The 144,179-nt window shown below is 38.9% G+C and overlaps 1 pseudogene; it reads right to left on the reverse strand.

Annotated features, from left to right (window-relative positions):
• Window positions 1-2,937: 2,937 nt before the first annotated feature.
• Window positions 2,938-95,319, reverse strand: LOC127491531 (large ribosomal subunit protein uL13 pseudogene; annotated as a pseudogene).
• Window positions 95,320-144,179: the final 48,860 nt, after the last annotated feature.

Here is a 144,179-nt window from a genome sequence, read left to right on the forward strand (position 1 = left end):
GGTGCAGGACCCAAGGACTTGGGCCATCCTCCACTGCCTTCCCAGGCCACAGCAGAGAGCTGGACAGGAAGAGGAGTGACCGGGACAGAATCCAGCACCCCAACCGGGACTAGAAAGCAAATGCAAACTTCTGTAGGATATATAATTCCATTTTCTTGTAGAGTCTTACATGTTTATATATTTAGTCAAATACAGTAGATAACAAAGATTTCGACTCCAGTGTAATAGCTAAGTTTAATTAATTATTGGACTGTTACTAACTGAAACCACATAGACATTGTAGGAACAGTACAGAGCCAAAGTCATAAACTCCAAATGCAGAGTCCAATCATGGACTACAAATGAATGAGGCAAGACCAGAAGAAACTACGGTGACCCAAAGACAAAAGCATTTTCAGCATTTATTTTCAGCATTAATTTTACATTTCAAAATTTGAAAACTCAAAATAATAGAAAATTAGCACATTAATTTGATAAATATGCTCTAATAATAAAGTGTGCAAGGCACTGAAATAAATGTCATAAGATGCATTTTACATTATCCTTAGAAATTTTAATTAATTAATTTATTTATTAAAGATTTATTTTTTATTTTACTTGAAAGGCAGAGTTACAGAGAGGCAGAGGCAGAGGCAGAGAGAGAGAGAGAGGGAGAGAGAGAGAGAGGTCCTCCATCCACTGGTTCACTCCCCAGATGGCTGCAATGGATAGAGCTGTGCCAGTCCAAAGCCAGGGTCCAGGAGCCTCTTCTAGGTCTCCCATGTGGGTACAGAGACCCAAGGACTTGGACCATCCTCCACTGCTTTCCCAGGTCATAGCAGAGAGCTAGATCAGAAGTAGAGCAGCCAAGACTTGAACCAGCGCCCATATGGTACTGTAGGCAGTGGCTTCACCTGTTACACCATAGCACCAGCCCCAAATCATTAGAAATAAATTTTAAACTTTAGGGGCTGGCATTGTGGTACAACAGGTTAAGCTGCCACCTGTGACACAAGCAACCCACATAAGCACCAGTTCAAGTCTTATCAGTTCCACTTCTAATCCAGTTCATATTCATGTGCCTGGAAAAGCAGTAGAAGATGGCCCAAGTGCTTGGGCACCTGCCACCCACATGGGAGACCTGGATGGAGTTCCAGGCTCGTGACTTCAGTCTGGCCCAGCCCCGACCATCACAGCCATTTAGGAAGTGAATCAGCAAATGAAAGATCTCTCTCTGTCTATCCTTCTCTCTGCAACACTGCCTTTCAAATGAACATTTTTTTAATAAAAGAAACAAATTTAAATTTTAGTGCAGAGTGCAGGAAATTAACAGAAACAGTAAGAATACAGGAAGTGTATGACATGTCATTAGAGGGTGGATGTAAGGTTTTAAAGAAAGGAGAACTTCTATTTGGACTGAAAACACAGAAAGTTCTTTGGAAGTGTGAGTGAACTGAAAAGCAGCAGATTGTTAGCCAAAGGCAGATAAATACATATGAATGCACATTCTCAGGCAGACTCTGTGCATGAGACAGAGTGATGGATAAGGCACAACACACCCTGCCCCAAAGAGCCCATATTTTAGTGTGGAGTCACAAATAATATATAAGAAAGCAAACCAAAAGACTCTGTCTCAAGTAGAGAAAGTGCTAGGAAGAAAAATCATGAAGATTCCAACAGCAGGCCTCCCTCATCCGTGTTTAGTGGTGGTTTCATTCACTCTGTGTAGCCCCTGGCCTCTGAAAAGTCAATCCGACATCTGAATACAGGTTGTGTTAATCCCCTTAAAATTCAATATCCTTCACCACAAAGAAAATCGGTCTTCTCAAATGGTCTGTTGCCATGACACCTACAGCACTATGATAATCACACATGTGGTAATGAGATAGAGAGGAACTGAGAGGCCTAGGGAGGGTGGGAGAAAAAGGGTCTCTGGGGAAATCACAGTTGATGCTGAAAGCCAGACGTTAGTGGTTCTGCAAGGTATGCAGAAGAACAATGAGAACTAGGCGGAGAAGACCTAGTTTCAAGAACACAAAGAAGGCCAGTATGGCAAGAACCGTGAACAAGATGTAGCACAGAAAAGTTGAGGTCAGTAAAACAGACAGCAGCAAGTATTTTAGGTTATGGTACGGAGTTTGATTTTCCTCTGGTTGCACAACAAAATCACTGGAGGAATTTAAATAGGAAAGTAACATGCTCTGATTTAAGCTTTAGAATGGTTAGTCTAGTTGGTCTTTAAGATGTACGGAGGAGAGGGAGGGACATGCCTGCAGATAGGCGTACCAGTCAGGAGGAGTTTCAGCAGTGAATATGGTGGAGTGTGTTTTAGTGAACATGTCATCACTCCTGCCAGTGGGCTATGCCTCTCTCCATTGTGTAAAGGAGGTTGTCTCCAGCACCACACCTTATCATGTGGTGTTGTACTATATATTAACTGATATTCAATGATCCCTCTGATGGACACAGAATATTAGCAACAGTACATTTTCCTATGACGAAGACCTGATGGCATGCTTGTGAAGGGTTTTTGGTTCCATGTGGCACAGCACACCAACTGATAACCCTAAGTTAAGGAACTGACTTAATTTGAGGATGTTAACAAAAAAAGATAATGGCTGACTGGGGGAATGGTTCATGGACAGCAAGAAATTGAGATGATATTATATGATGCCACAAATCTTGCTACGAACACCTTTGGGTTTCTTACAGACTATTTAAATAATATTGCATAAAATGCATAGCAATTCACATCATACTGGCAGCCAGATTTTTATCATGTGTTTTTTATAATGGTTTTTGTGTTTTCCTCCATGGAAGTAGCAATAGCTTAATTTTTAAAGGGAAAATTGGAGAATCCTAATACAGCAAATATCATTTCCCTAATGGATAAAGATTATTCAATAGAATAATTTAACTTCAAATGTAGCCAATAAAATAATTATACAATACTTGAGATTAAAAAAACATAAAACAATAATCCTTCATGTCCCTTTTGGCATGTTCCCATAGCCTCTTCAGCTGCTTTTTCTTCTGGTTATGGATCTTGGGCTTCTTTGTTTTTCTCCAGCATGGCTGTCACTGCCTGGTAACTCCATCCAACCTCAGGGCACCCCAGGTAGTGAAACTTTCTTGTAGGTTTCAGACACACAACCTTGAGGGCCACAGGAACTATCATCTGCCATTTTATTTATTTTTTTTTTTTTTGTCATAGGATAGCAGGATCCCATTGAACATCTTGAGGCAGTCTAGGGCAGTCTGGCCCCACTTGGTCTTGTGGGGCAACATGCCTCACTAAAATATGCAGCTAGGGACCCGTAAGTGGTAGGGTAAGTGTTCATCCACTTGCAGAGAAGGCCAGGTACTGTAACTTGTTTCTACAGAAATTACTAGAAATATTAGTGCGCATGTAGTACATGATCACCACCTTCTGGCTCAGCAGGACCTGCTTGGCCACGAAGGCTGAGAGGCAACTCAGGAAAAGGCCTCAGTCATCAGCACCAGGGCCTGCCTGTCAGCCATCTTCAGCAGCTGCCCTGGAAAGCTGGATTTTCTCTTTAAACTTCCTTCCTTGAAGTTGCATTCGCACGATTAAACCTTCATCACATGGCTGCAACAAACACTAAAATACTTGGGACATGTAGGCTAGGTATAGCCATGTGCCCAGTTAAAATTCTGGTTTTTCTTCTAGAGGAAAAAAGGACATTACAGGAATACTACTGGTCTCTGTCACAGAAAGATTTCAAATACTGTCATTCTTTGGATGCCTCTCCAACACTCCATCCCCCTCCACACACACACACATACATACATACTCTTGCAATCAAGAATTATGAAAAAAAATGAGCAAGTTTTATCAAGGCTTCTGGATACAAGATAAGCATTAAAAAATCAATAGCTTTGCATTTATGCTAATTTCTGCTTAGAAAAATGAAAAGAAAAAAAGATACCATTCACAGTAGCAGCATTATTAACCTGTAAATAATCCTTCCTAAAATGTCTAAAATTACTTTAGAAAAAATAATGAAGGTTTTTGAGAATCATAAAGACCTGAATGACTGAGAAGACCCAGCAAAATACAAATATTTTCTTTCAAAATTGATTTAAAATTTAATGCAACTGCACTTAAAATTACAATGGCATTTTCATGCAATGTAAACCAATTCTAATCTTTGTATGCAAGGTAAGAAGCAAAACCACCAAGGCAAATATGGAAAAGGAAGAGAGAGAAATCCTGTCTAACAAATGTAGTGCTCTGTCAGTTAAAATGTACAGGACTGATATCAGAATTGTCAGATAAATCAATGGACAGAGCGAGCCCAGAAACTGACTCATAAATACAGAATAATATGGCGCATGATATATTTGGTATGTGAATCAGGGAGGAAAAAACAGAGTTTATAATAAATTATGTTAGGAGAAGAAATGCTTCTAAGGAAAAGAAAAATTTAATTTACTTTTTCACAATATAAACAAGGCTCAACCCCAATTAAATTAAATATCTAGATGTGAGAAGCAAACCTCTAAGCTTTTGGGAAAATATATTTAGAAAATCATAATCAACTAAATGAGACACATGAAGTACATATAATTTTAAATTTTAAATGAACAAATTTCAATTATTAAGTTAAAAATTAATCAGATAAAAGAATATTTTGAAGTATATTATTCAAAAAAGAAATGGTATCCTGACTATACAAAAGACTTCAACTAATGAGAAAAAGTCAAACTTCAGAATAAAATAGGCAAAAATATCAGAACAAATAATTCATAAAATATAACTCAAATGCAAATATAAAAATATGCTAGTTCTCTCTCAGTTGTCAGGGAAACAAAAATTAAATTACAATAGTGTTATTTTTTTTCCATGACACTAAGAAAAGGTTTTTTTCTACCCTCCCTCCCACCTCCTTCCTTTCCTATTTTTTCTTCTAATTTTTGCAATGACATACTTTCAATTTATAATCAGAAGCTTGACCTTCCAGTAAATAAAGAATTCAACAAGTAATAAATAGAAAAACCACTGTTCCTCAGGAGTATAGACAAGGGCTATGAACAATGACCAAACCTCAAAATGTCAATTTTGCTCATTTACATTACATTTTTCTGTACTCTGTATGTTAGTTACCACAAATCAGGGAAAACATACGATATTTGTCATTTGGGGACTGGTCATTCCATCAGGCCCAAATTATCTCTGATTTCCATCATGTATATTTGCCACAACTTCTTTATGCAGTCATCAGTTGAAAGTTGCCTAGAAGTGGGTGAAACTGGACTCTCACATATGACTGAGAAAACTAAAATTAATGCAGCTTGCATTTTGTGGTAGTCTTCTTTGTATCTTTTTTTTTGGGGGGGGGTGATAGTAAGAAAAACCAGTGGGTAGCTAGGATAATTTTGAAGAATTTCTTGGTTGTCTGACAAGAAACTCTGAGTCCATTTTGTGCTATTACAATAGAATACCTGACATGGGTAATTGATAGAGAACAGAAATGTCCTACAGGTCTAGAGGCTGGGAAATCCATGGAAAATGTTGGCATCTGGCAAAATCTTCTTGCTGGGTTGTAACTTGAAGGCATCCCATGGCGGAGGGGCACAGAGAGGACGGAAGAGAACAAGAAGGGGCACCAATCCATTCATGAGGGTGGGGCTCTTCGTCCTCATTTCTGACAGAGCCTGCCTCTTAATACTTCCACTATAGCAAACACATTTTATCTTGAGTTTGGGAAGGGACTAATGTCTCAACTGTAGCGAGCCAGTTGTAAAATTTCCCACTCTCTTTCATTGTTGATCCTCAAATGTCTCGAGACTAAAAAAACTAGAATGGTGTATATCAAATTTGACGTAATGGAAGGCAAGGGGGATGATATCTCTACAGTGCTAAAAGTCAGATCCTCTCTCCAGCAGTAAAATCAGAACAGGTGATAACAAATACCCAATGTTTATGTCTGACATTCCCCACTGATGGCCAACCTCGAAAAATGTCCATAAAAAGTGGAATCTTGGATCTGATGTTGGCAAAACACAGTTTTCCAACAGCAAGTGGACTGACACTCTTTTAGCTCATGAAACAGTGCCGCAGGAGAATGCAGGTGCACTTCACAGTCTGTAAGCATACGGTTAAATGATGCTGCCCTCTAACCCTCTAAAATAACTTACCAATGTAAGATTTACACAAGGAAAGTGATTATGTCCTCTGGAGTGATATCGCAATGAACCTATAACCTGCACATCATTAGGAATAGAAAGAACATTTTCCTAACGTGTGTTCCTGGGAACACTGGTCTTAAAAGATGGACTGCAGAGAAATACCATTTGTAGTGGGCAATTAAATCCAGGAAATGCAAATTCTAAACCTGCCTCTTGGACATTTATAATGATTATTTTAGCCTTTTAAGGTTCTGAAAAGCCTTACTATTGAGAAAACTGTTGGTTTTAACTCATGAATTCTCAAATTTATCTAAACAGTAATTATTTTTATGAGGGTAATAGGTAAAACCTCCTGATTACCCTACGAATAAGTATCCTGTGGACCTCAGCGGGGGTAATACCATTGTATTTATTTAGATGCTTGTAATCTGGATACACATAATAAGTAGCACAGGCTAAACCACCGATGCTGCCCGGAACATGGCAGCCCTGCCAGGTTCAGAAGAAAGGGATAAAGGACAGGGTCAGCGAAACACGAAATAGACTTTTCTGTACCTTTCACAGTTCCTTCTCTGCAAGACCCCAGCTCTTCCCATTTCCTGCTCCAGCTCACAGTGGTGATGCTTCTCGTATCTGCTAATTTCCAACGAGCAGTTACAATGCCATGAAAGGCTGCTGTTGTTACCACCACCAAACTAGGGAAGTGCCTCTGCTGATGACGTCCAGGACTTGCCACATCAAGACCACTGCGAATGTCATCTACACCAAGGGCATGGCTGACGTCAAGGAACTCTCACACATGCACACGCACAAAAATGTTTATTCAAGCAATACTTGTAATTGGAAAAATAAAAGAGAGCTATAAACAACCTCACATCTAAAAGTGATGTATAAATATGCACAATGAACTGTTACAGCTATAAACTGCCATGATATCTTTGTCCCTCACTGTCAACCAAAAATGTAAACTTGACTTTCAAAATCTCAGAGCCTTCTCCCCTCTCATTCCTGTCCCCTTCCTCCCAGGCTTCCTTCAGGAGCCTGGGACAGGGCTTGAGGATTTTTTGAAATCAGATACAAGCCAGACTCAGCCTCCGCAGGTGCATGGCTCATGCTCTGGGAACTTCTCACCAATCTTTCAGGCATACTGGAAATCTAAGGTAAAAGGAAACCCATCCATATCATTTATTAGTCACTTTCAAAAGAAACCCTGTGAACCGATTCTACAAAAAAGTTCTTAAAACTTCCTATATTCTTTCACTATCCTAAAAATGTTCTTTCTTTTTTCCTGTTTCTTTCTCTGGTAACATGAGCAAAGGCCACATAAAATCATCAAAGAATTTGCCGTTTCCTGGGTGCGAATGTATGAATGCATTTTAAGGGTTCTACTTGATCAATGGTTATTTGAGATTCTGATCAAATCCATTCAAACATGATCCTCAGTTCTGTCTCCCTGAAATGCCCACATCTTGGATTTCAAATTCATCTACAATCTGGCCTAACTCCACCATTCATTTTATTTCTCTTTTCTGCGGAGTAAGTATGCTTAAAAGCATTGAATAGTATTTATGATTACTCAGTCTATGATAATCAGGCAACTTGCTGAATTCAGGAGCTATGACAGTTTATAAAACACAGTTCCTGCTCCTCTATTTAGAGTCCTATTCTGGCACAAGAGTTTCCTTGGGGTTTCACGAGCACACCATGTTCAATTCTCCTTCTAAGTCTTCACCCATTCTCTTCTTTCATCATGAACATGGCCCTATTCAGCCTAAGTTAAACCTTGCTTTTATCAGGTGTACCTGGAGTTACCAGATGCAAACCAGGGCACCTAGTTAAATCTGAATTTCTATTAAGTGCCAATTTTTTTAGTATTTGTCTACCGCAAATACTGTGTTCAGCTTATTATATTGCACAGCACATCCCTATACTAAAAGGATAAGTCTGTACAGGGAAGAAGGAGAGAGAATCATGATGTCAAGAAGGTAAATGTGTAATCTTTCTACTCTAGTAATTATTGTATGAGTAAATTACACAGAAGTTTAATGGAGAGAAAGGTATTTGGGGAAATAATCAGGGCTCAAGTAGATTCCTCAGCATATAAGCTCTATTATTTTAGCAAGCCATAGTCCTTCATTATATTTCAATTTTCTAAAAAAAATAGGGATAAAAGGCATACTGGAGGCAACATCTTTTTTTGACTCCACATTCAGTAAAAAAAAAAGTGTTGGTAGCTGGAATAGCTATGGTACACCATGGAAACAGGCAAAGAGTTGATGGGAAGATAATTATTTGCACTGACTACTTTACACAAATATACATAAATTATGTTATATCGAATGTACATCAACATAAATAAATTACATAAATATTAAATATTACAAACCTTTTGAAATGGTTAGTCGATGTACCTGCCCTTCAGTTGTTAAGAAAAACCTTTATATAAGTAAAATGAAATGAAGGTGAACAAAGAAGAGACTTTTATATTCAGTGGAGCATGAAATAATGAGACTGATAATCCTACAAGAACCACAAACCTATTGGGTCACATTTAAGAAGAGTAATTCCTTATTTCCTCCAGAACAATTTTCCCCAAGTACGCCTGTCTAGGAGTCCCCAAACAGACACAATAGGCTCCTCTGTACAGCTCCAAGTACACATTCATTTCCTCGGACAGCTGACAGAATGCTGTAATTACACCTGCTATTGTCTCTGGCCTGATAAGAAAGGAATGCTTTGCTACTCATCATTCATTGTGGGTTCTGTGCACAAGAGGCACATCAATTAGTGGCATGTGCTCATCAGCTGGGAACTCCACACACTAAGTTCTGCTATCTTCTGTGGAGACAGCAGAGTCCGGAGGGTTTATTTTTTGTTTTAGTTTTTATTTATCTAAACTTGCCTATCTTTTCATTGTTCATTGAACTGGGATTTGAAATGATAAGGACATACTTTTAGAAACCATTTGATTCCTTCAAAATAACCTTTTCCAAATTTTCCATTTACTGTTTATATTTATAAGTATGCTTATAATAAGTATCATAGGATAATTTTACCATGGTAGCTCTCCTTTTCCCAATAGCTAATTCCATTTAAAATAGGCATTCAGTTATAAAAATGTGTTTCTTCAACTTACACTTAATCACTGAGCTATCTTCTGTAACCCTTTCAACTGTCCTCAGAAATATTTGTGAAGCTCAACGCCAATCCTCCTCAATCCCACAGTTTTGACTTTAGATTTGCTGTACAATATAGGAACATATTGGAAGAATTATTCAGTAATCATTACCTACTACCTGATTTATGTTATACAAAAGAGTAAACAGAAACTAAAACTAATATATCTACAACATCTCATCACTTAAAGAGATAATACATTAAATAAGCAAAGAACAATGCAAAGCATTGAACATTAGAGTTCTTCCTAATTATATCTTTGCATATTGTAGTATTTTACATGAAATAAAATGCTCAATCAACCAGTAGAATGTTTCTTCCTTCAGCATACTTAAATTATAACATTTAAATGTCATCTTTCTCAAGGTTTTATTTGCCTGCCATAATCAAAAAATGGACAATAGCAAATCAACCTTATTCTCAACAATTCAAACTTATCAGAACAAAATACTAGGGTATGTCAAAAAGCTTGTGGAACACTGAATTAAAAGATACCTTTATTTTGGCATAAAACAATTTTGAAATTTGTATATACAAAGGGTCTTCAAGCGGGAGGAATCTCAGCTCTGGGCGAGCAGAGCCTCCACGCCCGGGGAGCGCAGGGCAGGCTGGGAGAACTCTCACAGGAAGATCTGAAAGCGGTGGGTCAACCAGCAACTTCCGCTCAACCGCACTCAATAATCGGTCCAGAGTCCCCACTGGCCTCCTCAGTCTGTGGTTGTATATATTTTTGGACCATCAGTGTAGGGTTGATAAGGATGCAAGGAGGGCGTGCTCAGGCCATGGGTGGTTCTTCTCAAGCCCATGCAGATCTCCGGCAGTCAGCTTGGCTCTTGCTTATTTTTGTTACTGTTATGGTGAAGTTGTTTAATTCTCTGCTCCTTACAGCATCCATAGCATTTGGTTCTTCCTTTTGGAAGGAGAGTGAACTATGTAGTTGGCAGATTAAAAATTGAGAATATTCAGGGCTGTTCTGTCCTCCCCGCCCCTTTTTATTTGTGCTTGAGAGAGGCTACCTGTAGGGCAAGTCCCAGAATGTGTAGGGGTTGTAAGGGTCCCCTTCGCCCTCACACAAAGCTATGCTCCCAAGAGCCTCTGTGGGTGAAAGCCTTCATTTACCACCCAGCTGCTCTACCGACCATGGTGTTCAGAACTTAGACTGAGAAGAATATAAGCAACGGAAACATACTAAAGGTTTTTCAATAGAGGAGATACAAATGATTTAGGTAAATTACCCCGGCTGTTTTGTGTGGAAGAAGTAAAGGTAAGAGCTAATTAAGCAAACCTATTATAGGAAAAAAGGCATAATAGATTGGGCCTACTTTTTTTTGTCTTCTAAGGTACGGGTTTGCAAAGGACTATACAGTAATAATTTGGACTTTCTGGGCCACATCAGTTTTTGTTACATTTCTTAACCCTTTAAAAATTTCAAAGCCATTCGTGGGTCAAAATAAGTGTGTTCCGCACATGAACAGGGATTATGTTGATGCAAAAATTACAAAATAAATTTCAGTAAACACGAGTTAGCCAAATTCTGCAGTAAGTACAGTTGCTTAAAAAGCATTCTAGAGCTGGAACCCTTGTCTAGTAATAGAGTTAGTCTCTCAGATAGTGCTTACAAGGCCCCTACATACATGTAAAAACCACACTGCTCAATCTAACGAAGAATAGGGGCAGCCTGTGTGTGCGCATTGCTCTGCTAGGAAATCTTCACCCCTTTTGTTACCAACTAAACACAGCACCTGGTGTTGTGCTGTGCTGTGTTGTGCTGTGCTGTGCTGTGCTATGTTGTGTGTGAATTCTAATCTATCTACTGGTTCAAATTAAAAGTAAAAAAAAGGATGGCCGGTGCCGTGGCTCACTAGGCTAATCCTCCGCCTTGCGGCGCCGGCACACCGGGTTCTAGTCCCGGTCAGGGCACCGGATTCTGTCCCGGTTGCCCCTCTTCCAGGCCAGCTCTCTGCTGTGGCCCGGGAGTGCAGTGGAGGATGGCCCAAGTGCTTGGGCCCTGCACCCCATGGGAGACCAGGAGAAGCACCTGGCTCCTGGCTTCGGATCAGCGCGGTGCGCCGGCCGCGCCGGCCATTGGAGGGTGAACCAACAGCAAAAGGAAGACCTTTCTCTCTGTCTCTCTCACTGTCCACTCTGCCTGTCAAAAAAAAAAAAAAAAAAAAGTAAAAAAGGCTACATACTACAGAAGAGATGGAAATGCAGAAAAGCATAAGCATGACATTTTCTTCTGCCAACTATGTGTTTAATAAAACTTTGATATCAATCCAGATGTAAACTATTTAATTCTTCGTATTTTCATTCACACAAATTTTAAACTCGTCTCATCTCTTATACAACTACACTTACCACCTCTATATAACAAAGAACCAGATGAACCTGTTCCAGAGGATGTGGATTGTCTTCTCCTCAGCCATAGTCTTTCTAGGGGACTTGAACCCTACAAAATGGGATACTTAGCTCTGGCTAGTTATGATTTATGAGTGTTAAAATGCCTAGGGGCTAAATACAAAAAATAAAGATATCAGTATTCTTATTCCTCAGTCAGTCTCATAAGTCATATACAGAGAAATTGAATTTCACATTGCCTTAAAAATTCACCCTTGGGCTAAAACCAAGATTACAGATATTTCAGATTAAAGAAAGGGAAACTGCTGTTCATAAGTAGAGATGAACAAAGGAGATTTCTACCATGAAACATTTGTAACCTTAATATATATACACAGAGTCCTATGTGTATAGGTTCTCTTTAAGAGACAAAAAGCCCACTGCAGAGAAGGGCTCCTTAGTGCTTCCAATGTCTGCAATTGTATTATAGGACAACAAATACCAGTTTTTTAAAAAATTTTAAACAGACACATAAAAGTTGTACATGTTTAAGGGGAACTATGATGTTTTAATACATGTACACATTGTATAGTGTGCAGTCAGGATAAACATATTTACTGCCTCAAATATTTAATATTTTTCATAATGAAAACATTTTAAAATCCTGCCTACTTTCTGATTATCATGTCTTTTAATAGAGAAGTATACAGTACCCTGCCAGTTTCTCCAGTCATCCCACTGTGCAGCTGAACCCCAGGACTTCTTACTCTTTCCTAGCTAAAACTTAGTACACATTAATCAGCTGTTCTCCATCTCATCTTCCCTCTCATTCCCAGCCTCTGATAACCACCATTATACTTCTAACTTCTATGAGATCCTCATTTTTTCCTCACTGATGTGTGAGATCACAAGATTCTTGTCTTCTCTTGGCTTTTGTCACTTAATATAACAAGATGTTATCTTTTCTAAATCTGACTAGTAGTTGTGTAAATGGACCGCATTTTCTTTATCCATTCATTGGTTGATGGACACTTAGGTTGTTTCCATTTCTTGGCTATTCTGAATAATGCTGCAATCAAAACCACAGTGAGGTGTCACCTGACTCCAATGAGACTGACAATCAAAAAGACAAAAGATAACAAGTACTGGTGAGAAAGTAGAAACAAAGGGAACTTTTGCACACTGTTGGTGAGAAAACAAATTAGTCATTGTGGAAAATAGTATGGAGGCTCCTCAAAAAATTAAAAATGGAACTACCATAGGATCCAGCAATTTCCACTACTGAGTGTATTCATGGGGAAGATATCAGTCTGTGGAAGAGACATCTACATTCTCATGCTCATTATAGCGCCATTCACAATAGCCAGCTCCTAAACATACACACACACACACACACACACATATGCACACAAATATATATACACATGCATACTAGGCTTTAGAGAAGCTTTAGACTTAAACAAAAATTGAGGACAAAGTATGAAGAATTCCCACAAACTTCCTCTCCTTCAAAAACTTGGTTTTGCCAGTTATTAATCTTGCATTTGTGTTACATTTGTTACAATAAATGAACTGACCAGTGCTGTGGCTCAATAGGCTAATCCTCCGCCTGTAGCGCCAGCACGCCAGGTTCTAGTCCCAGTCGGGGCGCTGGATTCTGTCCCGGTTACTCCTCTTCCAGTCCAGCTCTCTGCTGTGGCCCAGAAAGCCAGTGGAGGATGGCCCAAGTCGTTGGGCCCTGCACCCACATGGGAGACAGGGAGGAGGCACCTGGCTCCTGGCTTCAGATCAGCACAGCGCACCGGCTGTAGCGGCCATTTGGGGGGTGAACCAACGGAAAAGGAAGACCTTTCTCTCTCTCTCTAACTCTGTCAAAAAAAAAAAAAAAAAGAATCCACTCTATGTGGCTTTCACAAATCATAAATACCTAATATCCATCATTACAATATCATGCAGAGATGTTTTACAGTCATACAAAGAGTCTGTGCTCCTCTTGATCATCCTACCCTCTTTCCCCATGAACCCATAGCAACCACGATCATTCTATTATTTCCATAGCTCTGCGTTCTCCATGATGCTACATGATTGGGATCATGATAAAATCTTTTGTTTCTCTGTATCTTTTCCTGGTTTGAAAACATCTTATCTCTATCTCTTTTTATTTTTATTTTTTTAATTTTTCCAACTTTTATTTAATAAATATAAATTTCCAACGTACAACTTTTGAATTATAGCAGCTTTTCCCCCCATAACCTCCCTCCCACCTGCAACCATCCCATCTCCCGCTCCCTCTCCCATCCCATTCTTCATCAAGATTCATTTTCAATTATCTTTTATACAGAAGATCAACTTAGTATATACTAAGTAAGGATTTCAACAGACTGCACCCACACAGACACACAAAGCATAGAGTACTGTTTGAGTAGTAGTTTTACTGTTAATTCACATAGTACAACACATTAAGGACAGAGGTCCTACATGGGGAGCAGGTGCACAGTGACTCCTGTTGTTGATTTAACAATTGACACTCTTATTTATGACGTCAGTAATCACCTAAGGCTCTTGTCATGAGCTGCCAAGGTTATGGAAGCCTCTTGAGTTCACCAACTCTGATCTTATTTAGACAAGGCCATAGTCAAAGTGGAAGTTCTCTCCTCTCTTCAGAGAAAGGTACTTCCTCTTTGATGGCCCGTTCTTTCCATCTAGCTCTTTTTAAAGAGCAGAAGAGGTAATTCTCTAAATTATAGTCTCACCAAAGATATTTCTTAAAAGATGTTAAATAACCCTGAGTTAAAAAGTGAGTTTAAGGGGCCAGTGCTGTGGCGTAGGGGGTAAAGCCTCTGCCTGCAGTGCCAGCATCCCCAGTGGGCACTGGTTCGAGTCCAGGCTGCTCCACTTGCAATCCAACTCTCTGCTATGGCCTGGGAAAGCAATAGAAGATGGCCCAAGTCCTTGTACCCAAGGACTAATGTAACCAGCTACACAGAGAGACAAATTTCAAAGAGCCATCTTCCCTACGTGAAATTAATTCAGATAATCTAAGCTAACTACGTTATGCCAAATCAATCCCTTTTCTTTGATGTATCAAGGACTTGGGCTCCTGTACCCGTGTGGGAGGCCTGGAAGAACCTCCTGGCTCTTGGCTTTGGATCGGCACAGCTCCGGCTGCTACAGCCAATTGGGGAGTGAATCAATGGATGGAAGACCTATTTCTCCCTCTCTCTCTGCCTCCCCTTCTCTCTCTGTGTAACTCTGACTTCCAAATAAATAAATATTTTTTTAAAAAAGTGAGTTTACCAGGAGGGTAAATATTTATCTTTCAAAAGTTATTTCTATAGGTTCTTCATATAAGAAGTTACTGCATAATTTTGCTTGGTAGGATTTCCAAACATAATAGCATCCACAAGATAATAGAAAATGGTGGAAATATAGTTAATGTGCATCATTTCTTACTCCAGGTTATGATTAAGATGCTTGCATCATCAGGGCAGGGGAACATAAAAGCAATAAATGTTATCTGCCTATTTTCAAAGATGTGTTCATTTGCAAATGGACTCAGGAAATAAGAAAATGACCCATTCTCAATTATATCTGTGCTATTTGCAGGACATCACCTTCTTATAATGGAGCTCACTTTATACAGCTCATATCTCAGCAAATATTGCTGGAACAAGCGCAAGACACTAGTCCCTGTTCAGCCACTTAATAGCTCTGTGATTTCACTGAGTCACTCTTCCTCTGTAGTCTTGAAAAAACACTGCTCCTCCTGACTCAAAGAATAATTCTGGGCATCAAGGGAGATTGAATTGGATAGATGAGATAAAGGTAATCCACGAGGAAATGCTTTCAAACCTTGAAAAGGTTTACTATGTTGCTGCTATGATAATGACATTATTCCTTGATTGGCTCCCCATCCTAACTGCTTTACCACCCCACTTCCACCCTGAGCACTCTTCCCAGGTAAGATGGGGTCAAGGAGGACTCATATAGGGAATGTGTTTAAGTAAGGAAGCCCTATAAACAAAAACGTAGTTAAGCATCATAAGAGAGGACGCAAACCTTTCTCAAAGGAAAAGCATGGTGGTAGCAGTGTCTAACCCACGGTGAGTCACTAGGCTTCCAAGACTGCAGAGGAGTTTCAAAGGCAGCACACACCTCCCTGAGGCGTAAGGTCAAAGGGGAAACACAACCTAAGTATCTTTCACAGCAGCAAGGGAAGGGGGGCTTCCCAATAGCTCTGGCTGAATGCTGAGATGTGCTTAAACCCAATTTCCCTTCCCACCTCTCCAGCTACAGAATAGTGCTGATGTAACCAGCTACACAGAGAGACAAATTTCAAAGAGCCATCTTCCCTACTTGAAATTAATTCAGATAATCCAAGGTAACTACGTTACACCAAATCAATCCCTTTTCTTTGATGTATCTGTTGGTGATGAAGGAGAAACATCATCAACAAAAAATGAAAACAGAAGAACAATAAACTGTTCAGGTTGAGCAAAACACCCCTATTAAACCAGAAAGAGAGGCTGGTGCTCTGGCATAGCGGGTAAAGCTGCTGCCTGCAGTGCCGGCATCCAATTTGAGTGCTGGTTCACAGCACTCTGCTGTAGCCTGGGAACGCAATGGACAATGGCAGGAGACCTTGGGCCCCTGCATCCATGTGGGAGACCTGGAAGAAGCTTCCAGATCCTGGCTTTGGATCAGCGCAGCTCTGGCATTTGTGGCTCTCTGGGGAGTGAACCAGTGAACGGAAGACCTTTCTCTCTCTCTCTGCTTCTGCCTCTCTGTAACTCTGCCTTTCAAATAAATAAATAAATAAATAAATAACTTTTTTAAAGATCAGAAAGAGGCTTTACCTTTGGGGTCTATGTCTAGAATACTTCGGAAGACACACACACACACACACTCAATGCTTTAGAAATCCAGGAGAGCTCCCAGCAATTATCTAGTAGATGGGGCAGTGTGCTCACCTGGGCATACGTCTGCCACAGAAAAATGCATAAATCTACTATCAAATGCATATAGAATCCACAAAACCCAACACTGAAGGTAAACATGGACAATCTAATAAACAAAGGTAAATGGTCTGTTCAAAATGATATAAATCCTCACTAGTAAAAACACCTGCATTCTTTTTTTTAAGATTCATTTTATTTATTTGAAAGACAAAGAGAGAGAGAAGTCTTCCAGCTGCTGGTTTATTCCCCAAATGGCTGCAACAGCTGGAGCTCAGCCAATCCAAAGCCAGAAGCCAAGAGCTTCTTCTGGGTCTCCCATGTGGGTGCAAAGCCCCAAGGACTTGGGCCATCCTCTGCTGCTTTCTCTGGCACATTAGCAGAGACCTGGATTGGAAGTGGAGCAGCCAGGACTCAATCCTATATGAGATGTCCATTCAAGTCCCAGCTGCTCCACTTCCAATCCAGCTCTCTGCTAATGCACCTGGTAAAGCAGCAGATGTTGGCCCAAGTCCTTGGGCTCCTCTACCCACATGTGAGACCTGGAAGAAGCTCCTGGCTCCTAGATTCAGGCTGGCCTAGCTCTGGCCATTGCAGCCATCTGGGGAGTGAATCAGCAGATAGAAGATTTCTCTCTTTCTCTCTCTCTCTGCCTCTCTCATTCTGTGTGTGTGTCCCTCCCTGTCTTCTTCTGACTGTCCCTTCTGTTTCCCTCTACCCCTCTCTCATTCTAATCCCCACCTGTTGTCCATCCCCCTCCATCCCCATCTCTTTCCCTCTCTCCATCAGACACTTCTCCATCTCTATCCCTGTCCATCTCCATTTGTGTCACCTTTCAAATAAGTAAATAAAAGTTTAAGAGATTTTTATTTACAGGACAGCAATAAATTATAATAAAATAGAAGAAAACAAAATAAGTACAGAAGAAAATAAAGAATAGAAAGATATATTTGAAAATAAAAATATGGTCATTGGAATAAAAACACAGAAACATGATAAAGGCCACCGTGACAGATGAAACAGGATCTAGATAATTAGAAGATAAAATTGAGCAATTTACCAGAATGCAGCATGAAAGAGCACCCAAGTGCTACCAAGAAAAGTTATGTAAGAAAAATTGCAGGAACAGAAAATAGAAGCTGAGGTGGAAAAACAACATTTGAAGACTTGGGATAGGAGGATTCGCTTCTATATAAAAGTGCTAACCTAAATAAACAGTGCTCAACTGAAAAATATACACCAAGTACCTAGCCAACAGAGAAAAATAAAGCCATATGTAGAAACATCATATTGAAATAAAAGAATATTAAGGAATAAAGTTTACAAGCAACCTGCCAAAAACAGTTTACCTACAGAGAAAGTACACATAACACTCAACAAGGAACTTGTGAAACTACCCTCCAACCCTGGAATCCTACATACCAGTCTTAGGTCAGCATGAATGATAGGAATCTAATTTGAAGACCGTCTCATAAATCCAATCATGTGTGCAAAAGTGATCTTTCATTGATAGTGACATGGGCAGGGAAATAGCAAAGAGTACCTGTGTTGCAGGTACTGTATTGCAGGTACTGTGTTGCAGTTCCTGTGTTGCAGTCCCACCTGTACCACCCAAACCCCACCCGCCTCTGTACAGACCACTCCCAGGGTCCTGCTGCTTAAGAACCAGTGCTAGCTCAAAATGTCTAATAGAGCTACCAACTGTACCCCCATTATAACCTTTAGTTCATTATAATGTCATTGTAACAAAATTACCATGGCCAATATTCCTACTCCTACCATGCACCAGATGATTTTGAAAACAAAGGAAACAGAGAGATTTCAAGCAATTGAGCCTTGCCCCAGACACCACCATCTATAGCACCAGATTAAATAAAAGGACAGAACTTTTGTTCATTGTGTATCTCCCCTGACTCCCCCGAACTTCCTTATTCTTATTCCTGAGTCTGTACTTTTGTTTCAAATAAATCTTGCTTCTCCACTAGCCTTCATTTACTTCTCATCCTTGAATTCCTTTTCTCATGAAGACAAGAGCCTGGACCTCACTCCGCCACAGTTGTGCACTTTGTAAGTCCATCAGAAAAGCACAGCCTCACTAGAGTCCTGGAATGCTCAGTGATTAATTTCAAATAAATACAAACTCACAATTAATATTTATCAAGCAAACAAAGAAACTGCCATAGGTTTAAGGCTCAGCAAAAATAAGAAATAACACCCAGAAACTTTGCATGTTTACATTATCAGAGTAAAAATGGCAAAATGATTTTATGAAGAGTTTATAAAACTATTCACACAAGTCAATCAGTGAGGCTAAGAGTGAACTCACTGGAAGCAAAAACAGATTATAAGTTTATAAAAAATAGGATGGGGGCCAGTCTGCAGCACTGGTATCCTATATGGGTGCTGGTTTGAGCCCCAGCTGCTCCACTTCTGATACAGCTCCCTGCTGATGTGCCTGGGAAAGCAGTGGAAGATGGCTCAAGTGCTTGGCCCTCTGCACCCACATGGGAGACCCAGAAGAAGCACCTGGCTCCTGGCTTCAGATTATCCCAGCTCTGGCAGTTGCAGCCATTTGAAGACTGAACCAATGGATGGAAGAACTGGCTCTCTCGTGCGTGCTCTCTCTCTCTCTCTTTCTCTGTCTCTACCTTTCTCTGTAACTTTGTCTTTCAAATAAATAAAAAATAAATCTTAAAAATAGAAAAGAAATAGGATGGGAAGAAGGGTGAAATAAGAAACAAATTCAAAAAGAACCCAGTAAAACTTTGACAATTTTATTTCATTGTTTAAATCAAAACACAGTAGTGGTTTAAACAGAATTCATGAGATGGTAAATTTGAAGAAACTTTTCATAGTACATCTCAGAGATAGATGGAACATGCGGCATTAAATAAATAAGCAGGACAGAATGAGAAGTTCTAACTGAGGTTGAGACAATCAGATTAAGTAACCTTTCCCTACAGGATCTGAGATCTATTATTAGCTGACAACTTACTTGTGAACTCTCAAACTGTCTCCTTCAGCAGTTTCCATTTCCCCTCTAGATGAAGCCCTTCATCACACCCATCTCCTGTGTCTCTTTGTATACCAGATTCCCAAATCCACTGATCATATTATTTGTGGCACATTCTCTACTTTAAGTATTACCATTTAGATATGAATAGAAGGTCGGTCCAATAATCTCTCAGGAATTCATGTCACTCGAAAATATTAAAGCTAAAGAGGTCCCTCATCATACAAGTTTTAGTGTGTAGAAAGGAAAAATAAGAGGCAGGACAGTTATACAAGTGAGAACAGACATTGAAAACTCAATCCTAACACCAGGGACATGGAATATCATCCCGACAGGGGAAAGGAAGCACAGGACTCTAAAAGGACTTGCCACATGAGTCACAAGACACTGTAACTCTTTAACACCCTTAGTAGGATGTTAAAGAAAAACACTTCAATGGTCAGAAGCAAAAATCCATGAACAGTGAATAAACTGGGAAATAAAATGATAGAATATGAGTTTTTAAGAGATAGTGTAGGAGGAAACAATGAGGTAAGAAAAAAAATCTAACAGAGAAACAGAAAAATTTAACAGCAAAGCATATCAGATGCTGTAGAAAAAAAAATCAGAGATGTGAAAGTCAGAATTGAGAACGTTTATTAAAACATGGAAAAAAGATTTTAAAAGAGTAAAAATGCAAAGATTAAACAAAAAAAATCACCCAAACAACAGAGATGCAGCATAGCTGTGAAGCAGCACTAGTGTTAGACATAGAGAAACATACAAAGAAAATGTCCTTGGCTCGGAAAAAAAAATCCAGCATGCAAATGAAAAAGACTCACCACTTTCAAGCAAAAATCCATCAGCGTTCTCATAAGCAGACACCATCAAGAGTGGGGGAGGCTATGGTCCTTCTGGAGATTCCAGGGTGAAAAAATGCCTGTTTCTTTTTCGGATTCTAGAGCTACCCTCACTCTTGGGCTTGGGTGGCGCTTCCCTCCATCTTCAAAGCCAGCAACAGCCGACCATGTCCACCTCACATCACTGCCTCCTCTGCCATCATCCTTCCCTTAAAAACAATGGTGATGAGATGGAACCCACTTGATCATTCAGCCTGCTCTCACTATTTTAAGACAGCTAATTAGCAACCTTACTCCTATCTGCAACCTAAATTGCCCATCGCCACCTGTTAAATAAAATTTGTGAGAGGTCATGGATTTGGGGTGGGCATCTGAAACTAAGCCCAATAAACCAAACCATTATAGACTTTAATCATAGTTTCTGGGATTTGATTGGTTGCAGGAGGCCCTATAGCTAATTAACTAAGCAGTAACCAATTGACTAAACTGTAAGGACTTAAGTTGTTTTCTATGCCTCACTCTGTTTTCCTGTAAATGCTGTCTGATCACATTGTTGACTGGAGTTCTCAGAACAGCTGAGTCCAAGAGCTACCAGATTAGTGAATTATGTTTGTTTTGTTTTCCTTGTTCAAAATCTGCTTGATATTATTGGCCTACAGATTTTTCCCTTTAACATATGTAAGATAATATATTCAGTTTCCTGGGATTAGGAAGTGAACACTTTTGGGGGAGAGGGGACAGCCCATAGCCTTCATGCCCACCTCTGACTTCACCTGCAGTTACAGGGGTCAGTTCTTGAACTGCTGACAGATCCCAAACTTAAACCTGCATCTCTCAACTTTCTCCCTCAAGTACTTTCTCTAGTCTCTTTTCCCCTTATTTCATCCACATGCAAAATCCCTCATAAAAGCTGGGGAATCAGTGAAAAGCAACCTATAACCAATGAGGGACTAGAATGGGGAATAAGTACCCCAGCATCCCTGACCCTTCGCATGTCTGAGGCGTAGTCTGTGGTTCCTCAGACCATGGTTCCATTGGGATGGAACCACAGTTGCTCACAGCAGGGACACACACTCATGGATACTTTATTGACTTTTTCCTCTTTCCCATTTCCATACTTCTGCTTCTGGGATCACTTTCCATATAAGCCACCTGCTGTAGGTAAACAGCTTAGCTATGCCATCTGGTAATCTTGCACGTATCCATATAAGCAAAAGCTTAAAGCACAATTAGAATCTTTATAGAATGCTTTGTGACCCATCCAGAACATGAGAGAATGGGAGCTCTGTGAGGGGCTGATAGGAAGCCACCTCTAACTTGCCTCCCTGTTGACTATCATGGAGTGATATCTCATCACCCGCCAGTTCTAATAAGGTGTCCCATCAGAGCAGAGCTGAAAACGTTGAAGCACCAATGTTAGTCTAGATTGAGTTTTCAAGTGGTGTTGCATCCTTGACCTCAGTGTGTGGGATAAGAATCAGGGGATGGCCCCTTTGGCTTGCTATTCTTTTCACTGTGTAAGTAATGAACTGTCTAAATCTGGAAGCCGTTCAGTGTATGTTTACCATTGAATCCATCAGGCTTTGGCTGTACTATGCTTTGTACATATGAGTTTGATGCCTGCTCCAAGTCCTTGTCCCGGGCATGCATTTAGAGGAACCAAAACTAAGATAAACATATGAGCACACCACTTTTACAATGTCACATTATGATTTTAAATACAAATTGAAGCTATAAACATAGCACACTGTATGAATTTGAATTTGTAAATAGAGCATGATTTCATATGTGAAGGCATGAAAACAAAGAAGGGCCAAAAAGAAAACTCCCCAAAATGCAAAAACGACTTATACCTGGAGGGCCTTTCTTAGTGACTGCTATAACAAAACCCCTGAGAGTGAGTAGCTTATACACAGCACAGCTTTATTCCTCATGATTCATAGGCTGGAAGTCCAAGGTCAAGGTACTGACAGATTCAGTGTCTGGTGAGGTTTCTCTGAGGCTTCACACGGTGGAAGAGGGAGAGGGTCTCCCTCAGGACACTTAGCAGCTATGAGGACAGCACAGGTAAAGGAATTTGCCACACAGTTCAAGTGGAGAAAGTAAGACACTTGTCTGCTTCTTTGTTTACACAAGAACACAACATGATGTTTCACTAAAATCAGAAGACAGAACGATTTGGCAGCAGAACTAAACTGGAGGCAATTTTCTATCTCTCTGGGCCTTAATACCTCATTAATGATTCAAATGTCACAAATAGTTTTTTTCTACATTAACAGCTCCTTGTTTACCACCTGTAAAACACCTGATAGATATGAACAATTATAAAAATAGCTTAACACATGCTTCATTCTTCACACAAAGGATGCTAATATTGAAGCTATGATGAGGGGAAAAATAAAGAGATTTTTCTACAAAGAACATGATAGTTTTGACTTTAATTTACCAGTTGGAACATTTTATTGTTAACCCCCTTCATTTGATAGATTGAACCTTTCTTGTTCTTACTGAAATAGTAGTGGTGTATTAGTCAAATCAGTGGTTTCTCATCTGTTAAAATGCAAAATTTCAAATCTAAGATGCCATCACTTATTAGGATGCACTATTTTAAGTACCATAGAAAACCACTGCAAAGTAAACTATGAGAAAATGTGCAGTTCAAGCATAAGATGCATCCCAATTTCAGAGATTTCTCCAACGGGCATAGGGGAAGATATCCAAGAATCAAAGTATGATAACGCAAGATTTAGGTGTTTCAGCCAGACTAAGGGCAGTTCTCCTTCATCTAGTTAAGTTTGTGCTTTCTGATTTCTGGAAGGAACAGACAAGTTGATAAACATATTCAAACCTTAACCACTGAAAGACCATGGTACACTGCCCATCACCAGCAATGTATTACAGCCAGGCTCTGACCAAGACATGCAAGCAGGTTGATAAATTACAAGAATCTCATGAGCTGGTTAATTACTAAAAATATTAAAAATTTAATTATACTAACTTGAAATTTAAAAGATTCTGTCAAAACAAAGGTAATAAGTATTCAAAAAGCATCACCTTATAATTATGTTATTAAATTTTATTATTATCTGAGCTCAAGATTATGCCTATCATATCAGTATGACAGATACATACACTGTTGAGCTACTGTACCACTCTAACAATACTTTTTTCCATTTTCAGTTTAGCTTTTTTCTATTTTTTATTTTTTTAACTTTTATTTAATGAATATAAATTTCCAAAGTATAGCTTATAGATTACAATGTCTCCCCCCCATAAATTCCCTCCCACCTGCAACCCTCCCCTTTCCCACTCTCTAACCTTCCATTCACATCAAGATTCATTTTCAATTCTCTTTATATACAGGAGATCAGTTTAGGATATATTAAGTAAAGATTTCAACAGTTTGCACCCACATAGAAACACAAAGTGAAAAATAGTATTTGAGTACTCGTTATAACATTAAATCACAATGTACAGCACATTAAGGACAGAGATCCTACATGAGGAGTAAGTGCACAGTGACTCCTGTTGTTGACTTAACAAATTGACTCTCTTGTTTATGGCATCAGTAATCACCCTAGGCTCTTGTCATGAGCTGCCAAGGCTATGGAAGCCCCCTGAGTTCACTGACTCTGATCATATGTAGACAAGATTGTAGTCAAAGTGGAAGTTCTCTTCTTCCTTCAGAGAAAGGTACCTCCTTCTTTGATGACCTGTTCTTTCCACAAGGATCTCATTCGCAGAGATCTTTCATTTGTTTTTGTTTTGTTTTGTTTTGTTTTGTTTTGTTTTGTTTTGCCAGAGTGTCTTGGCTTTCCATGCCTAAAATACTCTCATGGGCTTTTCAGCCGGATCCGAATGCCTTAAGGGCTGATTCTGAGGCCAGAGTGCTGTTTAGGACATCCGTCATTCTATGAGTCTGCTGTGTATCTCACTTCCCATGTTGGATCGTTCTCTCCCTTTTTTATTCTATCAGCTAGTATTTGCAGACACTAGTCTTGTTTATGTGATCCCTTTGGCTCTTAGTCCTATCATTATGATCAGTTGTGAACAGAAATTGATCACTGGGACTAGTGAGATGGCATTGGTACATGCCATCTTGATGCGATTGAATTGGAATACCCTGGTATGTTTCTAACTCTACCATTTGGGGCAAGTCAGCTTGATCATGTCCCAAATTGTACATCTTTTCCCTCTCTTATTCCCACTCTTATATTTAACAGGGATCACTTTTCAGTTAAGTTTCAACACTTAAGAATAATTGTGTATTAATTATAGAATTCAAGCAATAGTATTAAGTAGAACAAACAAAAAAATACTAAGAGGAATAACGTATTAAGTTGTTCATCAACAGTCAGGGTAAGGGCTGATCAAGTCACCATTTCTCATAATATTGATTTCATTTTAAGAGGTTTCCTTTTTGTTGCTCGGTTATTTGTCACCAATCAGGGAGAACATATGATATTTGTCCCTTTGGGACTGGCTTATTTCACTCAGCATAATGTTTTCCAGATTCCTCCATTTTGTTGCAAGTGACTGGATTTCATTGTTTTTCACTGCTGTATAGTATTCTATAGAGTACATGTCCCATAATTTCTTTCTCAAGTCTACTGTTGATGGGCATTTAGGTTGATTCCAGGTCTTAGCTATTGTGAATTGAGCTGCAATAAACATTAAGGTGCAGACTGTTTTTTTGTTTCCCAAATTAATTTCCTTTGGGTAAATTCCAAGGAGTGGGATGGCTGGGTTGAATGGTAGGGTTATATCCAGGTTTCTGAGGAATCTCCAGACTGACTTCCATAGTGGCTTGACCAGTTTGCATTCCCACCAACAGTGGGTTAGTGTCCCTTTTTCCCCACATCCTCGCCAGCATCTGTTGTTGGTAGATTTCTGTATGGGAGCCATTCTAACCGGGGTGAGGTGGAACCTCATTGTGGTTTTGATTTGCATTTCCCTGATTGCTAGTGATCTTGAACATTTTTTCATGTGCCTGTTGGCCATTTGGATTTCCTCTTTTGAAAAATATCTATTGAGGTCCTTGGCCCATCTCTTATGTGGATTGTTGGTTTTGTTTTTGTGGAGTTTCTTGATCTCTTTGTAGATTCTGGTTATTAATCCTTTATCTGTTGCATAGTTTGCAAATATTTTTTCCCATTCTGTCGGTTGCCTCTTCACTCGTTTGACTGTTTCTTTTGCAGTACAGAAACTTTTCAATTTGATGCAATCCCAATAGTTAATTTTGGCTTTGACTGCCTGTGCATCCAGGGTCTTTTCTAGGAAGTCTTTGCTGGTGCCAATATCTTGCAGGGTTTCTCCAATGTTCTCTAGTAATTTGATGGTGTTGGGTCATAGATTTAGATCTTTAATCCACGTTGAGTGGATTTTTGTGTAAGGTATAAGGGTAGGGGTCTTGCTTCATGATTCTTCACATGGAAATCCAGTTTTCCCAGCACCATTTATTGAATAGACTGTCCTTGTTCCAGGAATTGGTTTTAGATCCTTGATCAAATATAAGTTGGCTGTAGATGTTTGGATTGATGTCTGGTGTTTCAATTCTGTTCCATTGGTCTATCCATCTGTTTCTGTACCAGTACCATGCAGTTTTGATTACAACTTTCCTGTAGTATGTCCTGAAATATGGTATTGTGATGCCTCCGGCTTTGTTTTTGTTGTACAAAATTACTTTAGCTATTCGAGGTCTCCTGCATCCCCATATGAATTTCAGCATCATTTTTTGTAGATCTGAGAAGAATGTCTTTGGTATCTTGATTGGTATCGCATTGAATCTGTAAATTGCTTTTGGGAGAATGGACATTTTGAAGATGTTGATTCTTCCAATCCACGAGCATGGAAGATTTTTCCATTTTTTGGTATCTTCTTCTATGAGATCCTATAGTCTCTTAGTAGAGTTCTCTGGATCCTCTAAATAAAGAATCATATCGTCTGCAAAGAGGGGTAGTTTGACTTCTTCCTTCCCAATTTGTATTCTTTTAATTTCTATTTCTTTCCTAATAGCTCTGGCTAGAACTTCCAGAACTATGTTCAATAGCAGTGGTGAGAGTGGGCATCCCTGTCTGGTACCAGATCTCAGTGGAAGTGCTTCCAACTTTTCCCCATTCAATAGGATGTTGGCTGTGGGTTTTTCATACATTGCTTTGATTATTTTAAGGAATGTTCCTTCTATACCCAATATGCTTAGAGTTTTCATCATGAAAGGGTGTTGAATTTTATTGAATGCTTTCTCTGCATCTATTGAAATAATCATGTGGTTTTTCTTCTGCAGTCTGTTAATGTGGTGTATCACATTGATTGTTTTGCAAACATTGAACCATCCCTGCATACCAGGGATAAATCCCACTTGGTCTGGGTGGATGATCTTTCTGATGTGTTGTTGTATTCTATTGACAAGAATTTTATTGAGGATTTTTGCATCTATGTTCATCAGGGATATTGGCCTGTAATTTTCTTTCAATGCTGCTTCTTTCTCTGGCTTAGGGATTAAGGTGATGCTAGCTTCATAGAAAAAAATTGGGAGGATTCCATCTTTTTCGATTGTTCTGAATAGTTTGAGAAGAAATGAAATTAGTTCTTCTTAAAATATCTGGTAGAATTCAGCAGTGAATGCATCTGGTCCTGGGCTTTTCTTTGTTGGGAGGGCCTTTATTACTGTTTCAATTTCTGTCTCAGTTATGGGTCTGTTTAGGTTTTCTATGTCTTCCTGGTTCAATTTAGGTAGGTTGCATGTGTCCAGGAATCTATCCATTTCTGATAGATTTCCCTGTTTGCTGGCATACAAGTCCTTGTAGTAATTTTTGATGATTCTTTTTATTTCTGTGGTGTTTGTTGTTACATTTCCTTTTTCATCTCTGATTTTATTGATTTGGGTCTTTTCTTTTTTTAGTTAGTTGGGCCAATGGGGTGTCAATTTTGTTTATTTTTTCAAAAAAACAGCTCCTCGTTTGGCTGATTTTTTGTAATGTTTTTATGGATTCAATCCTGTTGATTTCTTCTCTGATTTTAATTATTTCTCTTCTCCTACTAGATTTGGGTCTAGTTTGCTGCAGATTTTCTAGATCCTTGAGGTGAATTGAGAGCTCATTTATTTGGAGCACTTCCAATTTCTTGATGTAGACACATATTGCTATAAACTTTCCTCTTAACACTGCTTTTGCTGTGTCCCATAAGTTTTGGTATGTTGTGCTGTTATCCTCATTTACTTCCAGAAAGTTTTTGATTTCTCTTTTGATTTCTTCTATGACCCATTGTTCATTCAGGAGCATGTTATTCAGTCTCCATGTGTTTGCATATGCTCTAGGGATTCCTGAGTTGCTAATTTCCATTTCATTCCACTGTGTTCGGAGAAGGTGCATCATATGATTTCAATTCTTCTAAATTTGCTGAGACTTGCTTTATGGCCTAGTATGTGGTCAATCCTAGGGAAGATTCCATGTACTGCTGAGAAGAATGTAAAATCTTTAAATGTAGGATTGAAAGTTCTGTAGACATCTGTTAGATCCATTTGGGCAATAGTGTCCATTAAATCTGCTGTTTCCTTGTTGATCTTCTGTCCGGTTGATCTGTCTACTTCTGAAAGTGGAGTATTGAAGTCTCCCAGTAATATTGTATTGGAATGTAAGTCTCCCTTTAAGTCTCTTAACATACCTTTTAAATAAACTGGTGCCCTGTAATTAGGTGCATATACGTTTATAATAGTTACATCTTTCTGTTGAATTGAACCCTTAATCATTAAATAGTGTCCCTCTTTGTCTCTCTTAACAGTTTTTGTGTTAAAGTTTATTTTGTCTGATATTAATATGGCTACACCTGATTTTTTTTTCATTTCTGTTGGCATGGAATATCTTTTTCCAACCTTTCATTTTCAGTCTGCATGCATTGTTGTTGGAAAGATGTGTTTCTTGTAGGCAGCAAATAGATGGGTTTTGTTCCTTCGTCCATTCAGCCAGTCTGTGCTTTTAATTGTGGAATTGAGTCCATTAACATTCAGTGTGACCATTGATAAGTAGTGACTTTGCCCTGCCATTTTCCCAAAGATATTTTCTAGTATATGCTATGAGCTCCCTATGATCTTTTACTGGTAGGTTTTCTTCCTTTCCCTTCTTTCATATTGATGGCTGTGTTTCTGTGTTTCTGTGTGAAGCACATCTTTAAGCATTTTTTGCAGGGCTGGATGAGTGGCGACAAATTCTTTCAATTTCTGTTTGCTATGAAAGGTCTTTATTTCACCTTCATTCACAAATGATAGCTTTGCAGGATATAATATTCTGGGCTGGCAGTTTTTCTCTCTTAGTACCTGGGCTATATCTCGCCATTTCCTCCTAGCTTGTAGGGTTTCTGATGAGAAGTCTGCTGTGAGTCTAATTGGAGATCCTCTGAGAGTAATCTGACGTTTCTCTCTTGCACATTTTAGGATCTTTTCTTTCTGTTTCACTGTGGTGAGTTTAATTACAACGTGTCATGGTGAGGATCTCTTTTGGTCATGTATATTAGGGGTTCTATGAACTTCCTGTACTAGGATGTCTCTGTCTTTCTCCAAACCTGGGAAATCTTCTGCTAGTATCTCACTAAAAAGACCTTCTAATCCTTTCTCCCTCTCTATGCCTTCAGGAACTCCTAGAACCCGAATGTTGGTTTTTTAATAGTATCCTGAAGATTCCTGACAATATTTTTTAGATTTCTAATTTCCTCTTCTTTTTTTTTTTTTTTTTTTTGGTTTTTCTGTATCCTTTCCTGTTCTCTGTCTTCTAAATCCGATATTCTCTCTTCTGCTTCACCCATTCTGTTTTTAAGGCTCTCTAATGTGTTTGTCATTTGATCTTTTGAATTCTTCATTTCATTATGATTTCTCATTACTATCACAGTTTAATGTTCTACTAGTTGTTTCATTTCATTTTGATTCCTCCTTAACATTTCATTTTCATGAGAGAGATTTTCTATCTTGTCCATTAAGGATTTCTGTAGTTCAATAATTTGTTTTTGAGAACTTCTTAATGTTCTTATCAATTTTTTGAGATCTGCTTCTTGCATTTCTTCTATCTCATCACCTTCATAATCTTGAATTGGGGTGTCTTTTTCATTTGGGGGCATCATAGCATCTTCCTTGTTCTTGTTACCTTGGTTTCTGCATTTGTTTGGCATTGTTGAGATATTCTTTGGTTTCTTCACTGTGGTGTTTTTTCTCATTATACTATGACTCTAGATTAAGTGGACTGTCTGCTTTTGATGGAGCCTTAGAGGCTGTGATGGGTGTGGCCAGAGAGCTCTGTTTGGTTCTTCAGGGTTAAGGGTGTGCCACAGTTGACTCACCCAGATTGTTCTTTCGCACTCTCTCTCTCTCTCTCTTTTTTTTTTTTTTTTGACTCAGTTGGGAAGTAATTCTGCACAGCTGAGTGGAATTGAGGGTAGTTGGTGCATGAAATCTGGCCCCTGTGGGTATTCGTCTGCTCTACCCCTGGGACCACACAAAGAGTTTATGCAGCCCTCAGTGTGGTCTCAAATTTCTCCGCAGTCTCTCATCGGGTTGCCAAGGTTACCGAGTTTGTGTACTGGGTGAGTTCTCATGCCCCCTCTCAGATTTTCACAGTCTCAGTTCGTTAGCTCCATACTTTCACTAGGTCCTAACCTCCTGTTATTTCTCCCCACCAGAGTCAGGTTTTTCTGCTTGGCTGATGGCGCGCACCGCTTTACATATGTCCAAAATGGCGCCTGCTCTTTGTCTTGCTCGGCTTTGTAAGGTGAGTGTAGAGAGAAGCTAGTGTCCATGCCGGTTCCCCTTATTTATTCATTTTTTTCTCTCCTCCAGCCCACCTGGTGAACTTTCCCCAGCAGGGCTTCAGGCCTCGTTCCCTCTAGGCTCTTTCTGCCTTTCCCTGCCAATGTCTCGGGTTACTGAGGTTTTTGTCTCACCTCCCCTTCCAGTGCTGGCGTGCAGACTCTGCAGCGGGGCTTCCACGCGGTGGGTGACCTTGCTCTCCCCATAGGTCCTCTGTGTCACATCCACTAGATCTGGAAGAGTTTCCTCTGCAATTTTTTCCTGAGCCTTTTCCTGAGACTACAGTAACTCCACTTTTATTAAACTATCTTTTCCCGGACTATCAGTATGCACCCTCACTATTCCGCCATCTTGGCTCCGCCCTCTCCAATTCTTTATTCAAAGTTATCACTTTGAAATCTTGAAACCAGCATGGATAAGTATTTACACCATGGAAATTGGCAAATATTAAAATTATGGCTTCCTTTCACCCCCATAAATGTTATGAAACATATTAAACAATGTCTACAATAACAAAAAAACTAAAAATTCACTTAAATTGATCGACTAGTTTTACTTTATACATATTGCACTTCCATTTATATGAATACAGAGAAAAGTAATGCATCACAAATTAAATAGGCCGAAACAATGCAACTGAAAAAGAACTGAAGAAAACAATAAAAAATCTCAACACTGACCTTCAGACCAGCATTGGCTCAGCAGTTAAGATGCCAGTTAAGACTCTTGAATCCCACAGTGGATTGCCTGGTTTCACGTGCTGGCTCTAGCTCCCAATTTGAACTTTTCATCAGTGCAGATGCTAGGAGATAGCAGGTAATGGCTCAAGTGGTTGGGTTCCTGCAACCTACACAAGAGATCTGGGTTTAGCCCTGGACCAGAACCAAATATTATATTTTGAGAGTGAGCCAGCAGATGGCAGGGCTTTCTTTCTCTGTCTTTCTACTTATCTGCCTTCGTATAGGGTGTTTGGATCAGCTGTTAGGAAGCCATTTTGGATGCCTACATCCCATATCAAAGTGCCTGGTTCAAATCCTACTTCTACTTCTGATCCAGCGTCCTGCTAAATTTACTTTATCAAAGAAAGGAGGTGAAGCCTCAAGTATCTCGGTCCCTGCCAATTCAGAGAGAACAGAATTGGTTTCTGGGCTACCAGCTTCTTCCTGGCTCAGCCTGGGTTTTGTGGACCTTTGGAGAGTGAAGTAGCAGATGAAAGACCTCTCTCTCTTTCAAGTAAAGTGAAAATAAATTTTCAAATAAATTAATAATATATACATATATACTGTAACAAAATGACAAAAATGATATGTAATACACACATACACACACATATGATTTATATTGTCCAAATTACTCAAGGGAAGAAGGTCACTCCAGAAATCAGCATTCAAATTTCAGGATCCCAATGAGAATGACTTTCTTTCCTACCTTGTCTGCTGAATAAAATACAGAATGCTACATATTGCAATTTTTTATCCAATGGATCCTCCAGTTTGTGTGGGATTACATTTTATCCAGTTTTCAATTAAGTGAGAGACAATATTACTATCATTTTTCAATGACAGGACCTGGCACAATTTGACTATTCAACACTGCCCTTGGAATGACCCACTATATGTCCTGACCAGAGAAATCCAACTGGGTCAAATAAAATTCATATGCAGAACAAAACATTGATAGCTGAAGCAACAATCTTTTAAGATTTTTCTACCATTTTATGAGAATAATATTAAGTGAATTCTGCATAAATAATTTTAAAATTATGCTCTCATAAAATGTCAAAGACTGCAGTTTGCTGTCCTTTGCTTCATATCTGAGTACTGGAGTAACCTGAGGAGGTTTATTTATGAAAGTTCATGTAAATCCCATTAGGCTTTTCTTACACCCAATGGCACTTCAGAGCTAATATATTTTATTTTATTTTCATTTACATAATACAATCTGATAGTTTCATATTGCATAATCTCATTTATCTCAGTTCATTTTTTAAGGAAAATGAAAGGTTCAAGCTTTTCTATGAAAGAGACCCTATGTGAACTATATCCAAATAACTTGCAGAGAATCAGTTGCCATGGCTATATCGAAAAAATGAGACACAATTACTAATAGGAATGGTGAACAGGCTGATCTCCAACCTGAACTTATGATGCTAGATTTTTTGATTATATGGATTAATGAAGCCATTGCAGCATCTGATTCTTATCAAAGTGACTGGGATCAAATACCCCTCTCTATAATTGTTTTTTAAAATAAAGAATGTGTGAACATTTATAAGTAAACTCTTAAATGTTAGAGCTTTCAGTGTTAACTGTGTTTAACTCTGTCTTTAGTCTCCTCGTAAGAGCTTTTCTTCTCCTTCACATAATGGAAATTTTCCCTGACCCCATAGCTATTAAACCTTGCCTTTGTCAGTGTGAATAGAGAAGTAATAGCATGATCAAACATGGCCCTTTCAGAAAACGCTGGAAAGCCCTTCATTGCCAGGACAAGCTTGCTCTAGAGATTGGAGGGGAATATGGCAAGAAATGAGCCTGGAAAGCTACAGCATAACATCACAAATAGTCATGTGTGCCTGATAAGATGTTTGGTGTTCTATTTTAACACAGCCCAGAGTCATTAAATGTTATTTTCAATATGCAACAATTTTTAAAATACTTTAGAAGCATCAGTTTGACAGCTCTGAGAGGATGTTTTAGGGAGAAAAATTGCCCAAATAAGGTATAGCAACTTATTAGGATACAACCACAATAATCTAAGTGAGTGATAAAAAGAACTTACAGTATAGACTTAGAGAGTCACTGCCTGGGCACTACTATTTTCCACTAAAAAGTCCAGTCGTGTTTGTGATAATATAGGAACTTTGTAGTTTTATTGACGTTTGAGGAGCTGGAGGACAGAATTATGTCCGGAACCACAGGTCTGTATCTCACCTCCTCCCTTAGTAATCCCTCCCCCTGCCAGCAGGATGCAGATGCTAGTGTACCCCCATCTCAACGATTTATTTCTTGGGACAGTTCAGTCAAGCCAGTCTGTCCTTTCCAATCCTTGGAATTCTGGAGAATGACATTTTCTCCAGCATATTACACATGTATCTGTATTTTCACTCTTTGGATATAATTGGCAAAAGTCTGTTTTGAGTATTTTCTTTAGTTTCTAGCACACTTTATTGCTTTAAATTTAGCATACTATTTTAAAAGTACATACCACACTATCATACATCTGATGTATATCTGTAGCACCCTGAGAAAACATAAAAAATATTTCACTTGGCCTGGAGAAAGAGGGATCCCATCTGAGGATTTATGTTTTGATGATTTTACTTAAGAACTATATCTGCCTAAAAAGACAAGCCTCATGTGCTTTCCCTGACTTGCGCTAATATACAGAGTTTTAAAAAATAACGTATATGAGCAAAATTGACATTTTGAGATTTGATGACTGTTTATAGCCCTTTCCTATACTCCTGAGGAACAGCAGTTTTTCTCCTCACCACTGTTGAATTCTTTATTTACTGGAGGGGTAAGCTGTGATTATAAAGTAAATTAAAAGTATGTCATTGTAAAAATTAAAAGAAAGGAAGAGGGAGGGAGGGTGGGGTGGGAAGTATCGTTATACATATATATATATATATACACACACACATACATATACATGAAATATATGAGATTTGTCCCCTTCATATAGATACCTGAGATAATGAGGAAACAATGACTCAAAGGAAAATAAAGAATTTTTACAAGAAGAAACTAGATTTTCTTATGGGGGGGTGGTGAGAGGGGGGAAGAAATAGATTTTGGAGCCAAATAGAAAAAGAATTGATGTAAAATGATCAAAATCTTATTGGAGTAGGTGACTTTCAAAGAGGATCATTTTTCAGTCTTGCTTATACCCTATCTCATCAAAATAATACCAACTACTAACATCAGTAGTAATAATGCTCATTCTATCGATACTTACTGGGGCAGGTGGAGTCAGATTTGGCTAGAGTGGTTCATATCACAATACTAGCTTTGTAGAAGCTTCCAGATGAAGCTGACATAACTTTCCAGTCCTAGTTTCTGTTTCTATTACCTTCAGTTCATGTATTTTAAGTATAGGTCAGCAGAGTTGATTCGAGGGTCATGGGAGCTGCCACAAAAGTCAAGTTGAATTTGGTTGGGGTGGTCGGATATGTATTCATATTCTCACAGAATTCCTCTGAAATGAACTGAATTCTTTGTTTCTTGATTTAAGGCAAGCTGGTAGACTAAAGCTGAATCCAGCCACAGGCAGGTGTTTTAAAGTCTACACTCTGTGTGTGTGTTTGGTCGCCTTTAGATAAAGCAAGTTTTATATAATTGCCACTTCTCTTCTTCCTTAAGGTTTCATCCATTATCTGTTTTCTAACTGGCCTCTACAAGGATTTAACTTGTGACTTTCTGGTTATGAAAAAAGACTTTGTAAGAATGTAGTAGTTGTTTAGTCAAAAAATTTTTCATTACAGTTAGGAGGAGTAAGTTCTGTTGTTCTGTTGTGCAGGAGTGTGACTATATTTCACAACAATGTAACATATATTTTAAATAACCAGAAGAAAGTATTTTGATTGTTCTTATAGTGAAGAAATGATAAATATTTCAGGTGAGGTACATGTTAAATACTTTAGTTTGACCATTACAGATTGTATACTTGTATTGAAATATCATACTGTACCCCATAAATATGTACAACAATTATGGATCAACCCAACACAAAATTTTAAAGATTTCCTAACCATTATATGTGATGATGAATACATGACACAGTGGAATTTTATCAGGCCAAGTGTAATTATTTTTTCATTGCCTTTTTCATTGAAGATCTTGCTCCTACCATACCCATAGTGAGTTCAATAGCTGTTGAATGAATCTGGGTCATGTGGGTAATTGGCGTTAAAAGACAAAAAGTCTCTGTCCTGAACCCCTTGCACTGCATGAGGTTTGGGCTCAAATCAAACCTTGGTCATGGGTCTGTGTCTCTGCCACTGTATTGCAATTACAAATTAGGTCACACTGCTCCCACTGGTGTGTCAACATGACAATCTTCCTTGACTAACAAATCAAGAATTGTCCTCCTATTTGTGTTATTGTCCTAGGTCCATCTACTGGGTCCTTAATAAAATTGTCTCTGGGCCTTCTGTATTATGACAATGTCATAGAATCCCAACAATCTAATTTTTTGGCAGAATTGAACTCATTTTCTGCCAGTGGATTTTTACCATGGAGAGTAACAACCAAGAGCACCACATATAAGAATCTAAATATATTAAGGGGAAATAGTGATTCACATGATAGAGAACTAAAGCGTCTGTGTTGCAGATGAGCCCATTCCAGGCCCACATTTGAACACTGGAAAAATATTATCCTTCTACTAGTACCCTCAGTAGGCATAAGAGAAAGTATATTCTTATTATTTGAAAGAATTTAAAACATCATCCACTCTTTCCCACAGAAGTGCTCATCATTCTGTGAGAGCTGTGGGTTAGCTAAGCTGAAGTTCCATGAGCTATTTTACAACCATGTATTTCCCTTACAATTCCGGAAGCTAACATCAAGCAGGCCTATCATGCTAATTATCCCAAATGTGTCACAAAGTTCATGCATAGTTCATGAAAAGCCTGATACTAACATTTTGTTCTTCCCAATTTTGATTTTCAAATGATCTTCTTTGCTCGTTATAAAAAAGGAACATTGTAATGATGTAAATTTCTCTTCCCCATAGCTAGAAGTGCATGAAATTTGACGATATAATAATAATTTTACCTTATTTATCTCTATTTGGCCCCAAGCTCAATCAGTTTGGAGGTCTCTCTTCCCCTCTGTTAATGTCCCAAGTGTGGAAAAGAGTGGATTCCAAAGCCTATCATCCACTGACATCCACTAAAGAATGTGTTTCACATATAAAGAACATGCACTATTTGTTTTTCTCTGTCTGGTTTATTTCATTGAACATAATGTTCTCCAGTTCCACTCATTTTGCTACAAATGATGGTATTTTATTTTTTTAATAGCTGAATGATATCCTATTGTGTATATATACCACATTTTATTTATCCACACATCTTATGATACACTCTGGTTGATATGTGGGGGCTAAAAAAAAAAAACACAGTCTGAGCACAGAATGTTAATTACTAGAAGCTGGTAGGAATTCGAGGGATGAAAGGTTTTTTGGATTAAAAAAAAAAGCATAAGCTGAGTGTGGTTCATTAAAAGTGACAAAGATACTAACATGAGATACTCACAGGGAAAATGAGGCCGGGGTGCATGGGAAGCCTTCGTGTTACTAGCTCATATTTTTGTTTTTGTAAATTTAAAGCTATAATGAAATAAAGTGTTAAAAGCAAAAGAATGTTTTCCAAACTCTGAGTTTCAATCCATGACATCAGTTTAGTAGGTTACATCAGAAGGTTTTTTAAAACAAGATTTTACTTTTTATGTATTTGAAATGCGAGGGGTGGGGAGAGTCAAGAAGGAGGAAGAAAGAGAGAAAAAGAGAGAAAGAGAGAGAGGGAATCTTCCATCTACGGGTTCACTCACCAAATGGCCGCAATGACCAGGCTTAAACCAGGAGCCTGGAGCTCATCCAGGTCTCCCACATGGGTGGCAAGGAACCGAGTACTTGAGTCATCTTCCACTGCTTTTCCAAGAACATTATCAACTGCACTGAGACATTTATGTGGCTCTCCAGACAAGGGGTTCAAACATTGCGTGCATCTTCTTACACATTCCACAAGGTCTCTGAAGTGCCAGATTTGTTTATTTATTTATTTTTTTAGAAAATTTTATTTAATAAATATAAATTTTGAAAGTACAACTTTTGGATTATAGTGGTTTTTCCCCCCATAACCTCCTTCCTACCCGCAACCATCTCATCTCCACTCACTCTCCCATTCGTCATCAAGATTCATTTTCAATTATCTTTTATACAGAAGATCAAATTAGTATATACTAAGTAAAGATTTCAACAGACTGCACCCACACAGACACACAAAGTATAGAGTATTGTTTGAGTAGTAGTTTTACTGTTAATTCACATAGTACAACACATTAAGAACAGAGGTCCTACATGGGGAGCAGGTGCACAGTGACTCCTGTTGTTGATTTAACAATTGACACTCTTATTTATGATGTCAGTAATCACCCAAGGCTCTTGTCATGAGCTGCCAAGGCTCTGGAAGCCTCTTGAGTTCATCAACTCTGACCTTATTTAGAGAAGGTCATAGTCAAAGTGGAGGTTCACTCCTCCCTTCAGAGAAAGGTACCTCCTTCTTTGATGGCCCATTCTTTCCCCTGGGATCTCACTCACAGAGATCCTTCCTTTAGGTCATTTTTTTTTTTTTTTTTGCCACAGTACCTTGTCTTTCCATGCCTGAGAAACTCTCATGGGCTTTTTAGCCAGATCCAAATAGTGCCATATTTGTCTCAGTTATAGTTGGGGCTCATACTGGGCGGCACAGAAAGGTGTAGCCTCTTTCCCATGCTGCTTGAGAACAGCAGAGCTATTCAAGGCTGTCTGAGGTACTCTCTGCTTGGTCATGCCTTGTGGATATTCGGTTTCTCCTCCTCCTCCCCTGAGTTCTCAGCGATGCAGGAGCACTTCCACTGACAGCCTGCTGTCCTCTGGACTCCACCCTGAAGCAAGGTTTTGGTGGCCTTTGGTCTTGAGAACCCAAACCCACCAAGGGCTTTTAATGTCCACCCCACGCCTGCTCTTCCAACCAGAGTTGGCTACAGACCCGCTTTCTTCCTCCCCTCGGTCTCTCCCCTCCTCCCAGTTCTTGAGGTTTCTGATCTAGTTTGGGAGAGGAGAATTATCTTGCCCATTTATTTCCATTCCTTTGCTCATGCCATAGCTTCCTGCCCCTGGTACTTCAATGCCCTGACATGTTAAGCCATCGCATATGCCCATACTCTTCAGACTCAACTCACGTTCTCCCACAAAACTATTGTTTCTCCCCTGCATTTATAAATCTGTTTTTAAAACTAAAAGCCAAGCATTGACTGATTTTTCCATTTTTCTTCAGTAACAAACTTTCCTTAAGGCAGTGAATAACTGAACCTCCTGTTTTAGCCTTAATAGATGTAAAGACGACTGCAGGGTAAGGAGAAATTATCAACCATGAATAACACTTCAATTAATATTTCACAACTGTCCCTAATTATTAAATTTAAAAAGATAATAAGTTAATGTGAAATGCAAAAGGTGTGTGTAAGAATACTTTCACAATGTTTTTTTTTAAAGATTTTTTATTTATTCATTTGAAAGGGCGAGTTACAGAGAGTCAGAGAGAGAAAGTTCTTCCACCCACTGGTTCACTCCCCAAATGGCTGCCATCTGGAGCAGGCCGACTCGAAGCCAGGAGCCAGGAGCTTCTTCTGGGTCTCTCACACAGGTGCAGGGACCCAAGGACTTGGGCCATCCTCCACTGCTTTCCCAGGCCATAGCAGAGCTGGGTCGGAAGTGGGGCAGCCGGGACTTGAACCAGTGCCCATACGGGATACCAGCCCTGCAGGCAGTGGCTTTACCCATTACGCCACAGCGCCAACCCCGACACTGGTATTTACAGGTACCAGTTAATGAAACTCCGTTTTCACTCAAAGCTGAAATGCAACACTTCTTTTAAACTTTCCTTTCAAATTTACATAAAATTTTTTAAAAATCTCTGAGTACCCATATACCCCTTAATTTCAGGATAGTATAGCATCAAAAATTTTTCAGTAACTCTAAGTTTGCATTTTATGTCAAGTGAATTGTGAAATTTGGTATGATGCAAAATTACATGTTGCTAAATTCTCATTTCAAGTATAAATTTTTTAAAGAAAACTGTTTAATCTCCCCAAAGTATAAATGCTCACCAAGAATTTTATGATTTCAGGGCTAAAAAGCCAAATTTATTGTGAACTATATCTATGCTACTACCAAATAGATGACTCTTTCATGCAAAAAAAAAAAAAATCTTTCTTCCATAGCATAGAAAATCATGTTTTATTTACTTGGATCAAAAGTACTCAAGGATTTTTGCACTATTATTTTCATTCATTATAATCATACTTTAATTTTTCTCGATACATATAGCCTGTCATATAGTATGGATCAAGTGATGAGGCTGGTTTGTATTAGCGCAGGAATACAACAAAAATCGATAATTATGGGGGAAAGTCAGAGGTGATAAAAGACCATGAAAGAGGTTAATCAATTTCCATGACACCCTGCACTGGTAAAATAAGCTGTAGATTTATTCGGGCTTATGGAAAATTTGGTCTAGGATTATATTGGTTTTGAATTATAGGTGGCCTTCAGAAAAGCATCCCTTACGTAAAATGCAAATACCTAGTATTTGAGCTGTGGCAATAAGTACTTCAGAGCCGGGAATTATTCTGATGACTATTATTTTCCTCCAACTACCATCAAAATGATTCAAATCACCACATCTTAGACTCCATTCTTTAAAAAAAAATTACCTGCCAACATGATTTAGCAGGAGTTCGGGAACGTGACTGCAGCAATTTACTGTGTCTATACATTGCTTTTGAGATGCCTGTGACTTTTTCTGTACCATTTAGAAGGATGATGCATAACAGCTTCATGAAGTTGTTTTTCCTGCTTGAAAATGTGTTAAGCACATATCAGTCACTGCCTTATTTTCTTTATCTATACTTGCCTTATAGAGTCTTTACCAGAACTTTTAAGTTAGACATTTCTATCAATCAGGGTGCAGCCAGGAAAACAGAAACCTTTCTTAATATTTAAAACAAAAAGGATGAGGATCAGGAAGGTAGCAGATGTTGTAACAATCTCAGAGCAAGAGTGGACAAGGAGGGCTGGCACCGCGGCTCACTACGCTAATCCTCCTCCTGCGGCGCCAGCACACCGGGTTCTAGTCCCAGTCCAGGCGCCGGATTCTGTCCCGGTTGCCCCTCTTCCAGGCCAGCTCTCTGCTATGGCCCGGGAGTGCAGTGGAGGATGGCCCAGGTGCTTGGGCCCTGCACCCGCATGGAAGACCAGGAGAAACACCTGGCTCCTGGCATCAGATCAGGGCGATGCACCGGCCGCAGCGCAACGGTGGCGGCGGCCATTGCAGGGTGAACCAATGGCAAAGGAAGACCTTTCTCTGTCTCTCTCTCTCTCTCTCTCACCGTCCACTCTGCCTGTCAAAAAAAGAGTGGACAGGGAGAGGAAACTTAGGGTCTGAACTGGCAGAGGCTGGACCCATGGCAGGGCTCCTCAGTGGCTAGGGAGTCACAGAGATCCCACAAGGCAAAGATACAAGGGGAGCAGTAGCCTGATCCCCACCCCTGCCTCTGGTACTCCAATCTCCTGCCAGTGCTTCCCATTGACCTAGTCATGGACAGAAGCTCAGTAAAGGCATCCTTAGGGATCAGCTTCCTGCCAATCAAAGCAGAGCAGGGAAAGAAGGGACAGGAATGAATCTTAGAGTAAACTCTAGCACAGTTCATCAACCCCTCTCCTCTTTGAGGGGAAAATCACTCCACTTAGTCAGTAGCTCTACTCTGTGTGTGAGGAATTAAATCTACATTCAATTCTGCCCAAGATAATTGTAACAGATAACCTCAGAAGACAGCATACTTAAAAGCTTAGAGTTGCAAATCTCATCTAAACCAGAATACTACCCTAAAAAAACAATGTTGGGGCCTGCATTGTGGTGTAGCAGGCAACATGTATGGGGGCCAGTTTGAATCCTAGCTGCTCTGATTCTGATCCAGCTCCCAGCTAATGGCCTGAGAAAAGCAGGAGAATATGGCCCAATTGCTTGGACATGGGAAACCCAGATGAGGCTTGTGGCTCCTGGCTTCAGTCTAGCCCAGCCTTGGCCATTGCAGCCATCTGGGGAGTCAACCAGTGGATGGAAACCTTCTCTCTGTCTCCTTTTGTAACTTTCACTTTCAAATAAATACTCTTTAAAAAATAATTAGCATTTGAAATCTTTTTTTATAGATATACTGTTATTTTATCCTAAAAGATTGAGACCTAAAATGTTAAGCAATGTGGTTTAAGATATGCAGGTTAGTAATATGATAAATTCAGTATAATTTCTTCTTTTTGAATAAAAACTATCTAGCATTTGATCTTAAACAGCAGCGGAGACAATGAGCATAATGAATCTTAATCACATTAACCTTTAGAAAGGTTATACAGTTATGTCAGCCATTCATATGTGACCTTGTTTCAAAATTCTGGGCTGATATCTATAAGGTTTGTAAGTATCATCCCTGAGGTGCATAAGATAACACAAACTTGCTTCCTGCTTTTAAATGATCAAAATTCTAATTATGTATTTATTTTTTGCCTTTTTCTCTTTGCCATTAACGCAATCATACCTGCTGGAATTCAAGGAGCATGGGAATGACTTTCCTCAGCTAATTGACAGTCTCAGCAAATGTACAAATCAATTTTGCTAATCTTTAGCGAACCATAAATTAAGAAATGAAGCTATAACAAGCTTATTGATTCCTTGCCAACAATTTGCTGTAACATGCTGCTTCTCTTTCATAAATTAAAACGCTGCTACTATGTCTTTTAAAGCTCCTGGTTAACTATTAACACACTTCTTCATAGTCTAAACTTCTCCACTAAACATTGGTTTGTCTCCTTGAGAGAAAACAGCCTCTCCGAGGACACCGCCAGCACTGTCACCTTCCAGCAGAAAGCTGCTCATTGCCCCACCCTCCATCCTCTTCAGAGTCTGAATCAGGACTCCTTGCTCTTCACCAGTGTCCAGTCATCAACTCCACTTCTCCATTCAACAAGCTTCCCTGAGGCTCACTCATGGCACTTGCTAACTGCGTTACACTCTATCATTAGAGATAACCCAGTTCCTTATTAGTCTTCCGCAAACATTGAAGACTTTGACACAGAGCTCACTGCCATCACCTTCACTTCTTCCATCAGCATCCCTGGGGAGAAGAACTCCCTGAATTCTCAGCTCCTTGAGTCCTCATCTCTGGTGACCTTCTCTTCCACTCCACTCAGCCACCTCCTGTCATGGCCACCCTGGAATTCTGTTCTCTAAATGAAATCGCTTTCTATTCTGGCTCGTTTCATTCATCCATTTTCCCAAGTCATTAGGATCTCTGGTTCTCAATATTTTCTTTGTCAAGAACTTCTACTCTTCTCCTTCCTCCCCTTCCAATTTATATTTGAGGCCCAAAGTGTCAGTGACTTCCTCATTTCCCTTACTTCAACATCCTCCTATAATTCTATCCCAAGTAAATACAAACCAAGCATGAACCAAAAAATCTGCCTTCTCTGCAAATGCCATGTGTAACTGAGCTTGGTTGTATAAAATCAGAAAAATAGTAGGCCTGTCTCACTACAAATTTAAGGTCACCAACCTCATCTGCAAATTCAGCATCACCCCAAGATATTATTATGCTTCCTTAACCATTGCCCTGATTCACCCACCACTACTATTCTAAACACCCACTATCCCCAGATGTGTCTCTTTACTTCCTCCCCACCTATTCTCAAAAGGCACCTTCACAAAAACAAATAAAGCCAGGGAGGGTGATGCCTCTCAGTGGCCAATCTATGACTTCCTCTTTATCCTTTCTTCCTTCCTTCTTCCCTCATTCCTCTTTTTACTTCATGTTTTAGGACAGTGATTCTCAAAGGGTAGTTTAGTTCACATGCGCAACATCAAGGACTTTGTTGGAAATTCAAATTTTCTAGCCCCACCTGAGCCTACCAAATATATGGTTTATATTTTAACAAGCCCTCCAGATGATTCTGACGCATGATCAGGTTTGACAAAAACTATCTTGGGCTAATCCCTCTCCCCGTGCTTTGGATCCACCTAAATCCACCTTCTCGACACTTTAGAGAATGTCACCAAGGTTAACTCCCCTAGCCACCACCTTATCTAACACCTATTTCATAACTTATTAGCTCATATCTCTGTATCTGTCTTGCTATTCTGCAATCAATTCCTCACTTTTTGGCCATTGTGATCCTTTGTGGATATAAATTTGTTAAAATCAATTTTTTAAGATTTGGCAAATTTCCCCTTCACTAGTAGCATTCTATCCAATCTTTCAACTGCATTATGTCTGTCAAGGTGTGGTGTCTGTGTCCCCAGCTTTACCCTGTACAAATCTTCAATTTTTCATACTTCAAATATACTGAAATTCTTCTTGTGCCTTTCAGGCCATGCCCTTTCTGGTCTCTGATCCTTTGTAGGTGTTGAGTCCTCAACTTTGGATATTCTTCATACCAACTGTTTCTTTTGACTAAATCTATTTATCCTCTGTATCTCAGGTCAATGAGTCTTGTCCTGGCCTTCAGACTAGATTGAGTTTGACTTCTATATGCTTTTTTAGTTCCATGTTCATTCCTATGATAATTTTCACTCTTTGATCATGTCTATTGTCTATGCTATCATGAAAGCCATTTGAGAGCAGGGACTATGTCCACCTTAACACTCTATCCCTAGCATAAACTTGTGTCTGTAACAAGTCAGGGCTCAAAGTATATCTGTTAAATAAATAAATACATACATTTTAAATGTATGGTTTTGGTCTTAATTTTCACTTCTTTTAAAAATATCCTTCCTTTTGTAGTGCTTCACTTTGCTGAAAGAAACACTCAGCAAAGTGAAGAGGCAACTGAAAGAATGGGAGAAAATGTTAGGAAACTATGCAACTGATAAAGGATTAATATCCAGAGTCTGTAAAGAGCTCAAGAAACTCAACAACAACAAAACAAACAATCCAGTTAAGAAATGGTCAAAGTAGAGAAAGCTCTTGGCTCCTGATTGGCGCAGGTCTGGCCATTGCAGACTTTGGAGAGTGAACCAATGGATTGAAGACCTCCCTCACTCTTTCTGTCTCTGCCTCTCTGTAACTCTGCCTTCCAAATAAATCTCTTTTTTTAACTTTTATTTAATGAATATAAATTTCCAAAGTACAGCTTATAGATTACAATGGCTTCCCCCCCCCATAACGTCCCTCCCACCCGCAACCCTCCCCTTTCCCACTCCCTCTCCCCTTCCATTCACATCAAGATTCATTTTCGATTCTCTTTATATACAGAAGATCAGTTTAGCATATATTAAGTAAAGATTTCAACAGTTTGCTCCCACACAGAAACATAAAGTGAAAAATACTGTTTGAGTACTCGTTATAGCATTAAATCTCAATGTACAGCACACTAAGGACAAAGATCCTACATGAGGAGTAAGTGCACAGTGACTCCTGTGGTTGACTTAACAAATTGACACTCTTGTTTATGGCGTCAGTAATCTCCCTAGGCTCTTGTCATGAGCTGCCAAGGCTATGGAAGCCCCCTGAGTTCACTGACTCTTGATCATATGTAGACAGGGCCATGGACAAAGTGGAAGTTCTCTCCTTCCTTCAGAGAAAGGTACCTCCTTCTTTGAAGACCCATTCTTTCCACTGGGATCTCACTCGTGGAGATCTTTCATTTAAGGTTTTTTTTTTTTTTTCCCCAGAGTGTCTTGGCTTTCCATGCCTGAAATACTCTCATGGGCTTTTCATCCGGATCCGCATGCCTTAAGGGTTGATTCCGAGGCCAGAGTGCTGTTTAGGACATCTGCCATTCTATGGGTCTGCTGTGTATCTCACTTCCCATGTTGGATCATTCTCTCCCTTTTTGATTCTATCAGCTAGTATTTGCAGACACTAGTCTTGTTTATGTGATCCCTTTGGTTCTTAGTCCTATCATTATGATCAACTGTGAACAGAAATTGATCACTGGGACTAGTGAGATGGCATTGGTACATGCCATCTTGATGTGATTGAATTGGAATCCCCTGGTATGTTTCTACCTCTACCGTTTGAGGTAAGTCATCTTGAGCATGTCCCGAATTGCACATCTCTTCCCTCTCTTATTCCCACTCTTATATTTAACAGCGATCACTTTTCAGTTAAGTTTCAGCATTTAAGAATCATTGTGTGTTGATTACAGTATTCAACCAAAAGTATTAAGTAGAACAAACAAAAAAAAATACTAAGAGGGATAACATATTAAGTTGCTCATCAACAGTCAGGGTGAGGGCTGATCAAGTCACCGTTTCTCATAGTGTTCATTTCACTTTAACAGGTTTCCTTTTTGGTGCTCAGTTAGTTGTCACCTTTCAGGGAGAACAAGTGGTATTTGTCCCTTTGGGATTGGCTTATTTCACTCAGCATAATGTTTTCCAAATTCCTAACAGGGATCACTTTTCAGTTAAAATTTAAACACCTAAGAATAATTGTGTGTTAATTACAGACTTCAACCAATAGTACTAGAACAAAAAAATACTAAAAGGGATAAAGTATTACATTGTACATCAACCGTCAGGACAAGAGCTGATCAAGTCACTGTTTCTCATAGTGTCCATTTCACTTCAACAAGTTTCCCTTTGGTGCTCAGTTAGTTGTCGCTGATCAGGGAGAACATATGATATTTGTCCCTTTGGGACTGGCTTAATTCACTCAGCATGATGTTTTCCAAATTCCTCCATCTTGTTGCAAATGACCGGGTTTCGTTGTTTTTGACTGCTGTATAGTATTCGATAGAGTACATGTCCCATAATTTCTTTATCCAGTCTACTGTTGATGGGCATCAAATAATTCTTAAAAAAAAAAGAAAGAAATGGGCAAAGGACTTGAACAGATATTTTTCAAAAGAGGAAATTCAAATGGCCAAAAGACACTTACAAATTCTCAGGATCACTAGCCATCAGGGAAATGCAATTCAAAACCACATCCAGGTTTCACCTCACCCCATTTAGAATGGTTCTCATACAGAAATCAACAAACAATAAATGCTGGTGAGGATGTGGGGGTAAATGTTCACTAATCCACTGTAGGTAAGAATGTAAACTGGTACAGCCATTGTGGAAGACAGCATGGAGATACCTCAGAAAGCTGGAAATAGATTTAACATATGACCCAGCCATCCGACTCCTGGGAATTTACCCAAGGGAAATGAAATCAGCACATGAAAGAGTATCTGTACCCTCGTGTTTATTGCAACTCAATTCACAATAGCTAAGATATGGAATCAACCCAGATGTCCATCAACTGATGACTGGATAAAGAAATTATGGCATATATACACTATGGAATACTACTCAGAGGCTAAAAAAAAAGAAATACTGTCTTTTGCAGCAAAATGAATGCAACTAGAATCCATTCTACTTAGTGAAATCAGCCTGTCCCCAGAAAACAAATACCATATGTTTTCCCAGATCTGCAGTAGCTAATAGAGTATTTATAATGTAATTTATAGGAGTGAAACTGACATTTTGAGACTTGATGATTATTTAAAGATCTTGTCTCTATTGTTGAGGAACAATGTTTTTTTTCCCTCTTACTATTTGTTGAACTCCTTACTTACTGTAGGGTTAAGTATAAAGTAAACTGAAAACAGATCTTTGTAAAACTTAAGAGTGAGAATAGGAGAGAGAGCAGGAAGAAGGGTGGGAGTGCTGGCAGGAGGGAGAGTGGGATGGGAAGAATCACTATGCTCTTAAATCTGTATATACAAAATGCATGAAATTTGTATACCTTAAACAAAATTTAAAAAAAAAAAAAACCTTCCTATTATATCAACCTTCTTTTTTCCTCCACAGCTCCTTCCATTGCTCCTTGAAAGTCCCAACTGTGGTTTCTACTCCCTGTACCCACATGCCCCTGGATGCCTCAGCAAACCCAGAAAGGCACTGCGAAGCATTTTCAAATTTCAGGGGAAGTAGAGCAACATCTGTCAGACACCATGCAAACTACTGGATAAGGGGAGTTCAAAGTTTCAACATCAGATATCTACATTTCTTTTTAAAGTATCATACCTTTGTGGAGCTTCATTTTTCTGCAGTGGCTGTGATAAGAAAAGGTAGTATTAAAATGGAAATCAAAGGGCCAGCACTGTGGCACAGTGGGTTAAAGCCCTGGCCTGAAGCACCAGAATCCCATATGGTGCTGGTTCTAGTCCTGGCTGCTCCTCTTTCAATCCAGCTCTCTGCTATTGCCTGGGAAAGCAGTAGAAGATGGCCCGAGTCCTTGGGCACCTGCACCCTCATGGGAGACCCAAAAGAAGCTCCTGGCTCCTGGCTTCGGATCGGCTCAGCTCCAGCCATTGCAGCCATCTGGGGAGTGAACCAGTGGATGGAAGACCTCTCTCTGTGTCTCTACCTCTTTCTGTAACTCTTTCAAATATTAAATAAATTTTTATAAAATGGAAATCAATATGATACATAAATTAGTGTGCAAGTGTCTGATTTGATTCAAAATTTAAGAAAAATGCAATGTTCAATAAGCATTAAGTTGTTAGGACCTAAGGATTCCTTATGAACCTAATAACTTAATAAACAAAATTATGAAGGAGTTCTCTAGGCCTACAGGTTGTGTTTAAAAAAAAATACTGAAACACTGAAGAAACTGAGTGAGTTTGGAAACGTCTGTCCTTGCCAATTGTTCACCTTCCTTTATGAGGATCTTCCCACCTTTCTGCTTTGTTTGTTGATTACTATGATTTATTTTTATTTATGTAAATAGACCAAATTTCATGTATCTCATACATAATAGTTTTCAAAACAAAATGACACTTCCCACCCCATCCTCCCTCCCTCACTCACTCCCACTCTTCCTCCTATATCCTTTCTTATTTTTCTTTTAATTTTTGTGATAATATACTTTTTTTTTCTTTGAGAACAAGTTTTATCATGAATTGAAGAAGCATCTAAGGAAACAAGCAATGGAGTTGGGCACTTAGGCTTATCTATAAGACATGAGACTATCCTCCACTTAATACACTAAAACGAAGTATATCTTTGAGAACATGTTTTACTATTAGCTCTCATAAAACCACTCATTAAGGACAGAAGTCCTGCATGGGAAGTTAGTGCACAGTGACTCCTGTTGTTAATTTAACAATTAACACTCTTATGAACGATGTCAATGATCACCCAAGGCTCTTGACATGAGCTGCCTACGTTATAGAAGCCTTTTGAATCCACAAACTCTGTCAGTATTTAGAAAAGGCCATAAGCAAAGTAGAATTTCTCCCTTCAGAGAAGAGTGCATCCTTCTTTAATGACCACTTATTTCCTTTGGGCTCTCACCCACAGAGGTCATTCATGTAGGACAGTTTTTGCCACAGTGTCTTGGCTTTCCATGCTTGAAATGCTCTTGTGGACTTTTCAACCAGACCAGAATGCCTTACGGGCTGATTTTGAGGTCATAGTTCTACTTTAAGCAATTGTCAGTCTATGAGTCTGCTGTATGGACTGCTTCTATGATGGAGAATTCACACCTTTTTAATTCTATCTTTTATTATTACCCAACACTTAATCCTATTTTTATGATCGCTTTAACACTTAATCCTATCTATATGATCAAATTATAGCTTGTTCATTTGGGTAATCATTGGCATATCTATTTTTGTTCATTATTTCTTATTCTTTTTTTGCCTGGTTTCTGTCATAACATCTCTATATTTTCCTCTGTAATTACTTTTTAAATTTACCTATTATTATTATATACTAGTATTTGTTGTATTTATGCTCTGTTATAAAGAAAAGGGGACTTGCATTGTATAGTAGCAAGTAAAGCTGCCACCCGTGGCACCAACATCCCATATGGGCACGCGTTTGTGTCCCAGCTATTCCAGTTCCGATACAGCTCTTTGTTAATGTGCTTGGGAAAGCAGTGGAAGATGGACCAAGTTCTTGGGCCCCTGCACTCATATGGGAAACCTGGAAGAAATTCCTGGCTTCAGCTTGGCCCAGTCCTGTCCATTGCAGCCACCTGGGGAGTAAACCAATGGATAGATTCTCTCTCTCTCTCTCTCTCTCTCTCTCTCTCTCTTTCAAATAAATTGAAAAGGAAGGAAGGAAGGAGGGAAGGAGTAAGGGGGGAGGGAGGGAGGGAATAAATTGGCTTTGTGAACTCAGTGTGCACAGATACATAAAGATGTTTACAGGGGCCAGCGCCATGGCTCATTAGGTTAATCCTCCGCCTGCAACGCCAGCATCCCATATGGGCACCGGGTTCTAGTCCTAGTTGCTCATCTTCCAGTCCAGCTCTCTGCTGTGGCCTGGGAAGGCAGTAGAGGATGGCCCAGGTGCTTGGGTCCCTGCACCCACATGGGAGACCGGAAGAAGCTCCTGGCTCCTGGCGCTGGATCGGCGTAGCTCCAGCCGTATCGGCCATTTGGGGGGTGAACCAACAGAAGAAGACCTTTCTCTCTGTCTCTCTCTCTCACTGTCTGTAACTCTGCCTGTCAAATAAATGAATAAAAAATCTTTAAAAATATATGTTTACATATTTTGGGTGTGCGTATATGCATGTGTGTGTGTGTGTGTGTAATCTAAATATGACCCTCTGCCTTCTTCTAAGAAGGAGGAATCAGTGATTTGACCTTATACAAATGTGGAGGATACTTGCGCAGCCTCAGTAAGGCCATCATCTTTGCAATAATGCTGGAGTTTGAAGCTCAAAGGCAGGCAGGTAGGAAGGGAAAGCGGATGTATAGTGCATAAAAACAACATAAGGCTGGCGCCGCGGCTCAATAGGCTAATCCTCCACCTAGCGGCGCCGGCACACCAGGTTCTAGTCCCAGTCGGGGCGCTGGATTCTGTCCCAGTTGCCCCTCTTCCAGGCCAGCTCTCTGCTGTGGCCTGGGAAGGCAGTGGAGGATGGCCCAAGTGCTTGGGCCCTGCACCCCATGGGAGACCAGGAGAAGCACCTGGATCCTGGCTCCTGCCATCGGATCAGCGCGGTGCGCGCTGGCCGCAGCGGCCATTGAGGGGTGAACCAACGGCAAAGGAAGACCTTTCTCTCTTTCTCTCTCTCACTGTCCACTCTGCCTGTAGAAAAAAAAAAAAAAAAAGCATAAATCTGAAACTCCCAAATACAGAATGAAGACACACCTGGGTCAGTTCTCTTGCCTCTGACATTAGTGGTAAGGATATCCTTCATTTTTAAGTTAACACACACTACATATCCCTAAAGGAGGAGCCAGGAGATGGTGGAACAGCTGCAGGCCCTGTCAGGAAGTCACAGCAACAGGATGAAACAGCTGATCAGCAACAGCCTGTGTGAAACACTAAGTAGCTGCCGCTTCACACCTTCCCTCCAAATCTGACACATGTCTCTAGTGAGAGGCAACCTCCTCTAACCAGAAACACACAAAAAAGGAATTCAGGGGAAAATTCAAGCTTCTACTTGGCTACCCAAGTAGACATATTACAAAGCCACTACAAGTGCAGTACCTCGGTCCCTCACCAAATGAATGTATAATTACAGGCAAAAGGTGTGTTCACTGGAAGACAGGTATCAGAAATTCACTATATTACAAATAGTAAATGAGTGGCCTCAGAAGAGGCTGAGAATAGTGCAGACAGTGGTTAGAAGGATTGGCATAGTGGATGCATTTCAAGTAGGTAAATGGGGTTAGAGAAGCAGTATTCATGTAAGAGAAAATGGCCCAATCCCAAAGGCAAGAATAATGAGGTATTTCAAGGCAAAGCCAGATCCATGTAACCAAACCAAGGGTTCTGTGAAGAGTGGCTAAATGAGTTTGGAAACAAAGCTTAGGGCAAGACCACAATCTCTGATGGCAAACTCTAGTCCCCAGCTAGAATTCACAGACAGAGTGAAGTCCTCATGACATATCCAATTCACTCCTATTGAACTCCGACACTTTTTGTCTGGTTTTGGTCTTTATTTCTTCCAACTCTATTCTCTGAAATAAGGCTCCATCCTTGGACTAACACCATATGTTGACTATACTAAAATACTACATTGCCTAAAAAAGAGATTTACTTTGGACTTGATATAGGCAAACAGTATATAGGATGTGCTATGATTTGTCCCTCTGAGCTCATGCAGGAGTTTAAAGTCCAAAGCCATATGTTAATGGCATTGCAAGGGTAGAAACTGAAATTTACTACAGTGTTTAGATTGGGAACTTTGGAAAGTGATTAGAATTGGATGAGTCCTAAGGGTGGAGTCCTCATGATTGAATTCTGGAGGCTTTTTAAGGAGATGGACAAGACAAACAGGCATGCACTCTCCTTGTCTCTTGCCATCTGATGCCTTGTGACTCTGCCAGCAAGAACGTCATCACCAGATACAGCCCCTTGATATTGCATCTCTAGAGCTATGAGCTAAAATAACCTATTTTCTTTATAAAGTAGCCTGACTTGGGTATTTTGCTAGAGTAATGGAAAAGCTGGCTGACAAAGGATTTTAAACAAGACTGTGAAATGATGACCCTGCCAATATGACGACAGAATGCAAAAGGACTTAAAGGATCTAGAGGAAAGTAAAGGCATAACTTCTCTCCCAGCCGCATTCCTCACAAACTGAAACCAGAGGTCAGATTAGGTTATGGAGTTTTGACTTTTACTCAAGCTTCTTTCCACATTTTATACAACTACCCACTATACAGATAAACCATTTTCCCCCATATGATCAGATCTGTTCTGGTTGACAAAAAGGGCTGTGCCCAGTAAGACTGGAGCTGAAGTCAGCTGGAAGCAGGAATCATGCCTTCCAAGTAAGTTTTCCTTGGCTCTGTGCCCTCTCCAAAGGGCCTTGTGGTCCTAGAATAACCAGCTCCTCTGAAAGCTACATCAGCCTCATGACCTCCTCCTGCGAAAAGCATCTCCAGGAACCAGGATTCACTAATTGCTTCTGGAGGCTACAATCAGCAACTTAATTGTCTTGCATCGGACAAAACCTCACTCTCTTCCCTCGGTCTTGTGCTCTGATGCTTCCAGTTGGAACACGATAGCAGGAATCCCTGCTGAGCTTGTTTCCGTGGAAAGAGCCCTGGGATGAGATCCAGGAGAAGTGCCTGGTTCTACATCATACTTGCTGTGAAATCCTGGGTACAATCCAAGATACAATCTCCGGGAGTTTGTAAAATGAGCTGGTTAGATTAGATACTCTCTAGGATTCTTTTCACATCAAACTTTTTAAAATATCAAGACATGCTAATTAAAAATAGGTCCAAAGGTCCAAATTTTACTTTTCAAATTGGCAAAAATGAAAACAGCACTATTCACTATTGGCACGGACTCTTACAATGCAGATGAGAAATCAAATTAGTAAGAAAAAAAAATAGTGAACATTTGTCATTATACAGAAAAGCTATTATAACACACATCCTCCCCAAGGTCCCCTGCCTCAATTCCCAGAATTGGTTTCAAGGACTTAGCCACCATGTATGCAATAACGTATCTCACAATAGTGCTTATAACAATAAAAACTTTAAAATAATATATTCACTTGCAAACCATTGATCTATTACAGTAAATTCATGTTATTCTACGGCATAAAGTAATTCTTAAAATGATGCTGTAGAAAAAATTTAATAAAGTTGAAATGTTCCTGTATTAATATATAAAAATTATTTACTTAATACTTAGATTTAATTAGCAGCCACCCAGATGATCTCAATTTAGTTATATACATGGAACTATATTCCCCAGATCAGACTGACTTATGACTGTTGAATAAAGCCACTCTGTCTTTCACAGCAAGTTGACGACATGTGTAAGCCCCATTCTGCGAAATTCTCTACTTGTATCAGGTTCCTCATTCATGAATGTCTAGATCTCTCAGAAGACCCCTTACTTCCTCCACCAGCCCACCACTGCTCCAGATGCTAAAGGTGGGTCTTGGGGTCAGCACTGTGGCAAAGCGGGTTAAGCCACAGCCTGCAAACCCAGCATCCCTTGTGAGAACCTGGTCCAGTCCAGGCTGCTTCTCTTTTGGTCCAGCTCCCCGCTAATGTGCCAGGGAAAGCAGCAGGGGATGATCCAAGTCCCGGGACCCCTGTTCCTCACATGGAAGACCCAGATGGAGTTTCAGGTTCCTGCTTTTAGCCTGGCCCGGCCCTGGCCATTACAGCCATTTGGGGGAGTGCACCAGCAGCTGGAAGAAAGACCTGTCTCTCCCTCTCCCTCTCTCTCCTCTTCATTTTGTAACTCTGCCTTTCAAGCAAACAATATTTTTAAAAATCTTATGTATATAAAGGGAATAGATTTCATGTATTTCATATATATAGTTTTTGGTTTTAAAGATTATTTATTTATTTATTTATTTGACAGGAAGAGTTACAGTGAGAGAGAGACAGAGAGAAAGGTCTTCCCTCCACTGGCTCACTCCCCAAGTGGCCGCAACAGCCGGAACTGTGCCAATCTGAAGCCAGGAGCCAAGTGCCTCCTCCTGGTCTCCCACGCGGGTGCAGGAGCCCAAGGACTTGGGCCATCTTTTACTGCTTTCCCAGGTCACAGCAGAGAGATGGACTGAAAGAGGAGCAACTGGGACTAGAACCAGTGCCCATATGGGAAGCCAGTGCCACAGACGGAGGATTAACCTAGTGTGTCACAATGCCAACCCCTCAAATATATAGTGTTAAAATCGTAATATTTTTTACCCTACCTTCCCTCTTCCCTCCCACCCTCCATAGTCCTTCGTTTCTTATTTTTCTTTTAATTTTTGAAGTGACGTACGTTCAATTTACTTTATAATCACAAACTTACTCCCAACCCCCACTAAATAAAGAAGTCAACAAGTAGTATGTAGAAAAACTACTGTTCCTTAGGAGTAAAGACAAGAGCTATAAACAACAATCAAATCTCAAAATTCTTTTTAAAAAAATCGATTAAAAGTGAGTCTGAGCCCCCATTCAACTTACTCACAGGTTTTTCTCCTCTCCCAAAACAATAACTTTATTCAAGATCTTATAAAGATCTAAAAACAATATCTTTTCAAAACTCAGACCTGATCATCCTCACCCCATTTCCCCTTCTTAAAATTGTGGCTTGCCATTACTCTAAAGATGAAGGTAAAACTCCTTAAGAAATCCAAAAAATACTAAGATCTTGCCTGGTACAGCTGCTGTATACTTCCTCAGCCCTTAACACATACTAGCACCTCTCTTCATTTCAGTCTTTTATATTATGTCCCTCCTACCCCAGGACCTTTGATTCTCTCTTCCTACAATGTTCTTGCCCCATTGTTTTATCTGGTTAATTCTTTCTCCTGCTTTAATTCTCAACTTAATTCTAATTTTTTCAGGGTAGGGTCCTCAAGACTACCAGCTTTGAAAATTATTCCAATTCACATAGCATCATTGCTTTCCATAACAGTGCTGTTATATCACCTGATCACAGTGGAAAGTTGACATTTTAATCATGTGACTTGATGAAGCAAAAGAAGCTGTGTCTTCATTTTCTTCTCTCTGCCCTTATTCCTCTTTCTTCTTTTTCTTCTTCAACATCTCATTTCTCACAGAACAGTGCAGGCACACCTTTTACGAATGACTCAGCAATCTGTTTTAGGCTTTCTCCCAGCGGGGGGCAGGGGCCAGAACAGCCCTCACAGTGGAGAATCGGCCAAGCGTTCCCACACCCCAGGCTCCTAACTCCTTTCAGTCCAAGGGAAGAAAAGGTCTCCCTCTCCCCCCGATTAAGACTTGCTTCGTGATGTTCACTCTCTCCACACATTGTGCCTTGAATTCCAAGGTCTAGAGAAGTCATATTTTATCATACTTACTCAATGCAAGATTGTTCAGTTGTAACTATTGCTCCAGGTGAAATACCCCTAGTCCAGACCAGAGTTTTGCCCAGCCCAGACCCAACCAATTGCACGATCTTCCCACCAAGGTTGGTAAAACACTCGTGGTCTCCTGAAAAAGAACTCTGGAGAGCAAACAATATTATTACTGTAAGTCACCCTAAATCCAATAGAAATACAAATCACCTAATTGTACTGCATCCCAGTTATGCTAATTATAAACTCTGAATTAATATTATCAAATAAATTACTTATCACAAGTATCAACATTCGGTCCATTTCTCCAGCCCTACTTAAGTATGCATCTAAAGTCTACACATACAAAATCAAGCAAACTGATAAAAAGGGAGTTTTCTATAAATACTGCTTATAATCCTCCAAAATGGCATCTAAGCACCACAGTTGAGGAATCACTCTCCTGAGGCACCCGTCTACAAACACAAAGACTCACATATTCACAGAGAACTCTTCCAGGGTTTGCTTCTGCTTATCACAGTAGTTCCTAGGCACTGTCTTGACCAGAGACCAGGGGTAGCCCTTCTTAGCTGCTGTTCTTCATTTTGTAGAGATCAGTACAGGGTGTCCTCAATAGTCTGGCTACACAACTGAGTTTCCCAACACTAGAATAGAGAAGGGGGACTCAGGAAACTGCTCCTGTGGCATGTCCCAACATATTGATTGAGTAATGGAAGTTTCATCTTCCCCTGGACATCTTCAGTTCAATGTAGAAAAACTGACTTCGTGAATATTTCTGGAGGTAGTGGTGGAAATTGAGATTCATAATCTTTTTTTTTTACAGGCAGAGTGGACAGTGAGAGAGAGAGAGAGAAAGGTCTTCCTTTGCCATTGGTTCACACTCCAATGGCCGCCGCGGCCGGCGCACTGATCCGAAGGCAGGAGCCAGGCGCTTATCCTGGTCTCCTATGCGGGTGCAGGACCCAAGCACTTGGGCCATCCTCCACTGCCTTCCCAGGCCATAGCAGAGAGCTGGCCTGGAAGAGGGGCAACCAGGACAGAATCCGGCACCCCGACTGGGACTAGAACCCAGTGTGCCAGCACCACTAGGTGGAGGATTAGCCTATTGAGCCACAGCGCCAGCCCTCATAATCATTTTTTAAAGATGTATTTATTTATTTAAAAGTCAGAGTTACACAGAAAGAAGGAGAGGCAGAGAGAGAGAGGGAGAGAGAGACAGAGAGAGAGAGAGGTCTTCCATCTGCTGCTTCACTCCCCAGTTGGCCACAAGAAGCCAGAGCTGCGCCAATCCGAAGCCAGGAGCTAGGAGTTTCTTCTGGGTCTCCCACTTGGGTGCAGGGGCCCAAGGACTTGGGTCACCTTCCACTGCTTTCCCAAGCCATAGCAGAGAGCTGGATTGGAAGTGAAGCAACCGGGACTTGAGCCGGTAGCCTTATGGGATGCCGGCACTACAGGAAGCAGCTTTACCAGCTACACCACAGTTACCTTTAAACTTTTTTAAAAGAAGTGTTCTTTAAAGAAAACAGAGAAATTAGGCCACCCAATTGACTGAACTACAGATAAGTAATTCACAAGTTCCTCTTTTTCAGTTGAGATAGTTAGGGATGGTTAGTAAGATGTTGAAAGACTGAGAAGACAGAGAATGCCTTTTAAAAAAAAAAAGAAGAATTTTGATTAAAAATTATTCTGTGGAAGAAACTTTTATATCAATAACTGGCTGGGGCCATTGCTGTAGCATAGTAGGCTAAGACTCCCCCAGAGGCATGCTGGCATCCCAGATGATTTGTGTCCTGGCTACGTCTCTTCCAATCCAGCTATCTGCTAAAGGCCTGGGAAAGCAGTGGAAGATGGCCCAAGTCCTTGGGTCCCTGCACCCATTTGGGAGACCCAGAAGAAGCTCCTGGCTCCTGGCTTTGGATCTGCTCAGCTCTGTCCATTGTGGCCATCTGGGGAGTGAACCAGCCGATGGAAGACCTTTCTCCCTGCCTCTCCTTCTCTCTGTAACTCACTTCTCAAATAAATTCTAAAAAATCTTAAAACACCTCACTGATTGTTTAAAAAATAACTTCTGCCACCATATTTAAAATGTTAATAATAATATAATATTCCATATACAAGGATTCAGTGGGAAACTAGCCACATTTTAAGGGATAGCTAGGCAGTCCGGCGTTGAAGGGTGGTCCTTCTCTTCCCAAATCTGAAACTTACTCTCTTTCCATTATAAGCTAACTAAACTGTTAATGTACTTCAAGAAAAACATCCACTCACAAGATGAACTATGACCATCATGGTATTATAAGTCATTCTATCCATAGACGTAGAAGCTATTCTCACAAAGGATATGCATAGGTCACTTTTAGTTCTAGAAGGATTTCAAGATTTGCAAAAAGCTTTAAAACTGTACCCTCAAACATAACTATTTTTCTTACTGCAGAAGTATTTCCAATTTTAACAAAAATAATCTTAATTTCCCCTAAGAATATGTAACGTTAATAGAATCACAAAATCCAAATGGGTAATTTCCTAATACAAATATAAGCAAGAGAGACATTACATGGGAAATGAGTTTTTCCTAACAAAAACTAATAAAGATTCACTAAAAAAAAAAAAAAAAAAAAAAAAAAAAACCTGAACAAAGTATCTTTTCACATGAACTTCAAAGCACAAAGAAATAAAGGCATCTCCACAGGGGCAGGTGTCTGGCACAGCAGACAAAGACCAATTGAGAAACCCATACCCCACACAAGAGCACCTGCATTAAAGTCCCAGCACCACTCATAACTCTAGCTTCCTGCTGTCACACACCCTGGGAGGCAGCAAGTGATAGCTCAAGTAGCTGGTTCCCTGCCACCCACATGGGAGATCTGTAACGAATTTCTGGCTTCTTGCTTTGGTGTGGCACAGTCTCAGCTGTAGTGGGCATACGGGAGTGAACCAGAAGATAAGAGATCTCTCTCTCCCTCCCGCACCCCGACCCGTATGTGTGTGTGTGTGTGTGTGTGTCTGTATGTCTCTCCCATTTTCAAAGAAAATTAATAAATATGTCTTTCAAAAAGAAAAATGCCTATTAAAACATAAAGACACTACCATTTTAGCATTAATCTATTTAATAATACCTATGGAAACAAGTAATTTAATCTATCTTTTATAAATTATATACACACATATATGTGCTCTTCTGCTAAAAACACAGGTAATTGATTAAAATAAACTATCTTCTCTTAAAATTTTCAGAAAAATAACATTTGACAATAACATAGTCTTAAGAACATCTTACAAATTCTACACAGAGCAATTATTAAACACTTGAGCAATCAATGTAAAATTTGTATATAGTTCCTATTATCTCCACTGGCATAGAATTAATTTTTTTCCTTTACCATATGATACAGACATTCAAAAATATTTTTGGAAAACAAAATTAACAAACCTTTAGCTATACTCCTGCCTCAGAATCAACCCTTGGGACATTCGGATCTAGCTAAAAGGTCCATGAGAGTCTCACAGGCATGGAAAGCCACGACACGGTGGCAAAAAACAATCTAAGTAAAAGATCCTGGTGAACAAGACCCCAGCAGAAGGAACAGGCCATCAAGGAGAGAGGCGCCTTTCTCTGAAGGGAGGAAGGAGCCTCCACTGTGATTCGGCCTTGACTAAACAAGTTCAGAGTTGGTGAACTCAAGGGGCTTCCATAGCCTAGATAGCTCATGGCAAGAGCCTCGGGTGATTGCTGACATCATAAATAAGAGTGCCAATTGTTAAATCAACAACGGGAGTCACTGGGTACAGGCTCCCCACGTAGGATCTCTGTCCTTAATGTGTTTTACCATGAAACTTAAAAACACCACTACTAGTCGAACAATACCCTATACCTTGTGCAGATGTGTGAGGGCAGCCTGTGGAAATCCTTGCTTAGTGTATACTAAGTTGATCTTCTGTATATGAAGGTAATTGAAAATGAAACTCGATGAAGGGCGGGATGGGAGAGGGAGTGGAAGAGGGGAGGGCCATGGGAAGGAGGGCGGTTGGAGGGGGGGAGCCACAACAATACAAAAGTTGCACTTTGTAAATTCACATTTATTAAATAAAAAAAAAAACTTTAGCTATATGAAGCAGAGAGACAGAGAGAGAAAGAAGACTTAAGAATCTAAAAGAAGCAGAAGAGGAAACACTACAAATGAGGTTCAGTGCTATGGTGTAACAGGTTAAGCCGCCACCTGCAGCACCAGCATTCCATATAAGTGCCTGTTCCTCTCCTGGATGCTCCACTTCTGATCCAGCTCCCTGATAATGTGCCTGAGAAAACGGTGCACGTATTTTGGCCGCTGTACCCACATAGGAAACCTGAATGAAGCTCCTACCTCCTGGCTTCAGCCTAGCCTAGTTCTGGCCATTGTGGCTATTTGGGGAGTGAACCAGTGAAGGGAAGGCTTCTCTATCTCTGCCTCTCCCTCTCTGTAATTCTACCTTTCAAAAAAATCTTTTTAAAAAAATAAAAAGCACTATAAAAGACTGCTATAAACTTATTAAGACTGAATCATGATGAAAAAACAATCTGAAGAGATCCATAACTAGTAAGGAGACTGAAACAGTAATCACAAAGCTCCTAAAAAAGAAAAGTCCTGGACCAGATGACTCCATTGGAGAATTCTACCAAATGTTTAAAGAAAAATCAGTTCCCTCCTCAGAATCTTCCAAACAGTTGAAGAGGATGGAACACTTCCAAACGCATTCTTTGAGGCCAGCATTATTCTGATATGACCACTAGACAAGGACACACACAGAGATACTAAAAAATTATTAGAACTAGCAAATTTTTTCAGTAAATTTTCAGGATACAAAATCAACACACAAAAATCAGCTACACTTCTATACACTAACAATGACAAGCCCCAAAGGAAAATTAAGAAAACAACTCCATTTATTATAGCATCAAGGATTAAAAACTTAGGAAAAAATTTAAACAAGAAAATAAATCATTGTACACTGAGAACTATAAAAAATTGCTAAAAGAAATCAAAGAAATTAAATATTAATGAAAACATATTCCTTGAATTAGAAGACTTAATATTAGTAAAATAATCAAACTACCCAAAGTGACCTAAGGATTCAATTCAATCCTTATCAAAACTCCAAAGATGTTTTCTGCAGATAGAAAAATATTCTAAAATTCACAAGAATTCTCAAGGCATTCTGAATAGTCAAAACAATCTTGAAAAGGAAGAACAAAGTTAAAGGACTCATACTTCCTATACATACAAGCAACAAAAATCAAGATCATTGACAATGACATAAAGACAGGCACAGCAACCAATGGAATATAATAGGAATCTAAGAAATAAACCTATGTTCAGATGCCCAAATAGTTTTCAAGAGTAATTCCTGCTTCAGTCTAAATGGAGACTTACAAGGGACAACCTTTTTAATAACACCCTCACTACCACCAGTTCATCCTAAACAACATATCAACAAGGATTGGGACAAGCTTGGACCTGGGGCACCATTTAGTGCTGAAACAGTGATAACACACCAGCCACAAACCTGTGACAAATCTAGACTTAGGCCACCATCAAGTGCTGAAAAAGAAGCAGTGACCAAAGGCTCAGGGAAAACAAGTGGACTGCTTAGAATTTCTGGAAGGATAGGCACAAAGAAATCTAGATTGTGAAGACTGTAATACCTAATGCAGTTTATTTTTAAAGATTTATTTACTTATTTTGGAAGTCAGAGTTTCAGAGATAGGGGGAGAGACAGAGAAAGAGAGAGAGAGAGCTCTTACATCCATTGGTTCACTCACCAGATGGCCATAACAACTAGCACTGAGCCAGGATGAAGCCAGGAGTCAGAAGCTTCATCCAAGTCTCCCACATGGATGCCAGGGGCCCAAACACTTGGTCCATCTTCTGCTGCTTTTCTCAGGCCAGTAGCAGAGAGCTGGATCAGAAGTAGAGCAGCTGGGACCCAAACCGGTGCCTGTAAACACAGATGTCTTTGAATGTCAACAAGCTTCAAGAACTTATCAGGAAACCATGATTTCACTTAACAGACAAAATAAGTCACCAGAAACCAACTGCATAGCAATGGATATGTATGAATTCTTAGACAAAGAATTCAAAATAGCTATTTTAAGAAAACTCAACAATTTTCAAAAAAAGAGAATTCAATACTTTATCAGAGAATGTCAACCAAGAGATATAAGTAATTTCTTTTAAATCAAGCAGAAAATCTTGAATTAAAAACTAAAATGAGCAAAGTGATAGAAGGCATCAATAGCAGACTAGAACATATACATGCTATTTAAAAATGCTCAGAGGAAAAAGAAGAATGAAAAATGCTTGTTTTGAATGTTGGGACAGCACTAAAAGAAAAAAAAAATATTTGGGTAACTGGGTTTCAAGAGCTACTTAAAAATGCCAAAGAAGTCATCCCAAACATAGAGAATGATACAAATGACCAGCTATAATTGTATTCCCAACACATATTATTATTAAGATCAAAAAATATATTTAGGGGTGTTCCAGTTACCCTATCAGCAAACTTGTCAGTAAAAACTCTATAAACTGGAGAAAGAAAGGCGAAATTGTCACAGTGCTGAAGGGAAAGAAAAACTGCCAACAATGAACACTGTAGCCATCAAATCTACACTTTAGGAATAAAGAAGAGACAAAGACATTTCCAGACCAAAATAAATAAATAAATAAATAAATAAAAGCTGACAGAATTTATCACCATGAGACCTATCCTATAATAAATGTTAAATGGAACTCTTCAAAATAACAGAGAGGCCAGTGAGTAGGAAGAAAACATCAGAAGGTTTCAGTTTTACAGGTAAGAGTAATTATACAGACCAATTCCAAATACTTTAATATAGTATGTAAAGTGCATGAACACTTTTATCTTTAGGGTAAAGACAAAACAAAAAACAATTAAAATAACAGTGACTACATTAAATATTAAGATTTAAGCAATATGAAAAGATATTAAATGAGATTAAAAATGTAAAATGTGAGAAAGAATAAAGTGTAAGTAAGAATTATTTATTAGTATTTCTTTTCTTTTTTGTTTGTTTTCCTGTTTTTATGACCACCATTAAGTTGTTATCATTTCAAAATGACTTGTCATAATCAAGTAATAGTTTTGTAAGCTTCATAATGATAAAACAAAAATCCATAAAAGACACAACAAAAATAATACACAAGATATATAAATGTACTATTCAAGAAAACCACTTAACCACAAAAGAAAATAGTAAGAGATGGGAAATAAAGAAAGGAGGATAGGCATTTGGCTAAGTCATTAAGAAACCACATGGGATACCTGCATCCCATAGCAGCATGACCGGTTCATGTCCTAGATCTGTTTCCAGTTCCAACAAATGTGCACCCAGGGCAGCAGCTGGTAATGGGTCAAGTATTTGGATCCCTATGGGTGACAGGTGAGTTCGGGGTTCTTGGCTTTAGCCTGGCCCAGCCTTGGCCATTCAGAGTATTTGAGGAGTAAATCAGTGGATGAGAATGATCACTTTCTCTCTCTCTCTCTCTCTCTGCCTTTCAAATAAATTAAAATAACATAAAAATTTTAATAAAGGAATACAAAACATAAAGGAACTATAATAAAACTAGAAAACAAGTAACAAAATAGCAGCAGCAACATCTTAGTTACAAATAATTATCTTAAATTAATGGATTTAATTCTCCAATTAAAAGGCATACAGTGCCTGAATGGATTGAAAAAATAAGACTCAAATATATGCTTCTTACAAAATAGTCCCTTTTACTTCTTAGAACACACATAGACTGAGAGTGGAGGGATACAAAAAGATACTCCCTGCAAATGAAATCCAAATGAAAGCAGGATTAGCTTTATGTTTACATCAGATAAAATAGATTTTAAATCAAGAGCAATGAAGATAGATAAGAAAGGTCATTATATAATGATAAAAGGGACAATTCAGCAAGAGGAAATAACAGTTGTAAATATAAATGCACCCAATATCAGAGCATCTAAATATATAAAACAAATATTAATGGACATAAAGGGAGACATAGGCTCAATTATAATAACTGTGGGAGATTTTAACATCCCATATTCAGCAATGGACACATCATCCAGAAAGAAAGAAAAAAAAGAAACAAGGGGGTTAAGCTATGCCCTAGATCAAATGGGCCTAACAAAAATCTACAGCACATTGTATCCAGTAGCTGCCTAATACACACGCTAATCATGGACATTCTCCATGATAGAATACATGACATGTCACAAAAGAGGTCTCAGCAAGCTTTTAAAAATTGAAAGCATATCGAGTATCTATTCTGACCATAATATAATAAAACTAGAAATACCTAACAAGAAAAACTTTGGAAAGTAACAATACATGCCAATTAAACAACATACTCTTGAACCACAATGGATCAAGGGAGAAATAGCAGGAAATGTTTGGAATTTCATGAAACAAATGAAAAGGAAGACACAATGTAAGAAAACTTACAAGATACAGCAAAAGCAATACTGAGAGGGAAGTTTGTTGCAATCATCTCCTACATCAAAAAAGCAGAAAGACTCCAAATAATTCATTTCTGTACCTTAAAGAATCTGAAAAATAAGAAAAAATAAAATGCAAAATTAACAGAAACAAAGAAATAAAAAGCTCAGGGCATAATACAAAATATCAAGGAAGCAAAAATTGATTCTTTGAAAAGATAAAATTGATAAACCTTTAGCTAGATAAGAAAAAAGATTAAAATAAATAAAACCATAGATGAAAAGGAAGACACTACAACTGATGTCACAGACATCACAGAATTACAAAGGATCGTTAGAAGCCATTACAGACAACTATATGCCAACAAATTTGCTAACTTAGAAGAAAAGGGAGAATTTCTGGACATATAAATCTTGCCAAGATTGAACTATGGGGAAACAGAATACACACACAGTGAGATTGAATCAGTAAGAAAAAATTCTTCCGTCAGAGAAAAGTCCAGGACCAGATGACTTCACTGCTCAATGCTACCAAATATTCAAAGAAGAATTAACAGCAATACTTTTTTTCCAGTTTTTTTTATTTAATAAATGTGAATTTACAAAGTGCAACTTTTGTATTGTTGTGGCTCCCCCCCCAACCTCCCTCCCTCTTGCGGCCCTCCCCTCTTCCACTCCCTCTCCTATCCCACCCTTCATCGAGTTTCATTTTCAATTACCTTCATATACAGAAGATCAACTTAGTATATACTAAGCAAGGATTTCAACAGGCTTCCCTCACACAACCGCACAAGGTATAGGGTATTGTTCGACTAGTAGTGGTGTTTTTAAGTTTCATAGTAAAACACATTAAGGACAGAGATCCTACGTGGGGAGCATGTACCCAGTGACTCCTGTTGTTGATTTAACAATTGGCACTCTTATTTATGACATCAGCAATCACCTGAGGCTCTTGCTATGAGCTGTCTAGGCTATGGAAGCCCCTTGAGTTCACCAACTCTGAACTTGTTTAGTTAAGGCCGTATCACAGTGGAGGTTCCTTCCTCCCTTCAGAGAAAGGCGCCTCCCTCCTTGATGGCCTGTTCCTTCTGCTGGGGTCTTGTTCACCAGGATCTTTCATTTAGATCGTTTTTAACAGCAATGCTTTTAATGATTCCAAAAAATAGAAGAGAGAGGAATGCTTCCATACATATTCTGCATGGCCACTATTACTTTCATAATAAAATAAAGACTACGACAGCAAAAAAAGAGTGCTATAGGCCAATATCCCTGATGGACATAGGTTCAAAAACCCACAAACAAATTACTAGTAAATCAAATCTAACCATACAGTAAAAAGAATATTCTTCAGGCCTGGCGCTGTGGCATAGCAGGTAAAGTTGCCACCTGTAACATCGACATCCTATGTGAGCGCTGGTTCGAGTCCTGGCTGCACCAATTCCAATCCAGCTCTCTTCTGTGGCCTGGGAAAGCAATGGAAAATGGCCCAAGTCCTTGGGCCGCTGCACCTGCATAAGAGACCCAGAAGAAGCTCCTGGCTCCTGGCTTCAGATTGGCCCAGCTCTAGGCATTGCAGCCATCTGGGGAGTGAATCAGCAGATGGAAGACCTCTTTCTCTCTCTCTCCCTCCATCTCTCTCTCTCTCTCTCTCTCTCTCTCTGTAACTCTACATCTCAAATAAATAAATAAATAAATAAATAAAATATTTTTTAAAAAAGACTATTCCTCATGATCTAGTGAGATTCATCTGAGGGATGCAAGAATGCTTCAACATACACAAATTACTAAACGTGATGAGCCAGCCACATTAACAGAATGAAAAACAAAAACTTAGGATCATCTCAGCAGGTGCACAAAAGGCATTTGATAAAATCCAACATCCTTTCCTGATAAAACTTATTCTATGAAAAAAATTAGGTAGAGAATGAAGGCACTTTAATATAACAAAGACCATCGTAACAAGCCAACAGCCAACATGATACTGAATGAGGAAGTTGAAAGCTTTCATTGTAAGGAATGGAATGAGACAAAGAAGCCACATTCACTTCTCTTGTTCAACCTAGGCCTCGATGTCCTAGCCAGAGCTAAAAGGAAAAACAAAGAAAGAAAGGGCATCCATGTTGAAAAGGAGGAAGTCAAATTGTCAGTGTCTTACCTATAGAAAACCTCAAAGACTCCACCAAAAAATATTAAAACTAATAAAGAATTGTAGCAAAGTTTTAGGATACAAAATCAATATACAAAACTCAGTGTTGCTTCTATACAGCAGTAGTTAAATGTCTGAAAAAGAAATCAAGAAAGAAACATTTTTTACAATAACCACAAAAATAAAATATGAATTAAACCAGAGGTGACAAATCTCTAAAATGAAAAATCATGAAATATTGATGAAATACATTGAAAAGGATACAGTAGAAAAATGGAGACAAGCTCTGTGTTTAGGGATTGCAAAAATCAGAGCTGTTAAAATGTCCATGCTGCTCAAAGTGATCTACATATTTTAATGCAAACTCTTGGCAAAATACCGTCCTTCAACAGGACTAGAGAGAATAATACTAAAATTTGTATGGAGCCATAACCATATGTGGAATCAAAAAAGTTGATCTCATAGAAGTTGAGAGTAGAATAATGTTTATCAGAGGCTGTGGAGAATACAGAGGAAGGGATGAAGAAAAGTTGGTCAACAGGTACTAATTTATAGTTAGATAAGAGGACGAAGTTCTGGTGTTCTATTGCATAATAGAGTGACCATATATAATGATAATATAATGTATATTTCAAAAAGCTACTGGGTGGCCAGCATTGTGGCACAGTAGGTTAATCTTCCATCTGCAGCACCAGCATCCCATTTGGGCGCTGGTTCAAGTACTGGCCGCTCCTCTTCCGATCCACCTCTCTGCTATGGCCAGGGAAAGCAACAGAGGATGCCCCAGGTGTTTGTGCCCCTGCACCTGTATGGAAGACCTGGAAGAAGATCCTGGTTCCTGGCTTCAGATTAGCACAGTGCCAGCCATTGCGGCTATCTAGGGAGTGAACCAGCGGATGGAAGACTTTCTTCTCTGTCTCTCCCTCTCACTCTCAAATCAGTAGTTATAAAAACTATTATAATAACTCTACCTCTCAAATCAATAGTTATAAAAAAGGTATTTGAAAGGATTCTTAAATGTTTTTACTGCATAGAAATAATAAATGTTTAAGAAGACAGATATGCTTACTCCAAATTTAACATTATATAATGTATACATGTATCGAAAGATCACATTACCTATAAATACAGAAGATTTTTATATGTCAGTTTTCAAAAATTAAAAATAGAATTATCATATGACCTAGAACTTTTACTTCTTGGTGTTTATCCAAAACAACTCAAAGTCGGATCTCAGAAAGATATCTGAACACCCATGTTCATCACTGCATTATTCACAAAAGTCAAAAGGTAGAAATAAGCCAGATGTTCATGGACAGATGAATAAAGTAAATGTAGTGTATGTCAAAGGATAAAATATAGCAATCTCTGCTGACGTCATAAATAAGAGTGTCAATTGTTAAATCAACAATGGGGTGGCCAGCGCCGTGGCTCACTAGGCTAATCCTCCGCCTTGTGGTGCCGGCACACCGGGTTCTAGTCCCAGTCAGGGTGCCGGATTTTGCCCCGGTTGCCCCTCTTCCAGGCCAGCTCTCTGCTGTGGCCAGGGAGTGCAGTGGAGGATGGCCCAGGTGCTTGGGCCCTGCACCCCATGGGAGACCAGGATAAGTACCTGGCCACTGCCATCGGATCAGCGCGGTGCGCTGGCCGCAGCACGTCGGCCGCAGCGGCCATTTGAGGGTGAACCAATGGCAAAGGAAGACCTTTCTCTCTGTCTCTCTCTCACTGTCCACTTTGCCTGTCAAAAAAAAAATCAACAAGGGGAGTCACTGGGTACATGCTCCCCACGTAGGATCTCTGTCCTTAATGTGTTTTACTATGAAACTTAAAAACAACACTACTAGTCAAACAATACCCTATACCTTGTGCGGTTGTGTGAGGGCAGCCTGTTGAAATCCTTGCTTAGTATATACTAAGTTGATCTTCTGTAAATGAAGGTAATTGAAAATGAAACTCTATGAAGGGTGGGATGGGAGAGGGAGTGGGAGTGGGAGAGGGGAGGGCCGCGGGAGGGAGGGAGGTTGGCAGGGGGAGCCACAACAATACAAAAGTTGCACTTTGTAAATTCACAGTTATTAAATAAAAAATATATAGCAATCTCAAATAGCTTCATTTTTTATTCTAGTACTGGAAAACACTTCATTCCATTAAATAGCATAAGTGTTCCAATGAGCTGAGAGGAAGAGATTGATTTTATAGACACAAAAGTTTCTGACAAATGAAATGAAAAGAGATTTCATCAGGGCCAGCATTGTGGTGTCGTAGGCTAAGCCTCCTCCAGCACCAGCATCCCATGTGGGAGCCAATTTGTGTCCTGGTTGCTCCTCTTCCCATTCAGCACTCTCCTATGGCCTAGGAGGACAGTGAAAGATGACCCAAGTGCTTGGGCCCCTACACCCATGTGGGAAACCCAGAAGAAGATCCTGGCTCCTGGCTTTGGATCAGCCTAACTCTGGCCATTGTAGCCATTTGTGGAGTAAACTAGTGGGTAGAAGACCTTTCTCTCTGTCTCTCCCTCTATCTGTAACTCTGCTTCTCAAAAGATAAAAGAAAACAAGAAAAAGAGAATTAATTTTTTTCCTAAGATTCACTTCACTTATTTGAAAGCAGAGTGTCAGAGAGAAAGAGAGACAGAGGCAGACAGAGATTTTTTCATCCTCTGGTTTACTCCCCAAATGGGTACAACAGCCAGTGCTGGGTTAGGCCAAAGACAGTAACCCTGAACTCCATCCAGACTTCCCACATGGGGTAGGAGGCCAAGCACCTGAACCATCTTCTGCTGCTTTCCCAGGTGCATTATCAGGGATGTAGATCAGAAATGGAGTAGCTAAGACTCGGGTTGGTGCTCTAATATGGGATGCCAATATCCTTAGTGTTGGCTTAACCACTAAGCCTCAAGGATGACACCAGGATTTCTTGTGCCAAAGTTGTTTCCTCATAAGGCAAGGACAGGGAGATATAATAATAGGAAGACAACTGGTTGGTTAACATCAGGTTGTTTCAGGTTACTTTTTGTCTGTAAGGATTAAGGCAGAGAAAACTTCAGTTTGAGGAATTTATTACCACTCTAAACAGTTTATTTGCACCTTGGTGATATGGAATTTTAGTGTCAATGATTCTGTTTTGATTTTTTATCTAGGATATGCAGGAACTTAGCACAAACAAATGATCTCTCATAAGTTAGCACAGTCAATAGAATATTAGGCAGGCTTAAAAATAAGGAAATCCTGTCACATTTTACTAAAACATAGGTGAACCTTAAGGCCATTATGCTGAAAGTAAGTTGTAGAAGTATAAATACTGGGGGCTGGTGTTGTGGCGCAGTGGGTTAATCTGCCACCTATGATCCTGAAATCCTGGCTGCTCCATTTCTGATCTAGCTCTCTGCTAAGGCTCCTGGAAAAGCAGCAGAAGATGGCCCAACTATCTGAGCCCCTGCCACGCATGAGGGAGACTTGGATGAATTCCTGGCTCCTGGCTTTGGCCTGGCCCAGCCTGGCCATTGCTGCCATTTGAGGAGTAAAGCAGTGGATAGAAGCTCTCTCCTTCTGTCTCTCCTTCTGTCTCTCCTTCTCTCCATAATTCTGCCTTTAAAGTTTTTAAAAAGTACAACTATTGTATGATGCCACTTATATGGAGTGTCTAAGATAATCAAACTCATAAAACAGAAAGCAGAAAGGTGGTTGGCCAAGGGCTATGGTAACAGAGTAGAGGAATGACAGTTTAATAGGTATAGAGTATAATAAGATGAAAAAATTCTGCAATGTGAATATATAGAAAACTTCTGAACCACATACATCTAATGGTCAATATGGTAAGTTTTGTGTTATGTGGTTTTTTTCCCACAATAAAAAATCTTTCCAAGTGTCTTTATGATTGTCAGATTCTCAAAGTAACTAATTAGTGCCTTAGAATAGTGATTTTACATCCCTTGACTTTGAAAACTTCTATATTCAAGACACCATCCCAAGAACACTTTATGATGGACAGATGATAACTAAAAACTGCCAAAGTCATCTTTTCAATGTACTTAAAACCCCTAATAGAGGAAAGATGCAGAATTACAATTTTTTAATTGCAGAAGAGTTCTCTGGGTGGTCTTGGAGTGAGCCAGTTCTTCCCCCACTGCCTTGACTATAGTTCTCAAGAATCACTGAGAATATTCTGGAAATGCAGTGTTCTGAGGGACTGCCTGAAACAGCTTGGGCTTGTTTCTGTCCCTCCTAAGAAATGTAACATATTGAGTTATGGGGAAACATCTAGAAACAGTTGGGCTTTGTCTCACTCTCCCTAGCAAGCATGGTGTGCTTCAAAGCTCTGCCCATTGGGCCATGGGTTTACAAAGTATATAACCTGGTGAGGGCTGCCTTTTGGGGACATTGGCTATAGTACAAACTGAGGCAGATGCAATCAGGACTCCACTCACTGTGAGTAGCTTTACATAGCCTTGGGGGATTGGCACATAACAGATCCAAGAGTTTATTCATCACTCATCGCTTGTCTCTAACTAATAAATTTGTTCCATATAATTTCTTGTGAATGAGTGTGATCTGTCTCACTCAGTCCCTAAAAACTGATAATCAGGGAAAGATGGACCTACACAGTAACCCACGATGCAGTGGGCATACATATGGGACTCCTACTTCAGCTGGTTGGCATAAGAATGAACTTTACTATTCTCTACACAGTGGAAGTCCTCTCTTGGGACTGATAATTAGTGAACCTCTTCTACATTAACAGCACAGAGCAGAGGCATTAAAGGAAGGACTAATTAATTCCATTTAGCAAGTGGGAAAGTAGTATATTAGGGAAAATACCATAAAGAAGTGTCCCTTTGAGTCAGATTTGGAAAGATGACTAGACTTTATTCAGAGAGAGGAAAAGGACACTACAGACTGGCTAAAAGCAAAGCTTGAAGAATGGCCAAAAGGTGGGGAAATGGAGAAAATAGTAGATAATGATAATTTCTTCATGCTTGATAAGAGTTGATGGTGTGGAAAGAAAAGAGAAAAGAGGTAATAGAAAATAAGCCTGGAGAGCCATACCAGGAGCAGATTATAAAGCAATATGAATACTGTATGAAGTTGTGTATATTTTGGCTAGCTGAAGAAGAAACCATGGATTAGTGTCGAACAGAGTAATATGATCTTTCCCTCAGGAAAGATTGGGAGGGTTGGGGAAAAGAAGCAATACTATAGCAAATTACTTTAAAGGCTTGAATTAGAAGGCAGTGTTGATGAAAATTCAAAAGGAACCAAAATCTAAAGTGAGAAAAAGAAATAGGAATACAAATGAATAGTCAACATATGAAAAAATGCTGAACATTATTCATCATTAGATCTAAACTAGGACTAGGAGATATAATTTCTCAACAGATAGGCAAAAATGAAAAGTATTAGTAATATGCAATACAGTGAACCATCTGTATTTATGGATTCTTCAAAAATATTCGACTAACCATGATTAAAAATATTCAAAAATTTCCAGTAGTTCACAAAAAGCAAAACTTGAATTTGCCTCATGCCAAGCAGTATGGTGAATCCATGCAATGAAGTGAGGTGTAGGCATACCTTGCTGTATCCTCTTGCCATTTCACAATCTCTGTATAGCACTCAATGTTTGAGTATTACTTGTCATGCATCTCATTTGTGGGCAACATAGTTGGGCCTATAAGAGTTGCACCTGCACCTTTTTAAAAAAGGTTAGAAAAAACAAAAATAGTGTTCAAATTTATGTGATAATATAAAAAGACCAAACATACATATCTTAAGAGTGTCTAAGGTTATGGAAAGATTAGAAGACCTATTCAATGAAACAAAAGCAGAAAACTTCCCTAATTTGAAGATAGGGTCATCCAAGCACAGGAAGCTATGGAACTCCTCTTAGACAGGACCAGAAAAGATATTCACTATGGCACATTACAGTCAAACTTTCAAAAGTAAAACATAAAGATAATAAAATGAGCATGAGAAAACACCAGTTTATCTTCAAAGGATCTTCAATTAGATTTACAGCTGATTTCTCATCAGAAACGCTTCAGGCTAGGAGAGAATGGAGAGACATGGCCCAATTCCTAAAAGAAAAAAGCTGTCAACCCAGATGCTCTACTCAGAAAAGCTCTCACTTATAAATGAAGGTGAAACAATTGATCATAATGATAGGACTAAGAACCAAAGGGATCACATAAACAAGACTAGTGTCTGCAAATACTAGCTGATAGAATAAAAAAGGGAGAGAACGATCCAACATGGGAAGCGAGATACACAGCAGACTCATAGAATGGCAGATATCCTAAACAGCACTCTGGCCTCAGAATCAGCCCTCAAGACATGCGGATCTGGCTGAAAAGGCCATGAGAGTATTTTAGGCATGGAAAGCCAAGACACTCAGGCAAAAAAAAAAAAAAAAAAAAAAAAAAAAACCTAAATGAAAGATCTCCGCAAGTGAGATCCCAGTGGAAAGAACAGGTCATCAAAGAAGGAGTTACCTTTCTCTGAAGGGAGGAGAGAACTTCCACTCTGACTACGACCTTGTCTAAATATGATCAGAGTCAGTGAACTCAAAAGGCTTCCATAGCCTTGGCAACTCATGACAAGAGCCTAGGGTGACTACTGAGGCCATAAACAAGAGTGTCAATTTGTTACGTCAACAACAGGAGTCACTGTGCACTTACTCCTCATGTAGGATCTTTGTCCTTAGTGTGCTGTACATTGTGATTTAATGCTATAACTAGTACTCAAACAGTATTTTTCACTTTGTGTTTCTATGTGGGTGCAAACTGTTGAAATCTTTACTTAATATATCCTAAACTGATCTTCTGTATATAAAGAGAATCGAAAATGAATCATGATGTGAATGGAAGGGTAGAGGGAGTGGGAAAGGGGAGGGTTGTGGGTGGGAGGGAAGTTATGGGGGGAAGCCATTGTAATCCATAAGCTGTACTTTGCAAATTTATATTCATTAAATAAAAGTTAAAAAAAAATAAATGAAGGTGAAAAGTGAAACAAAGACCTTCCAAAACAAATAGAAATGAAAGAATTTGTCACCACTCATTCAGTCTTACAAATGATACTTAAGAATATGCTACACACAGGAACAGATAGTCATCATTATGAAAGAATGTGAAGGCAGAAAAATCTAATAAAAGTACAAAATAAATCCAAAACAAACAATAGGAATATTTGTGGAAAAATGGCAGGACAAAGCTGTTACTTATAAATAATAACCTTGAATGTAAATTGTCTAAATTCTCCAATTAAAACATATAGACCGAATGGTTTAAAAACCAAGACCCATTAATTGCTACCTACAAGGAACATACCTCATCAATAAAGATACACTTGGACTGAAAATGAAAAGATAAAAGATATTCCATGCTAACAGAAAGCAAAAATGAGCAGGAGTAGCCACCCTAATATCAGACAAAATAGACTTTAACACAAAAGCTGTTAAAAGAGACAAAGAAGCACAGTATGTAATGATTAAAGGATCAATTCAACAGGAAGATACGACTATAGTAAATATAAATGCAACCAGTGCCAGAGTGCCTGGCTATTTAAAATAAATGTTAAAGGATATAAAGGGAGACATAGACTCCAATACAATAGTAATGGGGACTTCAACACCCCACTGTAACTAATGAACAGATCAACTAGCCAAAAAAATCAACAAGGAAACAACAGAGCTAATGTATAGCATGTACCAAATGGACATTTTATAGAATATTTCATCCCACAACTGTAGAATACACATTCTTTTCATCAGTGCATGGAACTTGCTCTAGGATAGACATATATCAGACCATAAAAGCAAATTTCAATAAATTTTTTAAAATGAAATTACACCATGTATTTTTGCTGATGACAATTGAATGATCTGGAAATTAACAACTTAAGAAACTCCAGAAAATATGTAAACACATGGATACTGAACAACATGCTCATGAATGAATAGTGGGTCACAGAAGAAATCAAAAAGGAAATCAGAAAATTCCTAGATATTAATGAAGATGACAATACACATATTAAAACTTATGGGATATGGTAAAATCAATGTTAAGAGGAAAGTCATTATTCCATAAACAATAGTGTATAACAACTACTGACATAGAATTTACATAGTATTAGCTATTATCAGTAACCTAGAAATGATTTTAAATATATAGGAGGACATACATTGGTTATATATGGAAACTATGCCATTTCATATAAAGGACTTAAGCATCCACAGATTTTGTATCCTATGAGGGAGTCCTAGAACCAATCTCTCATGTATACAGAGGGACATGAGCAACAACATGAACAAATGGTAATTCCTCATGCTGTTAGAATCCAATTTGATGAGAACTTTTTGGGCAATAGCTATCTAAACCTAATATGTACATTTCCTATGACTCACCAACTTACTCAAGCACACACATACATACAAATACATAATAAGCATTAGAAAACTTGGAAATGATTATCAATAAGCAGATCAATGGTACACATTCATCTTTTCAAAATAATCTTACACAGACTTTAAGAAGTGAGTTAGGGATGCACATTTGGGCTAAAAGTTAAGATGCCCACATCCTAAAGGAGTGTATATAGGTTCATTTCACACCTCTAGCACCTTACTCCAGATTCCTGCTAATGCAGACCCTGGGAGGCAGTAGTGATGCCTTAAATATTTCAGTCCCTGTCACCCATGCTGCAGACCTGGATTGAGTTCCCAGATCCCAGGTTCAGCCTCAGCCAGGAGTCATTACAAGCACTTAAGGAACAAACCAGTGGATGGGAAACCCATCCATCTCTTTCTGCCTTCCTCCCTCCTTTCTTCCCTATCTCTTCTTCCTTACTCCTCTCAAGCAAACGAATAAAAAGTAAAAAATATAAAATAAATGAGGTAAATTTGTATGCAATTTTTTTATTACTTAGTTAAGAATAAGAGGAGATTCAGTGGCAAGAGAACAGGGTGGTTTCTAAAACTAAGTCTATGTGTGCATCTGGGACCATGGGGACTAATACATAAGGCTAAAAACATACAAAGCATAATATCCAACTAGATGTAGAAAGCAGGATGGGGAGAGAACTTGCCAAAAGAAAACTTTGACTTTTTATTTCATACAATTTTGGTTCTTTCAAGTGATTACAAAGAAAAAGTATTAACTTAATCATTTTTAAAATTTTGAAGCGAAAATGGTAGTGAAGGAACAACAGAGCCTTAGGTATCTTTCAAAAGTCCTTAGAATAATATGACACCATGGGGCTGGCGCTGTGGCGTAGCAGGTTAACACCCTGGCCTGAAGCGCTGGCATCCCATATGAGCACCAGTTTGAGACCTGACTGCTTCTCTTCCAATCCAGCTCTGTACTATGGCCTGGGAAAGCAGTAGAAGATGGCCCAAGTCCTTGGGCCCCTGCACCCACGTGGGAGACCCAGAAGAAGCTCCTGGCTCCTGGCTTTGGATTGGCACAGCTCCGGCCATTGCAGCCAACTGTGGGAAAAACCATTGGATAGAAGACCTCTCTCTCTCTCTCTCTCTCTCTCTCTCTGCCTCTCCTCTCTCTGTGTAACTCTTTCAAATAAATAAATAAATATTTTTTAAAAATATGACACCATAACCAAGTCACATTAGTAAGTGAAATATGTGAGAGTATTTGTTCAAAAGTAAGAAATAAATAAATTCTGCAATAATTTAACATGCAATATCCGTGACAGTTAGATAGTATTCATTTGTGCTTTGGTGAAAATTCCACCCCCTGAAGGAATTTGGTACTTCATTCAAAAATGCCAAACTGGGCCGAATCTATGACCATCCTCATCAACATTCTGTAACAGCAAGACACTTTGTGAAAAAGAATGGGAAGAAGAAAATTCCTTCCACAATACCAACTCAGAATCCCAACGCTTGCTTTACTTGAGATAAGGCTTTTAGTTTCAAATCAATAATTGGTTGTCATCTGCAGCATACATTTACCTACACTGTAAGTTCACTCTTGGCAGCACCATTATACACAATATGTCATAAAAGATAAACAATATTTCTCTTCTGCTCATCTGTAATGAATAAAGTACAACTAGAGCAAATAGAAGAGAAGAAAGAAAATCAATGATGAAAACCATGTCAGAAGCTGTTACTAGTAAATGTCAGATTTCCTGGGTCTTGATATCACAGCTCAAATTTTGAAATAGAAGATAATTACTTTCCACAAGGCTATCTAAAAAAATGAATCACAGGCCCTCACAAATTCAGACCAATTGTCCATAAGACGGATCCAAACCAACTAAAAACCAGAACAGTAAATTTACCTTATGTTCAAATTTGAAAGAAATTGAAAATCTAAAATATCATTATTCTTAAACAACAAAGTTCAATTTGAAAATAAATACCAAACAAAAAAAAAACTGATATGATAGAAGATTACTAAAAAGAAGTTTAGAACCCAAATTAGAACACTAAAATGTACCATTTTAATTATTTGTAAGTGTACAATTCAGTGAAATAAAATATATTCACAATCATTGAGTAACCATCACCACCATGTATCTTCAGAATTCTTTTCATCTGACAAAACTGAAATTCTATAGCTTGAACAGAATCCCCTGTACCTCTTCCCCAGGCTCTGGCAACCACCATTCTATTTTCTGTCTCTCTGACTTCTGACGTTGAGTTACACCTCATAAAAGTGAAATCATACAATACTTGTCTTTTTGTGCCTGGCTTATTTAATACAATGTGCTTTAGATTCATCCATTTACATACATAACTTCATTTACTTCTTTCTATAGCCTTGCATCATGGTTGTTGTATTCCAACTCTATCACCAACAAAATTCAGGCTAAAAAAGGTCAAGACAAGTAAAAAATCACAGAGCTGATAAATGGCAGAAGCAAGTTTTAAATACAAAACTTTCATCTGAAATAGCCTTTTAATTCTTCTTAGGAATTTAGGTTGTTCTGGAATCATTTTTTATTGAATTGTACCTTAGCTATAATTTTTGCAGTTATCAAGGATCAAAGAAGTGGATAGATGTAAAATTTGCCATTGAATTAAATATAAGGATATTATTGAAGGTGCTGCCCATCACTTTTTAGCTCTTAGTATCCCAAAGTGTTGTCCCATTTATTGCACACAGAAAACCGCTTAACTGCTTGTAGTTTATTAGAATATGGAATTATAATTGAGAGTTACATGCTCATTTACAAGTCAGATATGCTCTGAAACATTTGAAAAACTATATTGGGGAGTGGATAAGGGGAGGGTTGCGGGTTGGAGGGACGTTATGGGGGGGAAGCCATTGTAATCAATATTCTGTACTTTGGAAATTTATATTCATTAAATAAAAGTTAAAAAATCAAAAAAGAAAAAAAAGAAAAACTATATTTGCTGGTGCGATGCAAGTACACATGGTGCAATCCTGCTTATACAAATAATTTGCTTAGCTAAGTATAATACAAAATTAAATGACAGCATAACCCCAAATGAGTTACAAGACTTCCAAATTTGGATATTTGTGGTTCTTGATGCATTGCATGAGCACCCATAAATTGATGGACAGAGACTCAGAGATTTCAAACTTAGGTTAGAACAAGAACTGATGGGGTCGACACTGTGGCACAGTGGGTTAATGCCCTGGCCTGATGCACTGGCATCCTATATAGGTGCTGGTTCAAGACCTGGCTGCTCCTCTTCCAATCCAGCTCTCTGCTATGGCCTGGGAAAGCAGTAGAAGATGGCCCAAGTCCTTGGGCCCCTGCACCTGCGTGGGAGACCCAGAGGAAGCTCCTGGCTCCTGGCTTCGGATCTGCGCAGCTCCAGCCATTGCAGCGAATTGGGGAGTGAACCATCGGATAGAAGACTTCTCTCTCTCTCTCTCTAGCTCTCTGCCTCTCCTCTCTAACTCTTTCAAATAAATAAATAAATCTTTAAAAATTGTTTAAAAAAATAACAAGAACTGGTGAATTCTTTTACAGATTTGTTGATATAAAATATAAATTAACCAGCATGTAAGTGAAGAAAAGTATAATAAAGCTATTGAACAAGAAACTAGAATTGATTCCATAGCAACATAAAGAAGTACCACATAATTCTATTCTAAAATGTATACTTCACCCAAGTAAAATACATAGTACAAAGTATGGAATAATTCTGAATGCCGTCCACCAATGGCTTTTGAGCACCTAGTTAAGATTATTCCTTCTCCTCACAATGCTAGTTCCTGCAGAAGAACTGAATGTAAAATATTTGCATTTCCTCCACAGCCAGATGTCTTAAAAGCTCCAGCCCCGGGCAGTGATTCCCTTAAGCAGAGAGTTAACAATAATAATTACTGAAATCAGAATTTTTCTGCATCTCATAAGAATTAACATAACTAATATAAAGTGACTATGGTTACTTGGTATTCAGTGACCATACACTCCTTGAGTATCCAGGCAAATGCCAAATGGTTTTCATACATTATCTCCCTGAATCTTCCCAATAGTCTAACGAAGTCAGTTCTCTTTTATTAGTTCCATTTCACAGTGAACCTTGGGGTAACAAAGATTAAGTAATCTACCCAAGGTCACTTAACTAGCAAAATAGTGTCCAACCCAAAATTTTTGGCTTAGTGCTGCACCGTATCACTATTTTAGGAAATTATATCCCAGCTCTTTAGATAAACAAGGCAAAAACAGGATAGATTAAAAACAAAACAAAAAAAAAAGCCTAACCTAAAACTTCTAAGTAACAACTAACTACATAAGAACTGATTTTAAAAAAATCATGCAGTCTTAAAGTTTCATTCATATTTAAGGATTTCAATTTAAAAAATTTGGAGGAGAGAAATGCTAATTATGGGAAAATGACTTTTAAAGATTTAATAAAAATTTAATTTTCACAGTTCATTCCTGTGGCAAGTCCTGTTGCCTGGTAACCAGTAGGCAGAGAAAACCAACCATACAAGAATTATCACAACTATACTAAAAATACTGAACATCTCATATCCCTGTTCTTCTCCTAAACAATGCTTTATAAATAGAATAAATACAATTACACATAAGCCTAATGCAAGGACCTGTATTTGATAGGCACTGTGAAGTTAAGATAATGCATGTAAAAACCAAAAATCTGTTGATTTTGCTGTATAAAACTTCTCACATTGTTTTCCTAACAAAATCCCTTCTTCCAGGAGGAAACCAAATCCTTCATCTCAGAACATAGAAGCAATGATTTGTGACTAAACAAAGATCTTCATAGCAATTGAATACATTATCAAAGATGGTCAATTATATTTGTCATTGAAATCTTTTGTTAGAATTTTAATTTTTTATTTAAAAATTTTAATAGATTTAAAACCATACATATTTATGGATTACTAAGTGATGTTTCATTATATTTATACATTGTACATATATTTACCCCTTGAAGCATTTAACACACATTGATAATGAAAACATCCAAAAATCTTATCTTCTAGTGTTTTAAAAGAGAAATATACAGTAAATTAACATTATCTATATTTATCTTTTTTTATAAATTTTTAAAGATTTATTTATTTATTTGAAAGTCAGTTACACAGAGAGAGGAGTGGCAGAGAGAGAGAGGTCTTCCACCCACTGGTTCACTCCCCAGATGGCCACAACGGCCAGAGTTGTGCCAATCTGAAGCCAGGAGCCAGAAACTTCCTACAGGTCTCCCACGCAGGTGCAGGGGCCCAAGGACTTGGGCCATCTTCCATTGCTTTCCCAGACCATAGCAAAGAGCTGGATCAGAAGAGCAGCACCCAGGACTCAAACTGGTGCCCAAATGAGATGCCAGCGCTGCAGGCTGGGGCTTTAACCCGCTGTGCCACAGCACCAGCCCCCTATATTTATCTTACTCTGCAATAGAACCCCAGAACTTCTTACTCCTATATAACTAAAACCTAGTATTTGTCACTCAAACTTTTCCAATCCCCCTATCCCTTCTTCTTGCCTGAGCTTCTGGTAAACACACTTATATTTTTAATTTCCATGGATTATCAATTTTTAGACATAGCATATGAATGATATCATATGATATTTATCTTTCTGTGCTTATTTCCAGTTCCATCCATGTTGTGGCAAATGATAAGACTTCTCTTTTTTTTTCTTTCTTTTTCTTTTTCTTTTTTTCTTTTTTTTTTTTTTTTTTTGACAGGGCAGAGTGGACAGTGAGAAAGAGACAGAGAAAGGTCTTCCTTCCATTGGTTCACCTTCCAATGGCCGCCGTGGCCAGCATGCTGCGGCCAGCGCACCATGCTATCCGGAGTATCATTCCCTTGTATATATGTACCACATTTCTTTATCAGTTCATCAGTTGATAGATACTCAGGTTTGTTCCATTTCCAGTTTACTGTGAACAATGCTGCAATAAATATGGATGTGCTGGTGCCTCTGTGACAGATGGCTTTCATTTCCCTTGGATGTAGATCCAGTAATGAAATGACTGCACCATATGTTAGTTCTATTTTTAGTTTTTGAGGGCTCTCCATACAGTTTTCCACAATGATTGTGCTACCTTACATTCCCACCAACAGTGTGCAAGAGTTCCCTTTTCTTCACGTTCTGGCCAATACTTGATATCTTTTGCATTTTTATTATAGTTAATCCGGTTTTGATTTGCATTTCCCTGAAGAATAGTGATATGGAGTCTTGTTTCATGTACCTACTGGTCATTTGTGTGTCTTCCTTCGAGAAATGCCTGTATAGATCTAATGCTCATTTTTATGTGGGATTGTTTGTTCTTTGTGATTAAATTGAGTCTTTACATATTCTGGATATTAACCCTTTCTCAGATTATAACTTGAAAATATTTTCTCCAATTCTGCAGGTTTTCCATTCACTCTAATAATTGTTGCCTTTATTATGCAAAATATCTTGCATAAAATCCCATGTGTCTATTTTTGCTTTTATTTCATAGGTTTTTGGGATCTGATCCAGAAAATCCAGTGCAATGTTCTGAAGTGTTTTCCCTATGTTTTAATAGTTTCAAAGTTTCAGATATGACATTTAGGTCTTCAGTCCATTTTGAACTTCTTTTTATAAATGATGAGAGCTGATGGACATATGAAAAGTTTCATTCTTCATATATTGATATGCAATTTCCCAGTATCATTTATTAAAGAAACTATCATTTTTCCAATCCATGTTCTTAGCACTTTGACAAAGGTTATTTGGCTGTAGATGTGTTGGTTTACTTCTAGGCTATCTGGTCTGTTCTAATGGTGTATGTATCTTCATACCTAATTTTCTACAAATGCCACACTGTTTCAACTACTATAGCTTTGTAATATATTTTCAACCCAGGTGGTATAATGCCTACTGCATCATTCTTTTTGCTGAAGATCACTTTAGCTAGATCGGGTCTTTCATGGTTCTATATAAATTTTAGTAGTGTTTTTTCTACTTCCATGAAAAATGTCATTGGGATGTTGATAGGAACAGCAAGAGTTGCAGCAGCGGAGGAAGAATCCTTCACCTTCACCAGGCTCACCAGGCTTTCTGCTGGGTGGGAGGCATCGCAGGCATCCAGGTGGTCAGATCCTGGATGTGGTGGGGAGGTAGGCCCAATGCAGTTTCCTGATGGACCAGATACGAGGTATGAGAAGCAAGGGGGCTCAAGGGTCACTTCAAAATTGAGGGCGTGCAGGGCTGGCACTGTGGTATAGCAGGTAAAGCCTCCACACGCAGTGCTGGTATCCTATATGGGCACTGGTTTGAGTCCTGGCTGCTCTTCTTCTAATCCAGCTCCCTGCTAATGTGCCTGGGAAGGCAGCGGAAGATGGCCAGGGTGCTTGGACTCCTGAACCCCTGTGGGAGGCAGAAGAAGCTCCTCCGTCCTGGCTTTGGCCTGGCCCAGCCCTGGGGCCGTTGCAGCCATTTGGCGAGTGAATCATTGGGTGGGAGAGCTCTCTCCTTCTGTCTCTGTATCTCTGCCTTTCAAATAAATAAACAAACATTTTTCAAAAAAAAAAAAATTGAGGGCGTGCAACCATGAGGATAGAACTGCCAATGGGCAGGGGTAACGGGAATGCAGGGGAATGGCTTTCATGGACAGTCTCTGAGTCTATAAACTTCTTTGGGTAGCATGCACATTTTAACAATATTGAAGCGTCCAAATCGTGAACATGAGATCTCTCCATTTCTTTGTGTTCCTTAAATTTCTTTCATCAGTGATTTATAGTTTTCATTGTAGAAATCTTTCATCCCTTAGGTTAAGTTTATTCCTAGGTACTTACTTTTTTGTAGCTAAGGAACATGGCATTGCTTTTTTGATGTCTTTTTCAGATGATTCACAATTGGTATATAACAATGCCACCAACTTTTGTACATTGACATTCTATTCTGCCATTTCACCATTTCTGGATTTATTTATTAGTTCTAATAGCTTTTTGGTGGAGTCTTTGGGGGTTTACTATATATAAGATCATGTCATCTGCAAACAATGACAATGTGACTATCTCCTGGCCAATTTGGATGTCCAATTTCTTTCTCTTACCTAATTACTCTAGCTAGGAACTCTCATATCATGTTAAATAAAGGTGGTCAAAGTGAGAATCCTTGTCTCATTCAAGGTCATAGAAAGTCTTCAGTTTTTCTCCATTCAATATGAAGTTTCCTGTTGGCTTGTTATAAATGGCTTATTGTGTATATCAATACCTAATTTGACAGTTTTTATCTTGAGTGGATGATGATTTTTTTTAAAATATCTTTCTTGCATTTATTAAGATGATCACATGATTTTTAATTCTGTTGATGTAGTGTTTCATATTTATTGATTTGCATATGTTAAATCATCCTTGCATCACTGGGATGAATCTCACTTTATTATGGTGAATGGTCATTTAGATGTTTTGTTAGATTTGGTGTGTTAGTATTATATTGAGAATTCTTGCATTTCATCAAAGATATTGACTTATAGCTTTCTTTTTTGTTGCACCCTTGTCTGGTTTTTATATTAAGGTCATGCTGATCTCATAGAATGATTTGAGGTAATTACCTCCTCTTACATTTTTTTTAGATTTTGTCTCAAAAAAGTCAATCAAAAGGAGAAGCAAAGCTGAGATTCAACAGCATCTGTGGTTCTTCACAGATATGTGATCAACATATTTCCTTTCTGCCTAATTTTATTGGTATTTCTATCACACACAAAAAATTGGCAGATAATTCACTCAACTATGGAGTTACTTAATTGTCTATTAGATATATTTATATTTATGAATTTGGAGTTTTCAGATAAGTTCTTTAGGCTAATTACTAGATAATGTCATATTGCTTCTTATTTGTATTTAAAGTACCTCGAGTATCAAGCAAATGATGGCAAAATTTGGAATTCTGTCCATAAATACACTCATGGTTTTTTTTTTAACTTTTATTTAATGAATATAAATTTCCAAAGTACAGCTTATGGATTACAATGGCTTCCCCCCAATATGTCCCTCCAACCCGCAACCCTCCCCTCTCCCACTCCCTCTCCCCTTCCATTCACATCAAGATTCATTTTCGATTCTCTTTATATACAGAAGATCAGTTTAGCATACATTAAGTAAAAATTTCAACAGTTTGCTCCCACACAGAAACATAAAGTGAAAAATAATAGATGATTTTTTAAATGATGATGAAATCAGATCAGACCTATTGTCATGTTTAATCCCAGTGAGAGTCAAGTTGGGAATTGATAATTTCTTCTTCTTTTTTTTTTTTACAGAAGATCAGTTTAGTATACATTAAGTAAAGCTTTCAACAGTTTGCACCCCCATAGAAACACAGAGTGAAATATACTGTTTGAGTACTCCTTATAGCATTAAGTCTCAATGTACAGCACATTAAGGACAGAGATCCTACATGAGGAGTAAGTGCACAGAGACTCCCGTTGTTGACTTTACCAATTGACACTCTTGTTTATGGCCTCAGTAATCTCCCCATGCTCCAGTTATGAGTTTCCAAGGCTATGGAAGCCCCTTGAGTTCTCCGACTCTTATCTTGTTTAGACAAGGTCAGAGTCAAAGTGGAGGTTCTCTCCTCCCTTCAGAGAAAGGTACCTCCTTCTTTGAAGACCTGTTCTTTCCACTGGGATCTCATTCACAGAGATCTTTCATTTAGGGTTTTTGTTTTTCTTTTGTTTGTTTTTGTTTGTTTGTTTGTTTGCCTGAGTGTTTTGGCTTTCCATGCCTGAAATACTCTCATAGGCTTTTCAGCCAGATCGGAATGCCTTTAGGGCTGATTCTGAGGCCAGAGTGCTGTTTAGGACATCCGCCATTCTATGAGTCTGCTGAGTATCTCGCTTCCCATGTTGGATCACTCTCCCCTTTATTTATTCTATCGGTTAGTATTAGCAGGTACTAGACTTGTTTATGTGCTCCCTTTGACTCTTAGTCCTTTCATTATGATCAATTGTGAACTGAAATTGATCACTTGGACTAGTGAGATGGCATTGGTACATGTCACCTTGATGGGATTGAATTGGAGTCCCCTGGTATGTTTCTAACTCTACCATTTGGGGCAAGTCAGCCTGAGCATGTCCCAAATTGTACATCTCTTCCCTCTCTTATTCCTACTCTTATGTTTAACAGGTATCACATTTCAGTTAAATTTCAACACTTAAGAATAACTGTGTATTAATTACAGAATTAAACCAGTCATATTAAGTAGAGCAGACAAAAAAAACTACTAAGAGGGATAATGTATTAAGTTGTTCATTAATAGTCAGGGCTATGCTGATCAAGTCATCGTTTCTCATAGTGTCCATTTCACTTCAACAGGTTTCCTTTTTGGTGCTCAGTCAGTTGTCACCAATCAGGGAGAACATATGGTATTTGTCCCTTTGGGACTGGCTTACTTCACTCAGCATGATGTGTTCCAGATTCCTCCATTTTGTTGCAAATGACTGGATTTCGTTGTTTCTTACTGCGGTATAGTATTCTAAAGAGTACATATCCCATAATTTCTTTATCCAGTCTACCGTTGATGGGCATATAGGTTGGTTCCAGGTCTTGGCTATTGTGAATTGTGCTGCAATAAACATTAGGGTGCAGACCGCTTTTTTGTTTGCCAATTTAAATTCCTTTGGGTAAATCCCAAGGAGTGGGATGTCTGGGTCGAACAGTAGGGTTATATTCAGGTTTCTGAGGAATCTCCAGAATGACTTCCACAGTAGCTTGACCAGTTTGCATTCCCACGAACAGTGGGTTAGTGTCCCTTTTTCCCCACATCCTCGCCAGCATCTGTTGTTGGTAGATTTCTGTATGTGAGCCATTCTAAACGGGGTGAGGTGAAACCTCATTGTGGTTTTGATTTGCATTTCCCTGATTGCTAGTGACCTTAAACATTTTTTCATGTGCCTGTTGGCCATTTGGATTTCCTCTTTTGAAAAATGTCTATTGAGGTCCTTGGCCCATCTCTTTAGTAGGTTGTTGGTTTTGTTTTTGTGGAGTTTCTTCATCTCTTTGTAGAGTCTGGTTATTAACCCTTTATCAGTTGCATAGTTTGCAAATATTTTTTCCCATTCTGTCGGTTGTCTCTTCACTCACCTGACTGTTTCTTTTGCAGTACAGAAACTTCTCAATTTGATGCAATCCCAATAGTTGATTTTGGCTTTGACTGCCTGTGCCTCCCGGGTCTTTTCCAGAAACTCTTTGCCTGTGCCAATATCTTGAAGGGTTTCTCCAATGTTCTCTAATAACTTGATGGTGTCAGGTCATAGATTTAGGTCTTTAATCCACGTTGAGTGGATTTTTGTGTAAGGTGTAAGGTAGGGGTCTTGCTTCATGCTTCTGCACGTGGAAATCCAATTTTCCCAGCACGATTTATTGAACAGACTCTCCTTGCTCCAGGAATTGGTTGTAGATTCTTGGTCAAATATAAGTTGGCTGTAGATGTTTGGGTTGATTTCTGGTGTTTCAATTCTGTTCCATTGGTCTATCCATCTGTTTCTGTACCAGTACCATGCTGTTTTGATTACAACTGCCCTGTAGTATGTCCTGAAATCTGGTATTGTGATGCCTCCAGCTTTGTTTTTGTTGTACAAGATTGCTTTAGCTATTCGAGGTCTCTTGTGCCTCCATATGAATTTCATCATCATTTTTTCTAGATCTGAGAAGAATGTCTTTGGTATCTTGATTGGTATTGCATTGAATCTATAAATTGCTTTTGGGAGAATGGACATTTTGATGATATTGATTCTTCCAATCCATGAGCATGGACGATTTTTCCATTTTTTGGTATCGTCTTCTATTTCTTTCTTTAAGATTTTGTAATTCTCATCGTAGAGATCTTTAACGTCCTTGGTTAAGTTTATTCCAAGGTATTTGATTGTTTTTGTAGCTATTGTGAATGGGATCAATCTTAGAAGTTCTTCCTCAGCCATGGCATTGATTGTGTATACAAAGGCTGTTGATTTTTGTGCATTGATTTTATACTGCCACTTTGCCAAACTCCTCTATGAGTTCCAATAGTCTCTTAGTAGAGTTCTTTGGATCCCCTAAGTAAAGAATCATATCATCTGCAAAGAGGGATAGTTTGACTTCTTCCTTCTCAATTTGTATTCCTTTAATTTCTTATTCTTGTCTGATGGCTCTGGCTAAAACTTCCAGAACTATGTTAAATAGAAATGGTGAGAGTGGGCATCCCTGTATGGTGCCAGATCTCAGTGGAAATGCTTCCAACTTATCCCCATTCAATAGGATGATGGCTGTGGGCTTTTCATAAATTGCTTTGATTATATTGAGGAATGTTCCTTCTATACCCAATTTGCTTAGAGTTTTCATCATGAAAGGGTGTTGAATCTTATCGAATACTTTCTCTGCATCTATTGAGATAATCACATGCTTTTTCTTCTGCAGTCTGTTAATGTGGTGAATCACATTGATTGATTTGCGAATGTTGAACCATCCCTGCATACCAGGGATAAATCCCACTTGGTCTGGGTGGATGATTTCCCTGATGTGTTGTGGTATTCTATTGGCGAGAATTTTATTGAGGATTTTTGCGTCTATGTTCATCAGGGATATTGGTCTGTAATTTTCTTTCTTTCAGTGCTGCATCTTTCTCTGGCTTAGGGATTAAGGTGATGCTGGCTTCATAGAAAGAATTTGGGAGGATTCCATCTTTTTCAATTGTTCTGAGTAGTTTGAGAAGAAATGGAATTATTTCTTCTTTAAATGTCTGGTAGAATTCAGCAGTGAATGCATCTGGTCCTGGGCTTTTCTTTGTTGGGAGGGCCTTTATTACTGTTTCAATTTCTGTCTCAGTTATGGGTCTGTTTAGGTTTTCTATGTCTTCCTGGTTCAATTTAGGTAGGTTGCATGTGTCCAGGAATCTATCCATTTCTGATAGGTTTCCCTGTTTGCTGGCATAGAACTGTTTGTAGTAGTTTCTGATGATTCTTTTAATTTCTGTGGTGTCTGTTGTTACATTTCCTTTTTCATCTCTGATTTTATTGATTTGGGTCTTTTCTCTTCTTTTTTTAGTTAGTTGGGCCAATGGGGTGTCAATTTTGTTTATTTTTTTCATAAAACCAGCTCTTCGCTTGGCTGATATTTTGTAATTTTTTTTATTCAATCCTGTTGATTTCTTCTCTGATTTTAATTATTTCTCTTCTCCTACTAGATTTGGGTCTGGTTTGCTGCAGTTTTTCTAGGTCCTTGAGATGCGCTGAAAGCTCATTTAATTGGCACCTTTCCAATTTCTTGATATAGGCACCTATTGCTATAAACTTGCCTCTCAATACTGCTTTTGCCGTATCCCATATGTTTTGATATGTTGTGTTGTTATCCTCATTTACTTCCAGAAAGTTTTTGATTTCTCTTTTGATTTCTTGAATGACCCATTGTTCATTCAGGAGCATGTTGTTCAGTCTCCATGTGTTTGCATACTTTCTGGGGTTTCCTGAGTTGCTAATTTCCAGCTTCATTCCTCTATGGTCTGAGAAGCTGCATGGTATGATTCTAATTCTTTTAAATTTGCTGAGACTTGCTTTATGACCTAGTATGTGATCAATCCTAGAGAAGGTTCCACGCACTGCTGAGAAGAATGTAAAGTCTTTAGATGTAGGATTGAAAGTTCTGTAGATATCTGTTAGATCCATTTGGACAATAGTGTCGATTAAATCTGCTGTTTCCTTGTTGATCTTCTGTCTGGATGATCTATCTATTTTTGAGAGTAGAGTATTGAAGTCCCCCAGTACTATTGTATTGGAATCTAAGTCTCCCTTTAAGTCCCTTAACATATCTTTTAAATAGACCGGTGCCCTGTAATTAGGTGCATATACATTGATAATTGTTATATCTTCCTGTTGAATTGAACCCTTAATCATTATATAGTGCCCCTCTTTGTCTCTCTTAACAGTTTTTGTATTAAAGTTTATTTTGTCTGATATTAATATGGCTACACCTGCTTTTTTTTGGTTTTTGTTGGCATGGAATATCTTTTTCCAACCTTTCACTTTCAGTCTGCATGTATCTTTGTTAGAGAGATGTGTTTCTTGTAGGCAACAAATAGTTGGGTTTTGTTCCTTAAGCCAGTCAGCCAGTCTGTGTCTTTTAACTGGACAGTTCAGGCCATTAACGTTTAATGTGACTATTGATACATAGTGACTTTGCCCTGCCATTTTCCCAGAGATATTTTCCAGTATATGCTTTGAGCTTCCCATGCTCTTTTACTGGTAGGTGTTCTTGCTTTCCCTTCTTTCATATTGATGGCCGTGTTTCTGTGTTTCTGAGTGTAGCACATCTTTCAGTATCTTTTGCAGGGCCGGACGAGTGGCGGCAAAGTCTTTCAATTTCTGTTTGCTATGAAAGATCTTTATTTCACCTTCATTCACAAATGAGAGCGTTGCAGGATATAATATTCTGGGCTGGCAGTTTTTCTCTCTTAGCACCTGTGCTATGTCTCGCCATTCCCTCCTAGCCTGTAGTGTTTCTGATGAGAAGTCTGCTGTGAGTCTGATTGGAGATCCTCTGAGAGTAATCTGATGTTTCTCTCTTGCACATTTTAGGATCTTTTCTTTATGTTTCACTGTGGTGAGTTTAATTACAACGTGTCGTGGTGAGGATCTCTTTTGGTCATGTTTATTAGGGGTTCTATGAGCTTCCTGTACTAGGATGTCTCTGTCCTTCTCCAGACCTGGAAAGTTCTCTGCTAGTGTCTCACTAAAAAGGCCTTCTAATCCTTTCTCCCTCTCCATGCCTTCAGGAACTCCTAGAACCCAAATGTTGGTTTTTTTTAATGGTATCCTGTAGATTCCCAACAATATTTTTTAGATTTCTAATTTCCTCTTCTTTTCTTTGGTCTGACTGTATCCTTTCCTGTTCTCTGTCTTCTATGTCCGATATTCTCTCTTCTGCTTCACCCATTCTGTTTTTAAGGCTCTCTAATGTGTTTGTTATTTGATCTATTGAGCTCTTCATTTCATTTTGATTTCTCTTCACTATCACACTTTGCTGTTCTACTAGTTTCTGCGTTTCATTTTGATTCTTCCTTAAAATTTCATTTTCACGAGAGAGATTTTCAATCCTGTCCAATAAGGATTTCTGTAGTTCAAGGATTTGCTTTTGAAAACTTCTAAATGTTCTTATCATAAATGTTTTGAAATCCATATCTTGCATTTCTTCTATCTCATCATCTTCATAATCTTGGCTTGGGTTGTTTTGTTTATCTGGAGTCATCATAATGTCATCGTTGATCTTGTTCCCTCCATTTCTGTGTTTATTGCTTGGCATGGTTAATTCTGTTTCCCTCACTGTGAGGTTTTTTTTTGTTTTTTGTTTTTTTTTTTTTTATTATACTATGTCCGTGTTAAGTGTACTGCCTGCTGATGGAGGAGCCTTGTACGCTTGAGATGGGTGTGGCCTGAGAGCTCTGCTTGGTTCTTCAGGGTTACAGGTGTGCAAAGGTGACACCCTCAGGTTATGCGTGGTAAATCTCTCCTTATTTATTTATTTATTCATTTATTTATTTTATTTTATTTTATTTTTTGTTCAGGAGGTAAGTAATACTGCAAGGCTGAGCAGAATGGATGGTATTTAGCTTTGCTGGCTTCTACCCAAAGAGTCCTGTGGACTCCCACTGGGTTGCCTAGGCTACTGAATTGTAGTCTTAACTCTCCCCTTTTATTATGTATATCCCAGCTCTTTGTCTCTTGCTTGCCTTTGCAAGGTTGGCAGAGAGTGGAACTTGTCTGTACCAGTATGCCCTCACCTTTTTATTTATTTATTTATTTATTTTTCCTTCTCTCCTGTAGTCTGTTGGACTTTCCCGCTTCAAAACCTGCATCCCTCTAAAATTCTGTCCGCTGTTTCCCCGCCAATGTCTCCGGTTACTAAGCTCACCTCCGCTTCCAGCACCGATGTGTGGACTCGGAGCCCTGGGCGTCTCCTCTCCCTGCTGGTTTCTTTGTCACATAGACTCCCCTTCCCGCACTGGCGCTCAGACTCTGTGGCTCCCGCGGTTCTGCTTCCGGGTGGTGGGCGACCCTGCTCTCCCAGTAGGTCCTTTGAGTCACAGCAAATAGTTCCGGAAGAGTTTCCTCTGCAATTTTTTGCTGATCCTTTTTCTGAGGCTACCGTAACTCCGCTTTTATTAAACTAAATTTTCCCGGACTATCGGTGCACGCCCTCACTATTCCGCCATCTTGGCTCCGCCTCCACTCATGGTTTTTTTTTTAAAGATTTTTATTTATCTATTTGACTGTCTATCCTGTAGACAGTGAGAGGGACAGAGAGAAAGTTCTTCCTTCCATTGGTTCACTCCCCAAATGGCCACAATGGCCAGAGCTACGCCGATCCGAAGCCAGGAGCCAGGTGCCTCCTCCTGGTCTCCCATGCGGGTGCAGGGGCCCAAGCACTTGGGCCATCCTCCACTGCCTTCCCAGGCCACAGCAGAGAGCTGGACTGGAAGAGGAGCAACCGGGACTAGAACCTGGCACCCATACGAGATACCGGCACCACAGGCAGAGGATTAACCTAGTGCACAATGGCGCCAGCCCCCATCACAGTTGTAACAATATATTATAGTCATCAATATTTGGGGAGAATGATCACAAAAGAATAAAATACCTTTCATAAAATATTTCACTTCAGTATCATGAGGGCCTATTAATTTCTACTATTAGAAGTTTATTTCTAGCATTAATCCTTGACATTTTCCTGTCATCCTCTTTTTAGAAACAAATGATATTAGACACTTTTATCTTAGTATGAATTGCTTAGAGATTTTTCTCTGTGACAGGAGAAATAATCAAGGCTATGTGTCAAGAAGTTTCTGAGAAAGGGTAAATGTGAAAGTTATTGAGAGGATGAGAAAATAAGGCACAGTCTTGGAGAAAATACTTGCAAAGAAACATATGTAATAATGGAATATTGTTCAAAATATTCAAAGGACTATCAAAACTTAAGACAAAAATCAGGCAATCATTTAAATATGGACAAAGATCTGAATAGGCACTTTACCAATTCTGGCAGCAAGAGCAACTGGAACTCTCATTCACTGCTGATGGGCATGCAAAATGTCACAACCACTAGGCAGAGAAGTTGGGCAGATTCTTAGAAAAGCAAAAACACTCACTGCACTGGATACAACAATCACATCCCTTGGTAGTTAACAAAATGATTTCTAAATTTACATTCACACAAAAAATCCTGCACACAAATGTTTATAGTAGCCTTATTCATAATTGTCAAAACTTGGAAGCAAACGATGTTCTTCAATTGATGAATGGATAAACTGGTTCTTTGAGAGAATGGAATATCACTCAACACTAAAAAGAAATGAACTATCAAGCCATGAAATGGCATGGTGGAGCATTAAGTGCATATTGCTTAGTGACAGAAGCCACTCTGAAAAAACTAAGTATGACTCCAACTGCATGATGTTCTGTAAAAGACAAAAACTATGGACTCAGTGGCTGACAAGAGTTTGAGGCAAGAGGAGACTAAATAAATTAAGTACCAGTGATATTTAGGGCAAGGACACTATGCTGTACCATAGAATAATGGTAGGTACACATCATCACATATTTGTCAAAATGCATAGACTATACAAATCCAAGAGTGAATCCTAATGCAGACTATGAATTTGGGTTGACAGTGATGTTAGGGTGACACAAATGTACCAATGTGGGGCACTGGTGTGGGATGCAGAGAGTGGGAGGGTGAAGAGGCCAAGAGGGAGCATGTGAGGAACTCTCTGAACTTCAACTTTGTTTTCAATCTGTATCTACTCTAAAGAATAAAGTCTTAATTTTTATTTTTAAAAAACTAAAACAATGAAACAGATGATGATCAAAAGTCAACAAATTGTATACATCCCAATTTCCCTTTCACTTTTCAGTGGGAAGAACACTGGATTTAGTGTCTTCTATTCATATAACACGTATCTATTAAAAACTCACTATGCACCTAGTACTGCCTAAGTGTCTTGGAAATAAAATAAGAATGATCATTTCCCATACACAGCTTATAATGTAATATACAGGAATAAGACAATAAGCAGATAAGTGTATAATTACATATCATGTCAATTGCTATAAACAAAATATATACAGATTCAAAACAGCACGATAGTTAACAAGAAAGGGGAGAAAAAAAGAGTCCAGAAAACATACAGAGATGTGGGGGTCCAGAAAGCCTGTTTATAACATGGCAGCAACTAGTTAATATTTCACTATTGGTGAGAATGCTCAAATAAAGACCCAGAAGTTTAAAAAGCCAGAGGCAGGGTCATAAATTATGAAGCAACACTGCAAAATGGTATCAAAGATTGGAATCCACAATACATGTGGGGATCTGTTCTTTGATGAGAAGGAAATGTCTTAATTACACCAAGAAAAGACAAGCAGTGGGAAGGGAAAAATATTTGCAGAAGCCATAGTAGGAAGGTAAAGGCCTTCCCAAGAGGTGAAAAGAAATCTCCTTTGGGAAGGAGAGCTGGTGGGTGACAGAGATAGAAAGCACTAATAGAACCTGGCACCACCTTTCTTGGATGGCAAGCAAAAATGATTCTTCAATGACCATGGTGTCCCTTGCAGTGTTAACTAGGACAAGAATACAATTAAGCCAGAGGTTATTGTTGGCAGGAGGCAAGTTTAATATCCCTTTTGATATGAACTGAATTGAATTTCCTCCAAGCTACTTAAAATCTTGCCTTACTAAGATACACTTGTATCTTAAGTAAACAACAAGAAAATCAGCCACTGTGGCTAATTGGAAGATGAATTCATGGGACAGCTGTGCAGACCAGGAAGTCCATTAGCATCCAGCCAAGGCCTAAATCATTGTGCTTTGTAAGACAAAGGGTGGGGGCCATAGTGGCTGAGTCTTCTTTTTCTAAGTAAGTTAGTTTGTTTATTTATTTATTTGAAATGCAGAATGACAGAGAGAGGGAGAGACAGAGAAACTTCTGATCCAGCTTCCTACTAATGCATCCTGGGAAGCAGCAAATGATAGCAGGTCCCTGAAACCACATGGGAGAACTCGATGGAGTGTCAGGTTCATTTCTTCAGCCTGGCTAAACCCTGGCTGCTGGAGCCTTTGAGGAATGGACCAGTGAAAGAAAGATGTCCCTCTCTCGGGCTCATGCACTTGCTCACTCACTCCCCTCACCCCTTTTCAAATAGATGAAAATAAACATTTTTAAATGGGATTATACAAATCAAGCTCTTTATGCATATTAAGGTCTCAGAAAACAGTGGTTTCTTTTCTCCTTTTAGGATATATACCTGTAAGCTTTACTACACTGTTAGGACTTTTAATTTAAGATCAATATTCAGCTTTGGGAATTCTTTCTGAGTAACTTTTGGAATATCAGTTTATGTGTCCTTTTGGATATTTTGAATATTAAAATCGATCATATAGAATTTCTGAGTCAGTGGGCCAACCACTGAATCCATATTACAACAGACTAGGATTTATTTATTTGGATCCTCTAAAAACACAAGAGTATCAAATCAATTTCATTCAGATTTATTTCTAAGTAGAAGACAGTCTTTCCAAAATAAACAAAAAAATTTTATTTTAATATCCCTATACACATACTATCTTTGTATTTTTACTATGTCATTGGTAAACTAATTATGGGAACATGATTTGATAAAACTGCTTTTATTTAAAAAAAAAAAGCTTTGCATTTCCATTGGAATTTTGTATTTCTTGGTTTTCTGGGTGACTTAGAATTCTACCTTGCTATATCAGGGGCTCACACTTTAATGTTCAGCAGATTACCTCGGATGCATTTTAATAATTCAAGTTCCTAGGCCTCAGCCCCGAAGTATCTGATCCTTTAAGTCAGAGATGGTATCAAAGAATATGCAGTTTTCAGGTGGTTCTCAACCTCCCTTCTAACAAATATTTGAAACCTATAGAAAAATGCATATTCCATTTGAAAACATTCTGTTTTTATCATGTGAAGAATCTAAACAAACTCATTTCTATTTTAATATACACACCATTACCCAATTCTCTTATTGCTAAAAAAGAAAAAAAAAAATCCCCTTAAATTGAATTCTTGTTCACTTTGAACATCTCATCCATGAATACAAAGTTTAAAATGCTTTTCTCACAATATGTTTATGTTAAGAGTCGTACGATTCATACACGTGGTTTAGTCAAGGCTTTGACATCTGTAGAAATTATCACATGACAGCATAATAGCAATACTTTTACATTTTCCTTTCTTTGAAAATATTTACTATTAAGCTTCAAGAATTAGATAATCTTTCCTATCTTAGGGACTTTGTAGGAAAATGAAGGATTTCCTCAAGTTGATTTTTTTGTGTGTGAATTTTCTCCCAAGGATATTTTCTAACAACATCCTGTGTAATCCATCGCATTGCCCTATAAGAAGTCATATTTCTCTATACATAGTAACAGATAACATTACAAACACAAACTTGCAAGCTCATAGAGAATTCATGCCAGATAAAACTTGGAAAACAACTATATGTCTTTCAGAGAATTGCTTTTCAGCAGCACTGAAAATGCACAGCTCAGATACCACATAGCAGATAAATGTGATGCTTTCCAAGATGGAACATGAGATCTCAGCCTATTTTAAGAGGAAGAAAAGATTGGAAAATATCCCAGAAATGTCATTGTTGGAGCACACTGTACAACCCACTAGTATAAAAAGAATTACCAAAAAAAATGCAATAGCATCATGCATTTATTACATTTAAAGAAAACAGTAGGATAAAAAGTGTTGGATTGCCTTAGGGAAAATATCCAAGTGAAACTGTTAGTATTACAGTTTCATGTCTGCTCTTCAGAATCATGGGACCAGTAGGAACCACGGGCATTCATCTGGTCATTCCCCTGCCTCCAGGTCAAGCCCCACTCTCAAATCAGCTAAGATCAGTCAATAATCAACTTCAGTTAAACACCTGCAGAGGAATTTTATAAATTCCTTATCTACCTATTCAATAACCAATGTATACATTGAATCTATTTTATTCCTTCTTTTATTCAATGCAAAAATATTGATAAAGATATTACCAAGTGCAAGGAATATCACTGCCTAAACCTCCAAGCAAAAAAAAAAAAAAAAAAAGGAAAATTTAATCAATTGCTGTGGGTGGGTACCCTTGGTGAGAAGGCTTCATGAAATTCTTAGGAGAGTAAAAGAAGCTTTGAATGGAGTCAAGCCCACCGTAATCCCTAGCAAGCTTTAGCAGAGGAACCAACACTTTGAGCAAGAGGGCGGTACCACATGTCTTCAAAGTGAAACGTCTCTTGGAGACAAACATGCTACTCTCACTGAGCGCATAAGCCTCCTGCTTGTTAGTTTTTGTCACACTTATGAATGAATATTGCATATCCTTCAAAAGTATGTCCCACTCAGATTTTGGTCCTTGATGTGCGTTGGGCTGCCACCAGTAGAACCAAACCTCCAGCAGCTTCCCGGTCCCTTCCAAAAAACGTGCAGCTTCCATCACCGTGAGACTATGAAGTAGGCAGGCATACAGGTTAAAATTGGTCAGATTTGTGAACTGGAAGACCACGCCCCTGTGTGACCTCATGCGCCTACCTGATGCCTTTCCCACGCCCCTGTGTGGCCTCATTCCCCTACCTGGCCACACCGGGGTGCCCACCAGCCAATCAGGTTAATTAACCACTTCCCTTTGGAGTGGGTTAAAAGCCTAGGGCACTGTGTGCTCAAGGCTCTGCCCTGCTCTTCTTCCCTGGCCTCTTGCCAGGACAGGACTTGCTGTAGCCCTGCGCCTCCAGGGTGCATGGCCTTCGGGCCATGTGCTCTAGGCTTCCTGGCCTAGATGCTCATCCACGTGGCTGGTTCCTGGTGCTTGGTATGAACCCCTATTCACCTCTCTCCCCTAAATAAAGCTCTCACTCTCTTATGCACCTTTCTTACTAAATAAAAGCTTAAAACGTACCATGCTGCCTCGTTTATCTGTGCCGGTATTTAGAATTCTTCTCTAAATACTAGGCAAGAACCCTCTCGGGCTTATTAATATCGGGGATTTGGTAATAAGCCCGTGGTGAAATCGTAAGGCACCCCAAATTCCGGTAGCACATGTGGCACCCCGGATAGCATTTCTAGGGAACTTTAAGGGGCCACATTTCAGGGTAAATTTTAGGGGGTCTTTTCCGATTTCAACTAGGGAACAACCAACAACCACAGAAAATCAACCAAAGTAAATCTCTTCTGCTGCTGTGGCCGCCGTCACCACTGCAGATTGTTCCAGCTGTGTCAATAAAGTTCAGGTTTTCAGGTTCCTTTTTTTTTTTTTTTTTTGCTATATTTTATATCAACTTTTTTTTTTTTAAAGCACTAATAAAATTTCCCCAGCTTTTTTTAGGAGTGAAAGTTGAACATAAGTCTGTTGGAAAAAATAGGCAGCTACAGTTCAGTCTCGTAGTCTGCGGCTTCCCTGTTACAGAGAGTTGAGCGAGCGCTAGCTAATGTTGCCGGCCATACTGTGTAAGCCAGTAGCATTAATTTATAAAGGCAATGAAAACCACAGCAAGTTCGTTAAGAGGGAGCTTAGAATTAAAATTCCACATATACTCAACATAAATTCAAGTAAAAGGAAAGCAGAGAAATGGGGAGAAGCAAGAAATGGGGAGAGGCAAACAGTATGAATCTTGACCTGAACACATCAAAGTAGAATTGCAAACTGCCTAAGGCAAAGAGAACAATACTAAAATCAACTGAAGATAAAGATAATCAGACTAATAGAAGACTCTCCATAATTAGAAAGAGGTCAGATAGAATTACCCCCTTAGAAGGGCTCAAGAAAATACTCTGTAAATATCAGAAACTTGACTAAAACAGCATGGAAAATATCTTTTTTCATAAAAACAAAGAATGAGATCATTTATCACTTAGTAATCCTTGCTGGAGGAAAAAAACACTCCTAAGGATATGTACCTGGAAGAAAATTAACCAAGAGTCAGGTACCAGAAGAAATAATTTAGAAATTGGAAAATAGTTTGGCAAATATGAATGCAAATTGAAATATAAAGACAGTAAGGAAATAATAATAGACCCATGTTCGAGAGCTTCTTAGGTCCTGAGGAAGCCTGTTGTTTCTCTTATTTACATGAAACTCCCAATGTAAGCTGATTAAAAATGGATCACTTTCTCTACTTCACGTTTCATGTCTGACTTCTGAATAAGGAGATGGCAGGGTTTATATCCTCTGTGTGATATTTATAAACAGAATTGAAACTGTAACATTAGCATCAGCCATTGTTTCACTTATTCCTCACCAAGCCTGAGACTTTCCTGAGTAGAAAATGGAAAGGGAATTGTTAATATCTATTCCCAATTTTAAATGCTTCTTTGAGTAGATCCAACAATTTAAGAATGAAAGTAAAGTTGACAAAATCTGGGCAACATTCTATAAAACAAGATAATTCTCTTTATGTTCAACATTGTGGGGTTTAAAAATGAAGATTTATTTATTTTAAAGGCAGAGTGACAGAGACAAAGGGAGAGACACAGAGAAAAGAGATCTTCTATCTAATAGTTAATTCCCTAAATGGCCACAAAGTCTGGGGTTTGGCCAGGCCCACGTCAGGAGCCTGGAACACCATCCATATCTCCCATTTGGGTGGCAAGGGCCTAAATACCTGAACCATCTTCCACTGCTTTCGTAAGCATATTAGGAAGCTGATCAGAAGCAAAACATCCACGAATCAAATTGGCATTCCCATATGGGATGTCAGCATTGCAAGCAGCAGCTTTCCCCACTGTGCCACAATGCTAGCCATTATATTCAACACTGTACCAGAGGTCTAGCCAGAATACAGAGAAATAAAAAGAGGTAAAACGACAAAAGGACAAAACAAAATTATTTTATAATTATTCATCTGAAAAAATCTATAATATATAAATGTTAAGCTTTATCAAAACATGAAAATCTGTTTTTCTTATCAGTAATAAAATTATAGAAAATATGATTTACAAAAGTTCCTAATTTAATAAACTATAAAAACTGTAAGGTGCCTAGTATTAAATTTAACCAATGATGCTCAAGAATCACAATGACAATGCTAATATTTTGTGAAGACAATAAACGGACCTAAATAAATAGGGAGATATACTATGTCCAACACTAACAGAGGTTTCAATGGACCTTAGCAAGTGCATACTAAAAGTTAAATGGAAAAAAAACAGGTCAAGAATAGTCAACAAGTATTTTTTAGGTGAAGATGAATCCTATAAAAGATCAAGACATTATAAAACTAGAATAATTGAAACTGTATGGTTTCAGTTTTCACACAGAGAAATAAAAATAGACCCATGGGCAGAACAGAGAACTGAGGAGCCAATCTGTACCTATTTGTTATATGACAAAGGCAGCATTTCAAATCAGTAGTAAATAATAGAACATTCAGTAAAAGGTACTAGGGAATATGTGTGCTCTATGGGAATAACAATAAAATTACATCCTTACTTATGTCACATTTATTTAAAAAATCCAAGTGAATTTAAGGACTAATTGTGAAAAGCAAACTTTAAAACTAAAGGAAATCTTTTCAACGGATTCAGTGTGAGAAACAATTCTCCAAGCAAGATGAATGAGCGTAAACAATAGAAAAGATAGACACATGTAACTAATTTAAAATTAAATACTTCTGCCAAATAAGAGAACTATCTTTTAAGTGATAATATAAGTAATCTGAGGAGATATTGTGTATATGTTGCATAATGTGTACATTTGTATGTATATATATACACATATCTAATAAATACTCCAACACATGATTAATTCAAAAAGTTCATGGAAATGAAATGTAAAGATGAGTGTAAAAATGTAAAGATTTTACTGTGAAAATGTTTTAAATCCACAGGTAGCCCTTTTATAATATGCACTTTTTTTTTTTTTTTTTTTTGACAGGCAGAGTGGACAGTGAGAGAGAGAGACAGAGAGAAAGGTCTTCCTTTTGCCGTTGGTTCACCCTCCAATTGCCGCCACGGCCGGCGCACGGCGCTGATCCGAAGGCAGGAGCCAGGTGCTTCTCCTGGTCTCCCATGCGGGTGCAGGGTCCAAGCACTTGGGCCATCCTCCACTGCACTCCTGGGCCACAGCAGAGAGCTGGCCTGGAAGAGGGGCAACCGGGACAGAATCCGGCGCCCCGACCGGGACTAGAACCCTGTGTGCCGGCACCACAGGCGGAGGATTAGCCTAGTGAGCCGCGGCACCGGCCTATAATATGCACTTTCTATGAACTTTTTGAAAACCCATTGAGTGTGTGTGTGCACACATGTGCACATACATGTACATATATATATATTAGTGAATTTACATATATGACAAAGGATTACTACTAAGAATCTACAGAAAGTTCCCATGGATTGATTAAAATGGAGTAACAGCAATAAAATATGAAAGTTACAAAGGTTATGAAGAGCAATTTGGAGACTAAGATGTCCAAATAGTTAATAACAGCTAATAAATATATGAAACGTTATATTCTAACTAGTTATGAAATGAAGATTAAAAGAAATTGACTGTTCATATCAGATTGGTAAAACCTAATTTGAGTTCAAACTTTTATAAGCATGGGAAAACAGAAATATTATAATAATGCCCCCAAGTATATTCCCTAAAGAAACTCACTTACATGTACACATAAATGTTTATAGCAACAAAATACTGAAAGCAATCTAAAACCAGACACACAGGGGCAAGCTTTTGGTCTAAGAGTTAAGACACTGGTTGGGATGCCCATATCCCATATTGGAGTGCCTGGGTTCAAGTACCAGCTCCACTCCCAACTCCAGCTCGCTATTAATGCTTTCTCTGGGACGCAACAGGTAATGGTTCAAGCAGTTGGATGTCTGCCACCCACATCAGAGACCTGGATTGAGTTCCCTGCTCCCAGATTCCAGCTTGGGCTTGGCCCAGTCTTAGCTAGTAAGGGCATTTCTGTCGTATGTTTGTGTGTGTGTTTGTGTGTATATGCCTCTCAAATAAATTACTTTTAAAAAATTTAAAACAGATAAATCAATTGTGGTATTTCATATAATACTATATAACAGTAAAACTATATAAACTATAGCTACATATATCATATAAAAATATAGAGGGAAAGGAGCAATTTACAGAATATTAATATTAATTATAACACTGTCCAATTCAAAATCTTTAAACACTAGATGGAATAACTAATCTATAAATTCATAATATAATATTACTAATAAATTAGACAGGCAGAGTTAGACAGTGAGAGAGAGACAGAGAGAAAGCTCTTCCTTCCGTTGGTTCACTCCCCTTATGGCTGCCACGGTCAGCACTGCACCAATCCGAAGCCAGGAGCCGGGTGCTTCCTCCCAGTCTCCCATGCGGGTGCAGGGACCCAAGCACTTGGGCCATCCTCCATTGCCCTCCCAGGCCACAGCAGAGAGCTGGACTGGAAGAGGAACAACCAGGGCTAGAACCTGGCACCCCAAGCAGGACTAGATCCCTGGTTGCCAGCGCCGCAGGCAGAGGATTAGCCAAGTGAGCCACGGTGCCAGCCAAGCTTTCCATTTAATTACTGATTTATTTTGGTAAATATAATTTCTACTTCAAGAAGAATAAAGAATAAATATAATGTCTACTTTATGCAGGTTTATTACCAATTTATGACTGATTTTTATTTCTGTTTTATGGGGAATTAAGAAAAGTATTCAAAAATAAAACACTTTAGAAAATTAATATCAAATTCTTACTTCCAAGTAAACTTAAGCATATGAGTCATTAAAAAGCACATTATTCTAAAGATGATAAAAGTTTAGTGAAACAAATATTTGGTATTAATTTGTCATCTCTCTTCACTTAATATAATTTTGAAAATCATCTAAATATTTGTAACTTCCAAACTGAAGTGAGGTTGCTGACACCACCAATCATTTCTATTTTATAGAACTCTAAGTAAACCATATGAAATAAAATAATTTTCAATTTTAACATTGTGATAGCATAACTTTGATAGAAGCACACATTCTTCAGCAGTTTTTATCCATGCATAAGCATGCCAACCTTTCCAAACGAGGAAGTCTACAATTTATAGCTAATTGATGAGAAAAATGACACATTATAGCTTTTTTTAAAAAATGAATTTTGAAAAGTAAGCTCCACTAATTGTAGTTTCCTTGGAAGCACAGAGATCTAGATTAAATCCTGTCACATTTTAATCTACATTTAATTATCATAGATCAATCTTCAAATGCCTACTGATGAGATAGAAAATCACACAGCATATGGTAACCATGGAGCACAGAAAATGCTGCAATGCATCTCTTCCTTTGCCTCTGTGGTAAAACTAATCAATATTCTCATGCAGTCTACCAAAATAGACCGACTCATGGTACAGTAAAAGCATCCTTTCACTAACCATTAATAGTTACGGGTTGCATGAAAGCTGTTGTTTCGGGGGGCTGGGGGCGGCGGAGGGGGCTCTCATTCCATCAGCAGAACTCTGGGGATGCTTGTATCGCTGTGTCAGACTCTCCTGAGACTGCTGCCTCCCAGAACATACGGAGTGATGGTTCAGCTGCTCACAAATCATGAGAGTCTGTGGTTTCCTGCCACAGCAGACACATCAATCAGTGAGCCTACCACACCTTTCAAGGAAACTGCTCTTGCTCAGTCCCTCTGAAGAATGAGCCAGAGCTTCCTTTCCGCAGGGAAAGGCACATCCTGTATCACGGAGCCCACCTGCCCCATCTCCCTTGGACCACAACCGCCTGGAAAACGGGTGCGAGTCTGACCCGGAGAGAGACCATCTTGCAGTTACCCAGTGGATCAATAATTAGCTTGTTATGAAAAGCTTAACTGCGTCTGTCTCATTCTCAGGCCTAAGAAATAGCTGTTGTCAGTTAGCTACTGAGAGTAAAAGAATATTCAAACAGAAGCCGTGAGGTGAAACAGAGGACAGGAGGGCCAGGTCAAGTTATGAAGGAGGAATCGGGAGCGGGTGCAGTTACCGAGAAGCCACACAGCACAGAAACCAGGTTGCAGCTGAAGCAGCAGAGGAAGGCGGAGGCCGAGAGATACCCGCATTGCTCTACCATGCGGCTGCTGACCCACACAGCCCCAGCGGTGGGCACAGCTCACAGCCCCACCTTCCTGCCACTGCACCTCTCACTCCATTCTTGTTACAGATATCCCTTTCAATAACTCCCTTTTACCTGAACCGGTGATTGAGCGTTGTAAACAATAATCATTTTGCTATGCTTTAAACACAACAAGCTTCACAAAATTAATAAGAATTATGTATTACAGTACCACAGGTACCTCCTCTTAAATTCATAGTTTACTTACAGGATCACCAATATATTACCATTGCTATGATCATTTTTATGTTCATCACTACTTCTCTAGCTAAACTGCCAACTCAGAGCAAGTGAAAAATACAAATAAGCAAGAAACTTGAGTAGTATAATTTTTGTGATATCCTAATTGCCACTTCTTCATCATTCATGCATGACTTGGATTTCTATCTTGGAAGATTATTACAATGGTAAGCAGACACTGGAGAATAAGAGTGCAACACTTCTTAATTTTTTTTGAGTAGCAGACAATTAAGTCATGGCGAATATAAAACAGAAGGTGGGGAGGGAGGGCACTGTGGTGCAGCGGGTTAAAGCCCCGACCTGCAGCACCAGCATCCCATATGGGCAACAGTTCTAGTCCTGGCTGCTCCTCTTCCAATCCAGCTCACTGCTATAACCTGAGAAAGCAGTAGAAGACAGCCCAAGTCTTTGGGCTTCTGCACCCCGGTGGGAGACCCAGAAGAAGCTCCTGGCTCTTGGCTTCAGATCAGCTCAGCTCTGGCCATTGCAGGCATTTGGGGAGTAAACCAGCGGATGGAAGACCTTTCTCTCTCTGGCTCTACCTCTCTGTAACTCTTTCAAAAAAAATAAAATAAATCTTAAAAAAAAACAGAAAGGGGAAGAGGAAGCAGAAGGAGAGGGAGGAAGAAGAAAAAGCACTCAGAGCCTGTCTTTAAGTATTTTCCATTTCTCACATTTGAACTACTGCTGAGTGCACCATAGCAATGCCAAATAGAGAAAGAACAAAATCTCAAAAAAAATTTTTAAATTGTAATCTCACGGAAAAAAGTAAGGAAAAGACAGTTGAAAAAAATTTCCCACAAGTGATACTGAATTCTCTAAGGAAGTTTTTTGCAACTGGGTCCAGAATCACATATTTGATTTTAGACTAAAGAAAAAAAATATCAAATGAGTTTTCAAAAACAGCTTCTGTTTTTCCATGCTTCCAATATGAGAGTCAATGACCTTGAGTGAAAAACATAAAATACTCTCTTTGTCTGAGATAAACATAATGCTTGCTTTAGTTGTTATTTCTAAAACTGCAGTATCTAGCAAGTTTTATTTATATAAAATTCTAAATCATTATTATTATTTCAGAGACTTTATGCTCACCTACAATTACTAATTAAATTAGCTTTAGATTACAATTGACATTTTATGAAGAATCTTTTGGTTTCCCTCTTCTTCAAATAAAAAAATGAGAAAAGTTTGCTATGATTCTATTAATTCACAACATTCTCCTAAGCAATGGTTATAATTTGATAAAGCATCTGTAATTATATACAGTAAATCTAACTAAAATGCAATGATAGATTTTACTTAATGTTTTCATGTCTCTCAAACTTCTGTGTACTTTATACTGTTTAATTTTTCCTTCATTAATTATAAATCAAGGGTAAACAAAACTTTATTAAAAAGGATACTTTTTCTGTCAAAATATTAAACAAAATTGGTGGAAGTGTTGTTATGGTTTGAATGCTTCTGTCTCCTCCCGAATGCATGTTGAAATTTAATCCACAATGCAACAGGATTAAACGGTGGAGCTTTGAGGGAGTGTTTAAATGATAGGACTCCTCGGCTTCCATAAAGGTAAAAAATAAATGTCTGTTGTAAAAAATCACCCAATCCGAGCTATTTGGTTATAATAGCTCAAAAAGACTAAAACAAATGTTCAAATTACTTGTGTAACTACTTACTTGTGTCATGGCATGGTGGGTAAAGCTGCCATCTGTGATGCTGGCATCCCATATGGGTGCCAGCTCAAGTCCTGGCTGCTCCAATTCTGATCCAGCTGTCTGCTAATGGCCTGGGAAAAACAATAGAAAATGGCCCAAGAGGGCCGGCACCGCGGCTCACTAGGCTAATCCTCCGCCTTGCGGCGCCGGCACACCAGGTTCTAGTTCCGGTCGGGGCGCCAGATTCTGTCCCGGTTGCCCCTCTTCCAGGCCAGCTCTCTGCTGTGGCCCGGGAGTGCAGTGGAGGATGGCCCAAGTCCTTGGGCCCTGCACCCCATGGAAGACCAGGAGAAGCACCTGGCTCCTGCCATCGGATCAGCGCAGTGCGCCAGCCACGGCGGCCATTGGAGGGTGAACCAACGGCAAAGGAAGACCTTTCTCTCTGTCTCTCTCTCTCACTGTCCACTCTGCCTGTCAAAAAAAAAAATTTTTTTTAAATTTGGAAAATGGCCCAAGAATTTGTGCCCCTGCCACCCACATGGGAGGCCCAGATGAGGTTCCTGGTTCCTGGCTCTTGCCTTCAGCCTGGCCCAATGCAGGCCATTGCAGCCATCTGGGGAGTGAATCAGCAGATGGAAGATCTCTGTGTGTCTCTCCCTCTCTCTCTCTGTAACTCTTTCAAATAAATAAATAATTGTTTTTTTAAAAAAGGCATATGTACAAACTCAAACCAAAAGTAAATTATAAAATCAAATACCCAGGTACCCATTACAACAACATAAGAAATTAAATATTTGTTATCAGTATCAATTGTGAATAAATTATTCACAGGAAAAATTCACCCTTAAATTTACCCTTAAATTTTCATGTTAACCCCAACTGAGTCACAAAGACTCAGCTAGCTCTAAAACTGCTATGGACTGAATTGCATCTCCCAAGTTTTTTTTTTTTTTTTTTTTTTTAAGATTTTATTTATTTATTTGGGAGGTACAGTTACAGACAATGAGAGGGAGAGACAGAAAGGCATTCCTTCCATTGGTTCAATCCCCAAATGGCTGCAACGGCCAGAGCTGCGCCAATCCGAAGCCAGGAGCCAGGTGCCTCTTTCTGGTATCCCACGTGGGTGCAGGAGCCAAAGGCCTTGGGCCATCTTCTACTATCCCAGGCCATAGCAGAGAGCTGGATTGGAAGAGGAGCAGCCGGGACTAGAACCTGGAGCCCATATGGGATGCCAGCACCGCAAGCGGAGGATTAATCTACTGTGCCATGGCACCGGCCCCTCTCCCAAGTTTTCATATGCTGAAGCTCTGACTCCCAATGTGACTATGTCTGGAGAAAGGGCATATAAGGAGGTAATTAAGGTTCAATGAGGTTGTAAAGTGGGGTTTATACAACAGGCTTAATGTCTTTACAGCAAGAGACCCCAAAGGGTTCACTATGTGTGTCTCTGTCTTCCTCCTATGCTACAGAATGATCACAACAGAAAGGTCATGTTGAACATGATGAAATGGCAACTGCCCAGAAGCCAGGAAAAGAGATTTCACCAGAAAGCAATCAAGCTGGCGCCCTGATCTCAGACTTTCAGCAAGCCACCCAGTCTATGGTGTTTTGTTAGAGCAGCACAAGCTAAGGGAATGATCATATCAAAAATTCACTGTCAAACCAGCATGCTGGAGAACAAATTATACCAATAACCACTATTAACTTCAATTAAGTGGCCAGCTTCCCAAATATGCAGATGTGGTTATTCAGTTGCAGTAACTGTCATGATTTTCACCCAAAAGTCTTGAAGGGTTGTTTCAGAGATATTTGCAACAATGCCAAAAACTATTTGATAAACTTCAACATCAATGTATGTTTTTTTGGTTTTTTAATTTATATAAAGGAACAAATTTCATGCATTTCATATATAGTGTTTTAAAAATATATTTTATTTATTTATTGGAAAGACAGAGTTAGAGAGAGGGAGGGAGGGAGGGAGAGAGAGAGAGAGTGAGAATCTCCCATCTGCTGGTTCAATCCCCAGTTGGCCACCATGGCCAGGGCTGGCCAGGCTGAAGTCAGGAGCTGCTTCCGGCTCTCCTAAGCATATAGCAGGGGCCCAAACACTTGGGACATCCTCTGATGCTGTTCCCAGGTCATTACCAGGATCTGGATAGGAAGTGGAGCAGCCAGGACACAAATTGGTGCCCATATGAGATGCCAGCATCACAGGTGGTGGCTTTACCCCTACACCACAATGCTCATCCCTCATATATACAATTTTAAGGACATAATGTTACTTCCCACCCTACCCTCTCCCTCTTCACCTGCTCCTACCTTCATGCCTCTTTCCTATTTCTCTTTGAATTTTTACAATGACATACTTTCCATTTACTTTATAATCCCAAACTTAACTCTATGCTAAACAAAGAATTCAACAAGGAGTAAGTAGAAAAACCACTGTTCCTCAGGAGTATATACAAGCGCTATATATAATAACCAAATCTCAAAATGTCAATGTCAATTACTTTTTTTCAGCTCTGTATATCAGTTATCACAGATCAGGGAAAACATATATTTGTCTTTTTGGGACTGGCTTATTTCACTAAGCATAATGGTCTCCAATTGCATCTATTTTGTCGTAAAAGACAGGATTTCATTCTTTTTATGGTTGAGTAGTATTCCATCACGTATATTTACCACAATTTCCTTACCAACTCATCAGCTGATGGACATCTAGGTTGATTCCATATCTTAGATATTGTTGGTTGAGCTGCTATAAGCATGGGAGTACAGATAACTCTTTCATGTGCTGATTTCTTTTCCTTTGAGTAAATTCCCAGGAGTGAGATGGCTGGGTCATGTGGTAGATCTATTTTCAGCTTTTTGAAGAATCTCCACACTATTTTTTTTTTTAAGATTTTATTTAGGGGCCGGCGCCATGGCTCACTTGGTTAATCCTCCACCTGAGGCACCAGCATCCCATATGGGCGCCGAGTTCTAGTCCCAGTTGCCCCTCTTCCAGTCCAGCTCTCTGCTGTGGCCCGGGAGTGCAGTGGAGGATGGCCCAAGTGCTTGGGCCCTGCACCCGCATAGGAGACCAGGAGAAGCACCTGGCTCCTGGCTTCGGATCGGTGCAGCACCGGCCGTAGCGGCCATTTCGGGGGTAAACAACAGAGGGAAGACCTTTTTCTCTGTCTCTCTCTCACTGTCTTGACTCTATCTGTCAAATAAAATAAAATAAAAACGGAGGTCTTCCCTCCGTTGGTTCACCCCCCAAATGGCCACAACAGCCAGGGCTATGCGGATCCGAAGTCAGGAGCCAGGGAGTCTCTCTGGCCTCCCTTGCGGGTACAGGGACCCAAAGACTTGGACCATCTTTGACTGCTTTCCCAGGCCACAGCAGAGAGCTGGACTGGAAGAGGAACAGCCAGGACTAGAACCAGCGTCCATATGGGATGCCGGCACCGCAGGCGGAGGATCAACCTAGTGTGCCACGGCGCTGGCCCCTCCACACTATCTTTCATAATGGCTCTAGTAGTTTACATGCTCACCAACAGGGTATTAGGGTACATTTTTTAAACATACTTCCAAGTATTACAAATGAATTAAGATTTACCAAATGCGATAACACAAACATCACATATATTGAAGTAATTTTTAGACATGCATCATTCAAACTCTAGGAAAAGGTGGTGGTGCCTGCTCTAACTGCTAGGAGTTAGCTCTCCTCCCCACCTCCGTGCCGAACTGTCCTGCAAATGCTGAGCCCAGTCTGCTTATTCTTCAGTATTTCAAAGGCTTTGTGGAGCTGTTCTCACCAGGAGAGATTCTCACAATTCCCTCACAGAAACAGTTCTGTAAGTTCTTTTATTTCTCAATGCACGCGTTCCAGAAGAGACAAATACTTCACCAAGAGGATTCTCAATGCCCTTTTTTCATGTATGAAATAAAATCCACAGGAAGATAATCTACAATATGCATACACATACCAAATGTGTATATCAAAACTTTAACTACATTTAACAAGAAAAATAAGGGGCCAGTGTGTGTGGTGCTGTGGGTTAAGCCTCCACCTAGGATGCCCATATCCCATGTCAGAGTGCCAGTTTGAGTCCTGGCTGCTCTGCTTCCAATTCGGCTACCTAAGATGTGCCTGGAGGGCAGCATATGATAACCCAAGTATTTGGGCTCTTAACAACTGTGTGGGAGACCCAGATGGAGCTCCTGGCTTCAGCCTGGTCCAGCTGCAGCCATTGTGGACATTTGCAGAGTGAACCGGCAGATGGAAGATCCCTCTCTCTCTGGCTCTCCCACTCTCTATCACTCTGCCATTCAAATAAATAAAGTAAATCTTAAAAGTAGAAAAAGAAGTAGAAAGCAATTTATATAAAGTAAAAAGCTGTGCATTTTAATATGAAAATTATTGGACACAACTACAGAAGAAGATACAATGAAGTAAACTGATAGTTCCGTCTATGTATAGAATCATAATCATAATAAATGAAACTTCTCCAAAGAAAGTCTGACACTCATATTTTACACTAGCGTTTCCTTCAATGATGTGACTTTTTCAAAATAATTAACAATTTTTGTAAGGTGATGGATCAAAAATGATGTGTAATCTTCCCTTGATTTATTCAGAAGCTATATTCCTGGAAGATTTCAAATATTTAAACCATGCCCCAAAAATGTGCTTATATGTAAAAATGTGTTTTGCATCTAGACTCATAAATTTTATGTATGAGAATGTCTAGTTAGACAATAAAAATCCAAAGAATTACAGAACAAGTCTGCATTGTGTGTGAAAGTCTCAAACATTGTAAATATATGTAATCTAGTATCCGTGATAGTTGCTGGTAGTACTCCCCCTTCCACATCACTGAGAGGACATAAAAATGCTCACAGGTTTTCAATATGCCTTCATAAATTTGAAACATTCTCTGGGAGGGCCACCACATCCTTCAGGAACCACAAATCCACACAACCACTTCCCCATCATCAGCACTCACCCTATCAAACTCAGCCCAAACCTCCCTCCACTCATATTAATAAAACAAAAACTTCCATATATAGCAACATCATTAAATAAATGCTAAAAATTAGAATACTGGCTCATAACACTGAGTCTACTTAGCTTAACGAATGTGCTTTGTTATAATACGACTAAGGCAGAATACTGTTTAGTAATTAAAAGAGAGAATGGAGATCTTGCGTGTGATCTTGTTTCACAGTATTGATCATCTTAGAACTTTCACAATTAATGCAGAGAACTTTGAAGGTGTTTCATAAATACTAAATGGAATAAATTATGGTACTGTCTTTTCTGTCCTGCTTTTCAGTTGTTCTAAGCAGAATAATGGTTGCATAATATTAGATCTTTTAGTAAGCTGCTGGCACTCCACTTTTTAAATTCATAGTTCTCCTTTGGTTGAAATTCATAAAGATACTCCTCCTGTGTTGCACAAAATAATTTTTGTCAACTCTTCCAATGAGTTAACATTCCATGATAAATTTAATTCATTGTATTACTTTAATCATTAAATTGTACTTTATGTTCATATAATAAAAGTGTCAACAGATCACTGGTTTAATGAAGTATAATAAACGAGTACTTAATTGATTATTGTTCTCATTACCATTGCACATTCAACAGGAAGATCTGTGAAGTACACAGACATAATATGATGCCCCAGGGCACAGAGTAAAATATGGATGCCAAATACAGAAATATAATTTTGAAAAATCAGGAAATAAAACCCTAGAGCATTGCATATTAGAATCATATTGACAACTGAAATTTTTTAACCTATTCTGTGCCACAAAGTATATTTTCGTGTTGTTTAAATTCCTATAATAAAAATTAGTTCTTCAAGGTATAATTTCCAGATCAGAAAAGCTCTTTGCTCTCACATAGCAATGTTTCAAGGCACCAGGTGTTTTAACGGACAGGCACTGGTGTTTCAAACTGAGACTGTGCACTGCACTAGTATTTCTACAAGAGATAGTGATAGTTATTTGGTATAATATAGGCCTAAAGTACCCCAGAATATAAAGGAATAGCTTTTGGTAACAGTATATTATATGTTCCACTATCACTACTAAATAGCCAATGACAAAGAGAGATTCTTACCTACCCTCCGGAAATATATTTTATTTGAAATGTCCTTGGAGGGGAACAATACTTGCAGGTCCTTTTGTTCCAAGCAGTTAACAAGAATGTCGGAAATATTGAGAAAATTACACCCATCTCTTCTGAATATAAATCAATTGCTTCATCTTATCTTTTTCTGTCATTTTAATGCTCACAATGCTATTGTATTTCAAAAAGCTCATTTTTAACGTGTTACATCATAGAAGAAACAAAAAGTATGAAAGTTATCATTTAACTAAACAAAAGACTAGAACAGGGTAAGATCAGGACTGAAATCCTGGTGTTTTGAACTCTCGTTAAACGATTTTTATATTACATCCTCACAGATTCTTCACTGTGAATACAAAGTGCTCTATAATGTAATTCTACCTTGCAAGCTCTTTTCTCTCTGTAACTTCCTTTTTCTCTCAAAGCCTGAAAACCCTGGAAGGGTTTTGTATGTGGACAGAGACCATGACTGGGAGTAGAGAGTTATAATGTCTTTTCTGATCTCTACCTTCAGGACGTTTAGAAAACGCTTAATAAGACACTTTGGTTTCAGTTCACATAAGTTGTTTAAAGGTATATCACAGAAATCCATACAGAACACACTATATGCCAGATAGAAAAAGCACTTGTACTTGTCAGTGGCCAAGACCCAACTTGTACCTGTCAGTTCTTCGTGGTCCTGTGATGGGGCACGTTTGTTCCCAAAAACTCAGTGGTTAACCTAGAAGCTCCTGCTCCCAACCACAAAACTAACACACCCTCCCTCAGATGTGTGGACAGGTAACACAGACATGATTAATCATCATTCCATTCTCTTGAAGGATTCAGAATGCCTGGCCCAAATCTTCTACTTTGGAAAGAAAATGCCCCCTCTTTCTTTCATAGCTGAAGCAGCAAGGACCACATAGGCACAGAGTCATCCGTGACCACCTGGCCACCTGATGTAGTGACACTGAGAATGAAGCCAAGACAGAGGAAAACGGGTAAGCAGGTACAAAACCAAACCCTGAGTCTGTAGCTGGAAACACATCCCAAGCTAGTCCTGAAGACTAACGTCTCTAGGCTTTGTAGCAGTGTGAGGCAATATTTTTCTCTTTTGAGAGTAGGCTCTTTTGGGGCGGTGCCGCGGCTCACTTGGCTAATCCTCCGCCTGCAGCTCTGGCACCCTGGGTTCTAGTCCTGGTTGGGGCGCTGGTTCTGTCCCGGTTGCTCTTCTTCCAGTCCAGCTCTCTGCTGTGGCACAGGAAGGCAGTGGAGAGTAAGCTCTTTGGACTTCTGTTTCTTCCATTTGTGAGCAAGGGGAGACTAAAAGGTTATGGCAGAATACTAAGGATATTTTTAATACAATACAAATGTAAGGATTTTTCTATTATTTACAAGTAAATGCAAAAACTTTCTGCAAAATATATTTGATCTAAGTCCACTGACTCCTTCAATATTTAGTATAACTTAAACTCATTCCTCAATACCCTTGAATAAGCCAGTATAACTATTATACAAAATTAAAATAAAATATAAATAAGAACAACAGATTTATCCCAAGTTTAAAGTTGTGGGGAAAGAATGAGATGATGCCAAGAAAGAAGTATACTTGTGACATTGAGAAATGCTGTTCTGACTGCCAAATGGAAATTCACTAAGTTCATTATGAAAATTACTCAGTTTATTGTGACTAATAAGCACTGTTGTATATGTCCATGAATAGTGCTTGATTTCAGGGACCTTGTGTTAATCAGCATACAAATACAGGGATGACGAGCCTTTAATAACAAAAAAACACTTTTACTTCAAATAATAGGTAATATTATCTAACAGCTCTTTTTCTGAAAGTGATTGTAGTCATATTCCCCAAAAAACTCTTCTTTCACCTTTAAATCTTCACTCAGAGACAATGCCATTATCCCAAATCATATGAAATGATTATTTTTATGGGAAAGTTTGATATCATGAATTTCATTCCTTTGAATAATCTTTTTATACTCCAAGTATACTTTAAAATTTTTGATCCAAAAGAAAATTATTTTCAGGTTATGTTCATTTCATTTAAGATGAATGACAGTATTCATTTCACTGCCTCATTTTGTATTCAGGTCTCTATTAAACAGGAAAATATAGATTCTGTTTTTGCTCAGATCAATTTCTTTGCCCCTACCAGTAAGAGGAATATTTATACACAAGGAAGCAATTTCTAAACATTACAGTGTTGAATATGATTTTACGCCCTCCCCACGCCCATTAGAAATACAAGGCTGGCAAAGTTACAGAAGAAATGCTACAGACCCTGCCCCCAGGAAGAGCACAAGTGTGGCAGTGGAGGGGATCTAGGCAGAGTTCTCCCCACTAAGCACAGACACACACACAAACTGCTATGTGGAGTAACTGGCTCAAACTCTTCCAGTCTGGATTAGAGTACAAAATACCAGCTCCATCCCAAATGCACCAGAGTCCCAGATTTGGAAAAATCAGCTAAAACAATAGCTCCTCAAACCCTGCTACCTAATCCCTTAGAATTTCTACAAGGACAGTCAGGCTAACACATTGTCCAGAGGAAAGAGAAGAGGTAGCAATGCAGGAGAAAAATTAAGGTATTTAAGGGCAAAATGTTCTTCTCAAAACCCTAGAACACCAATTAATTGCCCCTCTGAGATCAAGATTGGGACTCCAAGAGTGGAGTGGGCTTGTGGCAGGAACTTGTGGCACCTTTTTTAAATTACAGCTATGGGATTGAATTGGAATCCCCTGGTATGTTTCCAACTCTACCAATTGGGGCAAGTCAGCCCGAGCATGCCCCAAATTATACAACTCTTCCCTCTCTTATTCCCACTCTTGTATTTAACAGGGATCACATTTCAGTTAATTTTCAACACTTAAGAATAACTGTGTGATAATTACAGAATTAAACCAGTCATATTAAGTAGAACAGACAAAAAAAAATACTATGAGGGATAATGTATTAAGTTGTCCATTAGCAGTCAGGGCTATGCTGATCAAGTCACCATTTCTCATAGTGTCCATTTCACTTCAGGAGGTTTCCTTTTTGGTGTTCAGTCAGTTGTCACCATGTGCCAATGCCATCTCACTACTCCAAGTGATCAATTTCAGTTCACAATTGATCATAATGAAAGGACTAAGAGTCAAAGGGAGCACATAAACAAGTCTAGTATCTGCTAACACCAACCGATAGAATAAATAAAGGGGAGAGTGATCCAACATGGGAAGTGAGATACTCAGCAGACTCATAGAATGGCGGATGTCCTAAATAGCACTCTGGCCTCAGAATCAGCCCTAAAGGCACTCGGATCTGGCTGAAAAGCCCATGAGAGTATTTCAGGCATGGAAAGCCAAGACACTCTGGCAAAAAGATCTCTGTGAGTGAGATCCCAGTGGAAAGAACAGGTCTTCAAAGAGGGAGGTGCCTTTCTCTGAAGGGAGGAGAGAACCTCCACTTTGACTATGACCGTGTCTAAACAAGATAAGAGTCGGAGAACTCAAGGGGCTTCCATAGCCTTGGAAACTCATAACTGGTGCATAGGGAGATTACTGATGCCATAAACAGGAGTGTCAATTGGTAAAGTCAACAACAGGAGTCACTGTGCACTTACTCCTCATGTAGGATCTCTGTCCTTAACGTGCTGTACACTGAGGCTTAATGTTATAACGAGTACTCAAACAGTATATTTCACTTTGTGTTTCTATGGGGGTGCAAACGACTGAAATCTTTACTTAATGTACACTAAACTGATCTTCTGTAAAAAAAAAAAAAAAAGAAAGAAAGAAAGAAATTATCAATTCCCAACTTGACTCTCACTGGGATTAAACATGACAATAGGTCTGATCTGATTTCATCATCATTTAAAAAAAAATCATCTATTATTTTTCACTTTATGTTTTTGTGTGGGAGCAAACTGTTGAAATACTTACTTAAGGTATACTAAGCTGATCTTCTGTATATTAAGATAATCGAAAATGAATCTTGATGTGAATGGAAGGGGAGAGGGAGTGGGAAAGGGGAGGGTTGTGGGTGGGAGGGACGGTATGGGGGGGGAAGCCATTGTAACACATGAGTCGTACTTTGGAAATTTATATTCATTAAATAAAAGATTAAAATAAATAAATAAATAAATAAATTTGGTAAAAAAAATAAATAAATAAATAAATTACAGCTATGGCTGAGTTACAGTAAAATTTCCACCACAGAATGTACTTGTATTTTTAAATTCAACCCATCCATCCTAACCTAGTTCCAATCCCACCTCCTCCAATGAGATGCCTCTAATTTCTCTAGGTCAAGTCATTTATTAGCATTGATGGGCCTTATCTCCCCTTTTGCATGAATCCTCTGTACTAAACTTTACGTTATTACTCTTTACATCCATGCCCTATTTTCCTTGATAGATTAAAAACTCCTTTAAAGAATTTTTTTAAAAAAAATAGATTTATTTGTTTACTTGAGAGACATAGTTACAGACAAAGAGAGGAAGAGACAGATTGAGAGGTCTTCCATCTGCTGGCTCACTCCACAAAGGGTTGCAATGGCCAGAGCTGGGCCAATCCAAAGCAAGGAGCCAGGAGCTTACTCCAGGTCCCCCACACAAGTGCAGGAGCCCAGGCAGTTAGGCCATCGTCCACTGCCCTCCCAGGCCATCAGCAGGGAGCTGGATCAAGGAAGTGGAGCATCTGGGACTGGAACCATCACCCACATAGGATGCTGGCACTGCAGGCAGATGCTTTACCTACTATACCACAGTGCCAGCCCCCAGAATATTTTCTAATTCAACTTTTCAACTTAATCAATTACCCTATACTACATAAGGAATTGAATAGATAATTATTTGTTAAATTGGTGGTAAAGAAGAATGAATGAAGAAAATGTTTGAGTGCAGGATTGAAAAACTTAAACATTTCATACCTTGTGGGTCAAGAGACAAAACTGAGCCTATTGTATAGGTATTTATATCTTCACTTAACATGTAACCATCTTTAAAAATAAAAAACCACTCTTAGATTCTCAGGTCACACAAAAACAGGCAGCAGGTGGTATTTGACCCACAGGCTATAATTTACCAAACCATGGGTGATAACATTTGAAAAAAAGACATTCATTAGGAAGGCTTGGTTTTAATAGATTACTTTTAATCACCTTGTTTTAGTCTGGAAGTTTTATGTGGCATAAAACTGGGTCATATAATAATGACATGTACTTGGCTACTAATAGACAAACCTGATTATTCTTGTTTCTCAGTCCCATTTAAAATATCTTTAGCTCCATGCTTCTCTCTATATTTCCCTATATTCTTTTGCACTGCAAATTCTGGAAGCCTATCAGATGCTTAAGGACAAAAATTATACATTCCTACAATGGACAGAAACTCATGTTCAGTGACAGTGTAGAGGAAAAGGGAAGGGAGATTCAGGAAACACTACATAACCAAGTGTCTACCAACACATATAGAGTGGTGGTTGTTTTCAATAAGGCTAACCAGCAGCGAGGAACTTGATGAACTGGAAAATCTATTATCTATCTGTAGGAGGATTTTATACTTACAAGCATAACTTAAAAGGGACAACTGTAGATTCCCATTTCTGAGTTTGATGATGTAATTAATGGTAGACTTGTCTTCTAGTGGCAACTAGAAATCTTGACAAATGTATGAAGTCACTATTTTCAGGCCTGTATGGTAGACAAAAGAAGACTATGGCTCCTTGAGAAGGGATGAAAACAGGCAGACCCTGCAATCACCCATGGCTCACCATGAATCTGGATGATCTGGGTCCATCATGGGCTCTGGAAGACTGAACACACAGTAAGGACTACAATGGAATGAAGAAGAATTGAAGCAGAAGATGAGATTATTGAGTGGAAAAAAAAAAAAAAGACTAGACTAGAGCACAGGGAAACTGAAAGAGATGGAATGTGAGGCAGAAACAAGAGAGGGAAAGTAAAAAGAATTCCAAAAATGTACAAGGAGGCCCCCTTGGATCTTTGCCTAAATAGCAAGAGGCACATGCATAGGGTAAAAACTCCAGAAGGCTGGGTAAGAACTACAGAGCTGCCCTGGGGCTGGGACACGGTGCCAGCAAAAGTAGCAAGTCTTGAAGAGCTCCCTGACCTGGAACCTGGCATAACTGCAGGAGTGGAGATGGCTATACAGGGTATCTTAGGGTTCAACCAGAGAACTTCTCCCAGCTTTTGCCAAGCTCTCAGGACCAATTGGCAGTCAGATAATTTTTTTTGCCTAAAAGCAGGTGGAAGGATTTGAATATAGATATGAGAGCAGGTACTGAAGAAGTTTTAGCATCAAAGAATAACCAAGAACAAGTGGACCTAGGAGGATGCCCATCCGGCCAGACGATGGTAGTGTGAACCACATCCACCACCCTCCTCCGTACTTACCTGGGTATTTCCTCTCTGAAACAGAGGGGGTGGGGAGAAACTGTTAATCCAGCAAGACCTGGCTCTCAAGTTGTCATCAAGAGAAGTTATGGGAGGGAAATATTTCTTGCCAATCTGTGTTTCTCTGTCGTTATTACTATTACTATTACTGACAAAACGCTGTCTCGTACTTAAACAAAACTATTGTTTCTCCACTCAGTCTTGCGCGACTTCATCCATCACGGCGGCGGTATTGCAGCTTTGAAAATCCCGCTTCCAGCCCTCCTATCGGCTTTCCGTCCATCACGTGATGGTGGGGCCCTCCTTCCTTACCAGCCGGGCCTCACCTCCGAGGACCGTGTGCTCTGCTTCTGAATGTTTTCAGTCTGCCAAAGGAATCCACTGAATCTGCTGAATGTGGCTGCTAATATGTTAACGTTCTATCTCTCAAAGGGAAAGTAGTTTTTATAAAACAAATGCTTGCTTGGCGAAAGGTTTTAAGAGAACAGAAACTTTGTTTCTGCTAAGAGCCACTGATCCACGTGAGCCAGCACCTGAGGGTAAATCACAAATCACAGAAACAAGCCCAGAATAGAGTCATATGCATGATGGCACTAATTAACTATTTTGTAAATTTATGAATTACAGCTGTTGTAAAATTTTAGAAATTGTATAACTTGGGGCGGAGCCAAGATGGCGGAATAGTGAGGGCGCGCACCGATAGTCCGGGAAAATTTAGTTTAATAAAAGGGGAGTTACGGTAGCCTCAGAAAAAAGAACCAGGAAAATATTGCAGACAAAACTCTTCTGGATCCAGTGGGCGTGAATCGGAGGACCTACTGGGAGAACAAGGTCGCCCACCGCGCGCGAAAGCCGAACCGCAGGACCGAGCCGCGGGACTGAGCCGCGGAAGCCGAGCAGCGGGACTGAGCTGCGCAAGCTGCAGAGTCTGCCCGCAAGTGCTCGAAGGGGAGTGCAACAGCGGGGAGACTTGGGAAGTCCAGGGCTCCAAGTCCACACATCGGTGCTGGAAGGGGAGCAGACCTGCGTGGAGAGCGTGGGAGCCCACAGTTCGGGACATCAGCGGCAGACTCAACACACCAGCGCTGGAACGCGAGGTGAGCCGAACCTCAATAACCCGAGACACCGGCAGGCAAGCGGAGAGAGGAGACTAGAGGGAACGACCCCCGGGGCGGGGGGGACTTCACCAAGCTAACTGGAAGAGAGAGAGGGGGAAAAAAAAAAAAGGTGACTGGTATGGACACGGGTTTCTCTCTCTCCGCTCACCTCTCAAGGGCGAGCAAGACAAAGAGCAGGCGCCATCTTGGACATACGTCATAAGCAGAGCGACCTCAGGTCTGCACCGGCCCTGAGCCTAGCAGAAAAACCTGACTCTGGGTGGGGCGAATTAACAGGAGATTAGGACTTAGTAAATTTATGGTGCTACTGAACTGAGACTGTGAAAAAAGAGACGGTGGGGGAGAGAACTCACGGAATTCACGTGAGCACTCTCCAGAGACGCTACAATTCCGTAACTTTGGCAACCCAGTGGGAGACTGAAGGAGAATTTGAGCCCACTCTAAGGGCCGAACAGATTCCCTGTGTGGTCCTTGGGAAAGAGCTTCTGATCTCTGGCTCCTGTGGGTATATCATTCGCCTGCTAACTACCTCCAACTTTGTTCAGCTGTGCAGAATAACTTCCCTGTTGAATCAAAAAAAAAAAAAGAGAGAGAGAGAGAGAGAGAGGTTTACCACGCCTAACCTGGGAGTGTCACCTTAGGCACACCAAACAGAGCTCTCAGGCCACACCCATCTCAAGCCCTAAGGCTCCCTCAAAAACAGATAGTCCACTTAATCTAGAGTCGTAGTATAACAAGAAAAAGCACCACAGTGAAGAAACCAAGTATCTCCAATATGACAAATAACAAACGCAAAAACCAAGGTAATAAAAACAAGGAAGTCACCATGAAGCCCTCAAATGAAAAAGACACCCCAATTCAAGATTATGAGGATGATGACATAGAAGAAATGCAAGAAGCAGATCTCAAAAAATTGATAAGAACATTAAGAAGTTCTCAAAAACAAATTCTTGAACTACAGAAATCCTTAATGGACAAGATAGAAAATCTCTCTCGTGAAAATGAAATATTAAGGAGGAATCAAAATGAAACGAAACAACTAGTACAACAGGAAACTGGGATAGTGACTGAAGTGAAGAATTCAATAGATCAAATGAAAAACACAATAGAGAGCCTTACAAACAGAATGGGAGAAGCAGAAGAGAGAATATCGGACTTAGAAGACAGAGAACAGGAAAGGATACAGTCAGACCAAAGAAAAGAAGAGGAAATTAGGAATCTAAAACATATTGTCGGGAATCTTCAGGATACTATTAAAAAACCCAACATTCGGGTTCTAGGAGTTCCTGAAGGCATGGAGAAGGAGAAAGGATTAGAAGGCCTTTTTAGTGAGATATTAGCAGAAAATTTCCCAGGTTTGGAGAAGGACAGAGAAATCCTAGTACAGGAAGCTCACAGAACCCCTAATAAACATGACCAAAAGAGACCCTCACCACGACACGTTGTAATTAAACTCTCCACAGTGAAACATAAAGAAAAGATCCTAAAATGTGCAAGAGAGAAACGTCAGATTACTCTCAGAGGATCTCCAATCAGACTCACAGCTGACTTCTCATCAGAAACTCTACAAGCTAGGAGGGAATGGCAAGATATAGCCCAGGTACTAAGAGAGAACAACTGCCAGCCCAGAATATTATATCCTGCCAAGCTCTCATTTGTGAATGAAGGTGAAATAAAGACTTTTCATAACAAACAGAAATTGAAAGAATTTGTTGCCACTCGTCCAGCCCTGCAAAAGATGCTTAAAGATGTGTTACACACAGAAACAAAGAAACACGGTCATCAATATGAAAGAAGGTAAAGGAAGGAAACCAAGGAAGGAAAGCTCACAGCAAAAGATCACAGGGAATTCAAAGCATATATTAGAACTTCTCTTTGGCAAATGGCAGGGCAAAGTTACCACTTATCATTAGTCACATTGAACGTGAATGGCCTGAACTGTCCAGTTAAAAGACACCGTTTGGCTGATTGGGTTAAAAAACAAAACCCATCTATTTGCTGCTTACAAGAAACACATCTTTCCAACAAAGATCCATACAGACTGAAAGTGAAAGGCTGGAAAAAGATATACCATGCCAACAGAAATGAAAAAAGAGCAGGCGTAGCCATCTTAATATCAGACACCATAAACTTTACCACAAAAACCATTAAGAGAGACAAAGAGGGACACTACATAATGATTAAGGGATCAATTCAACAGGAAGATATAACAATTATCAATGTATATGCACCTAACTACAGGGCACCGGTTTATCTAAAAGATTTGTTAACGGACTTAAAGGGAGACTTAGACCCCAATACAATAGTACTGGGGGACTTCAATACTCCACTCTCAGAAATAGACAGATCAATAGGACAGAAGATCAACAAGGATACAGTAGATTTAAACGACACTATAGCCCAAATGGATCTAACAGATATATACAGAACTTTCAATCCTACAGCTAAAGATTATACATTCTTCTCAGCAGTACATGGAACCTTCTCTAGGATTGACCACATACTAGGCCATAAAGCAAGTCTCAGCAAATTCAAAAGAATTAGAATCATACCATGCAGCTTCTCAGACCATAAAGGAATGAAGTTGGAAATGAACAACTCAGGAATCCCTAGAGCATACGCAAACACATGGAGATTGAACAACATGCTCCTGAATGAACAATGGGTCATAGAAGAAATCAAAAGAGAAATCAAAAACTTTCTGGAAGTAAATGAGGATAACAGCACAACATACCAAAACTTATGGGACGCAGCAAAAGCAGTGTTAAGAGGAAAGTTTATATCAATAGGTGCCTACATCAAGAAATTGGAAAGGCACCAAATAGATGAGCTTTCTATTCACCTCAAGGATCTAGAAAACCTACAGCAAACCAGACCCAAATCTAGTAGGAGAAGAGAAATAATTAAAATCAGAGAAGAAATCAACAGGATTGAATCAAGAAAAACATTCCAAAAAATCAGCCAAACGAGGAGCTGGTTTTTTGAAAAAATAAACAAAATTGACACCCCATTGGCCCAACTAACTAAAAAAAGAAGAGAAAAGACCCAAATCAATAAAATCAGAGATGAAAAAGGAAACGTAACAACAGACACCACAGAAATAAAAAGAATCATCAGAAATTACTACAAGGACTTGTATGCCAGCAAACAGGGAAACCTATCAGAAATGGATAGATTCCTGGACACATGCAACCTACCTAAATTGAACCAGGAAGACATCGAAAACCTAAACAGACCCATAACTGAGACAGAAATTGAAACAGTAATAAAGGCCCTCCCAACAAAGAAAAGCCCAGGACCAGATGGATTCACTGCTGAATTCTACCAGACATTTAAAGAAGAACTAACTCCAATTCTTCTCAAACTATTCAGAACAATTGAAGAAGAGGGAATCCTCCCAAATTCTTTCTATGAAGCCAGCATCACCTTAATTCCTAAGCCGGGAAAAGATGCAGCACTGAAAGAGAATTACAGACCAATATCCCTGATGAACATAGATGCAAAAATCCTCAATAAAATTCTCGCCAATAGAATGCAACAACACATCAGAAAGATCATCCACCCAGACCAAGTGGGATTTATCCCTGGTATGCAGGGATGGTTTAATGTGCGCAAGACAATCAATGTGATACACCACATTAACAGACTGCAGAAGAAAAACCATATGATTCTCTCAATAGATGCCGAGAAAGCATTTGATAAAATACAACACCCTTTCATGATGAAAACTCTAAGCAAACTGGGTTTGGAAGGAACATTCCTCAATACAATCAAAGCAATCTATGAAAAACCCACAGCCAACATCCTATTGAATGGGGAAAAGTTGGAAGCATTTCCACTGAGATCTGGTACCAGACAGGGATGTCCACTCTCACCACTGCTATTCAATATAGTTCTGGAGGTTCTAGCCAGAGCTATTAGGCAAGAAAAAGAAATTAAAGGGATACAAATTGGGAAGGAAGAACTCAAACTATCCCTCTTTGCAGATGACATGATTCTTTATTTAGGGGACCCAAAGAACTCTACCAAGAGACTATTGGAACTCATAGAAGAGTTTGGCAAAGTAGCAGGGTATAAAATCAATGCACAAAAATCAACAGCCTTTGTATACACAGACAATGCCATGGCTGAGGAAGAAATTCTAAGATCAATCCCATTCACAATAGCTACAAAAACAATCAAATACCTTGGAATAAACTTAACCAAGGACGTTAAAGATCTCTACGATGAAAATTACAAAACCTTAAAGAAAGAAATAGAAGAGGATACCAAGAAATGGAAAAATCTTCCATGCTCATGGATTGGAAGAATCAATATCATCAAAATGTCCATTCTCCCAAAAGCAATTTATAGATTCAATGCAATACCAATCAAGATACTGAAGACCTTCTTCTCAGATCTGGAAAAATTGGTGCTGAAATTTATATGGAGGCACAAGAGACCTCGAATAGCTAAAGCAATCTTGTACAACAAAAACAAAGCCGGAGGCATCACAATACCAGATTTCAGGACATACTACAGGGCAGTTGTAATCAAAACAGCATGGTACTGGTACAGAAACAGAAGGATAGACCAATGGAACAGAATTGAAATACCAGAAATCAACCCAAACATCTACAGCCAACTTATATTTGATCAAGGATCTAAAACTAATTCCTTGAGCAAGGACAGTCTATTCAATAAATGGTGCTGGGAAAATTGGATTTCCACGTGCAGAATCATGAAGCAAGACCCCTACCTTACACCTTACACAAAAATCCACTCAACATGGATTAAAGACCTAAATCTACGACCTGACACCATCAAGTTACTAGAGAACATTGGAGAAACCCTTCAAGATATTGGCACAGGCAAAGAGTTTCTGGAAAAGACCCGGGAGGCACAGGCAGTCAAAGCCAAAATTAACTATTGGGATTGCATCAAATTGAGAAGTTTCTGTACTGCAAAAGAAACAGTCAGGAGAGTGAAGAGACAACCGACAGAATGGGAAAAAATATTTGCAAACTATGCAACAGATAAAGGGTTAATAACCAGAATCTACAAAGAGATCAAGAAACTCCACAAAAACAAAACCAACAACCCAATTAAGAGATGGGCCAAGGACCTCAATAGACATTTTTCAAAAGAGGAAATCCAAATGGCCAACAGGCACATGAAAAAATGTTCAAGGTCATTAGCAATCAGAGAAATGCAAATCAAAACCACAATGAGGTTCCACCTCACCCCGGTTAGAATGGCTCACATTCAGAAATCTACCAACAACAGATGCTGGCGAGGATGTGGGGAAAAAGGGACACTAACCCACTGTTGGTGGGAATGCAAACTGGTCAAGCCACTATGGAAATCAGTCTGGAGATTCCTCAGAAACCTGAAGATAACCCTACCGTTCGACCCAGCCATCCCACTCCTTGGAATTTACCCAAAGGAATTTAAATTGGCAAACAAAAAAGCGGTCTGCAGCCTAATGTTTATTGCAGCTCAATTCACAATAGCTAAGACCTGGAACCAACCTAAATGCCCATCAACGGTAGACTGGATAAAGAAATTATGGGATATGTACTCTTTAGAATACTATACTGCAGTAAGAAACAACGAAATCCAGTCATTTGCAACAAAATGGAGGAATCTGGAACACATCATGCTGAGTGAAATAAGCCAGTCCCAAAGGGACAAATACCATATGTTCTCCCTGATCGGTGACAACTGACTGAACACCAAAAAGGAAACTTGTTGAAGTGAAAGGGACACTATGGGAAACGGTGACTTGATCAGCATAGCCCTGACTGTTAATGAACAACTTAATACATTATCCCTCTTAGTAGTTTTTTTGTCTGTTCTACTTAATATGACTGATTTAATTCTGTAATTAATACACAGTTATTCTTAAGTGTTGAAATTTAACTGAAATGTGATCCCTGTTAAACATAAGAGTAGGAAGAAGAGAGGGAAGAGATATATAATTTGGGACATGCTCAAGCTGACTTGCCCCAAATGATAGAGTTAGAAACATACCAGGGGACTCCAATTTAATCCCATCAAGGTGGCATGTACCAATGCCATCTCACTAGTCCAAGTGATCAATTTCAGTTCACAATTGATCATAATGAAAGGACTAAGAGTCAAAGGGAGCACATAAGCAAGTCTAGTACCTGCTAACACTAACCGATAGAATAAATAAAGGGGAGAGTGATCCAACATGGGAAGTGAGATACTCAGCAGACTCATAGAATGGCAGATGTCCTAAATAGCACTCTGGCCTCAGAATCAGCCCTAAAGGCATTCAGATCTGGCTGAAAAGCCCATGAGAGTATTTCAGGCATGGAAAGCCAAGACACTCTGGCAAAAGATCTCTGTGAGTGAGATCTCAGTGAAAAGAACAGGTCTTCAAAGAAGGAGGTACCTTTCTCTGAAGGGAGGAGAGAACCTCCACTTTGACTATGACCTTGTCTAAACAAGATAAGAGTCGGAGAACTCAAGGGGCTTCCATAGCCTTGGAAACTCATGACTGGAGCATAGGGAGATTACTGATGTCATAGACAGGAGTGTCAATTGGTAAAGTCAACAACAGGAGTCACTGTGCACTTACTCCTCATGTAGGATCTCTGTCATTAATGTGCTGTGCATTGAGATTTAATGCTATAACGAGTACTCAAATAATATATTTCACTTTGTGTTTCTATGGGGGTGCAAACTGTTGAAATCTTTACTTAATGCATACTAAACTGATCCTCTGTAAAAAAAAAAAAAAAAAAAAAAAAAAAAAAGAATAGAAACTATCAACTCCCAACTTGACTCTCACTGGGATTAAACATGACAATAGGTCTGATCTGATTTCATCATCATTAAAAAAAATCATCTATTATTTTTCACTTTATGTTTCTGTGTGGGAGCAAACTGTTGAAATCCTTACTTAATGTATACTAAGCTGATCTTCTGTATATTAAGATAATCGAAAATGAATCTTGATGTGAATGGAAGGGGAGAGGGAGTGGGAAAGGGGAGGGTTGTGGGTGGGAGGGACGGTATGGGGGGGAAGCCATAGTAATCCATTATTCGTACTTTGGAAACGTATATTCATTAAATAAAAGTTAAAAAAAAAATAAAAAAAAAATAAAAAAAAAAAAAAAAAAAAAAAAGAAATTGTATAACTTATCATCCAGTCCAATTCAGACACTTTTCAGAGGGTGTTACGGATTGCATGTCCAAAATCCAGGTGACAGCATGGTAACAATAAGAAATGGGGCCTTTGGGATGGGCCTTTGGCTTAGCAATTAAGCTTCAGCCCAGCCCTGTGTCAGGTGCATTCGGTGAGTGGAGCTGCAGATAGGAGTTCACACACCCTCAAAGTCGCTCATTCTCTATCTCCCTCCCCCTTCTCCTCCGGCTTTAAAGTAATAGGACTAAATTAATTTACTTTTAAAAAGGAAAGATAGTGCTTTTTAGAAGACGACCAGGCCATAAGGGCTCCTCCTTCACTCATGTGACTGAGGCCCTTATAAAAGCGGCTTCTTGCAGCATTAGGCCAGCTTGCCAACTTGCTCCTCTGTTCTTCTGCCATGTGAGTACGAAGGAGATCAGCCCTTACCAGACAACCACACCTGTAAGCTGTCTTGGACTTGGACTTTCTGAATTCCTAAACAGTAAGAAAATAAACTCTGTTTTGTATCAATTACCTGGTATCAGATAATTAGTTCTAGCAGCACAAATGGACTAAAACAGAGGGAGAGCGATGCAACTAATAATTTTCCTGGGATGAAATTCATAAATTGGGCAATTCCAGCCATACTTCAGTATGTAATTATATGAAATAATCCACTACTGAAATAAAAAAGAGAAAAATACAAATTGCTCTAAAATATATTAAACACACTTTTATTGCATAACATATCTAACTAATGGAAAGGACTACAAGAGGAAAAGAAGGAAGCTAAGGAGAAGTGGTGGAACAGGCAGGAGAGAAGGAAAGGGAGGTGAGGGACTGACAGGAGAATCTGAAGGCGGAGCTGTGCAGACTCAAACAGTGCAAAGGGCAACTGCCAGGTTCCAAAGGGACTGGGAAAACTGGATCTTTTATCCGCCCGTCATCCTAACCACATCTTCCCTTTTCAGTTCTCCGGCAATGACTCCTACTAGCAGAAGTCCTTTTCTACCTACCTAAGCATGGCTGATTTCCACCTTAGATCTGACATCTTCAGATCAGTATAGCCTCAGTTCCTTAGAATTAATTTCTAACCTGATTTTTATCTTCACTTGCATATATTTTTCATGTCATATTATAGATTTTTCAAACATACCCATCTATCTGAATCATTTTTACAATTTATTTTGCAAAAAATCCAACACCTCACAAGATATCATTTACAGCTATTTGAAACACTAAAGTATAAGATCTCTTTTTAATAACAAATAATATTATTCACATAAAAGTATAAGATCTCTTTTTAATAACTAATAACATTATGCATATAAAATGTATAAGATCTCTCTTTTTTATTTAAAGATTTATATATTTACTTGAAAGTCAGAGTTATACAGAGAAAGTAGGAGGGGCAGAGAGAGAGAGAGAGAGAGAGGTCTTCCATCTGCTGGTTCACTCACCAGTTGGCCACAACAGCCAGAGTTGTGCTGATCCAGAGCTGGGAGCCAGGAGCTTCCTCCGGGTCTCTCATGCGGGTGCAGGGGCCCAAGGAATTGGGCCATCTTCTACTACTTTCCCAAGCCATAGCAGAGAGCTGGATTGTAAGTGGAGCAGCCGGGACTCGAACTGGTGCCCATATGGGATGCTGGCACTGAAGGTAGCAGCTTTACCCGCTACACCACCATGCCGGACCCGAAGATCACTTTTAATAACTAACAGTACTCATATAAAAATATAAGATCTCTTTTTAATAAATATTATCTGCATTAAATGGCACAAACATGCTCATATTTTCCCCATTGTATATAAAACATATTTTAAATACATTATTCTAAATATTACTTGTTTTTATTTAGCAGTTTCTATCATGTTCATTCCACAGAGATACAGATATATAGCATACTCTTTTTTTATACCTTCATAGTAATCCACTGAGTGTACATATCACGAATTATTGAGTTGTTTCCAGTATCTAAAATGCTGCCATGGGTAGAATTCAGTTTGCTTTTCCTTTCCATTGCTAATTTATCTTCAGTGTTCTCTCCATCTCAACAACCAGCTAAACTTCCTCAGGTAAACAAAACCTAATACTGAACGTATCAGACATTCCCATTAATTCTCTCAGCTCTTTAAACATCCTCATCTTGTTTAAGATGGCAATGTGACTGCCGCAAGCACAACTATTTTCCTAGAACCTAATCCCCAAATAAATTTCAGAGATTATCTAGCTCAATAGTTCAACTTGTTTATTTTTCCCACCTTCTCTCCCTCGTTCCTGTTGTTCCTTTCTTATTTTTAATTTTTGTGGTGACCCTCTTTAAATTTACTCTACAATCACACGCCTAATCCTCCTTAAATAAAGAATTCAACAAGTGGTAAATACAGAGACCACTGTTCCTCTGGAGCAGCCCCCGAGAGGTCAGTGCATTGTATCGAAGGTCACAGTGCCAGTGGCTCCTCTAAGTCTGGATGTTTAAGGAAGCACAGCTTCCACCTCACAAGGACCACATTCAAGGTCCCGGGAGAACTCCTAGCAGTGCATTTATATTTTCATATGCCCTGGTGAGTTCCTTAGTAATACATTATTTTAAATGAAATCAACAAAGACCACTCTGGTCACTCTGACTTCCCTGTATCATGGGTGAGTGAGGTGACATTGGACTTCAGTGGACATATGTGGATTCTGGCTAAGAGAATGTTGAATGGGGAATACACCACCCATACAGTGAGTGAATATGAGGAATGGTTTCTCTTGTCAAATTTAAATGTATTCACTAAATAAATGGGATAAAACTTCAACTAAAAATTAAAGGAATATGAAGTAAGAATGATACAAATGAGTGAGTGAATGAATAGAAACTATTCAGCCATTATAAAGAGAACAGTTATTAAAAGTTTTCAGGTTCTATCAAAAGTAATAACCCATTAAAAAGGAGAGACAAATTTTAAATTGACTTTAAAATGGATTCATGAAATAATTGATAAATCTTAATGAAGAAGAGCATGTCACATGCATCCATTAGAAAAATCACTCATTATTTTAACATGAAATATTGACATTGACCAAGATAACATAAAGCAACACATCACAATTACAAGGACATTGATGAAAATCCTGCTTAATGAGTCTCATCAATTTGAGAAATAATTAAAATTAGTCACTGCCCAAAAACTTTAAATGCCCTGAAATATTACAATACACATGAAAGAAACTTGGTAATAGTTACCCAACTTGACACTTTATTATCATTACATGACCTTAACAATAGTGAATTCAGAAGCTGAAAGAAAATTTGCTAACTCTAATAAAAAGAAACCAGTTTTAGTCTATCATGGGAGTCTTGTTCACAACAGATTACATGATTAATGCTTTTTAAAACTGAGGCAAAGTGGAAAGCTTAACAATTCAGAGTACCTCTTATCATTCTGGATGGTAATTCTTATAATGATAATAGAACTACCAAGTACTCTCTGTGCTAGACACTGTGCAATAAGAAAAGATGAATATGTTTCTGTTCATGCTGATTTAGGAAAGTCGGGTTATGACAAACAAATAATATTTGTTGAAAAACGTACTAAAATAAAAACAAGAGCAATTTACAATAAAGACACTGAAGATTTCTCTACAAAAGGCAATGTACACACTGATTCTTAGAAGATGGAAATGATTTAAATAGCTATGGATGAAAGATAGGGCACTTCAAGTAAAGATAATAGGAAGACAACAAAAATGGAAGCAAAAAAACTGCGACTGTGTCAGAGAACAGCAGGAAATAATGTATAGCTATAAACTGTGCACTGGGAAGACACAGTAAAGAAGAAATAGGTCAGGATCAGATGGGACATGAAAATCTAAACCTCATTTGGCATTTCTGTGAGTAGAGAAGTACATGACGTCCTTTTGATGACTCAGGATGCAGCATAGAGAATGGATTTGGGAAGAAAGAAACTTATGGCAGGAAAATGAGTTAAAAGACCTTTACAATGATTCAGACCAGGGCTGAAGAAATTTAACCTATGGTAGTGGATGGAAGTAGAAATGAAAGCATAAATTTATGATGCACTGTAAGGTGGAAACCAATCGAATTTGAATATGGATTCATATTGGTGGTGTGAAAAGAAATGTTGAATGGTCTACACTAAAATCCAGATAAGGATTGCCAGGGGGGAAATAAAAAGTTAAGGCAGCCCTATGTTCTTTTTCTTTTTTAAAGTAATACAACAGTAAATTGCTTCATTTTTCACCCAACTATCTTTCGAAAATTCTACTATTCATGTCCTGCCTTCTCTCCAGAAACACAAAGTTTAGAGGAAAATGAAGGGCTTCCTAAAACTGATTGCATCTGAAATCTACTGAATAGAATGTGATCTTATTTGTTGATTTTCAAAGAAATTTTGTGCTCCATTTCATCCTAAACCTCTTGAGCTGAAACCTCACTGTCTTTTCACAATCCTATGCCCTTGTTTTAAAATGCACTTACTAAACTGCCTGATTGCAAGGACTCTCATCTGATTACAATAACACAGAGTTGCACACAACACATAAAAACTTAGTTCCCTGATCATAGCTCTACACTAGATTTCCTCTAAGTAGATGTTCAAATGCTGTTTTGCAACTGTCAGAATAACTTAAGGGACAAAGTCAGAACTAAGGGATAGCAACATTCAGATAACAATGAAAATGATTTTGATGACTTTCAAATGATACCTGATTCAATCAATAAATTGATGTGTCACAATTCTAGGACTCATAAGCAATAAGAGAGAAATTGAAAAAATAATTCATACCTTTCAGGAATGTTTGGTCCATTTGGGATAAGATTTGGTCTTACTATTTCAGGTAAGCAACTGAGCTAGTGTCACACTAAGTGGTTCAGACTTAGTCAAATACAATTAAGCATTCAGAAAAGAAATCATGTACACTGGATGAAGGAAAGGGGGAAATGTTCATGTAGAGGGAAGGATTAAATTGGTTCTTGAAATATCACTTTGCCAAGGACCCACCAGAAAAGAGTGAGACTGAACAAGAAAATTAGAGGAGTGCATACTGGTATGACCTTAGTGTATAACACAAAACAGAAAAGATGCTGATGTGGGTGAAGCAGAAGGCAAAACTTAAGAAACAGAAAACAAGAGGTTGACTTGAATGGAAGGACCTTATTATAGAAGGCTCATTAGAAACAATTCTATGGACAAGGAAGGAGTAACATTATGACTAGGAGAGTCAGGTAATCCAAGTGAAATTTTTAGGAAGTAACTTGACCGTTGAGTTCATGACCACTGGAATATGACAGAAATACTGGAGACAGGGAGCTCAATTAGGGTGCTACCATAAGAGGTAGGGACACCAAAATGACTGGTGATTGGAATAAATATGAAACACAAATGAGAAGAAAGCAAAACCAAATCCCACCAAAGATATTCTGCCGTACACATTTATTTTATTGTGACCTGTCTGCAAATATACTTTTCCAAATACACTTTTGTTCCTGAGTTGCTTTTTCTTATTTGTTTTTTACAAATATTGTCTATTACATATATTCAGTAAATTAGTCCTCATAATCGTAAGGATATATACAAAACAGATTATAGACAGGTGGTAAATGATAGAGATTTTGCCAGTGTTTAGTATGAATTTACATTGTTTATAGTGTTGTTGTGTTTGAACATGTTTTTATATTATAATAATAAAACATCAATTCTTTTGATGGTTTCTGGGAATTTGGTCATTCCTAAGCAAGCCTACCTTGTATTTATTTCCTACTGTTTTTAAATCAGTTTTGAACATTTCATGATTTCTAGAAATTTCTGTTTACTTTTATAATGTTCTATGACATAGACTAATAATTACTTTTGTCTTTGCCTATTTTCCCCTCATTTATATTTTAATTATTAATTTTGAGCATTTATTGTTCTGTGTTCCTTTTGTATATTTAAGATAATGAACTGGTTTTTCAGGTAAAAGCTTATGATTTTTTGTCAATTATTAGTTTGTGTTTTCTGCTTTCTGATTTATTATTTTTTAATATTAGGTTAAATTCCTCTGTCTGTTTTTCTTAATTATACTTTGTAACTGTCTCCTAACTTCTTTGGCTAGGAAATCTATATTTTTAATACAGTTTTAATGCTATAATTGTTTAAACTATTAGTATTCTGCTTAATCCCAACTCTACCCAGCTACAGCTATAATTTGATTTCTAGGTATTCTGAAATTTTAACTTAAGTGTCATATCCCATAAAACTTATTTAAGAATGCAGTTAAGAATCACCTTGCTCAAACAGAAAGCACGACTTAAGTTGTATTCTTGGCTATTGTGAACAGTGCTGCAATGAACATGGGAGTACAAATGTTTCTTGAACAGATGGATTTCATTTCTCTTAGATATATGCTCAGGAGTGTGATTACTGGATCATATGGCAGTCTATTTTAAGTTTTTGAAGGGAGCCCCATACTGTTCTCTACAATGGCTGTCCTAACATGTATAATTTTTATATGTCTGCTAATTTTTTTAATTTCAAAAACATATTACACTTGATTGTTGAGCTATGAAACACAACTTTGGCACACTGTGAATTCTGCCCTCAAAATGCTGCCCCTACATCATAGCCTTGATGTGTTTGCTTGCTTGTTTTTATTTTTGGTTCTTGGGGAGTCAATGTTCTAGTTTTTGTGGTCAGAGAACATAGCTTCTTATTATTTTAATTTTTAATATATTAAAGATTTAAGCTTAATAAATTTTTATAAAAGTGTGTCTTTATGACAGTGTCTGATATGCAACTGTTAGAATATCCATATTCATTATATTATTCTAATTTTATAACAATATTTATTTTCTCATCTGCTTTATCTATCAGGGTCTGAGTGATATGATTTGAAAAAATTGTTTAATTTATTTGAAAGACAGAGATACAGTGAGAAGGACAGAGAAAGAAAGACAGGTCTTCCATCCACTGGTTCACTCCCCAAATGGCCACAACGGCCAAGGCAGAACCAGGCCAAAGGCAGGAGCCAGAGTTTCCTCCAGGTCTCCCACGTGAATGCAGGGGCCCAAATACCTGGGTCACCTTTTACCTCTTTCCCAGGTGCACCAGCAGGGAGTTGGATCAGAAGTGGTACAGCCAGGACTTTAACCAGAGCATGGATAGGATCCCATTGCACTGGCCCCATGATGCAATTTTAAAAATCTTTTACTAATATTGAATTTTTTTGCCTAACATTTAATTGTCAACCATTATTACTATAAAATGTGAAAGTGTGCTATTTGGAGCAGAAAGTTTTGTGAAAGCTATGTATCGATTGAGAATTTTAGCCTTCATCACTAAGCTGAAAACTGTAGTTGCCCCATCACATCAATAATTAAATACTGTTCAATCCTCTCCAATTATAAAGAAGGTATACAATTTAAGTTGAATTGAGTCATCATCCAGCTCCATAGTTGACTTTTCATTAAAAACAGTGGTTCTCAATATTTATAGACTGTTTCCCTTTATAATATTAAAAATTACCAGTGACTCCAAAAATCTTTAATTATATAGATTCTATCAACCTTATATTACAAATAAAAGCTATCAGTGCTTTAAAATACTTATTAAATCACTTTAAATTAATATTATGAAACTATTATATATTAACACTAGTATTTTTATGAAAAATAACAATTTTTATCAAACTAAAATAAATGTAATGAGAAGAGAGGTATTAGTTTGGCAAATCTTTTTAATATCTGTCTTAATGGAAGACAGTTTCTAATGGTTGCTTGCACATTCAATTTGTTGTGATAATCTTTGATTGAACCAAATGGAGAAAATCCATGCACATGTCAATATGTTGTTAGAAAAGGGAAGGGTAATTTAATGGTTTTCCACATAATTACAGATATTCTTTTTTTGATACTATTCTAAATCAAGCTCCAGTAAGGATCTTAAATGTTAGCTGCCTGAAACTATGTCAAGGAATACTTTGTACTCTTCAAAATTTTGCTACTCTAAAATTTGTCTATGTTTGTAGTTTGAATGACGCTTTTACAAATCATGATTTTGTGGCATAACACATTGCTCATTTGGAAAATATAGATTCTCTGTTTCATGAATCTTCTAAATGCTGACAATTCTCATTATATACTATCCTCCTAAAAAAGTCACATTTGGGAATATTACCATCAATACAAGCAGAAAAGACCTTTAACATCAGGAAGCTATTGAGATCTTGGGGGCAGACACAGGTATTCTAAAATTCAAACTTTCGCTAGAAAGCTTGAAATTTTCTCTCTGACAAAAAATACTGTCAGTGGTTTCCTTGAAGTGATAGATTTACTTCATTTGTTGTCAAGAAAATGTTGGTCAAATACTCAAATCTGAATAGCCATCGATTGTCTGTCAGTGGTTCTTTGAAATAAAATAGTGTTTTTGGCTGTGAGTGACTGACAGTGAAGATTGCAAAAATCTCTGGTGCATTTTGGTGCCAGGGCCATGAATCATGCAGAGGCACCAACAGTTTTTGTATCATCATGGGCAATGTCAACATACTGAAAAGAGGAGATAAGCTCTTAATATTATTATCAACGTGGATTTGACCTTGCAGTTCTCTTCAAAAAGTCTTAATGACCCTTGGAGATCTGTGCTCTACACATGGAGAACTCTGATCTAAATCAATCAGGAGACTGTCCTATTTACCCACTAACTCTAATTGGCTTACAGTAGTTAGGAATTTAGGTGGATGGGGTACAGGATGAGTAATGAATTTGAATGAGGAATCAAATTTCTACAGTTGCTATGGATAGCCCTCTTACAACCTTGAGGGAAGAAATCTGAGTACAGTCACACAAAGTAGGATGCAGCCCAAAGGCTTCACAGAAAACAAGGTCAGAGATCTAAGGGCACCCCTGTTGAATTGAAACTTTTGGTTATAGGAGCCAGGCAATCCTACCCCCTCATTTTCAAGCCAGTTTGAATGTGTCCCTGTTCTAGGGATCACAGATATAACTACAAACAAAACACAAAATTCCCTGTTCTCATGGAAACTAATCTGAAAATCTCCTGTTAAAGGTAACTGATCTAAATTACCTTCTCTTTTTAAGAACAGATATGCTTTTTTTTATTTCTGACATTCTATTTTTTATTTTAGTTCCTTCTTTTCTCTGTTTTTTAACAAAGTTATCCATCTCCTCTTTTTTATTTATTTTTTTAACTTTTATTTAATGAATATAAATTTCCAAAGTACAGCTTATGGATTACAATGGCTTTCCACCCCCCCATAACTTCCCTCCCACCTGCAACCCTCCCCTCTCCCGATGTTACATGAATCTCTCCCCTTCCATTCACATCAAGATTCATTTCCAATTATCTTTATATACAGAAGATCAATTTAGTATATATTAAGATTTCAACAGTTTGCACCCACACAGAAACACAAAGTGAAAAATGCTGTTTGAGTACTAGTTATAGCATTAAATCAGAATGTACAACACATTAAGGACAGAGATCCTACATGAGGAGTAAGTACATAGTGACTCCTGCTGTTGACACTCTTGTTTATGGTGTCAGTAATTACCCTAGGCTCTTGTCATGAGCTGCCAAGGCTATGGAAGCCTTTTGAGTTTGCCCACTCTGATCATATTTAGACAAGGTCATAGTCAAAGTGGAAGTTCTCTCCTCCCTTCAGAGAAAGGTATCTCCTTCTTTGATGACCTGTTCTTTCCACTGGGATCTCACGCGCAGAAATCTTTCATTTAGGTTTGTGGGTTTTATTTGTTTGTTTGTTTGTTTTTTTGCCAGAGTGTCTTGGCTTTCCATGCCTGAAATACTCTCAAGGGCTTTTCAGCCTGATCCGAATGCCTTAAGGGCTGATTCTGAGGCCTCCATCTCATCTTTTATTCAACCTTTAGCTCAGCTGTTACCATACAGGCTGTTTTATGGGTGCCAGAGAGACCTGAGTGGGTAGGCCACATTCCATGTGCAGGGATGCCAAGATACCACATCCCGAAGGCAAATCCAATCAAGACTTTGCCCAGGATGGGACAAAAGAGCAGGGAAAATGCTGGAGGCAAAACCAGGTTTCTTTGCAGGGTCTACCTTCCCATCTGGAGGATTTCCCCCACCCCGTCCCCTTCTCCCACTGCTAATGGAGATGCCTGCTTGGAGGTTCTTGTCTTTGTGCAAAAGAGAATTCAGATGGGAGACAGAGACTAGCTGGAAGTTTAACTGGCACAATTAAGCCATATTTCTTAAATTATCTACTTTAGAACATATTATCTGATTTCCTGCTTTTAAAAATACAGATTTCTCAGATCAAGGAAAACATGATAACTGTTTTTTTTGGGAGGGACTGACTTATTTCACTAAAAGTTTCCAGTTGCGTCCATCTTGTTGCAAAGATAGGATTTCATTTTTTAACGGCTGAGTAGTACTCCACTTTGTAAATATACCATAATTTCTTTATCCAGTCAACAATTGATGAGCATCTGAGTTGATTCTATATTTTAGCTATTGTGAATTGTGCTGTATGTGGATTTCTTTTGGTTTGGGTAAATTCCCAGGAGTTCGATGGCTGGATCACATAGTAGGTTTATATTCAGAACTAATAGAGTACTTGAAATGTAATGTATTGGAGTGAAATAAATATTTTGAAATTGATAGTTGTTCATAGCCCTTCTCTCTTCTATTAAGGAACAGTGTTGTTTTTGTTTTGTTTTCTCCCTCTTCATACTATTTGCTGAACTCTTTACTTAAAGTAGGATTAACTATATAATCATTAAGTATACTGAAAACAGATCTTTGTAAAAATTAAGAGTGGAAATACAAGAGGGAGGAGGAGTAAGGGTCACTATATTCCTTAATCTGCATATATGAAATATATGAAACGTGAATTAAATAAAATTTTTTAAAAATACCCATTTCTTCTTCCTCTACACTTTTCCCCCCATTTCCCATTATTTTAGATTATTTTTCAACTTGTCTATATTTCCAACTCTCAGACTTTATCCTGTAATCACAATTCCCATAATTTTGTATTATAACCATATTTGTATTCTATTATAAACATACTAATAGTCATCACCAGTCATCTAAAACCAGCTTCCTTATTTCTGAGATCTTCACTATAGGTCATTTCTTGAGTTCTTGAGTTTCACCAAGTATCTTTTTCCAAGAGCTAATTTGTGGGACTGGCATTGTGATATAGTAGGTAAAGTCATCACCTGTGACACCAGCATCCCATATTGGCACCAGTTCATGTCCCAGCTGCTCCAGTTCTGATCCACCTCTCTGCTGATGGCATTGGAAAAGTAGCAGAATAGGGTCCAGGTGCTTGAGCCCCTTTCCAGCCACGTGGAAGACCCAGTTGGAGATCCTGGTTCCTGGCTTCGGCCTGGCACAGCCCTAGCCTCTAGGGCCACTTGGGAAGTGAACCAGCAGATAGAAGAACTCTTTTGCTCGCTCGCTCGCTCGCTCACTCGCTCTCTGTAACTTTCAAATAAATAAAAAAACCTTTAAAAACAAAAAGAGCTAATTTGTACATATACCCTCTGGTAGACAATATTTGTACATCCTTTCTCTCATTGAGAGTCTCTCATTGACTTTCACTTTTTCCTCTTGGATATATGGTATATTTCCATGCCATCTGTCATTGAAAGGGGCAGTGTTTGGTGCAGTCTAAATGTGTTAACTGTTTTTATCCTAAGGATTATTCCTGGGCCAGCACTGTGGTATAGATGGTTAAGTTACCATCTAGGATGCCAGAATCCTTTATGGGCACCACTTCAAATCCTGGCTGTTCCACTTCTGATCCAACTCCCTACTAATGCACCTGGGAAAGCAGCAAAAGATGACCCGAGTGCCTGGGTGCCTGTACTCATGTGGGATACCTGGACAGAGCTCCTGGCTTCAATCTGGGCCAGCCCTGTCCAATGCAACTATTTGGGCAATGAACCAACAGATGGAAGATCTCTCTCTTTCTCTCTCTCTCTCTCTCTTTCTCCTTCTGACTATAATTCTGCCTTTCATATAAACAAATAAATCTATTAAAAAAGTATTTCTAGATCCTGGAAACTCAATGACTTCTCGAGCCAGCACCATGGCGCAGTAGGTAAATCCTCCACCTGCAGCGACGGCATACCATATGGGTGCCGGTTCTAGTCCCGGCTGCCCCTCTTCCAATCGAGCTTTCTGCTATGGCCTGGGAAAGCAGTGGAGGATGGCCGAAGTGTTTGGGCCCCTGCCCCCATGTGGAGACCAGGAGGAGTCACCTGGCTCCTGGCTTCAGATCAGCGCAGCCTTTGTAGCCTTTTGGGGAGTGAACCAATGGAGGGAAGATCTTTCTCTCTGTCTCTCCCTCTCACTGTCTGTAATTCTACCTCTCAATTAAATAAATAAAATCTTAAAAAAAAAGAAACCCAATGACTTCTCTAGAACATAGCTTGTTATTGGTGGTACTCTACCATCTTTTTCCTCATATGTACTGTGCAGTTCCATCTGAAGATTCTTTTACTCCAAGGCAGGTTTCTAGAAAACTACCTTTAATGTCATTTATCTGATTCACTTATTCTTTTCAAGATCACCAAGCATAAATCACTGAGTAACATCAGGAATTTTTGTTGTCAGAAATAGGACTAAGGCCAGCGCTGTGGCTCACTAGGCTAATCCTCCGCCTACGGCACTGGCACCCCAGGTTCTAGTCCCGGTCAGGGTGCTGGATTCTGTCCCAGTCACTCCTCTTCCTGTCCAGCTCTCTGCTGTGGCCAGGGAGTGCAGTGGAGGATGGCCCATGTCCTTGGGCCCTGCACCCACATGGGAGACCAGGAGGAAGCACCTGGCTCCTGCCATCGGATCAGCACGGTACGCTGGCCACAGCATCCATTAGGAGTGAACCAATGGAAAAGGAAGACCTTTCTCTCTGTCTCTCTCTCTCACTGTCCACTCTGCCTATCAAAAAAAAAAAAAAAAGAAAAAGAAAAAGAAAAGAAATAGGACTAAGACTCCAAGCTGAAAACAAAAGATGTTGTGTATATATTTTGTACATTTAAGTTCTAATAACCGCAGCTCTTGGGACATAGCGTCTCCCTGTGGAGCTCTTTGCAGAACTGTTGAGTTGCACCAGCTTTCCTACCCCCCCCCCCCCGCCCCGACAATGCAAGAACCAGTCTAGGCAGAGAAGACATTACCTTAAGGGAGTTAGTATTCAAGGAAAACAGCTATTTCCTTCCTCCTTTTCTCCCCTTGGGTAAAGACAGAGAGATACTTTGCCTGCCAGAAGGCTTTCAATCACCTTGAGCGAAACAGAGGCTGGCTTCTGGAACGTTCAGGAGAACAATCCTTTCTGATAACACACTAACTACAGTCCAAGTCCTGAGTTCTCATACAGGTCTAGTCCATATAGAGAACGGCTTGATTCTGTTTCTTTACTTTGTCCAGATTTTTAAGAATTACATTCAGTAGTACTTGTTGGTATACTGTCTACGCAGCATCTAAACTTCTTTCGTAATGGGAAGGATCCCCCTCACCAAACACCCTCCTTGTGAAACTTGGTGGAAGCAAGTTCCCACACACCCATCATGGCATCTGAGGGTAGTTCTGCTCCCTCCTGCAGCTGGGCAAGGGGGTGTGCCTGAGGTTCAGCCACTTGCTCCCTCACCCATACTTTGAATCTGGAGCAAGAAATGTAAAGAAAAGGAGATGGCATTGACATCCAGTACTGGCCTAAACCAGGGTTAAGTTTTCTGATTTAGTTTTTATTAAAGAAGAAGCTATAGTCAATTTCTGCTGCTGGCAATCAAGACCCCGATTGCTCCACACATAATTAGGATAAACATAGTTTCTTTATCTATAATATACAGTTATCAAATTAGCTAAACACTATGTGTATTAAGTTAAGATAACAAAACACATTAAAGCTGTAAAGCACTTCATATTCCTTGCTCTTCTTCTCATACATTTCCCATTTCTCAGGTTTGCAAAAAGAAAATGAACATATTTTTTCCTTTTAATTAATGGATACATGGTAGAAAGCCCAAATAGCATAAATCCTTCTTCTGAACAATTTAAATTAGGTGACATATAAATGAGGTTATGTGCCCCCAAATTGGATTTCTTTAGATTTGTTTTATTATTATTAACTTCTGTCTTAGTGCATGAGTAAGTTGGTTCCAGAATTCACATAGGGAAGCTAGATGAAAATGGCTATACCAATATACCCTTCAGACTGCTAAATTTGTTCTGTCAAATCCCTTCACATATCATTCTCCCTCCCATCGTAAGTCACTGAAATATATTGCTATTTCATGTCTTTTGCAGAGGAAGAAAATCCTTGCCAGCACTTCATATTCTCACTCTCAAAAGTTTTGCCCCATTATTGTGGGGATATAAAATGCCAAGTTCTTGTTTGGAAATACCAGCTGCTCTCAGTAACGCAACCAAACTGCAGAGCAATCGATTCTCTGCCTTCAATGAAATTTAGACACTTTTGCTTCAATAAAATCTGTTATTAAGACACCCCCTCTTCTAAAGCATTTCCTGGTGTTATTTTTTTTAAATGATCTCATTCTCATTTTCCCAACTACCTTGGATCCTGTTACCTTGACAACAAGGTAGCATACCATATACTTCACGAAGATCAAGAACGAAAGACAGCAGAGTTGAATCTAGCCCATCTCATCAATAGAGCTTATAAGTAGACAATCTATGGCAGGAAGATAAAACATTTACCAACAACTTCAAGAGGCATTAAAACTGCTGCCTCATTGACACTTTTCAGAAATTTCAAAGTATTTTTTGAAACATAAATATATAGAGTGCTCATATGTGTCACATAGTATTATCGGTTTATAAAATGAAAGTCTAAATTTCCCTAGTCATCTGAGTGATATGCTCTTATTTTCTCCATTTTACTGTTGAAGAAACTGAGACATAGATTTTATTCTAGTCAAGGTCACAGGGCAAGTTAATTTCAAGCCAGGGCTTCAAAACCAATCCAATTGGGTCCTCTATCTGTTACAGTTACTTAGTGTTTAAACATGTCTGAAGAAGGTTACTGCACATGAAGTTTAAATTAAGTATAATGTTTGATGGAGAAAGTCAAAACTCAAACATCTCTACCTGTGTCATTCAGCTCCAAGTACTTTGGTCCTTTTTATCCCACTTCATGTTCACACTAAACAGGAGAAAGAAAATAACATTTCTTGGAAAAACCTTGTCCTTGACATCCTTTATACTTGTCTCATTTTAATACTTCTAACAGGATAGGCATTATTATCTCTGCTTAATGATTAGAACCAGACCCAGCAAGATTAAGCAACTTAAAACCATTCAGAGACAGAAGTAGGAATCAAATGTAGCTCTTTGTCATATATTGAAAATTTCCTATCAAGTTTGTTAGCAATGGAAACTCGAAAGCCTAAACGGAAGAACTCTCACCTTCACATTTAATCAGTTTCCCTGGAGTAAAAATATCATGTCCTCTTCATTCGGCTCACAGGCTGTGTCTTCAGACTGCTTACAACTCACCATGAACCAGACAATAGCCTCACACTCTGGAGTTGATTCAGTTTCACAGCTTATATTGTTTTTTGTTAGCTTCAAATTATCATTATTATTATTATTAGCATTAATATTTCTCAAACAGATTCTCCAAAACTAAACTTTGGACTTATGGAAATCAACTTCATTATTAACATTTTAAGATTACCAAAACAGCTCTACCAAACTACATTGCTACAACAAATTCATAATCTCAAGAGTCTTATTGCAGGCCAGCACTGTGGCATATAAGGTTAAGCCTCTACCTGCAGTGCCAGCATCCTACATGGGCACCAGTTCAAGTCCCAGATGCTCCACTTCTGATTTATCTCCCTGCTAATGCACCTGGGAAAGGAGTGGCAAGTAGCCCAAGTACTTGGGCCCCTGCACCCAATGTGGGAGATCCAGCTAGCTTTAGCCTGACCCAGCCCTGGCCATCACGGCCATCTGGGAAGTGAAGCAGTGGATGGGAGATCTCTCACCCTCTTTCTCCTTCTCTCTCTCTGTTTTTCTGCCTTTCACATAAATAAATAAATCTTTTTAAAAAGAATCTTATTGCATCATTACAGAATTTGTCACTTCAGAATTTTAAAAATATTACACTACAGAGAAGGAAATAAAATCATTTCACTGTCATTCATTTTACTCCCCAAAATCAATTCTCAGAACCCACAAACTTTAAAGGAGCTCCTTACCTAATTGTCCAGAACCTACCACAACTTCTTTCAAACATCTAAAATATCTATGCCACAGAGAAAAACGTGGATACCGACAACTGATCTCAAGTTTCCTAGATGTACGATTGGTGGCCAAGCTTGTATCCCAACCCTCAGACAGGGACCTTATAGTCAGCACGGCCATTTATTAGCTGTGGACCCTGAGTACAGAGCCTCTCCTGCCTTAGCTGTCATATTTGTACAAAAGGGAAAAGAGCAAAACCTACTTTGGAGGCTGACATGAGAACTAATTAAGTTTGTATATGTAGAGCTCTTTCAAGAGTACCTTGCAGGGGTGGGTGTGTAGGGCAGAAAGGTAGGTCAATGCTTGAGAAAGCCCATCACATATCAGAGTGCCTGGGATCAAGTCCTGCCTTGGCTCCCAATTCAGCCTTCTGCTAATGTGCACCATACCCTGGGAGGCAACAGACAATGACTTAATTAGGTACTTGGGTCCCTGTCACTGACATGGGATACCCAGATGGAGTTCCTGGTTCCTGGCTTTGGCCTGGCTGTTGTGGGCATTTGGGGAGTGACACGTTGATGGAAGATCTCTCTTGCTCTCTCTTTCTTGCTTTCACTCTTTCAAATAAATAAAAACAAACTTTAACCAAGATTACCTTCTAAAGAATAATCTGTAAACACACATTCCTAGCATTAGCTGTCATTTGATCGCAACTGTTCAATATTTCTGAAGTATACGATGTGTATCACTGCAGATACAGAAGATTAGCACTGATACTCAACATTGTTGTAGGAGGTACACAGAGGTGTCATTCAAAGGCATGAATCACATGTAATGGGAAAATTATACCTTCCCTTTTCACCTTTCAGTTAATCCTTATGATTAAAGCAAGATTAAAGTATCAATTTAGTGCCAAGAATGTTATCATCTCTCCAACTATTAAAAATCTCCTTTATTACCTGAGAGAGCAGAGCGCAGACTGGCAGGGAATATAAATCGGCTACAATTTAATAACAAATTAGCATATTTGCTTCCACGAATAACTTCTATTTCTACCTTGTTTTACTAATTTTTTTCACTTAATGTAATATAATGATGCTTTTATAAAATAACCTTAACTAAAAGATGAGATCATGTAAAGAAAATATTAAATGATAGGCCATAGGCAGATGTGGCAAAATTGAGATATATACATAAAAGATTTAGTTTGGGAAAGGTTCTAATGTTAATAGTTAAAACCATAGGTGAGTAAAATTTTTTTGCAAAGGGCCAGAGAGTACATACATCAGGTTTTGCAGAACATACATACTCTCTATTGCCATGACACAAATTTGCCTATTTAGACAGACAATATGGAAATAAATTGACACAGCTATATTCCAAGTAACTTTTGTTTATAAAAAGGGGTAGCAGAGGGCCGGTGCCATGCCTCACTTAGTTAATCCTCCGCCTGCAGCGCCAGCATCCCATATGGGCACTGGGTTCTAGTCCCGGTTGCTCCTCTTCCAGTCCAGCTCTCTGCTGTGGCCCGGGAGGGCAGTGGAGGATGGCCCGTGTTTGGGCCCCTGCACCTGCATGGGAGACCAAAAGGAAGCACCTGGCTCCTGGCTTTGAATTGGCACAGTGCCAGGCATAGCGGCCATTTGGGGAGTGAACCAATGAAAGGAAGACCTTTCTCTCTGTCTCTCTCTCTCTCACTGTCTATAACTCTACCTGTCAAATAAATAGATAAAAAGTAAAAAATGGGTAGCAGGCTATAGTTTGCTAACCGTACTCTGAGTTATGAGAGATAGTAGAATCCTGAAATGAATGTTTGATTATGAAAGTGTCATTTCTAAAGTCTCACTATTGAAACAGAAAAATAAAATAGTACATTTGAGATTGAGAATTTAAGAAATGACTGTTCTTTAATTTTTCATAAACAATTGTACATTTGTGAGATACAGTTTGATGGTTTGTAGTAATCAGCTGGGATATTTGGCATATCCATCACTTTATACATTTATCATTTCTTTGTGATGAGAACACTCAAAATACTTTCTTCTAGTTATTTTAAATTATTCCGTGCAATATTGTTAATCAGTGGCATTTCAGACTTTTAAAACATTAGAATTTTTCCTGATTCACATAAAATATGTATGTAGAGTATTTATCAGGTGCAAGGTAGTATCTGTAGGTTTGCAAAACTCATCTGTTCTATTTTTTTCAGCTTTTATTTAATAAATATAAATTTCAAAAGTACAACTTTTGGATTATAGCAGTTTTTCCTCCCATAACCTCCCTCCCACCTACAACCATCCCATCTCCCACTCCCTCTCCCATCCCATTCTTCATCAAGATTCATTTTCAATTATATTTATATACAGAAGATCAACTTAGTAAATACTAAGTAAGGATTTCAACAGTTTGCACCCACACAGAAACACAATGTATAAAGTACTAAACAGTAGTTTCACCGTTAATTCTCATAGTACAACATATTAAGGACAGAGATCCTACATGGGGAGCAGGTGCACAGTGACTCCCGTTTTTGATTTAACAATTGACACTCTTATTTATGACATCAGTAATCACTCAAGGCTCTTGTCATGAGCTGCCAAGGTTATGGAAGCCTCTTGAGTTCACAAATTCCAATCTTGTTTAGACAAGGTCTCTGCAGTGCCAGAATTGTTTATTTATTTATTTTTTTAGAAAATTTTATTTAATAAATATAAATTTTGAAAGTACAACTTTTGGATTATAGTGGTTTTTCCCCCATAACCTCCTTCCTACCCGCAACCATCTCATCTCCACTCACTCTCCCATCCCATTCTTCATCAAGATTCATTTTCAATTATCTTTTATACAGAAGATCAACTTAGTATATACTAAGTAAAGATTTCAACAGATTGCACCCACACAGACACACAAAGTATAGAGTATTGTTTGAGTAGTAGTTTTACTGTTAATTCACATAGTACAACACATTAAGGACAGAGGTCCTACAGGGGGAGCAGGTGCACAGTGACTCCTGTTGTTGATTTAACAATTGACACTCTTATTTATGACATCAGTAATCACCCAAGGCTCTTGTCATGAGCTGCCAAGGCTATGGAAGCCTCTTGAGTTCACAAACTCCAACCTTGTTTAGACAAGGCCATAGTCAAAGTGGAAGTTCTCTCCTCCCTTCAGAGAAAGGTACCTCCTTCTTTGATGGCACATTCTTTCCACTGGGATCTCACTCACAGAGATCTTTCATTTAGGTCCTCTTTTTTTTTGCCACATTGTATTGGCTTTCCATGCCTGTGAAACTCTCATGGGCTTTTTTTAGCCAGATCTGAATGCCTTAAGGGCTGATTCTGAGGCCAGAGTGCTGTTTACGACATCTG

The sequence above is a fragment of the Oryctolagus cuniculus genome, chromosome 3, assembly GCF_051225735.1.
Source record: "Oryctolagus cuniculus isolate XC-2025 breed Fujian yellow rabbit chromosome 3, ASM5122573v1, whole genome shotgun sequence".
Lineage (NCBI taxonomy): Eukaryota > Metazoa > Chordata > Mammalia > Lagomorpha > Leporidae > Oryctolagus > Oryctolagus cuniculus.